This window comes from Oncorhynchus tshawytscha, linkage group LG04, assembly GCF_018296145.1.
Source record: "Oncorhynchus tshawytscha isolate Ot180627B linkage group LG04, Otsh_v2.0, whole genome shotgun sequence".
NCBI lineage: Eukaryota > Metazoa > Chordata > Actinopteri > Salmoniformes > Salmonidae > Oncorhynchus > Oncorhynchus tshawytscha.
The window spans coordinates 37355250-37499428 of record NC_056432.1 but is presented as its reverse complement, the minus strand read 5'-3'; the positions used below and the strand labels follow the sequence as shown (position 1 = coordinate 37499428).

At 41.4% G+C, this 144179-nt stretch overlaps 5 protein-coding genes and 1 pseudogene across 11 annotated transcripts; 5 read left to right on the top strand and 1 right to left on the bottom strand.

Moving 5' to 3' along the window:
- The first annotated feature begins 13966 nt into the window (after positions 1–13966).
- Positions 13967–19251, top strand: LOC112248666 (caspase-3-like). Its single transcript, XM_024417887.2, has 7 exons — positions 13967–14113; positions 14597–14685; positions 16294–16442; positions 16550–16678; positions 16903–17078; positions 17231–17345; positions 17870–19251. The coding sequence occupies exons 2-7, from the start codon at positions 14615–14617 to the stop codon at positions 18097–18099; spliced, it is 870 nt and encodes a 289-aa protein (XP_024273655.1). The 5' UTR covers positions 13967–14113; positions 14597–14614; the 3' UTR covers positions 18100–19251.
- Positions 19252–37341: 18090 nt separating this feature from the next.
- On the top strand, positions 37342–46247 carry ncaph (non-SMC condensin I complex, subunit H). Of its 2 annotated transcripts, none has more exons than XM_024417886.1 (18): positions 37342–37499; positions 38028–38247; positions 38358–38448; positions 38628–38720; positions 39027–39144; positions 39342–39493; positions 40002–40191; positions 40535–40617; positions 40893–41089; positions 42490–42635; positions 42774–42880; positions 43202–43321; positions 43785–43892; positions 44108–44254; positions 44472–44582; positions 44912–44988; positions 45272–45347; positions 45828–46247. In XM_024417886.1, exons 2-18 carry the CDS (start codon positions 38033–38035, stop codon positions 45885–45887), a joined length of 2091 nt encoding a protein of 696 aa, XP_024273654.1. In that variant the 5' UTR covers positions 37342–37499; positions 38028–38032; the 3' UTR covers positions 45888–46247. The 2 variants fall into 2 exon arrangements, with proteins under 2 accessions (XP_024273654.1, XP_024273653.1); XM_024417885.2 differs by having other exon boundaries at positions 44909–44988.
- Positions 46248–49965: 3718 nt separating this feature from the next.
- On the top strand, positions 49966–61410 carry vamp8 (vesicle-associated membrane protein 8 (endobrevin)). Of its 2 annotated transcripts, none has more exons than XM_024417883.2 (3): positions 49966–50169; positions 58745–58897; positions 59254–61410. In XM_024417883.2, the coding sequence occupies exons 1-3, from the start codon at positions 50155–50157 to the stop codon at positions 59437–59439; spliced, it is 354 nt and encodes a 117-aa protein (XP_024273651.1). In that variant the 5' UTR covers positions 49966–50154; the 3' UTR covers positions 59440–61410. The 2 variants fall into 2 exon arrangements, with proteins under 2 accessions (XP_024273651.1, XP_024273650.1); XM_024417882.2 differs by having other exon boundaries at positions 49970–50169; positions 58742–58897.
- Positions 61411–62925: 1515 nt separating this feature from the next.
- LOC112248663 (vesicle-associated membrane protein 5-like) lies at positions 62926–75665 on the top strand. Of its 2 annotated transcripts, none has more exons than XM_024417881.2 (3): positions 62926–63043; positions 73212–73355; positions 74410–75665. In XM_024417881.2, exons 1-3 carry the CDS (start codon positions 62981–62983, stop codon positions 74608–74610), a joined length of 408 nt encoding a protein of 135 aa, XP_024273649.1. In that variant the 5' UTR covers positions 62926–62980; the 3' UTR covers positions 74611–75665. The 2 variants fall into 2 exon arrangements, with proteins under 2 accessions (XP_024273649.1, XP_024273648.1); XM_024417880.2 differs by lacking the exon at positions 62926–63043 and adding an exon at positions 64608–64887.
- Positions 75666–78454: 2789 nt separating this feature from the next.
- On the top strand, positions 78455–99680 carry LOC112249512 (annotated as a pseudogene).
- Positions 99681–102611: 2931 nt separating this feature from the next.
- LOC112248662 (transmembrane protein 150A-like) lies at positions 102612–121524 on the bottom strand. 4 transcript variants are annotated; one of them, XR_002953258.2, is made up of 9 exons: positions 121382–121524; positions 119629–119894; positions 119467–119514; positions 119221–119307; positions 118258–118325; positions 114522–114649; positions 113976–114153; positions 105740–106188; positions 102612–105657 (listed from the first exon to the last, which is right to left on the bottom strand). XR_002953258.2 is itself a non-coding variant. In XM_024417878.2 (8 exons), exons 2-8 carry the CDS (start codon positions 119808–119810, stop codon positions 105890–105892), a joined length of 990 nt encoding a protein of 329 aa, XP_024273646.1. In that variant the 5' UTR covers positions 119811–119894; positions 121382–121524; the 3' UTR covers positions 102612–105889. The 4 variants fall into 4 exon arrangements, 2 of the variants coding, with proteins under 2 accessions (XP_024273646.1, XP_024273647.1); XR_002953259.2 differs by having other exon boundaries at positions 102612–105654; XM_024417878.2 differs by having other exon boundaries at positions 102612–106188.
- Between the last annotated feature and the right edge of the window lie 22655 nt (positions 121525–144179).

Genomic DNA, 144179 nt, shown 5'->3' with positions numbered 1-144179 from the left:
AGACAGACAAATGCAGCCATCCTTAGGATGCACCTTATGGTAAGAGAGATACACAAAGAGGGGGCAGTGGTGTTATTATGAGCAGATCATATGATTAGCTTTGGTCAATAACCCATACAAGCCCCCAACTCTCTATAATCACATCTGTCATCACGTCTGCTCTCTGGAGCTCAAATCAGGGTCTTTTTCAGCTCATTGCCCTCCATTAAGTAGCTCAGATCTATAAAGAAAAGCTCTTATGTAGCTTTGATGAAGGACTTCCTTCTCTTGATTTCTGTGTGTGCTCCCGCAACCCCAAGGTTCAAGAATTGCATACTAAAGTTGAATCTACTGGTCAGCTCAGCAGTAGGGAGAGCTTGATGGGTGCATGCATGAGGACCTCTCTATACCTAACCTCTGGCCTAAATGCAGTCTGCTCTGCCACTCGATTCGCTCACATTCCAGAGAATTCCACTGGTCTGACCATGGGAGTGATTGAGGTGAGAAGCCTATCCACATACCCACTATAATCAAAGAACATTGAAAAAGCTCCCCTCCAGCCAGGCACAACTGGAAAGAAAACTACATGAGCAGGTATGGTATGGTATGCATCCCAAATGGCTCCCTATTCCCTATGTAGTGCACTACTTTTGACCAGAACCCATAGGGCTGTGGTCAAAACTTGTGGATTGGGACACAGCATTGGAGACGGAGAGACTCCTCAGCATCTTTGAGGAAAGCAATGGTGAATGTTTCAGAAAGTACAGAGCAACAGCAGTCCACTGACCAACCATCTCTCTTCCCTTACAGTCTTATTATTAACAGAGAGGATGATTTACACAAATTAAACCCTGCTGCTAGCAAAAAGAAACGAGAGACACACACTATTTTATTTCCCACAAATTAATTAATCAGTACATGAGCACTCTATGGGCCCTGGTTAAAAGTAGTGTACTATATAGGGCATAGGATGCCATTTGGGACAGTACAGATCTCTCATTGAAAGGTTAAGAAGCTGAGAAAATGTCTGGTGCTCCACACAGAGCAGACTGTAACAGACCTGTCTATTAAGAATTTTTACTGTAATTTCCGAATAGTGTCTAGAGACTGACTGCTCTTCATTCATTGAGACCCTCAACTCTTATAGAGCAAGACCATCAGTGTACTCCTTAATGCCTTCCGATGGAAATGGTCCACCCACACAGACAGTGTGGTGAAGAAGGTGCAACCCTCACAAACTTTTACAGATGCACAATTGAGAGCATCCTGTCGGGCTGCAACACCGCCTGGTATGGCAACAGCACCGCCCATAACCACAGGGCTGGTGCTGTCTGCACAACGCATCACCGGGGGCAAACTACCTGCCCTCAACCACCTGAGCCACTGCCTGTTCTACCAACCAGAAGGCGAGGTCAGTACAGGTGCATCAAAGCTAGCAGCACAGGTGCATCAGTACAGGTACAAAGCAGTACAGGTGCATCAAAATACCTTCTATCTCAAGGCCATCAGACTGTTAAACAGCCATCACTAACACAGAGCAGCTGCTGACTGTACATACAGCCTTGAAGTCATTGGCCACTTTAATAAATGGATCACAAGTCACTTTAATAATGCCACTTTAATAATATTTACATATCTTTCATTACTCATCTCATATGTTTATACTGCATTTGCCTATGCCGCTCGGTCATTGCACATCCATATATTCTTACTCCAATCCTTTACTTAGATTTGTGTGTATTAGGTAGTTGCTGTGGAATTGTTAGATTACTTGTTAGATATTGCTGCACTGTCGGAACTAGAAGCACAAGCATTTCGCTACACCCGCAATAACTTTTGCTATATGTGTATGTGACCAATAACATTTGATTTGATTTGATTTAACATCCTCACCCTCTCTCAAACTATAAGCAATAGACCTCTCTACAGTATAAAGGATTTCCTCTGGTTCGTCTATCCATTAACCACGGCCTGAGATCTAGAGATGAAGGATGGGATATTCATACTAGGCTTCAAATACTCTGTCCTTCCAAAACAGAATCGCAGGCAAGCGGACATAGCACATAGGCTACATACAACGTGACACGTTCTTTCATGAATACATGGCAGGCAGAACATTAAACCGACGGTCGCCTACCTACACAACAGACCAAAGAGAATCTCCGCTGTAAATAACCGCTTTGTTTGGTTGCGTCGCAAAGTTAATACGAGAGCTTGACTAAATAAATAAAACCTTATGGGTCCTGGTCAAAAGTGGTGCACTAGGGAATAGGGTGCCATTTGGGACGTAACCTAGCTCAATAGAGCTATGATGGCATAGTTAAACATGTCTGTAGCAAAAGCTCCTTTGATTTGTTGAAACTTATTGTTGGAGGTGGGAAGGCACCATTAAAAGATCAAGACCTGAAATCCCACTTTGAATTAATCTGACACCCACTGAATGCTGATGCTGCTGACAGAGGCTGATGCTTATTTACTCTTATTTACAATGCAATTTGTGCTGTAATTTATTCTCTTGAGGAAACCATACTTGAGGAAACCATACTTGAGGAACCACACACACACAGCTTAAATCAACCACTGTCAACAGGAGCGGACTGGGACCAAAAATGGCCCTGGCTTTTCTAACACACCAGGCCAATTTTTCCCGAGGCCCACACACTGCCGCATTTTTCCCCTGAGGCCCCCATTATTAGCTAGATAATGGTCATTTTGCATAAAATACCCAACTGAGACAGGATCACTGGGCTGAAACTGGACCAGGCCATCTGGCATTTGTCTGAAATGCCAGATGGCCAGTCCATCCCTGACTGTCAATCTCTCCGGGGGTACTACCTAAATGGAAACAAAACTGCCATTGGAGGCTTTGGGTATATGTTCACTGGTAACTGGTTACACAAACCTGTATCATAAACACCATGACAGTGATAAGGACACTGCACCCAGAGGTTTTCCATATCACCACCAAAGTCCTTTTAACATCTGCCATTTTGATTTATTCCCTCCTTATGTAGTAACGTGCCTGCTCCGACCACCTGAGGATCTGTCTTTTTCAGCCATCCATTTCCTGTGTTTGAGGGGTGCAAAATCCACTTGTAACTTAAATCTCACTGGATCGATTGCTTTCATTTTACTCCTGAGACTCTCTCATACTCTTGCCTGTTGTTTTTTCACGTTAATGTTACGACCGCAGAAATGTTAGTAATGACCTGTCAAACACACCCTGGTAATGGCAGTGGTGGAAAAAGTACCCAATTGTCATACTTGAGTAAAAGTAAAGATATCTTAACAGAAAAGTAAAAATGAAAGTCACCCAGTAAAATAGTTATTGAGTAAATGTTTAAAATATACTTTGTATCAAAAGTAAATGTAATTGCTAATGTATACTTACAGTGCCTTCAGAAAGTCAACACACCCCTTGACTTTTTCCACATTTTGTTGTGTTACAGCCTGAATTTTAAATTCATTACATTTAGATGTTTTGTCACTGGTCTACACACAATAATCCATATCGTCAAAGTGGAAATATGTTTACAAATTTGAACAAATTAATTCAAAATGAACATCTGAAATGTCTTGAGTCATTAAGTATAAAAAAAACATTCTTATGGCAAGCCTAAAAAAATTCAAGAGTAAAAATGTGCTTTACAAATCATATAATAGTTTACGTGGAATTTTAACATGATTTTTGAATGACTAACTCATCTCTGTGCCCCACACATAAAATTATCTTTTGATGGTATATCAATACACCGAGTCACTACAAAGATACAGGAGTCATTCCTAACTCGGTGGCCGGAGAGGAAGGAAACAGCTCAGGGATTTCACTATGAGGCCAATGGTGACTTTAAAACAGTTACAGAGTTTAATGGCTGTAATAGGAGAAAACTGAGGATGGATCAACAACATTATAGTTACTCCACAATACTAACCTAATTGACAGAGTGAAAAGAAGGAAGCCTGTACCGAATAGAAATATTCCAAAACATACATCCTGTTTGCAACAAGGCACTAAACTAATAATACAAAAAATGTGGCAAAGAAATTTACTTTATGTCCTGAATACAAAGTGTAATGGGAGATGAATTCACCTTCCACCAGGTCAATAACCTAAAACACAAGGGCAATGTATCAGGGGGTTGAATACTTATCTAATCAAGATGTAAAAAATTATATATAGATATATATCTAAGTGTTAGAAATGTTCTTTCATTTTGACATTCAAGTATTTGGTGTAGATATTTGACAAACAAATGACAATTAGATCCATTTTAAACCCACTTTGTAACACAACAAAATGTGGAAAAAGTCAAGGGGTGTGAATACTTTCTGAAGGCACTGTTAAGTATCAAAAGTAAAGAATAAATCATTCCAAATTCCTTATATTAAGCAAACTAGAAAGCACAAATGTATAGCCACTTAAACACATAATTTACAAACGAAGCATGTGTGTTTAGTGACTCCGCCAGATCACAGGCAATAAGAATGACCAGGGTTGTTCTCTTAATAAGTGTGTGAATATTACAATTTTCCTGTCCTGCTAAGCATTTAAAATGTAATCAAAAACTTTTGGGTGTCAGGGAAAATGTATGGAGTAAAAAGTACATAATTTTCTTTAGTAAAAGTTGTTAAAAATATAAACACTAAAGTACAGATACCCCCCAAAATGATTTATGTAGTAAATTTAAGTATTTTTACTTAAGTACTTTACACCACTGGGTATCGGCTGAAATAGTGATATTATGTCTGATCTCACAAACAATGCAAAGTATGTATAGATAGGTGTAATCTATAATCTATATGTATAGATAGGTGTAATCTATAATCTATATGTATAGATAGGTGTAATCTATAATCTATATGCATAGATAGGTGTAATCTATAATCTATATGTATAGATAGGTGTAATCTATAATCTATATAGATAGGTGTAATCTATAATCTATATGTATAGATAGGTGTAACACGCCAGGCGTGTTGAATTTTAATCCGAGGGTATCCTGCTGTTGACACACTTAATTAATTATGCAACAGAACGTGACAACAACAGTAATTATTGGGGCAGTCTAGACAGCGCAGGTGAGTGCAGGTAGCCAAGATAGAGCAGGTTTTTGGTGGTTGCAGCCCGCTCTACGGAAATAAAACACAGTATAAAAGTTGTAATGGTAGCAACACAACAATGCTTGCAAGCCCTTTTGTGATTAAAACTGCTCTCTGGCGAACAAGACAAAGGCATTGTTTTGTCCAAGGCTGTGGCTCCACACAAGCCAGCTGTTCCATTATGTCTCTCTCTCTCCCTCCCTCTCTCCCTCCCTTCTTATCTCCTCTCTCTCTCTTGCTCTCTCCTCCCTATCTCCTCTCTCCCTCGCTTGCTCACTCACTCACTCTCCCTCTCTCTTACTGTCTCTCCTCCTTATCACTCTCTCTCTCTCTCTCTCCTCCTTATCTCTCTCTCTCTCGCTCTCTCTCTTTACTTCCTCTTCAGCTGTGAAATACATTCAATCATTGTTAAAATCCAAAACCAACAGGCAGGGGAGTCAGATTCCTAGTGTGCAATTATGGATCTTAGCAAAGCAACATAGAGTAGCAGGACAGCTAGGCTACATTCTGATGTGAGTATTAAGTAAACCAGCTGTTTATCTTTGATACTACATGATTATGTTGACATGATAACATCGATGATAACCTAAACACGTCAGTGTGGATGGAGTGGTCTGGAGGCAATCAACGCTGGGGACTTTCCGGCTAAAAGAGGATTTAGCCTCACAGAGTACAGACACAGGCTTTATATCCAATATGGAGTATTGATTTCTATCACGTCTGTCATAAAATCAACAACTCTGACACCCTGAAGGCCCAAATCTTCTAGCCTGGAGATAGCCAATAAGGCAGATCTAGTGTGCTTTCACGGGCTCCCATAGTAAATAAGTGGATGTCAGTCTTGCTAATCACACATATCTTAATTAATCTGTCAATTAAATCAATATTTCAAGTCCCACCTGCTCAGTAAAAGCTATCAGTATTCATATATTCGCCACAAAAAGACCCATTATCTGTGTGTCAACCTTTACATGGTCAACAAAGGTGATTGGAGTGTTCCACAGGTCATTTGTTACAGATGAAACAATGACAGGAGAGAAGAGGATGGAAATTGATATAATGGAGATAACAAGTATCTGGTAGTCAATTCATGGTTTTCACCAAGCTCCACTGAGACCTTTTTTGTTGCATATGTATAGGGGGTGGATCATCTTTAATATTGCAGATAGATTGTAGCTTCCATCAATGTAATTGTCTGCATAATTTCCAATCTCCTATATACTTGGGGTAAATATATATATATATACACAGTTGAAGTCAGAAGTTTACATACACCTTAGCCAAATAGATTTAAACTCAGTATCACAATTCCTGACATTTAATCCTAGTGAAAATTCCCTGTCTTAGATCAGTTAGGATCACCACTTTATTTTAAGAATGTGAAATGTCAGAATAATAGTAGAATCATTTATTTCAGCTTTTATTTCTTGCATCACATTCCCAGTGGGTCAGAAGTTTACATACACTCAATTAGTATTTGGTAGCATTGCCTTTAAATTGTTTAACTTGGGTCAAACGTTTCGGGTAGCCTTCCACAAGCTTCCCACAATAAGTTGGGTGAATTTTGCCCCATTCCGCCTGACAGAGCTGGTGTAACTGAGTCAGGTTTGTAGGCCTCCTAGATCGCACACACTTTTTCAAATCAAATCTATGTTTATTTGTCACGTGCGCCGAAAACAACAGGTGTAGTAGACCTTACAGTGAAATGCTTACTTACAGGCTCTAACCAAAAGTGCAAAAAAGGTATTAGGTGAACAATAGGTAAGTAAAGAAATAAAACAACAGTAAAAAGACAGGCTATATACAGTAGCGAGTCTATAAAAGTAGCGAGGCTACATACAGACACCGGTTAGTCAGGCTGATTTAGGAAATATGTACATGTAGATATGGTTAAAGTGACTATGCATATATGATGAACAGAGAGTAGTAAAAGAGTAGTAGTAAAAGAGGCGGGTGGGATTTATTTGCACTTTTCGCACCAAAGTACGTTCATCTCTAGGAGACAGAACGCGTCTCATTCCTGAGCGGTTTGAAGGCTGCGTGGTCCCATGGTGTTTGTACTTGCGTACTATTGTTTGTACAGATGAACGTGGTACCTTCAGGCATTTGGAAATTGCTACCTAGGATGAACCAGACTTGTGGAGACCTACATTTTTTTCTGAGGTCTTGGCTGATTTCTTTTCATTTTCCCATGATGTCAAGCAAAGAGGCATTGAGTTTGAAGGTAGGCCTTGAAATACATCCACAGGTACACCTCCAATTGACTCAAATAATGTAAATTAGCTTCTAACCGACTTGCCAGAACTATAGTTTGTTAACAAGAAATTTGTGGTGGTTGGAAAACTAGTTTTAATGACTCCAACCTAAATGTATGTAAACTTCCGACTTCAACTGTATATATAAACATGCATACATATATATATATATATATATATATATACACACGTATATATACATACAAATATACACACGTGTATATATACAAATATACACACATATATATACAGTGGGGCAAAAAAGTATTTAGTCAGCCACCAATTGTGCAAGTTCTCCCACTTAATAAAAAGACAAGAGAGGCCTGTAATTTTCATCATAGGTACACTTCAACTATGACAGGTAAAATGAGAGAAAAAATCCAGAAAATCACATTGTAGGATTTTTAATGAATTTATTTGCAAATTATGTTGGAAAATAAGTATTTGGTCACCTACAAACAAGCAAGATTTCTGGCTCTCACAGACCTGTAACTTCTTCTTTAAGAGGCTCCTCTGTCCTCCACTCGTTACCTGTATTAATGGCACCTGTTTGAACTTGTTATCAGTATAAAAGACACCTGTCCACAACCTCAAACAGTCACACTACAAACTCCACTATGGCCAAGACCAAAGGGCTGTCAAAGGACACCAGAAACAAAATTGTAGACCTGCACCAGGCTGGGAAGACTGAATCTGCAATAGGTAAGCAGCTTGGTTTGAAGAAATCAACTGTGGGAGCAATTATTAGGAAATGGAAGACATACAAGACCACTGATAATCTCCCTCGATCTGGGGCTCCATGCAAGATCTCACCCCATGGGGTCAAAATGATCACAAGAACGGTGAGCAAAAATCCCAGATCCACACGGGGGGACCTAGTGAATGACCTGCAGAGAGCTGGGACCAAAGTAACAAAGCCTACCATCAGCAAGGGCATTGAAGATGAAACGTGGCTGCCACCCTATTCCCTATATGTTGCATTACTTTTTACCAGGGCCCATAAAATTAGTGCACATTTGGGACGCAACAAACTGTTGCTCCTATGGCCGCCCTCACAACACCCACAACAGCTCCCAGACCTTCAACTTACAATACATACACAGTACAAAGTCATTACCAATTCATAGTCCAGGCCAATTTTGATTGGAAGTAATAGAGTAAAGTGCCAGCGTCCCTATTGCTGTTGGTTAACAGGTTTGGGGGGCAGTCAGTGAACGATGTCAAAATGATGAACTACTGTGATGAAAGAGTTGTACACAAACAGGGATGGTCGACAGGTATTTAAGGAATAGGTAAGCTTTAGCAGAGAAAGAAAAACATAAAGAGAGGTCATGGGCACTAGGCCAGGTCAGCATAGATACAATTTAAATTAGAATAGACTACATAATGGTGAGACCCAAAGACAGGAAATAAAAGTTTTTTGAAAGAGTACACATATGAAATGGTTCTATGTTTATTCATAAGCGGAGAAAAGTTCAAACCAAATATCTGTGCAGACAATTTCACTGTCAAACAACACTTACGGCATCCTAATACACAGTCCTGATCACCATTTAATACGGAACTCTAAAATACACATATTGGAATGGGCCACAAACTTACCCAATGCAATGCATGGGTTCTGTTCTCTTATAATACTGCCATCTAGTGTAAGATATGGATACAATATTTAATATCAGTACTGTATTTGAGAATGTTTGAATTAATTGAGCAATTCTTTCACAGGTTACCACCATATGTTTGTATGATGGAAATAGAGAAATTATTTTAATAGGCTAACCTAAATTAAATTCGCTACAAAGGATAGGTTAGGTCCCTGGGTAGAGGCCATAACCTTGTATTTTCAAAAATAGGCTATTACTCTGAGCCAGCTCATGTTTCCTATGAACATTTACTTCATATATGAATGTGGGTAAAACAAATCACTTCTTCACAACAAAGCATTTAGATAGTTCACAGCAAAAAACACTTTGTTGAACCCAATGATACACTAGATGGCTATCAAGAGGCACTGTTTTAAAGCCATTGCGCCTCCATTTTGTACTACTCCTCCATTGTATAAAAGATTTTGGAAGCCATAGAAATGCATTTACTAATGTCTACATTTGTTTATGCCACATTTATTCTACTAAATACACATTAATGCATACTTATTATATTGTGTGAGGTAAACATAACAATAACATTTTTCATAAAGTAGAATTGTTAGAGTACTTAAGCTACTTTCCCCTCTAGAACAAAAAAATATTTAAATATATGTAATTTTGTCCTTGAAACATTTCATTGAAATATTGTAGAATTCCATTAATTCCCATGAATGACTGCTCCTTCTGCGGAGTGCCACAGAACGTGACATTATGATCCATACATACATACGGTATGCTACAGCAGAAACGACAACACAATATACAGAAAATAAGCCACTTACTTTGATAGGAACGCACATATATCCAAAGTCCAATTTGTAAGGCAATGCGGGCGCCAGCCAGAAAATGTGCTGGGGGAAAACCTTTGTGCAAGGCCTGTTCTGACTAGAGATGCGCAATATCTTCAATCTTGATCTCGGGAAAAACTAGGGAAGTGCTTGGGCTCTCGAAGTTTGTCTGGCTCAGTAAAGCCTCAAACATATATGATCCACAACAGTGAAATGGACTACTTCTTAAGTGAATTAACGAGGAGGCGGAACACACCTCAATTCAAACTGTTAGAAAATACAACTTGTTAGAAAATAATTTGAAATTGACAAGTTGAAACATAGCCTATAGATAATTAGCAGGCAGCGTGCCTTGGTTTGAGGGCAGCGTGGGTAACTGTCCTGTTGCATAACAATCATATTTTGGAACAGTGAGAGCATTCTGACATCACCCGCATGAAAAACCTCAAGCAGGGGCGACAGCAGAGATATTTGGAACTCACTCGTAAAAAAGTTAGTAAACTTTAGGGAAAATTGTGTTTGACCAGATACAATGCTATTTCACAGTAAATAAATTAAGAGATTTTCAGCACGCTTATAGATAAGGGCATTCGACATGTACGGCACTTACACAAATGACTGATGATTGGCTGAGAGAAATGTATAATAAAAATATTGTGGGTGCTGTTTTATTAGAATTCAGTGCAGCTTTTGACAGTATGAATCATAATCTGCTGATGTTATGGCTTTACATCCCTTGCTATATCGTGGATCGAGAGTTACCTGTCTAACAAAACACAGAGAGTGTGCTTTAATGGAAGCCTCTCAAACATAATCGGTAGAGTCAGAGTCTCGGCTCCTTACTGTTTTCAATATTTACTAATGACCTGCCACTGGCTCTGATTAAACCCTGTGTGTCTATGTATGCTGATGACTCAACCATATCCAGGCCAGCTACCACAGTAACCCCTTTGGCATCCACAGAAATCACTGAAACACTTAACAAAGAGATGCAGTCAGTTTAAGAATGGGTGGCAATAAATAACTTAGTCCTAAATATTTCAAAAACTCAAAACGTTGTCCTACAGGCCCCAGTATTGTTGCACTTGGACTACTGTCCAATCGTGTGGTCAGGTGTCACAAAGAGGGATTTGGGAAAATTACAATTGGCCCAGAACAGGGCAGCATGGATAGCCCCTATATGTGCACAGAGATAATAAGAACAATAATAACAATATGCATGTCAATCTCTCCTGGCTCCAAGTAGAGGAGAGTCTGACTTCATCAATACTTGTATTTGTGAGAAGTATTGACATGTTGAATGCACAGAGCTGTCCGTTTAAACTGCTAGCACACAGCTCAGACACCCATGCATACCTCACAAGACGTGCCACCAGAGGCCTCTTCACAGTCCCCAAATCCAGAATATACTATGGGAGGCACATAATACTACATAAAGCCATGACATCATGGAACTCTATTACACATCAAGTAACTCATGCAAGCAGTAAAATCAGATTTAAAAAACAGATAAAAATACACCTTAAATAACAGCGGGGACTGTGAAGTGACTCACACACAGTGAAGAGACACTCACAGGCACAGATACGCATACACAGAAACATAAAAAAATATGCACTATACACACAGGTACACATGGATTATGTGTTGTAGATATGTGGTAGTAGGGTAGTGGCCTGAGGGCACACACTTAATGTGTTGTGAAATGTACAGTAATTTAAAAAAAAATGTATTTAACTGCCTTCATTTTGCTGGACCCCAGGATCCATTGGAATCCATAGTTCAATAATAATCCATAATACAAATACAAAATGAGTAGAATTGCATGACATTAGTTATAAATTTGCTAAATCTCCTCTCCTCTCTCAAAATGTGTAGAATTGCAGCAAACTTGCTTTAAAACCACAACATTTTATCTAAGCCACACGGCAAAATTTGTAGAATTTCAAGAAATGAACTCTAAAATATTTTTTCTTCTCGCTTTCAAAGGTGGGTGGGGACTAACATTTTAGCTTGAAAGGTGCGGGGCCCCCCAACAAAATGTTGCTTAAAGTCCCCAAAAGGCTATGGACGGCTCTGACTGCATGTGTGGGTATGCAGATCCTCCGGCCACTGCAGCCCCTCATGAGTTCAGATTCTTTTGTGCAACCACCCTCATCAAAGTTGTCCATTCCTGGTGTAAATTAATAATCATGGCAATGAAACTTTGAGAGGAGTAGATATAAATGCTCTTATCAAGTACAGTAGTTTGATACTCTATGTTCTCCAGTTATACTGCATGTTCATAAACGTTTAAGATACAACCAATAAAGTATCAGATATGAATTATGCTACAGTTGTTAAAAATGGTGATTATTCACTATTTATAAATGGTCCTTTTGAGAATGTATATAAGATTTCTCAAGTAAGGTTGGCCTATGGTTTTTGAAATATATGTTTGAGTAATGAGTACCTTATCCAGTGGTGTAAAGTATTTAAGTAAAAAATACTTCAGTCATTTTTGGGGTATCTGTACTTTAATTTTTCTTCACTACAATCAAATCAAATGTTATTTGTCACATGAGCCAAATACAACAGGTGTAGGTAGACCTTACAGTGAAATGCTTACTTACAAGCCCTTAACCAACAACATTCTTTTAAGAAAAAGTAAAAAAAATAGATAATATATATATATATATATATATTTTAATTAAATAATTAAACAGCAGCAGTAAAATAACAATAGCGAGGCTACAGAGTCAATGTGCGGGGGCACCGTTTAGTCGAGATAATTGATGTAATATGTACATGTAGGTAGAGTTAAAGTGACTACGCATAGATAATAAACAGAGAGTAGCAGAAACGTAAAAGAGTGGTCTGGGTAGCCCTTTGATTAGCTGTTAGGTATATAAATAAATCCATACGTAATAGTGAAACTAACTTAATCCACCCTAATAAAAATAGTACATTGGCAAAACAAAACTACCACTTCCTCTTACTTTTAGTTCTCCATATCTCCCTTCTCAGGCTGTGGGACCTGAGAGGGTGGTAACGGCTTGTGCCAATATTGCATGCAAGTCCTTCGCTGAGAAATCTTTCAGCTCCAGGAAACGCTCTGTCGCAATCACGATGATTTCTATCTTCCTGGACCTTCTCTCCACCTTGGCAGTGCCATTAACTACCATAGCTATAAATGCCACAAAGTCCACCTTCGTAATCTTTAAAATGTCAGGATCCTGCTGGTGAACGTCAACCCCTGTATCCTGCAGTGTAGGCCTATCCACTACCATGGACTCTTCTGGTGCGCCATTCAAACCCTCAACCCTTTTCACAGCTGCTGCATATGAAATGCTCTGTAAAACCCTGACTTTGGCCACCTGATTCTCTTTCACCCTTATGGGGCATTCAGAAGACATGGCATCAATCACATATTCATCACTTTTATAACACATAATATGATCCTTTCCACAACTTGGACATCTCTGCTTCTCCCTTCTGTAAACATTTGCGACATGACCAACAGCTTTACACAGATCACACTGCATTGGTCTTGGGATAAATGCTCGGACTCTGTAGTTAATATGATAACTGCACTTGAGTAGAGAGAGACTCCATATCCAAAAACAAAAGAACAGAACAGATAGACTCTTCACCATTCACCACACGATTCGCCCGACGTGCTTCAATCACTCCAGGAATATTTTGAATCTCTTCAAAAATCGACAGCCCACGAGACGCCAGATATAACCCTCTTGAGGGGTGCCCAGTTCCGAAGAGACACACACGACATTTTAAACGTATCAAAAGACACAAAAGGCACGTTCAACAAAAATCAAAACAAGCCCGCCTCTCAAGATCCTTACAGCCTTCACTTTACCCAGCACTCTCTCCACCAGTTAGATAACTCAAATGGGTTTTTTCAAGATTGGTACTCTGCTCAATTGCTCCTCATTAACAAACAGTACTCCTACTAGATACGAAAGGTCATTCTCATCACTGTACACTACTTTGCTCCGTTTTTCATTCTTTTGGACAACACTCCAATTCTCCTTGATTCTACCGCCATTCTATTCAGAACCCACTCATCCGCTACCGCCATCTTTCGCTTGACTTTACCTGCCTGCCTCATTCTCAGGAAAGTCACACTACTCTGGAAACTTTATGACCGGCTTTGGTCAAGGTGTGTCCTTTATGCCGCCCACACAGGAAATAAACTACGGTGTTTGATTGGCTGCTTTGCACAATGACACGTAAAATACGTTTTTTCTTTGACACCACATTAACAAGTATCAGATAACCTCGTTTAGTTGCAGAGAAGTCTTCAGGTTTACTCCCTCACCGGTGTATTTCAACGCCTTAATGCGAGGTAATTATGTTTAAAGTTTTTACACCTTTCATTGATACCTTATGTAATGTACTGTAATATACACAAGAACAGGAGACGTTTCACTTTCAAATTCAACTTGGTAACGTTAACATTAATTTACGAGGTTACTGCTACTTCATAACGTTATATATATATATATATTGTACTAGCTACCGTATCCGTCCCGGCTAAATTTGATAAGAGTAGCTAGCTAGCTAGCTAACTGAAAGTTAGCTAAACAGACTTTGGTAACTAACGTTAGCTAGCTATTAACGTTAGCATACTAGCTAGTTATTTAGCTGGTGTTACGTTTCATAATATCTAACAGTACTACTGTAAAAAGAAATGGCTAGCTACATTCACTATTGAACCACAGTTGATAGCAGGTTAACTAATTTAGTTGACTTAGATTATGGCTTGTCTCCTGTGTGGATTCAACTTTGGAACTTGTGTGTGTGATTAACTTATTATTTTCTCTTTCAGTACAACTATAGGTGTTGTATGAGTGATTGCGCTACTGAGACTGATACCATGTCTGATTTGGTGGATGCCAAAGGGATAGCTGCACAAGGGTAAGGCAATGCATTTCTCATGTCAACCCTATCATCTACCCAAAGAATAGAGGGTGGGCATCAAAATCAAATGTACATTACCTTCAGAAAGTATTAATACACCTTGACTTATTCCATATTTTGTTGTATTACAGCCCAAATTTAAAATGTTTAATTTTTTGTCACCCATCTACACACAATGCCCCAAAAATTACAATGAAAACTTTATTTTTTATGTTTGCAAATTTACTGAAAATGAAATACAGAAATATCTCATTTACATATGTATTCACATCCCTGTGTCAATACTTTGTAGAAGCACCTTTAGCAGCAATTACAGCTGTGAATCTTTCTGGCTACATTTTAAGAACTTTCCAAACCTGGATTGTGCAACATATGCCTATTATTATTTTCAAAATTCTTCAAGAGCTGTCAAATTGATTGATTATAATTGCTAGACAACAATTTGCAGGTCTTACCATAGATTTTCAAGCAGATTTTAGTCAAGTGTAACTCAGCCACTCAGGAACATTCACTGTCTTCTTGGTAAGTAACTCCACTGTAGATTATGTGAATTTTTCTCCCAGTGGCTGGTGGAAAGCAGAATGAACCAGGTTTTCCTCTAGGATTTTGCCTGTGCTTAGCTCCATTCCATTTATTTTTTTATCCTGAAAAACTCCCCAGTCCTTAACGTTACAAGCATACCGATAACATGATGCAGCCACCACTATGATTGAAGATATGGAGAGTGGTACTCAGTAATGTGTTGTATTCAACGTCTGCTTTTAATTTTTTTTTTACCCATCTACCAATAGGTGCCCTTTGCAAGGCATTGAAAAACTCCCTGGTCTTTGTGGTTGAATCTGTGTTTGAAATGTACTGCTCGACTGAGGGACCTTACAGATAATTGTATGTGTGGGGTACAGAGATGAGGCAGTCATTTAAAAAAAAAAATCATTTTAAACACTATTATTGCACACAGTAAGTCCATGCAACTTATGTGACTTGTTAAACAAATTCTTTTAATACTTATTGACTCAAGACATTTCAGCTTTTCATATTTTATTTTGACATTATTAGGTATTGTGTGTAGGCCAGTGACAAAACATCTCAATTCAATTTATTTTAAATTCATGCTGTAACACAACAAAATGTGGAAAAGGTCAAGGGGTGTGAATAGTTTCTGAAGGCACTGTATTTTATTCTATTAGTTTGCACTCTGATTTTTTTATTTAGATACCCATTTGGGTGGCATGCACTGGGCGAGTGAGCCTCTTTTTACATAGTTCTATCAGCTGTCACATTCTGTGAAAGCATCTTTTAACGTAATTTTATCCCTGAATAGTGTCGGACAAATTATCCTCTCATCTGCATTAGAATGCAATGTGACATTGTGTGTCTGATCATAAGCTAAAACCTGTTGTCATTGTGCCTTCAAGCATGTCAGCTGGCTTCATTAGCCAAACAACATGCATTTTCAACGTACCTGTGGAGCCAGTTTAACATGGACAGTGAAAAGTGTATGTAGACGTTTTAATCACTGTGCAAGGACTTCTGCAATGTGTTATTGTCCGCCCACTGTGCCGCAGCCAATTCAGTGTTAAAAGGAACTTTTTCCTTTTGCTCCAGGCTGGGCAGTCCCTCAGTGCAAAGGTTTACGACAGAGAATCCTGAATTAGACGCTAAGCCTCCGGCTGACATGTACACATATAAGATGAACTACCCCAGCCTTGGACAGTGTGTCATCATCAACAACAAGAACTTTGACAAGCACACAGGTAGGCCTAAGTTTGTACGATGTATTTTTGTCCATTTCACTTGTTCAGGTTATGATGGTATGTCCGATTTTTGTTATATACACTTCATTGGTTATTTCCCTTTAAAGGAATGAGCTTTCGCAATGGAACAGACGTGGATGCAGGACATGCGATCAAAGTGTTCTCGAGTTTGGGGTACAAAGTGAAGTTTGCTAATGACCAGACTGTGCAACAGATACAACAGCTGCTTTACAAAGGTAAGCGCAGCAGTTGTGATGTGAGTGTCCGAGTTAGATTGTCTTTCTTTGTGGAGTCATTTGAGAAGTTTCTTTCTGATTGTCTACAAATAAGTTGCACTAGTGTTGGTAGTAGTGATGTGACATCTGGCAAAATTTGATAAACTGAAGGAAAACTCTTTTTAATGTTAAGTTTGATTGACTTCAAGAGCCACTGTGTGTGTGCGTGCGTGTGACATTTTCAGTGTCTCAAGACGACCACAGCCAGTCGGCCTCCTTTGTGTGTGTGATGCTGAGCCATGGAGATGAGGGGGTGTTCTATGGCACAGATGGCAACGTAGAACTCAAGAAGCTCACTGGCCTCTTTAGGGGCGACCGCTGCAAAACGCTGGTGGGCAAGCCCAAACTCTTCTTCATCCAGGTACTGCAAGGTTTTAGCTGTCTGTTCAAACTTTCTGTACTGAAGTGATGAACATGTCTTTGCATGACTGATATTCAGTGGTACATTGCTAAGAGTAGCCTATCTTCCCCTGGCCCTTAACCCCTGATCCTTTCTGTGGATCTGGTGAGTAGGCGTGCCGTGGCAATGACCTGGATGGTGGCATAGAGACAGACTCCGTTGCTGATGACTCTCCAGAGAGGATTCCTGTTGAGGCAGACTTTCTCTACGCTTATTCTACAGCTCCAGGTAATAAACCCTGTTTTATTAATGCCCCACTTTGACATACTTTAAAGGCCCATGGCAGTCAAAAATGTGATTTCTTTATATTTATTTCCACACTGAGGTTGTAATAATTGAAATTGTGGAAATGATAATGCCTTTTTAGTGTAAGAGCTGTTTGAAAAGTTTTGGTGGATAGAGTTTTGCCAGCCTAGTGACATCACCATTTTAATTGAAAACAATCTCAGTAAGTTACTTAATTGTTACCAAGAAATGATTTGGTATTGAGATAAAAACGTCTGCAGTCGTGCATACTACATATGTTACATTTACATGGTACATTGGTATGTTACATAGTACTGATATATGTTATAACTTTTACACACAAACTGCAAACGGGTATGACAGTAGACTATAAGCCTACTACTATAGCCATGTATACCTGTATGGTAATTGCACTGTGCCATGTACAAAAACGACCATGTATGTGCTTTAGAGAGATTAGTGATTGGTTGGTCTGATTGGTTTGTGACGTCCATGCCTCTCCATAGGCTACTACTCCTGGAGGAACACCCAGAAGGGCTCCTGGTTCGTGCAGGCCCTCTGTGAGATGTTACAAAGGTACGGCAAACAGCTGGAGATCATGCAGATCATGACACGTGTCAACCACATGGTGGCACTTGACTTCGAGTCTATGTCCAACATGCCTGGCTTTACTGCCAAAAAGCAGATCCCTTGCATTGTGTCTATGTTGACCAAAGATCTCTACTTTCCACATTGATTTGATATTGTTGTCTAGACATTACTATGACTTGATTGTGTATCCTGTGGGACCTTTTTAGCTATGTGCACAATGTTTACTGGACTTCTAAGTAGTGCTGCGCAATTACACAACGTTTCTAAATTACCTATGTCGGTTCAATATTTTGAATTCCCTTTATGCACATTTTCTCTAGAGATAAATCAGATCATGCCAAACTGCAAAGTAGGAGGGAGTTGTAGTTTCCAACAGGACAAAATTCTACGTGGTTTAGTGCAGAAAACGTGGTAATTAACTACCATGACCAGAATCCTACTTGCGACAGAAGAACACGCGATCGAGAGGGATAGAGAGCAGTTGCTCTCTATGCCTTATTTACTTTGAAGAACTACTAAAATTGTGATTTTGTCAGACAGCATAGGCAGAAGCTCTATAGAGAGGATGACTAATATATATTTTTTTAAATTGTCATCAAATAAAAAACTTAAAACTAATCAAAATAAAACAAATGTAATATACACAACTCAAATATTTGTTTAAAGTAATGTGAATAAATTATGGTTAATAAGTGATAAGCAGTTATGGGCAGTCACTACCATCATGGGACTTTTAATGATTGTTTTTTTTTGTGTTACCGCATTCAACCCACATAATGTATTATCGAAATCGAAAACTGGGATTATTGTTTAAGAATTTAAATGAAACCGAACAGACCTCAAAAAGCACTAATTGCTCAGCACTACTTCTAAGTGGATACAAATTTAAATACTTGTATTCTGTTTGGGTTAAGTCTTAGAGAAAGCTAAAGGTTTGATTCGATATATCTTGGACTCGGAGGCCTAAAAGGCATGATGTTGGACCAAAGAGAATGCATTTTTAATGGGGGAAGGCAGGCATTAAGCAACGATTATGCAATATGAATACTTGCTATTGATTTGTTGTTCCTGTATATGTTCTGAATTATCGAGTATAAAGGGAAACACGCTTTCAGATAGCAATAATGTAGTGAATCAATCACTCAGGCTTTAAAAGTATTGAAAAATGTGCCATGTCCTTTTAGAAATGATAACTGTCTTACCTGTGGGATGGTTTGTTTTTTTCATTTGTACATTGTACATTCAAATAGCTTACTACATGAAATATAAACTTGAATAAACTAGCTTTTATCATTGATTCAATTGTTATCCTATTATTTTCCAAGAAACCAAACATTTCTGTGAATGGGATTTTAATTAATATATACAGTACCAGTCAAAAGTTTGGACACACCTACTCATTCCAGGGTTTTTCTTTATTTGTACTATTTTCAACATTGTAGAATAATAGTGAGGACATCAACACTATGAAATAACACATATGGAATCATGTAGTAATCAAAATCCAGGTGACTATCATGAGATAGTCACCTGGAATGCATTTCAATTAACAGGTATGTTGTTAAAAGTAAATTTGTGGAATTTCTTTCCTTAATGCATTTGAGCCAAACTGTTGTGTTGTGACAAGGTAGGGGTGGTATACAGAAGATAGCCCTATTTGGTAAAATACCAAGTCCAAAGAGAAACGACAGTCCATCATTACTTTAAGACATGAAGGTTAGTCATGGTCAAATTGCAGCAAAGAAACCACTACTTATTTAACCAGAAGTTGACCCTGAACACATTTACAGCAACAACCTGGAGAATAGTTACAGGAATGAGCCAATTTGTAAGCTGGGGATGTTTAGGTGACCATGATGGTATGAGGGACAGATTAGGAATTTAGCCAGGATACCAGGGTTAACACCCCTACTCTTACAATAAGTTCAATGGGCTCGTTAGTAACCACAGAGTCAGGACACACGTTTAACATCCCATTTGAAAGATGGCACCCTACACAGGGGAATGTCCCCAATCACTGACCTGGGGCATTGGGAAAGGGTCCCCAATGCCCCAAGTCTCCCATCCAGGGACCAAACATACTTAGCTTCAGAAGCAAGCCAGCAATGGGATGCAGGATGATATGCTGCTGGCTGTAAAGGACACCCATAAGAAGAAGAGACTTGCTTGGGTCAAGAAACATGAGCAATGGACATTAGACCGGTGGAAATCTGTCCTTTGGTCTGATGAGTCTGAATTTGAGATTTTTAGTTCCTTTTCGAGACGCAGAGTAGGTGAGCGGAAGACCTTTCAAAGCTTTGCACACTCTTGGCATTCTCTCAACCAGCTTCATGAGGAATACTTATCCAACAGTCTTCTGTGTGGTTCCCACCGTGAAGCATGGAGGATGTTGGGGGTGTGGGAGTACTTTGCTGGTGAGACTGATTTATTTAGAATTCAAGGCACACTTAACCAGCATGGCTACCACAGCATTTTGCAGCAATACTCCATTCGCACTGGTTTAGTGCCTAGTGGGACTATCATTTTTTTCCCAACCGGACAATGACCCAAAACTGACCTCCAGGCTGTGTAGGGACTATTTGACCAAGTAGGAGAGTGATGGAGGGCTGCATCAGATGACCTCCACAATCACCCAACCAAATTGAGATGGTTTGGGATGAGTTGGACCGCAAAGTGAAGGAAAAGCAGTCAACAAGTGCTCAGCATAGGTGGGAACTCCTTCAAGACTGTTGGATAAGCATTCCTCATGAAGCTGGTTGAGAGAATGCCAAGAGTGTGCAAAGCTGTCATCAAGGCAAAGGGTGGCTACTTTGAAAAAAATCTAAAATATATTTTGATTTGTTCAACACTTTTTTGGTTACTACATGATTCCATGTGTGTTATTTCATAGTTTTGATGTCTTCACTATTATTCTACAATGTAGAAAAGAGTAAAAATATAGAAAAACCCTTGAATGAATAGGTGTGTCCAAACTTTTAACAGGTACTGTAAGTTTTTTTTTTTTTTTAAATGTTACAGTCTGGTGGTGCAAGATAATGTCTCCCACAACATTGTGAAATAACTAACAAGAAAATTCTTACAAGACTAATGTGATGTTGTATGGCGGCAGATAGCCTAGCGGTTAGAGTGTTGGGACAGTAACTGAGGGCACATCGACAAGGCTCTGTCGATGTGCCCTTGAGCAATGTACTTAACCCTAATTGTGTAACGCTCGTTGGAAGAAGTGGACCAAGGTGCAGCATGGTAAGTGTTCATGATTCTTTATTAAATCCGAACACCAAACAAAAGACCAACGAACGTCACGTTCCGGTCACTACGCAGAGCTAACAAAAAAACAACATCCCACAACCTAAGGTGGCAAAACATTCTGCCTAAGTATGATTCCCAGAGACAACGATAGACAGCTGTCCCTGATTGAGAACCATACCCGGCCAAAATATAGAAACACAAAACATAGAAATAAAGAACATAGGTTGCCCATCCTAGTCACACACTGGCCTAACCAAAATAGAGAATAAAAACCTCTCTATGGCCAGGGTGTGACAAATTGCTCCTGTAAGTCGCTCTGGACTGTCTGCTAAATGCCTAAAATGTCAAATGAATAAATGTCATGAATGCCTGATTCAGTATTCTGTATGAAAATCTAACATACCATGGGTTATTCAAAACTATAATGTCATTATCCAATATATGATGGGCAGCATAATGGCCTGCTCGTCTCTGCAGTCTCACATCTTATCTGAGGCCACACACTCCATGCAGTGTGTGGCCTCAGATAAGACGTGTGACTGCAGAGAGGAGCAGACTCATGGCTCTTGGATTTCCAGATTATTTCCTGTGGTAGGGGCCAGGGAAACCTCTCTGCTTTGGCTTTCTGACAAGAAACTACAATAGGTTTTTACTTTCATTCAGTTTAAATAAAGAGAGGTTACAGTGCATTTAATCATGACATGGGCAACAATTATATTCTTTTCTAATAGATATTGTGAAAAGGGAGCAGGCAAATAGGATTTAACAGAAGATCAGAGTGGGTCTTCTGCCTCCCAGAAAAAAATATTCTGCCCCTCCAAAAAAGGCACCTGTCCCGCAGAAAAAATATTCTGCCACCCAGACAAAGGCACCTGTCAGAAAGGAACTGGAGCAGATGACTCGGTATGACATTTATCCCCACATTCAGTAGCATGTTGCTAAGAGCAGTGTTACGTCATGTTGTCTGTGCTGAGCCAAAACATGTCATCCAATTATTGCTTGATAATACGAGGAGGATATTTAGGCGTGTGCTCCGGGCTCCGGCCCTCGGCATGTTCAAATAAGACATAGATCATCCCTGTCTTCAGAGGATCTGACTGATGGGGACGTTAGTTAAAGGGGAAGTTTACCTAAATTTACCAAGCGATTCCATTCATTGAAACTATGTAGTTGGAGTTTGCCTTTTGATGCCTCGTGTACACTAGCACGCGGTGAAACACTGCTTCCCATTCATTTTCAATGGAGGAAAGTGGTGAGGAGCGGAGAGTGCGGGTGATGTGGCATGTTCACTAGCAAGCGGTAAATTGCCGCGTGCCACTTAGGCCGCCCATTGTGACTCGCTTGTGGGTGTGCTGGCAGCATATGGCAGAATAGAGCAGCATGTGTGATTGTGCGTCAAGAATTCAGCATAGCAAGTTTGTATGAAGGTCTGGTTATTAAATGGGTAAATAGTTCAATAGTAATATGCTCTAAAACGTTCTGGTGACAAACTTTTTTTTGTAGTTCCAGTCCCTAGAAGTGAGGAAGATAATAGTAACATAATATTCAGTACAGTGTAATTTGAATATAATGAAGTCTGTTTCTTGTGAGGTTTTCTGTCCTCAGATTAAGAGAGCTATGAAAGCCTGTCTACAGATGAAGAGGCCACAATGAAGAGCAGTGGTTCTCAGTCCTGGTCCTGGGGACTCAAAGAGGTGCACGTTTTTGCCTTAGCACTGCACTGCTGATTCAAATGATCAACTCATCATCAAGCTTCAAGTGGTATTTATGTATTCATTTGTGATGCTATCCTTGATATGATCCTGTTATTGTCACATGCTACACATTCACATATGTGTGCCAATGCATCTTTCATTCCAATGTTATCATGATTTGTTATAAGGGATATTATACTTTAGTAATGCACAATTACCTGGTGATGTAAAAGTCTATTAATAACATTATTTTCCATATTCCTAGATACCTTGTAACTGGAGATTCCTTCAAAACGATTGCCTAAGGTTACCGTGTAGGGCACTGCAAGGTTGGGTGACCAGGGCCATCTGGGACTGCCTCCTGGAGAAATTCAGGCATGTGAAGGCTACCTGTGTCCTGCATAACTTCATGAGGATGGACACGAGGGCCAGGAGGGGATATGCAGCTTGCCGGAGTGTGCCAGAGGAGAAGTCTGGTGCTCTGCGGGATGTTTCAAGGTTGGGGTCCAGCAACGCAGCATGAGAGGCAATCCATGTGCAGGGGATCTTCACCTCCTACTTCTTCAAAAAGAGTGCTGTTCCCAGGCAACACCATAGACTACACTATGCACAACCAAAGGCTATTTTAAGAGCCATCCACATTGCAATAAGAATATTCTTCCATTTACTTAGCTATGTCAACTGCAGTTATTCAATTCCCAGTTTCCCTCCCTTTGAGTTCTACTTCTCAGGTGAGGGTGCTGTTTAGATAAGGGTGTGATGTCTGTAGAAAAACAAAATAGGCTATTTTAAGTCACCCATATTGAAAAAATGTAGAACAATTAGACACCCTATAACCCACACCTACACACACATGTATCAATCTGATTGATGGATTGTGTTGTGCAGTAAGCAGGCTCAGGTGTATAACTGTGACTCCTTCCACCTTCAAAGAACAGGCAAGAGGGCCAACCATGGAGAATAGTAAGACACTTCATTATTTCTATAACTACGCTATATTGTTTGTCCTCGTGTGTCCATTCATGTTTTTCAGCATAAAGTACTCTGCAGCTACTTAGTGTGGACACCATGTGAGGCCACACACACAGATTCCTGTTGAACACTCATTAACCTCTACAGGATCGGTGTCCCCCCGCAGTACTGTTGAGCTAATGTAGGCTAATGTGATTAGCATGAGGTTGTAAGAAACAAGAAAAATTCCCAGGACATAGATATATCTGATATGGGCAGAAAGCTTCAATTCTTGTTAATCTAACTGCACTGTCCAATTTACAGTAGCTATTACAGTGCAATAATACCATGCTATTGTTTGAGGAGAGTGCACAATTATAAACTTAAATGTATGAATAAACCAATTAGGCACATTTGGGCAGTCTTGATACAAAATTTGTGTTATAATGTGTTATATTCTCCTACATTAATTTCACATTTCCACAAACTTCAAAGTGTTTCCTTTCAAATGGTATCAAGAATATGCATATCCTTGCTTCAGGTCCTGAGCTACAGGCGGTTAGATTTGGGTATGTCATTTTAAGTACCTGATAATTATGATGACTGACAGTGTTAGAATTTGTTTTAAACGAGGTTTAAACATGCTATCTCTCTCTCCATCTGTCTCTCATCTGCAGGTATGTTTTGTTGTGAGAGAGGATGCCAACCCCCAGTCCCGTCATCGCCACCTCACCCACTCTTAAGATGACCTTCGGTAGGGATTACGATATAGGAAACCAAGTCTAGATTTAACCTTAGCCTGCAGCTTTGGTATGTGCTGAGAGAAGGACAGTGTACCGTCTAGCCATACTCACAAGTTCTTGTATGAGGTGACAACCTCAAGCTCTAAACCCTCAGAGGTAGTAATCACACTGGTGGGGAGAGGGGTGTCCTCCTTACCAAACCACATGACCTTAATTTTGGAGGTGTTCAGAACAGGGCTAAGGGCAGAGAAAGCTTGTTGGACACGAAGAAAGCTTTGTTGTAGAGCATTTAACACAAAATCCAGGGAGGGGCCAGCTAAGCATAAGACTGTATCATCTGCATATAAATGGACGAGAGCTTTCTACTGCCTGAGCTATGTTGTTGATGTAAATTGAGAAGAGCGTGAGACCTAGGATCAAGCCTTGGGATACTCCCTTGGTGACAGGGAGTGTCTGACAGATGTTCTGACTTTATACACTGCACTTTTTGAGAGAGGTAGTTAACAAACCAGGCCAAAGACCACTCAGAGAGATACCAATACTCCTTAGCCGGCCCACAAGAAAGGAATGGTCTACCGTATCAAAAGCTTTGGCCAACTCAATAAAAATAGCAGCTCAACATTGCACAATAGAATCAAGAGAAATTGTGACATATTTTAGGACCTTTAAGGTTGCAGGGATACAGCCATAACCTGAGCGGAAACCAGATTTCATAGCAGAGAGAATACTATAGACATCAAGAAAGCCAGTCAGTTGATTATTGACAAGTTTTTCCAACACTTTTGATAAACAGGGCAAAATAGAAATTGGCCTATAACAGTTAGGATCAGCTTGATCTCCCCCTTTAAATAAAGGACACATCGTTGCTGCCTTCCAAGCAATAGGAACATATCCAGAGAGGAGAGACAGGTTAAAAAGGTCAGAGATAGGCTTGGAGCTGATAGGGGCAGCAACCTTAAAGAAGAAAGGGTCTAAACCATCTGACCCAGATGTTTTTTGGGGGTTAAGTTTCAGGAGCTCCTTTAGCACCTCGGACTCAGTGACCACCTACAGGGAGAAACTTTGTAGCGGGGCAAGGGAAAAAGAGGGAGGAGCATTGGGGCTAGTCGCATTAGAATGGGTGGGAGATGAGGAAATATTGGACAGGTAAGGCGTCATGGCTGAGTCAAATAGGAATCCTGACTTAATGAAGTGGTGATTAAAGAGCTCAGCCATGTGCTCCTTGTCAGTAACAACCACATCCTCTACATTAAGGGACATGGGCAGCTATGAGGAAGAGGGTTTATTCTCCAGGTCTTTAACACTTTTCCAGAACTTCTAGCAGTTAGACCCATAGCGAGAACTGCTCCTTAAAGTAACTAACTTTGGCCTTCCGGATAGATAGCCTGAGTGCATTTATTTCTCATTTGCCTGAACGAGAGCCAGTCAGCCTGAGTATGCGTGTGCCGAGCCTTTCGCCAAATGCAATTCCTGAGGTGGAGTAACTCTGCAAGATCACGGTCGAACCAGGGGCTGAACCTGTTATTAATTCTCATTTCTTTATGGGGGTGTGTTTGTAACAATTTTATTTATTTTTATTTAACTAGGCAAGTCAGTTAAGAACAAATTCCTATTTACAATGACGGCCTACAGGGGAACAGTGGGTTAACTGCCTTGTTCAGGGGCAGAACGACAGATTTTTACCTTACCTCAAGGATTCGATACCACTGAAAATATAGAAAAAGAAGGTCCAAGGACCTTCGACAAAGGGGATCAAGCTGATTCTATACCAATTTACAGAGGCCCGGTCATGAAGGAAGGCTTGCTCATTAAAGTTTTTTAGCAATGACAAATCAGGACAGGTCATTTCATTGAGCAGCCATTACGAACACAGGCTGTAAAACAGTGATCACTAAGGTCATTACAGAAAACACCAGACTGATACCTATCAGGATTATTTATGAGCATAACATCGAGGAGAGTAGCCCTTTCTGGGTGTTTGGAGTCATACCTTGTGGGATTGGTAATAATCTGAGAAAGATTTATGGAGTCCCATTGCTTTAGGATTTGGTCAGGTGGTCTAAGCATGTCCCAGTTTAGGTCACCTAGCAGGACAAATTCAGACTTAGTGTAAGGGGCCAGGAGAGAGCTTAAGGCATTTAGGGTACAGGCCGGTGCTGATGGTGGCCGATAACACCCTGGTGGCCAATAACACCCCTGCAACTATTTGAAAGTTTAATGCTTAAAACCATCAAATCGTTTGGGGACCACCTTGGTGGAGACAACCAAGCACTGAAGGGGTTCCTTGGTAAAGATTGACAATCCACCACCTTTGGAAGATCTGTCTTGCCAAAAAAGTTTATAACCAGAAAAGTTAACATCAGTGTTCAAAACACTCTTTCTTAATAACCTCATCTCAGTAATGACCACCACATCTGGATTGGATTTGTGACCCCACACTTTCAATTGATCAATTTTAGGTGATAAATTTCTAGTGTTAAGGTGCAGACACCCAGGCTTTTATGAGAGCAGAAATCAGTGTAGCCGATATCCGAGGACAAGTCAGAATTGGGGCTAGCAACAGTAGATGGGCCAGGGTCTACATGCACATTTCCAGATATCATCAACAGTAATACAATCAGGGCACGGCAGAGGACAGGTAGAGCTCTGCAGTGTTGATTTATGACATTGGAATGTGCATGAGATGGCAACAAGATCATATTGTACAGTAATTTCATCAGCTAACATGAATACAAAGCCGGTGAGAGGTGGTTAGAATAGGATGAGAGGCCAAATGTCCGTGAAACCAATAGAGAGTCAGAGTCCCGAGTGTGGGAGCAAACATAGTCTGTCCCACGGTCGGGTAAACAAGCAAGTTCATAGTCAACAAAGCCCGCAGGAGTCATGAGGTAAATAGCATAAAGCACATGAAAAAAATATATTTATATTATGTGTTTAGCACATTTTTGCTCTTGAATTTATTTAGGCTTGCCATAATAAAAGGGTTGAATACTTGTATATATATATATTTTTTAAATTAATTTGTCAAATAAACGTAACTCCATTTTGACATTATGGGGTATTGTGTATAGGCCAGTGACACAAAATCTCAATTTAATCCATTTAAAATCAGGCTGTAACACATTTTTTTAAAGTCAAGGGGTGTGAATACTTTCTGAATGCACTGTATCACACATGTACATCACACTTTGAATACATTATGTCTATCATAATATTAAGAACCACCTTTCCCGTTACAACATAAACTAATTGTAATTTGTGAAACATAAAATTTGAGAATAAGAATGTGTGTCTGCCATGTAAAGATGTCTAACTGCACTCTGAATTAATTATTTTTGCAGTCACAGTACCTAAACTGACACATCACAGGCTGGAAGCAGCATAAATCTGTAACTCTGACTATTCACAAGTGCTGGGAGTCTTCCACTTCCTGAAAACAAGTGTAGGTGATGGATATTTGGCTCAGATGGCGTTTACCACGCAGGATGGGGAAATAATCCTGACTCCTAGACCCAGTGTCTCACCGCGGAGGACCCACTCCAAAATTATGAGGTATAAGAACTGTCTGGAATGACAATTATACACTGAACATAAAAATAAATGCAACAATTTCAAAGATTTCACCAAGTTACAGTTAATATATAACTGACTAGGTATCTCCCTTTAATTTCCCTTCGTAAGGAAATCAGTCAATTTAAATTAATTAATTTGGCCCTAATCTATGGATTTCACATGACTGGGAATACAGATATGCATCTGTTTGTCACAGATACCTTAAAAGAAAAGCTAGGGGTGTGTATCAGAAAACCAGTCAGTATCTGGTGTGACCGCCATTTGCCATATGCAGTACATAAAGTTGATCAAGCTGTTGATTGTGATCTGTGGAATGTTGTTCCACTCTTCAATGCCTGTGCGAAGTTGCTGGAAATTGATGGGAACTGGAACATGCTATCGTACACATCGATCCAGAGCATCCAAAACATGTCTGGTGAGTATGCAGGCCATGGAAGAACTGGAACATTTTCAGCTTCCAGGAATTGTGTACAGATCTTTGCGACATGGGGCCGTGCATTATCATGCTGAAACATAAGGTGATGGCGGATGAAGGCCCGAAAATGGGCCTTCATATATTTTCAGTGGTATCGAATCCTTGAGGTAAGGTAAAAATCTGTCGTTCTGCCCCTGAACAAGGCAGTTAACCCACTGTTCCCCAGTAGGCCGTCATTGTAAATAGGAATTTGTTCTTAACTGACTTGCCTAGTTAAATAAAAATAAAATTGTTAACAAACACACCCCCATATGCATTCAAATTGCCATAGATAAAATGCATTTGTGTTCGTTGTCCATAGCTTATGCCTGCCCATACCATAACCCCACCATGGGGCACTCTGTTCACAACGTTGACATCAGCAAACCACTTGCTCACATAACACCATACACGCTGCCATCTGCCCGGTATAGTTGAAACTAGGATTCATCCGTGAAGAGCACACTTCTCTAGCATGGCAGTGGCCATCGAAGGTGAGAATTTGCCCACTGATGTCGGTTACGACGCCGTACTGCAGTCAGGTGAAAACCCTGGTGAGGACATTGAGCATGCAGATAAGCTTCCCTGAGACTGTTTCTGACAGTTTGTGCAGAAATTCTTTAGTTGTGCAAACCCACAGTTTCATCAGCTGTCCGGGTGGCTGGTCACAGACGATCCCGCAGGTGAAGAAGTCGGATATAGAGGTCCTGTGCTGGCTTGGTTACACGTGGTCTGGGGTTGTGTAGCAGGTTGGATGTACTACCAAATTCTCTAACGACATTGGATACGGCTTATGGTAGACAAATTAACATTCAATTCTCTGGAAACAGCTCTGGTGGATATTCCTGCAGTTAGCATGCCAATTGCACGCTTCCTCAAAACTTGAGACATCTATGGCATTGTGTTGTGTGACAAAACCGCACATTTTAGTAGTCTTTTATTACAACTGTGTAATGATCATGCTGTTTAATCAGCTTCTTGATATACCACACCTGTCAAGTGGATACATGATCTTGACAAAGGAAAAATGCTCACTAACTGGGATGTAAACAACATTTGAGATAAATACTTTTGGTGGAAAAATTCTGGGATCTTTTATTTCAGCTCATGAAACATATGGGACCAACACTTTACATGTTGTGTTTTTATTTTGTTCCGTGTAGATTAAAGATTTGAGAATCTGGAGCAGCAGACATACATTTTATTTTTTGACAAAATGAGGTTCTTATTTTCTGTTCTTAGATTTTGCTGTTATTTCAAGTTCAGTGTGTAGGCCTATATTTTCTATATCCTACTGAAGTAAAACATGCCAAAAACATATCAGGGCAGTGTTTGGGCTAATCTAAAAACATAAACCCACAACGGTCCAGCTCATGGAGGATTATGATAAGCGATCATTCAATAAAGTAAAGTTCAGATACTTAGTCGTCTGATAATTGTCCATTTGGCTTTGAGAGACTAGTCAAGGACCATATCACCTCCACCCTACCTGACACCCTTGACCCACTCCAATTTGCTTACCGCCCAAATAGGTCCACAGACGATGCAATCTCAACCACACTGCACACTGCCCTAACCCATCTGGACAAGAGGAATACCTATGTGAGAATGCTGTTCATCGACTACAGCTCGGCATTCAACACCATAGTACCCTCCAAGCTTCATCAAGCTCGAGACCCTGGGTCTCGACCCCGCCCTGTGCAACTGGGTACTGGACTTCCTGACGGGCCGCCCCCAGGTGGTGAGGGTAGGCAACAACATCTCCTCCCGCTGATCCTCAACACTGGGGCCCCACAAGGGTGCGTTCTGAGCCCCCTCCTGTACTCCCTGTTCACCCACGACTGCGTGGCCATGCACGCCTCCAACTCAATCATCAAGTTTGCGGACGACACAACAGTGGTAGGCTTGATTACCAACAACGACGAGACGGCCTACAGGGAGGAGGTGAGGGCCCTCGGAGTGTGGTGTCAGGAAAATAACCTCACACTCAACGTCAACAAAACTAAGGAGATGATTGTGGACTTCAGGAAACAGCAGAGGGAACACCCCCATCCACATCGATGGAACAGTAGTGGAGAGGGTAGCAAGTTTTAAGTTCCTCGGCATACACATCACAGACAAACTGAATTGGTCCACTCACACAGACAGCATCGTGAGGAAGGCGCAGCAGCGCCTCTTCAACCTCAGGAGGCTGAAGAAATTCGGCTTGTCACCAAAAGCACTCACAAACTTCTACAGATGCACAATCGAGAGCATCCTGGCGGGCTGTATCACCGCCTGGTATGGCAACTGCACCGCCCTCAACCGTAAGGCTCTCCAGAGGGTAGTGAGGTCTGCACAACGCATCACCGGGGGCAAACTACCTGCCCTCCAGGACACCTACACCACCCGATGCTACAGGAAGGCCATAAAGATCATCAAGGACATCAACCACCCGAGCCACTGCCTGTTCACCCCGCTGCCATCCAGAAGGCGAGGTCAGTACAGGTGCATCAAAGCTGGGACCGAGAGACTGAAAAACAGCTTCTATCTCAAGGCCATCAGACTGTTAAACAGCCACCACTAACATTGAGTGGCTACTGCCAACACACTGTCAATGTCACTGACTCTACTCCAGCCACTTTAATCATGGGAATCGATGGGAAATGATGTAAATATATCACTAGCCACTTTAAACAATGCTACCTTATATAATGTTACTTACCCTACATTGTTCATCTCATATGCATACGTTGATACTGTACTCTATATCATCGACTGCATCCTTATGTAATACATGTATCACTAGCCACTTTAACTATGCCACTTGGTTTACATACTTATCTCATATGTATATACTGTACCCGATATCATCTACTGTATCTTGCCTATGCTGCTCTGTACCATCACTCATTCATATATCCTTATGTACATATTCTTTATCCCCTTACACTGTGTATGACAGTAGTTTTTTTTGGAATTGTTAGTTAGATTACTTGCTCGTTATTACTGCATTGTCGGAACTAGAAGCACAAGCATTTCGCTACACTCGCATTAACATCTGCTAACCATGTGTATGTGACAAATAAAATTTGATTTGATTTGATTTGATTTGGCCCAGGTGGAATTGGGCCAAATGAAGGAACGTCTCCAATTTCTTTTTGGGATACAGAATTTATTTTACAGGACACCAGAGTTGATGTGGGCAAATCCCTGTGGTCGTGAAAGCAAACAAACTGCTCTTCATCATCAATAAGTTCCTGTCATGTAATTAAATTCTCTGTCAGTATTGGAGCCCAGTTAGCACAACTGCACCACCGATCTGCATTCATCCTGGGGCTGGGGTCTCGGTGGCTACAGCAGTGGCTGCCATCTGAAGCTCAATTTGCCTAAATTCTTTGTCAGAATACTCAGGCTCAAATACAGTTCGACGACACCATCGGCGCCCCTCCCCATATTAAATCAACCTGCTTTTCTGTAAAAACCTTATTCTAATCAGGTCCCAAAATAGTCTCAGAAGCCATTTCCTATCAACAAAAGTCCTTGCTTCTGCCGTGAGGTCTTGGAGCCCCAAAAACTTCTCGGCTGCAGATATAATGATATCCAGATTCTTTGACTTAGACACTTGTGCTGTACAATTAATCACCGTGGCTATAAATGCCACAAAATCCACCTTCACAATGAGTATAATTTGTATTTTATTTTTAAGTTTTTAATAAGTAATGAGTGTATTCAGATCACCTGATTGACTTAAAACACTATCAACTGGTTGCAATCCATCCACCACCATATTTTCAACACTGTTGCCTCTTGCCCCTTCAACTCTCTTCACCGCCTCCACATAAGAGATCCACTGTGTGGCCCTGATCCTTGACACCTCAACCTCCTTCACCCTAACAGGGCACTCAATGAAGTCGGAGGATGATCCCCACCACAGTTGCAACATTTTCCATTCACAGATTATTCAATATTATACTTCTCCCATCTGCAAACATTTGACATGTGACCATATCCTTTAAAATGTCTACACTGTAATGGTTTTGGACACAAATGCTCTCACCACAAACCTCACAGGTAGAGTCTCCTCAAACAACAATAATATAGACAGGCTTTTCTCCTTTCTTCCATTTACGACGTACACTGACCACTAATGGGATTTTCTGATTAAGGTACTCATCATCTATATCCAACAAGACTCCAGCTATAACTGCTTTGGCAAGCGCCCTGCTCCGAAAATCAATACATGTTACTTCCGAAGTGAACAATTTTGTCAGATCCAGTACACGCTTCTCTGTTCTTCATCAACACAATTAACCAAAACAAGCCCGTCACCTTGATTGAATCCACCTTTCCCGCTGCTTTCTTCACAGTCCTCGATATTACAAATGCATTTCCCAATTGAATCTCCTCGTCCAAAAAACGCACCCCAATAAGAAATGCATTATTGGACTGACCCTTGTCTTCTACTACAACTTTTTCTTGTTTTGTTCCATTCTTTGATTTCACTATTTACCATTCATTATCACACATGTCACTTGCCGCACTTTCGTAATGCAAGCACAGTCGCCATTTCCTCTGACTTGCCGTCGACGTCAGCCGACCTATGGTTCGAATAAGGACCTTGCGTGCAGTTTTTACGTAAAGGGATTTCCCCACGAGCACGCACATGCACAGTTGTTACATATCTCCGCTGTTGTTGCGGTTGGTCACAGAAAATTATGATATAAAATAATTGCATTTGTTTTATGTGGAAAAGTTGACAAAATCCTGACCTATAGTACTTTTGATAAAAATAGCGAATTTGGCCGTACGGCATTAACACAAAGAATTTGTCTCTAATTAGCATATTTCCCAATCACTCTTTGACTAACAATGGAGCAGAGCTAGCAGTGCACAAAGAAACGTCGAGTCACGTGACCCTGTTTTTGCAGCTTTCCAGTTCTAGACTAAAGGGAGAGAGAGGGGGAAAAGGCAAATTCCACCTAACTAGTTTCAATGTATGGAATCACTTGGGAAATGTTTTCATTTTAGATCAACTTCCACTTTAAGAACATTAAGAACAGCCAGGATGGACCTGCCCCTCCCATTGACCAATGGGAAATGTTTTAGTCCTCTTCCTTTAAGAGAACTGGTTTTCATCCATTCACAACTTTTGTTGCCTTTTTCCTAAACACAGCAGCCCTTCAGATTGCCAATGAAAAAGGAAAACTTAACCGGCTCTCTCAACCATAGAATTCAAGTCAAAAGAAGGCAACACCAGACAATGTGGGAAAGCAAAGGATGTCCTTAGGTGACAGATAAAGTCCTCAGGAGTTTGCAGGGAGCGAGGAGCTTACATAGATGTACCTGTAGTAAGTGTCGGGGGTGGTGCTTCTGATGGTCCTGGCAGAGTTTCGAGGCCTGTTCAGAAATATTGTGCTCATGAAGGTGTGGTTTCAAAGGACACTTTGATAATGAATAAAGTTGACTTCATAACTTTTATTGGTAAGTTTATCAATACGACTCGGGTTGTGGAAAGCAGAAATGCCAGGTTGAAGGTTATTGTGGAGACGGCAAAATAGATATTGGGAATAACAGATGTTACTGTATAAATGGTTGTTGACGGGGACGCTGGTGAGCAGCAACATGTGAAGCCACATTTTCTCTGTGCTCTGATCCAGGGCGAATAATTTAATATTAATACTTGACCAACACCTCCCAATGTGTTAATTTTGTAACATTTCATTTGGAATCAAACCCAATTTACTAATCTGAAATGTTTGGCCTTTTAATCGTAAAATGTTGAGACAAACAATGGCCACAGGCCAAAAAGGAGCAGGTCTCTGCTGAAGCTTTGGGATCACCTGACATGGACTCTGATCCCTCCGAACTAGCCATGGTAATGGCGGCTATCATTAAATCTGAACAGACTGTGCTGGCTAAGGTGGAGTCATTATCCACTGACCTATAGTTGAAGTATCACAATTCCAGTGGGTCAGAAGTTTGCATACACTAAGTTGACTGTGCCTTTAAACAGCTTGGAAAATTCCAGAAAATTATGTCATGCTTTAGAAGCTTCTCATGGGCTAATTGACATCATTTGAGTCAATTGGAGGTGTCTACCTTCCAACTCTACCTTCCAATGCCTACCTTCCAACTCAGTGCCTCTTTGCTTGACATTGTGGGAAAATCTAAAGAAATCAGCCAAGACCTCATAAAAAGAAAATGTAGACCTCCACAAGTCTGGTTCATCCTTGGGAGCAATTTCCAAATGCGAGAAGGTACCTCGTTCATCTGTACAAACAATAGTATGCAAGTACAAACATCATGAGACCACACAGCCGTCATACTGCTCAGGAAGGAGACGCGTTCTGTCTCCTAGAGATGAACGTACTTTGGTGCGAAAAGTGCAAATCAATCCCAGAACAACAGCAAAGGACCGTGTGAAGATTCTGGAGGAAACGGGTACAAATGTATCGATATCCACAGTAAAACGAGTCCTATATCAACATAACCTGAAAGGCCGCTCAACGAGGAAGCCACTGCTCCAAAACCGCCATAAAAAATCCAGACTATGGTTTGCAACTGCACATGGGGACAAAGATCGTACTGTTTGGAGAAATGTATTCTGGTCTGATGAAACAAAAATTGAACTGTTTGGCCATAATGACCATCGTTATGTTTGGAGGAAAAAGGGGGAGGCTTGCAAGCCGAAGAACACCATCCCAAACATGAAGCACGGGGGTGGCAGCATCATGTTATGGGGGTGCTTTGCTGCAGGAGGAACTGGTGCACTTCACATAATAGATGGCAACATGAGGAAGGAAAATTATGTTGATATATTGAAGCAACATCTCAAGACATCAGTCAAGAAGTGTCACACCCTGACCTTCGTATTCTTTGTTTTCCTTGTTATTTTGCTTAGGTCAGGGTGTGACATGGGTGATGTATGTGTTTTGTCTTGTCTAGGGGTTTTGTATGTTTATGGGGCTGTTTCCTTTCTAGGTATATTGTATGTCTATGTTTGCCTAGATTGGTTCTCAATTAGAGGCAGCTGTCTATCGTTGTCTCTGATTGGGAACCATATTTAGGCAGCCATATTCTGTGGGTACTTTGTGGGTGATTGTTTCCGTGTCTATGTTTGTTTCACCACACGGTACTGTTTCGGTTATTCACGGTTTGTTTATTGTTTTGTAGTGTTTCAGTTTATTTCATTAAAAACAACTATGGACACTTACCACGCTGCATTTTGGTCCGATCCCTGCTACACTTCAGACGAAGAGGAGGAAATCAGCCGTTACAAGAAGTTAAAGCTTGGATGCAAGTGGGTCTTCCAAATGGACAATGACCTCAAGCATACTTCCAAAGTTGTGGCAAAATGGCTTAAGGGCAACAAAGTCAAGGTATTGGAGTGGCCATCACAAAGCCCTGACCTCAATCCTATAGAAGATGTGAGGGCAGAACTGAAAAAGTGTGTGTGAGCAAGGAGGCCAATGAACCTGACTCTGTTACACCAGCTCTGTCAGGAGGAATGGGCCAAAATTCACCAAACTTATTGTGGGAAGCTTGTGGAAGGCTACCTGAAACATTTGACCCAAGTTAAACAATTTAAAGGCAATCCTAGCAGAACCATATTGTATTATTGACTGTTCCATGTGTAACTCTGTGTTGTTTGTGTCGCTCTGCTTTGCTTTATCTTGGCCAGGTCGCAGTTGTAAATGAACTTGTTCTCAACTGGCCTACCTGGTTAAATAAAGGTGAAATAAAATAACATTTAAAATTATTAATTTAAGCAATTTTATTTTGCTCTTTACTCATCTGAGGCTCTTCCTGACACATCTGGACATCCCCTGTCTCAATTCAGATGAACAAACCAACATGGATGCCTCAATAAGTGATGATGAAGCTACTCTGGCAATTCAGTTCATGCAGAGCGGTAAAGCCCCTGGGCCTGATGGCTTCCCTATTACATTTTTTTAGCATTCTCCTCTAAATTATCCCCTATCCTCAGCTCAATGAAATCCTTTCTAGTCAGAAACTGTCACAGACACTTACCCAGGCGACTAATTCGGTTTTGCTTAAAAAAGACAAGAATCACCTAGACTGTGGCTCATACCGCCCTATAAGTCTTTTGTGCTGCGATTATAACTTTCTCACTAAGGTCCTCTCATGCCGTTTAGAGTTGGCTTAATGGTCCCCATTAATACAATACGTGGAGAGTCTGTCTTTTACTTAGTGTAACTTGCATAGTTTGGTAAGCAGTAATGTCTGTTCTAGTGGCCATTTGTGCAGATAAGCATTTTTATTGAACTTTTTTCCCCATTGTTTTTGTTTCTATTACTGTTTGTTTCTGTTTTTCATTCCTATTTAACTTACGTTTATAGATGCCTTGGTGGGAGGGAGGGGATGGATGGATGAGGGGTTGGGGTTGTACTGTTTTTGTTGTTATATCTGAAAATCTATAAACAAAGTACAAAAAAAAGAAATTGTTGTTGACATGCTTAGCAATCCTAAGGGTGGAGTGTTTCAGCATGATATAGATAACGTTTAATTGCGTTGGGTGAGGGTATGGTAGAAGTTAGGGATTTATTTGGTTTTGAATTTATTTTCATGGTAGTACAGAATGGTAGTATAGGGGCAGTTCATGATTGATCGTACATGCCAGCACAGTAGGTCGCGGCATGCACAAGAAACCTCTCTGCCCAAAATGTGGGTATGGGCGGAGTTGAGTGTTTACGTTCTTGAATCCACGTGGTGACGCCTACTGTCGTTACGTAAACCGTTCGGCGCAAAAATTCAAATGTTCTCAGGAAGAAAAGTGCATCAGTACAAAGTAAAACACGCTTCATGTTAATTTAGGCAGTTTAACCTTTATATAAAGAAAGATACGTTCACTGTTGCAGAAGCGTTGGATATAATCGAGGTAATGTATGAAATCGAGCTACAACATTTTTGTTTTCATCCAGCATTCGTAGCTAGCTAGCGTAAGCTAAAACATGTTCTGTAGGATAGCAAGTTAGCTAACGTTAGCTAGTTCACTCACTGATGTCAGATACCTATAGCAATTTAGCAAACTAATCCAGCGTGTCATGTCTTTAAGCTACATCGTTGGTTAGTTAACGATGGTATCACTGCTAACCGTAACAACAATAACAAACGATACCTTGCTCTATCTAGCTAACATTAGCTAGCTAGGCTAGATTTTGCTTGCAGCCCTGCTAACTAGCTACGGTTACTTGCCAACAACAAAATGTTATTACTGCTTTGATGGTCAAATCAAGCCTTCTTTGCATTGGTAGTGTTAGCTAGGTTCCTACATCGAACTGTTGAATTTAACAGATAATGGCAACGGTAGCTAGTTACAGTATAACTTGTCTACATGCAACTTTTGGAAGCAGAGAGGAATAGAGAACTGAAAGTACATCACTGTGTCCGTTTCTCCCCCGGACAGTCACGATGAGCGCATCCTCCACACCCATCTCCCGGGTGCGTCAGTGGGCCTCACCGTCCCTGAAGCACAAGGGCGCCTCTCCTGCCGCCATCAGCACACCGCTCCTCGCATCTTTCCCGGGCAACGATGATGAGCTGGAGCGGCGTCAGAGGCGCAGATCCCGGGTCATTGATCTGCAAGCCGCCGTTGACTCTTCATTTAATGAATCTACCTCTCATAGGTAGGGCACCCCAAACCCTCTTTTTGCTAGTAATCAAGTTAACTCGATCTTGACAGGTGTCATTGATTTGTTAGACCTTTGTATAAGATACAATCCGTGTTTGTATTCAGCACCACCGGGACCCCTGCCGCTGTGCCTAAGCTGTCAAATGCACAGATCTCAGAGCATTACTCCACCTGCATCAAACTTTCCACTGAAAATGTAAGCAGAATGTCCATTCACATATTTACTACCTTTAACAGCCACTTCTAAGAGGGGCAGAATCCATCCCAAGGAAATGTTGTTGCTCTCCCTCATGTCTTATTACATCATATCTCCAACCATGCAAGTTATTAGAAACTGGCATCTCAGATGTACAAAGCCTTCTTCTATTTTTGTAGAAAATTACCACCAAGAATGCCTTTGGTCTCCACCTGATTGACTACATGGCTGACATCCTCAAACAGAAAGATTCTGAGCTCACAAATTTCAAGGTATGGCTTTAGACACAAATTATTCCATTGTTGTAGTTTCTGTTTATTTGTCTCTTTGAATTTCCTCTTTACACAATACTTTCTTCAGATTTGTGCTACTGTTGAGGAGATGAAAGTATAATCTGGTAATGGAGAGAGAAGAAATGCACTTATAGCCCAACCAATTAAGATAGTCATTGTTTTTATAGGCCTACTCCAAAATAATTAAGCTTATGATAGACTATTCATTTAACTTTACTGGCCTAGCGTCTGTTGGCTATATGAGAGAGTAACCATCTCATACTATTCCTCTCTGTACTTGCCAAGGTGGCAGCGGGTACCTTGGACGCCAGCACTAAGATTTATGCGGTCAGAGTGGATGCTGTCCATGCTGATGCCTACAGAGTGCTGGGAGGACTGGGTGCTGAGACCAAGCCTGGGGAAGGTGATCACCTCTTAACTATAACATCTATAAACTGTCCTGTTTTTTCCAAATGACAAACTATTCCCCCTATAGTGCACTACATTTATCCAGGGTCCATAGGATAGTGCACTATATAGGGAATAGGGTGCAACACTGACTTTCTGTAATTTAATAAAAAATCAACAGCTTCTGTTTGAACCTTGTCTGTCTGTGTGTAGAGCATGGAGCAGGGGCAGGAGGAGAGATGGAGGAGGGGGCTGAAAGTGAGCTGGCTGCTAAGCAGGTGGTGAAGAAGAAGAGGCCTCCCAAGAAGACTGTGGAGCAGAACCTGAGCAACATCAACAGCTCTGAGTCTGAGATGAAGTGTGAGGTAAGGGATGGTTTCCTGCTCCAGGACTGGCCTGAGTTAGAGGATCAGGCTATGCATGTGTGTGTTGTGTTCATTATGTATTCAGTTGGAAATCTTCGAGACTGGTAGCCAAACGGTGCTTGAGTCCCAAATGGCACCCTCTTCCCTATATCACATTTGATTGTTCACATACACATACTGTATATTGCTGGTCTAGCAAAATGCTACACCTGCAATATAGGGAAGGATCTGGTCAACAGTAGTGCACTATTTAAGGAATAGGGTGGCCTTTGGGATGCAACCCAGGCTACGCTTGTGTTCATTGTGGATTCACCTGAATCTTTGAGACTGATAGCCAGACACTGAATAGAGATGGAATTGATTAGGAATGCCTTGATTTAATGTGAGGCCTTATTATCATATTTCCTGAGCGTATGGATCCAGCCTGGGTTGTGAGTTTCTACAAAGCTCATTCATGGTAAACTCACACATATTATCCCCCTCCTTGTTATCGTCCCTCCAACTCCAGGTGGACCCCATGTTCCAGCGCATGGCGTCGTCCTTCGATGAGAGCAGCACGGCAGGTGTCTTCCTGTCAGTGTTGTTCAGTGAGGACAGTCGCTGTGAGCTCCTCTTTCCCTCCCAAATGACCCTGTTGCACTCCAGGCCCGCTTACTCCCAGCCTCCACCGCAGCACGTCCCTGCAACGCCCTTCACAGGTAACACTGACCGTGTCATCACACTTTGAGCCATATGTAGCAAGCGCCTCAGAGTAGAAGTGCTGATTTAGGATCAGTTTTTCCTTTTAGATAATATGATATGAATAAGGGGAGCCTGATATCATCAACACTTCTAATCTTATATGCATGATAAATTCAGCCCCTGGGCTGTTTTTGTTGTGTACTACCCCCTAATGGACTAGCATAGTATCTCTTGATTTTAGCAGACACATCTGGTTCTACTGATCATTGAGTGATGCTGTAAGCTAAGGTATTGGCAGTTGGCCTACATGTTCCGATAATAGTATCAAGCATGTGAAGATGTTGATTGTGTGATTGACAGGTGGTCTCCAGCGGATCCAGGAGAAGAGCTCTATCTGCCCTTCCCTGGCAGACTTCTCTTTCACCAGCTGGAACCCTGACCAGGTCAGAGCAACATATACACTGCCAATATACACAGCCTGTGTCTCAAATGGCATCCTTTTCCCTATATGGTGCACCACTTTTGACCAAGGCCTATAGAGCACTGGTCAAAAGTAGTGCACTATATAGGGAATAGGGTGCCATTTGGGACACACTCGTCTTTATTTTTGTTTGGAAATGATACAGATGGTCAGATTGGATGTATAGTTTGAAACGGTAGCGATACAGCCTCAGAGTATCTTAACCACAGTCTCTATATAAACACTTGTCTTATACAGACCATGAATCAGATGCTGGAGAAGATAAAGCAGGGGGATCACGTGTTTGACGTGAACGCGGAGGCAGACGAGGAGGAGTGTCAGGACTTTGGGGATGATTTTGATGGCGACTATGAGGAGGGTCAGGGGGACCACGGTGGCGACGGCTCCAAGGAACACAAGGATCGCTGTGAGGCTGGAGGGCCCGGGAGAGGAAGGTGAGGATATTGAGTTTTTTATTTTTTTAACAGGGTGTTAACAACCTAGGGGTAATGTACTGAGTACTTTTTTTTTTTTTGGTGCTCTGCTTGTATCTCCCTGTAGAGGATCCCAGGGATGTTTCATGAGGCACCAAGGGTTATTCCATTTCTAAATGGGTCAGGTAGCTTGAAGTTACTTTGATCTGTCTTGAGTTTTTACCATGATCTCCTGAGTGTTAAAACATTTTTTTTTTATGACAGTAACACACTCAGACCCAGTAAAGCGTCTGTCAGCAGTTGAAACGATAACAAAAAGCTGAGGGATGAGGCTGGAGAAATGTAACCACTCTCAAATTCATAGAGCGGGCTATGGATGCAGGGACTGACCAGAAACATTTGTTTTAACCATGTTTTGAGGCTATTTTGTTTACAGACATTGGAGTAAAACAAGCATATATTTAATGTTCTGATGGGCTATGACCATTGAACTTAGCTCATGAGGAATTTATACGTTACGTTCTTCAAGAGTCAATGGGTATACACTGGGTATACACTGGGTGTACAAAGCATTAGGAACACCTTCCTAATATTGAGTTGCAGCCCCCTTCCCTCAGAACAGCCTCAATTCATCCGGGCATGGACTCTACGAGGTGTTGAAAGCGTTCCACAGGGATGCTGGCCCATGTTGACTCCAATGCTTCCCACAGCTGTGTTAAGTTGGCTGGATGTCCTTGGGGTGGTGGGACCATTCTTGATACACACTGAAAACTGTTGAGCATGAAAACTGCTTTGAAAACAGCTTTGCAGTTCTTGACACAAACCAGTGCGCCTGGAACCTACTACCAACCCCGTTCAAAGGCAATAAAAAATATTTTGTCTTCCCCATTCACCCTCTGAATGGCACACAATCCAAGTCTCAAGGCTGAACTTTTTTTGTTGTTGACCTGTCTCCTCCCCTTCATCTACACTGATTTGAAGTGGATTTAACAAGTGACATCAATAATGGATCATAGCTTTCACCTGGTCAGTCTGTCATGAAAAGGGCAAGTGTTGCTAATGTTTTGTGCACTCAGTGTATATCATTCATTTATAAGAAGGGAAAAAAGTTGCCCCTTTTATATCCAGTTTAGATGTCAGGATGACTCTGGATAGAAACAGATCTACAACTGGCTATGAGCTACTTAACTTAACTTTGATTTGAACTTCAGTCCAGACATAAAGCTTTAGAATTGAGTTACTTATCAGAGCAGAAGTAATTTGTCTTACAGAACTGATGATGTGTTAGTAAGTTAATTTGTTATTTTACACAAAAATGGGGGCATTCTTAAGTCTAGGCTGAACAAAAATAACTTTTGTCTTTTTATAATTAATCTCAAATAAATTTGAACATGGTTCTGTGATGTTATGACTGTTCACAGGGATGTGATTCCCATCGGAGAGGGGGACATAGCCACCATGTGTCTGCAGCTGTCCGATCAGCCCAGAGAGTACTCATACTTCAGCCCCAGGACCATGGCTACCTGGGCAGGCCCTGGCTACTGGCGCTTCAAACCTCTGCACAAAAGTGAGTGGTGGTTGTACACAGAGAGCCATGTTGTATATGTTGTTTACCTATGTTTGGGATATTCCCTTAACAGCATTGCCCTCCAAATATATCTTAATTCTTCCCTTCTTGCTCTCTTGTCTCGCTCTGTGTGTTTAGAGGACAACATGCCTGAGAAGGAGGGTCGCAAGAGAAAGCCAAAGAAGGCCTTTGAAATCGACTTTAATGACGATGTCAACTTTGACACCTACTTCCGCACCACTAGAGTAAGCCCTTGGTTGCCCCTCTAGTTCGCTGATGCAATCCCTCTCAATTTATCCTCATTGTTTGATCCGTACCCAAGAATATCACTCACTAAATGCCAGTTTTCTGAGGCATTGCCATTGTGACAATTGTGTAAATTTGTTTTGATGCTAATACGTGGGTCAAGTGTCTTAACAATCCCAGGCTATGTGTGAGGCAGTTTCATGCTAGTCACTGCAACAGAGGAAGTGTGATTGTAGTTGCTGATGGAGTTTTCCCACCATTCATATATGGACTCGAACAGTTCTCTCACTTCTGTCTTATGTTCCTTTCTGTTCTCCCAGGCCGCTACCACTAACACCAAGTCAGCCCTCAGCACAAGAAACAAGAAGAACACTCTGGCTGCAGACTTCCAGTTCCCCCCTGAGACCCTGTCCCAACTCAGCCTTAAGCCCGCCAGCACAGTACGGTCTCCCTTCCACTCTCTTTATCCCAACAACCAGCATGGAATAAACAGCATAGAAATAAATGTAACCCCACACCAGTTGACCCTGTCCCGCGTGTCTATGGCGATACAGGCGGGCAGTGGTGTGCTTAAAACAATGTGCAGCTGCCACCAGACACAATCAGGCCCTCATCACCGTAGCTGACTGGAACTGATGTTGTCCATTGTACTATTAACATTTTTGATTCGCACGCCTTCTCTCACTTTCTCTCTGCCCTATTTATTACCCCTTTGACCTATCCCCCTCAATCCTTTTCTCTTTCTCTCACTGTTCTTACACACTCACACACAAAAAGAGGGGGAAATTACACATTTAATGTAGAACCTTGATGGTGAACATTGACTAATTAGAAGTGAGAATTGTGATGCCACTCACACGCTTGATGTGCTCTATGTAAGTTAACTTGTGTGTTCTACGTCAGTTATGTAAAGAGGGTCAGAAGAGGTTGTCTGGAGAGCTGGGAGAAGGCATCGGAGACTACGACTACAACAATGCCAATGACACAGCCAACTTCTGCCCCGGACTGCAGGTCTGAAACCACCCGACTGTCAATCTCACACGGTCTTTTTCAACGTTTCATTTCCCTCGGATACCTTTATTTCACCTTTGTAAAAAGTAGCCATTGTAACAGCATTATTTATCCCTCATCAATGCCACATTTTGGACCCTCAATTGTTTAGTAGCTGCTTCAAATAATGGGGTAATCTCTCTCTACATCTCTATCAATATATATATATATATAAGGGTGGTGAAAGTGATGATGATGGTGAAGGGTTCAGTGGGGGTACAGATGACGCCCAGCCTTCTGTGGATGGTAACCCCGCCTCCTCACAAGACCATGACGACGTGTCCACCTATGGGGAGGATGACCTGGTGCCCGAGCCATACAGGGTAAGACTGGAGGGAAGGGGAAGCCAATGTTTAGCAAGTGTGTTTTTGAAAAGTTTGCATTTGAAGACCGTGGCCAGATAAACAAGACCAAAGCATGTTTTGCTGTCTTACCTTGTCCATAGACTGCTTACATGGCATGGGGAACCAACATCTTGTTTTCTAAATTGGCTGAATTATCCCTTTTAAATGTTAAGCCTAGTTTTACTTTTCATTTCAGGTGAACAAGATTGAGATAAACTACGCCAAGACAGCCAAGAAGATGGACATGAAGAGGCTCAAGAACACCATGTGGAATCTTCTGACTGACAGTCTGGAAAAACCAGCCAAGGTTAATTTGAAGTCTTTCCATGTTTCTTTCCCCCCAGGTCTCATTGATTGTATTATGTGATCTGCAAATGTTTTTTTTTTTCTTGTTTTTTTTCTCGGTGCCTCTTCCCCACAGACCTGGGTTCAAATACTATTTAAAATCGTTCAAATACTTTAAGTGTTTGCTTAAGTCTGCCTGGAGTGCCAGGTGGGCAGTGTTTGCATTTTACTATTGGTACCATTGTAACGGGCAAGCGCAATCAAGCTCAGATTAAGTATTTTAAATTATTTTGAAAAGTATTTGAACCCAGGACTGCTTCCTTGTGATTAACAGTGTTGTGTTCTCAGCAGGAGGTTGAAAATGTGGAGACTTCAGAAGTGTCTGGGGAGAAGGTCTTCAGCCAGACCACACAGACCCTGCGTCAAAGGTACCCAGCCTTAATATCAGCACTGGGCCCATTCTCAAATGGCTCTAGTGTTCTTTCTCAGCTGCCATTGGAGAACAATTTGGAAATTGTGGTGGATTTGCTTCTTATTTTTTTCTTAAACTAGTAGCTAGATGGACATGAATAATTTATTTAGACTGCTGCCAACTGAGGGCCTTTGGATGGTCCAAACATTCATTTGCTCAAATGGATGTAGATGGGACATGCGTGCTGATAAATAATGTAATAAACCCCATGTCTTCTCCTTCCTCTCCTGTCACTTAAGCTTGCCCCCCAACATGGCTCAGAACCTGTCCGTGCCCCTGGCGTTCGTCGCCCTGTTGCACTTGGCCAATGAGAAGGTGAGTAGCTACTCCTCTGACTGCCAGCATCATAGCATTCCTAAAATAATTTGGTTCTAGACATGGTTATTATGTTGACATATAACATGTAGTTGTACAAAGCCACATTATTAACAAACAAACAAAATATTTAGAGGTTTTATTAGTTGAGAGGGTTTGTGGAAGGAATCATGGTGTACTTTAATTGATCTTGGCTGTGCTAAATAGGCTGCGTTTACACAGGCAGCCCAATTCTGATATTCACTAATTGGTCTTCACGTGACCAATCACATGCGATTTTCATATCAGATCTTTTTCAGAGCTGATCTGATTGGTCCAAAAAAATACAATTATTGGGCTGCCTGTGTAAACGCAGCCAAATAAACTTGAAATGAGTCTTTAATTTCAGATAGTCATCGGTAGCAACTGTTATCACTTTGTTGTTGAGTGTGACGGAAGAGTTCATCACAGCACTCACTCATTCGTTGTTTCATTCAACAGAATTTGGAGCTCATCAAGGTGGACGACATGTCAGATATCATCATCAAGCAAGGTCAATGAAAAGGGATAGACAATGGGACAGAGTTATTGCCTTTTCTCTTCAATCTGCTTAATTTCACTTTTTCTATGTATATGATGAATTATGGGCCATTCATGTCAAGCAAAGGCACCCTCACATTTAGATTTTGAGCCTGTGAAAGATGTTATTTCTCAAATGTATAATAAGTGGCCCTTTTAAAATGACTCATCTATTTTATTACCTGAAGTGTTTTAAACATTTACCTGTACTTTGTTTAATCTGTCCTTTTTCCCCCCTCTACGTCTATTGTGTGTAGATAATATAAATCCTTCACTCCTGCCTTCCTCACAACGGTGGAATGTACATACATACCAAAACAAATAAAACATTTGTTTTCTAAATTACCTGTTTCCTGTGTACAAACAAAAGCAAACTGCAGGGTAGCCCTTTTTTAGCGAATGTTTATTTATGCTGCACCTTATTCTACAGTAAACAGACGTCATTGGGTTGTAGCGAACTCCCTGCAGCCTTGTCACAGAGGTTGTGTCCCAAATGGCACCCTTTTCCCTACATAAGGCTCTGGTAAAAGCACTAAGGCAATAAAGTGCCATTTGTTACGCAGACACATGGTTAAAACCGGTTGGTCAGGGTTAGCAGTGCAGATGGGCTGGGTGATACTGCATCAGCATGACTGGTACAGCAGGTGCGACTGGGCTGGGTCCAATCACGCACACATGGCTGGCTGTAGAGGGAGGTTTGCAAGGTTATAGTCTGAGAATATTTTGTATACATGTTACACTGCCTCAAACTCTATTCAACATGATTCTATATGGAATGATGAATGCAGGGCATCGCACACCCCATTCCATACCTTGACTGACACACTACATTTGGAATTTAAAAGCAGATAATGACAAAGTGCACTGCAAAAATGTATGCATGCGACTACTATAAATCACTCTAGATAAGAGCCTCTGCTAAATGACAAATGTAAATGCAATAATTGCTTTCCATAGACCTACTCAGCATTAACGGGGTATCACATAACGTGCTGTATGAGGAGATTTAGCTTGACACTTGTCTGTAAGCATCAAAAGCTTACAGCAAACAGCCTACCAGTAGCAGCACAAGACTGTCGACCTAAAAGCTTGTCTGAACAGCCGTCAGATATAGTAGCCCATCTCAGCATGTGAGATCCATCCTGTTAGACAGCATCCATCTTTATCACTGGGATGGTAAGAGGGGAGTCATGCACCCCAGAAAATCAGAGGGGGCACAAATATGTGAGTATAACTGGGGGGTGGTCCAGAGGGCTAGGCCCTCCATCTGTAAATTGGAGAATTTAGCTTTTTTCAAACACCTGAAACCGTGTTTAACTGCAATCTAAAGTCATAACCATTATGCTTAATTGTATGTAAAATAAAATATATATATTTATGTAAATGTACCTGCATGTCTAAGCATACCTCTTGAGCTGTCTGTATCCTCCTGACTGGTGTTTTGTTTTATTTTTTACTAAATATGCTTCTCTGCATCTGCTAAAAATCTGGGTAAAAGATTGAAAGGAATGTGAGTCTTATTTAGTACATTTAGTAATTGCTTACTTTTCTGAAATATACCAACCTTGCCATCTAATATAGTTAGACAAGCTAGCTACTCTAACTTGATTGATAACCTGAAATAGCTCCTTGGTAGCTAGTTGGGAGATTGGGAACCTATCTAGACTAGCTAAAGCTAATATCATACAATTTCTAGGTGGCTCGTAGTATTACAGAGAAACCAGGGTTTGAAGCCGGTTCAGGGAACAGAACTGAAAATCTGAAAAATAAAGAAATGTTTAATTCAAGGAACAGAAATGGAACCTTGAAAGAAAGTGATCCATACTGTTCCAGAAAAGAGCCTTTATTTTAAAAGCATGGGAAACAGTTAATAATTGTATTTTACATTCCAGGCAAACAAACCGCCTTTGCAAAGCCCTCACTCAAAAATGTATTCCAGTCTCTGCCTGCAAGCTGAAAATCTATGCCTGTATGTGTTTAGGCTACCTGCCCCTCCCCCCTCTGAAGCATAGGCCACTGACATAACATTTATGCTTGATTCAGAAGATAGGGAGAGATTTTTCATTAGCTAGAGAATAATGGAATAACTATTTCAATGCTAGTTAGGCACCTAAAGGACTCACAGACTATGAGAAACAAGATTCTCTGGTCTGATGAAGCCAAGATTGAACTATTTGGTCTGAATGCTAAGCGGCACGTCTGGAGGAAACCTGGCACCATCCCTACGGTGAAGCATGGTGCTTGCAGCATCATGCTGTGTGGATGTTTTTCAGCTGCAGGGACTGGGAGACTAGTCAGGATTGAGGGACAAATTTACAGAGCAAAGGAGGAGTGGCTTCGGGACAAGTCTCTGAGTGAGCCCTTGAGTGGCTGAGCCAGAGCCCGGACTTGAACCCAATCGAAAATCTCTGGAGAGATCTGAAAATAGCGGTGCAGCGTCGCTCCCCATCCAACCTGACAGAGCTTGAGAGGATCTGCAGAGAAGAATGGGAGAAACTCCCCAAATACAGGTGTGCCAAGCTTGTAATGTCATACCCAAGAAGAATTGAGGCCGTAATAGCTTCCAAAGGTGCTTCAACAAAGTACTGAGTAAAATGACTGAATACTTATGTAAATGTGATGTTTCAGTTTAGTATTTTTATACATTTGCTAAAAGATTTTCTCTGTCATTATGGTGTATTGTGTGTCGTTTGATTAGGGGGGGAAATTATTTCATCCATAAGGCTGTAACGTAACAAAATCTGGAAAAAGTGAAGGGGTCTGAATACTTATCCGAATGCACTGTAATCAGTGGTGTAAAGTACTTAAGCAAAAATACTTTAAAGTAATACTTAAGTAGTTTTTTTTTTTTTTTGGGGGTATTTGTACTTTACCTTACTATTCATATTTTTGCCAACTTTTACTTCACTACATTCCCGAAGAAAATAATGTACTTATTACTCCATACATTTTTCCTGACACCCAAAAGTACTAATTTAATTTTGGCAGGAAAATGGTCCAATTCACACATTTATCAAGTGAACATCCCTGGTCGTCCCTACTGCCTCTGATCTGGCGGACTCACTAAACACAAATGCTTTGTTTGTAAATGATGTCTGAATGTTGGAGTGTGTCCCTGGCTATCCGCCAATAAAAAAATTATGTCATCTGATTTGATTAATATAAGGAATTTGAAATGGTTTATACTTTTACTTTTGATACACAAGTACATTTTAGGAATTATATTTACTTTTGATCCTTAAGTATATTTAAAACCAAATACTTTTAGACTTTTACTCAAGTAGTATTTTACTGGGTAACTCACTTTTACTTGAGTCATTTTCTATTAAGGTATCTTTACTTTTACTCAAGTATGGCAATTTAGTACTTTTTCCTCCACTGACAAATTAATTTAATGCATGTCATAACAAGATGCCCAGAGCTTCAAGCTTTCTTCTCAACACTCACTCTCTCCACACCTACAACATTTTTGTTTCCGCATGGAAACAACTAGCTTGCCTGCTCTATCCTCACTGACTGGTGAAGTAATTTAAATGAACTAAATGTAAAAACTGTTGATTTCACAAGTAAAAAAATGAACAGAAAGGAAGGATATATATATAAACCAGTACTTTTGGGGGGTTTGGAAACCAGTTCAGAACTTTATTTTGCTAGTTGAAACAGTGGAACAAAACCCAAAAATATTTTGGTTCCAAACCCTGAGAGAAACAAGCAAAAATGTATATATTTTTTGAAATAAGAACAAATCTGATGGGGCACGTACCCCTGTGCCCCCTATGGGCATGACAGCTGATAGGGGTGAGATGTCAATCCACCTGCTGCTGTATGTTCTACAGTGCATGCACACAGATCAATTGCAGGTAAAAAGGAAAATGTTCTTTACTGTAATCTCCAGGCCCCAGCATATGAACACATAACTATTATCAAGAATGCTGATGTGAAAGTGTGTGGGTCAACCAGCATCAACGACATTCTCCTGAGTTGGGTCTACTTTTTCTTACTTGCGGCAGGTGTACATTAGAAGGCCGCGTTTTACGCCCTCACGAGGATGCAAGTGGAAGCGAAACATTCGAGCAGGGTCAAAGCGAAGCGATTCACTTTGAGGGAGAAAACAACAACCCAGGAAGTAGGTAACGTAATCGGCTGTTGAACGGGGACCACAAACTCAATACAGAAGTTCGACACATTTGATGCATCAGGATCAAATAAGTTATCGCTCGGGTGGCAAAGGACTCCATTTTCCAACAACATGTCTAATGATATGGTAGGTGCTGGAAAAATCGTTATTTTCTGATGTGCTTGAAATATTTTGCTTTGTATAGAAAACAAAACATTACAGCGTTATAACCCGTCTCAGTCGAGTCCACACAGTCTATCCTTCTCACTTGAGAATCTAAATGTATCAGGTTGATAATTTCGTCTCCTGTTTGGGCTTCATATTATGTAATGAAAAGGTTCTGTTTTGCCCTCACTGCAAATTCTTTCTGACCAAGATGTCGTGGCAATGTCGTTTTTGAGGAAATGGACCAAAGTGTTGAAATTGTACATTTCTCTACTGGCGCCTGCGCAACAGTTGTTACTTTTGGGTAGTATAGTTTGATTTGATAAACACACTTGAATGTAGCCAAATCTATTTATTAGACAACAATAAAAATAGCAATAAAGCTTGAAACAATATCTTGGACAATATTACAAGAAAACTAATTAATTAGTTAACACCTCAAAGACAACCTCAGCATGAAGCTTCAACTGTGTAAATTTGAAGGATATGATAGTCAAATATACAAGGCTAACTCAAATACTACACCTTACTCTTTATGGGCTCTATGGGAGAATACTGGAAAACCCCGTATGAACTTACTGTGGAATACTGTACTGTGCTTCCTCCTCAAGAGGGGATGTAATAGTCTTGAAGTTTACTGAACAAAAATATAAACACAACATGTAAAGTGTCGGTTTCATGAGATGAAATAAAAGACCTCAGAAATGTTCCATGTGCACAAAAGCTTATTTCTCTTATTATGTGCAGACATTTGTTTACATCGTTGTTAGTGAGCATTTCTCCTTTGCCAAGATAATCCATCCACCTGACAGGTGTGGCATATCAAGAAGCTGATTAAACATGATGATCATTACACAGGTGCAGCTTGTGCTGGGAATAATAGAAGGCCACTATAAAATGTGCAGTGTTAACACACAACACAATGCCACAGATGTCTCGTGTTTTGAGAGAGCGTGCAATTGGCATGTTGACTGCAGGAATGTCCACCAGAGCTGTTGCCAGAGAATTGAATGTTCATTTTTCTACCATAAGCCACTTCCAATGTCGTTTTAGAAAATTTGGCAGTACATCCAACTGGCCTCACAACCGCAGACCACATGTAACCACGCCAGCCCAGGACCTGCACATCCGGCTTCTTCACCTGTGGGATCGTCTGAGACTAGCCACCGGGACAGCTAATGAAACTGTGGGTTTGCACAACCAAAGAATTTATGCACAAACTGTCAAACTGTTTCATCGTCCTCACCAGGGTCTTGACTGCAGTTGGCATCCTAACCGACTTCAGTGGGCAAATTCTCACCTTCGATGGCCACTTGCACACTGGAGAAGTGTACTCTTCACAGATGAATCCTGGTTTCATCTGTACCAGGCAGATGGCAGACAGCATGTATGGCGTTGTGTGGGCGAGCGGTTTGTTGATGTCAACGTTGTGAGCAGAGTGTCCCATGTTGGAAGTGGGGTTATGGTATGGGCAGGCATAAGCTATGGACAACGAACACAATTGCATTTTATTAATGGCAATTTGAATGCACAGTGACCAGATCCTGAGGCCCATTGTCGTGCCATTCAACTGCCGCCATCACCTCATGTTTCAGCATGTTTCATGCACGGCCCCATGTCACAAGGATCTGTACACAATTCCTGGAAGCTGAAAATGTTCCAGTTTTTCCATGGCCTGCATACTCACCAGATATGTCACCCATTGAGCATGTTTGGGGTGTTCTGGATCAACGTGTACGACAGCGTGTTCCGTTTCCCGTCAATATCCAGCATCTTAGCACAGCCATTGAAGAAGAGTGGGACAACATTCCACAGGCCACAATCAACAACCCAATCAACTCTATGCGAAGGAGATGTGTCGGGCAGCATGAGGCAAATGGTGGTCACACCAGATACTGACTGGCTTTCTAATCCATGACCCTTTTTTTAAGGTATGTGTGACCAACAGATGCATATCTGTATTCCCAGTCATTTGAAATTGACTGATTTTCTTTATATGAGCTGTAACTCAAGTAAAATCTTTGACATTTTTGCATGTTGCATTTATATTTTTGTTCAGTGTACAATTGACTAAAGGGATGATTCCTAAAAGGAACAATTTTTTTTTTGTATTTCCATTAAATATAATCCATAGAAGGGTCCTTTTGGAGTAAAGATTGTTGACATATTTGACATTTGTATCTTAAAGCATAATTGAAAAAATAATACATTGAAGAGGTATATTTGTGACATTTTGGCTTTACCCTTTAAGACTACATATTTTTTTGTCTGTAGGTGCTACAAAGCGAAAATGTGTCATATGAAGCTTTACCGCTGACTCTGTAATATTAGTAGTATATTGAAAATATATTCATGGACAAAATATGATTTTGCAAATGTTCTACATATTATTTAACATAATATACTCTACAGGCATATCAAAGTTCCTGAGTGGTATTTCTGCTACTTTTAGGGTTATGGTCCAATTTGTAAGCGTTGCCAACATAGTGAATGTATACATGGATTCAAAATGCTAGCTCTCTGCTGGTTATTTGCAGGGTGTGCAATGGTACAAGTAAAATAAGTGCTGTGATTGGTTACATTGCTTACTATGCCAATTTCTCTGTATAAAATGGGCCATAACCTTAACTAGCAGAGATCCCACTGGATCTTTGATATGCCCATAGATCAATTTATAATGTTCAACAATATTTGCGTGTATATTTTTCAGTATTCATAAATGAATGTAAGACAATTGTTATTGAAATGAAATACTACTCCTATTACAGAGCAAGCAATAAAGATTAAAATGACGACAATTTTTGCTTTGTAGCACCTACAGATGAAACATTAGATCTGGAATTCATAGCGTTGAAACTGCCACGTCCGTTTGCGATATGACAACAACAAAGATGCTACTTCAGACAACAAACACTGTTTTTTCCCCGGTCGGACATCATTGCACCTATAACAGAACATCAGAGTACACATTTCATATTTTACCATGATGCTGAATGCTCATTCCCTCAAAACAATAACAAATGCGCTTGGGGTGGCGCTGTTGCGCCTATCGCGGATCTCAGCTTTAGAGAAGGTCTGGGTAAGACCAAAATGTCACAAATGTTCCAACTTCAATTGATTATTCCTCAATTAAGCTTTAAGATACAAATGTCAAATATGCAGCACCAGTCAAAAGTTTGGACACACCTACTCATTCAAGGGTTTTTCTTTATTTGGACTATTTTCAACATTGTAGAATTATATTGAAGACCTCTACTATGAAATAACACATGGAATTATGTAGTAACCAAAAAAGGGTTAAACAAATCAAAATATATTTTAGATTCTTTAAAGTAGCCACTCTTTGCCTTGATGACAGCTTTGCACACTCTTGGCATTCACTCAACCAGCTTCACCTGGAATGCTTTTCCAGAAGTCTTGAAGGAGTTCCCACATATGCTGTGCATTTATTGGATGCTTCACCTTCACTCCGTGGTCCGACTCATCCCAAACCATCTCAATTGGGTTGAGGTCGGGGGATTGTGGAGGCCAGGTCATCTGATGTAGCACTCCATCACTCTCCTTCTTGGTAAAATAGCCTTACACAGCCTGGAGGTGTGTTGGGTCATTGTCCTGTTGAAAAACAAATGATAGTCCCACTAAGTGCAAACCAGATGGGATGGTGTATCGCTGCAGAATGCTGTGGTAGCCATGCTGGTTAATGTGCCTTGAATTCTAAATAAATCAGTGTCACCAGCAAAGCACAATCACACCTCCTCCAGGCTTCACGGTGGGAACCACACATTTGGAGATAATCCGTTCACATACTCTGCGTCTCACAAAGACACAGCAGTTGGAACCAAAAATCTCATATTTGGACTCATCAGACCAAAGAAAGATTATCACCAGTCTAATGTCCATTGCTCGTGTTTCTTGGCCCAAGCAAGTCTCTTCTTATTATTGGTGTCCTTTAGTAGTGGTTTCTTTGCAGCAATTCAACCATGAAGGCCTGATTCACAGTCTCCTCTGAACAGTTAATTTTGAGTTGTCTGTTACTTGAACTCTTTGAAGCATTTATTTGGGCTGCAATCTGAGATGTAGTTAAATCTAATGACCTTATCCTCTGCAGCAGCGGTAACTTTGGGTCTTCCTTTCCTGTGACGGTCCTCATGAGATTCAGTTTCATCATAGCTCTTGATTGTTGTTACATTATAGCCTTATTCTAAAATCTACACACAATACCCCATAATGACAAAGTGAAAACAGTTTTTTTTTAATGTTTGCAAATCAATTTAAAATAAAAAACAAATACCTTCAGACCCTTTGCTAGAAAGACTAGAAATTGAGCTACGGTGCATCTTTTTTCCATTGATCCTCCTTGATGTTTCTACAACTTGATTGGATTCCACTTGTGGTCAAATTAATTGAAAAGACACACACCTGTCTATATAAGTTTCCACAGTTGACAGTGCATGTCAGAGCAAAAACCAAGCCACGAGGTTGAAGGAATTGCTCGTAGAGCTCCGAGTCTGGATTGTGTCGAGGCACAGATCTGGGGAAGGGTACCAAAACATTTCTGCAGCATTGAAGGTCCCCAAGAACACAGTGGCCTCTAGCATTCAGAAATGGAACACGTTTGGAACCACCAAGACTCCGACAGCTGGCCGCCCGGCCAAACTGAGCAATCAGGGAAGAAGGGCCTTGGTCAGGGAGATGGCCAAGAACCCGAGGGTCACTCTGACAGTGCTCCAGAGTTCCTCTGTGGAGATGGGAGAACTTGCAGAAAGACCACTATCTCTGCAGCACTCCACCAATCAGGCCTTTATGGTAGAGTGGCCAGATGGAAGCCATTCCTCAGTAAAAGGCAAATGACAGCCCGCTTGGAGTTTGCCCAAAAGCACCTAAAGGACTCGGACCATGAGAAATAAGATTCTCTGGTCTGATGAAACCAAGATTGAACTCTTTGGCCTGAATGTCAAGCGGCATGTCTGGAGGAAACATGGCACCATCCCTACTGTGAAGCATACTGGTGGCAGCATCATGCTGTGGGGATGTTTTTCAGTAGCAGGGACTGGGAGATACCCAAGATGACTCAATGCTGTTATCGCTGCCAAAGCTGCTTCAACAAAGTACTGAGTAAAAGGTCTGAATACGTATGTAAATGTGATATTTCAGTTTTTTTATTTTATATATATTTGCTAAAATGTCTAAACCTGTTTTTGCTTTTGGGGTATTGTGTGTGTGTAGATTAATTAGGGGGGAACTATTTAATCCATTTTAGAATAAGGCTGTAACCTAACAAAAATGTGGAAAAAGTCAAACGGTCTAATCTTGGCCGGAGTTTAGGAAGTTGGTAGGTACTTTTACTGTGTTCGTTGCCAGGGCTGTGGTCGTGAAGGGTACATTGTAGACGGACCACTCAATAGGCTCAACATCAATGTCTTACAGTAGCTCCATAAATCCACAACGTCCCTGAGATGTATTTTAAAACAGAATCTTTGGTGATGGTTGGGAAATTAAAACCTGATAGGCTATAATGTTATTGACCAACATGTTAGGGAAATGACTTGGCATTTAGAAGTACATTTTAGAGCAATCTATGATAGAGGTTCAATGGAACAGAACATTCTTCAACCCTGTTCAAGCCTATACTCTCACACAAAAATTAATTTATTCTTAGTTCACAGTTGTTATCCCAGATTAACAACTGTTCGTTCAGGTTCATGTACACATGAGCTACTCTCTGAAACAGATTTACTATGATTTGATGGCTCCCTCTGACTAGACTGGGATTAATTTAGTGAAGGTTATCTGAGAAAGGAAGCTGGACCTAGTTTGCTGTCAAACATCATTATTATCTATAGCTTGCCCTGGTCCCAGATCTGTTTGTTGCTGTAATTGTCAAACATGTTTGGCATGATAGCACAGACTGGCACTTATTTACTGACCTAAGATCCATAATTCATCTGAATAATTTCCTCATTTATGTTAGCGAAGGGATTATCTGTTGGATGTACTTTCTCTATCAGAGCAGACACACTATATATTCAAAAGTATGTCTATGTGGACACCACTTCAAATCAGTGGATTCAGCTATTTCAGCCACACCGGTTGCTGGCAGGTGTATAAAATCGAGCACACAGCCATGCAATCTCCACATACAAACTGCGAACCATGCCTAATTGCCCAACATCAGTGTGCAACCTTTATAATGCTCTTGTGGTTGAATGGAAGCAAGTCCCCGCACCAATGCTCCAACATCTAGTGGAAAGCCTTCCCAGAAGAGTGGAGGCTGTTATAGCAGCAAAGGGGGGACCAACTCCATATTAATGCCCATGATTTTATAATGACATGTTCAACGAGCTTCAAAAGGGCTTGCTTCTCAAGTATATTTGAGTAAGATTCTGTGTAATACTGTATGTAGCCTACTAGTGTCTCTATCATCAGTGAACTTCCTTTGTTCATCAGTATGTAATGTTGCGCTCTCAATGGGACTTGTCATTTGATAGCAGTCTGCCATTCAGTATGCCTCATGCAGGCAGAGCCCTGTGCCGGGAGAGAGCAGGTTGTGAAGGAGAGAGCGAGGAGACTCACCGAGTGGAAAGAAAGAAAGAAGAGATTCCTGTGTTTGTGAGCCAGATGGCTCACGGGGTTTGGAAGAAATGTGCAACACCCCTTCTCCCCCTTCTCTCACATACAGTGGGGCAAAAAAGTATTTAGTCAGCCACCAATTGTGCAAGTTCTCCCACTTAAAAAGATGAGAGAGGCCTGTAATTTTCATCATAGGTACACAGACAAAATTAGAAGAAAAAAATCCAGAAAATCACATTGTAGGATTTTTAATTAATTTATTTGCAAATTATGATGGAAAATAAGTATCTGGTCACCTACAAACAAGTGAATGACCTGCAGAGAGCTGGGACCAAAGTAACAAAGCCTACCATCAGTAACACACTACGCCGCCAGGGACTCATCCTGCAGTGCCAGACGTGTCCCCCTGCTTAAGCCAGTACATGTCCATGCCTGTCTGAAATTTGCTAGAGAGCATTTGGATGATCCAGAAGAAGATTGGGAGAATGTCATATGGTCAGATGAAACCAAAATAGAACTTTTTGGTAAAAACTCTACTCGTTGTGTTTGGAGGACAAAGAATGCTGAGTTGCATCCAAAGAACACCATACCTACTGTGAAGCATGGGGGTGGAGACATGCTTTGGGGCTGTTTTTCTGCAAAGGGACCAGGACGACTGATCCGTGTAAAGGAAAGAATGAATGGGGCCATGTATCGTGAGATTTTGAGTGAAAACCTCCTTCCATCAGCAAGGGCATTAGAGATGAAACGTGGCTGGGTCTTTCAGCATGACAATGATCCCAAACACACCGCCCGGGCAACGAAGGAGTGGCTTCCTAAGAAGCATTTCAAGGTCCTGGAGTGGCCTAGCCAGTCTCCAGATCTCAACCCCATAGAAAATCTTTGGAGGGAGTTGAAAGTCCGTGTTGCCCAGCAACAGCCCCAAAACATCACTGCTCTAGAGGAGATCTGCATGGAGGAATGGGCCAAAATACCAGCAACAGTGTGTGAAAACCTTGTGAAGACTTACAGAAAACGTTTGACTCTGTCATTGCCAACAAAGGGTATATAACAAAGTATTGAGAAACTTTTGTTATTGACCAAATACTTATTTTCCACCATAATTTGCAAATAAATTCATAAAAAATCCTACAATGTGATTTTCTGGAATTTCTTTTTCCTCATTTGTCTGTCATAGTTGAAGTGTACCTATGATGAAAATTACAGGCGTCTCATCTTTTTAAGTGGGAGAACTTGCACAATTGGTGGCTGACTAAATACTTTTTTGCTTCACTGTACGTGTAGTATTGGCATAACACTTCAACTCCTTACAGCATCTTTTACACTTCAAGGTGTCAAAGTTCACACAGCAAGCTGTCTGAAATATGAACGGAAATTACATATGCACAAACTACTATGCAAATAAAAAAACATGGAGTGATGAACAGTTACAGGGGCCTTTCTTTCATATACGCCTCCTGGCAATGCAGTTACAGGGGCCTTTCTTTCATGTACACCTCCTGGCAATAAAATAGGCCTAATTGAAAGATTCATATGTTCCTGATTCTGACTTGGATCGTTGGGTGTATTCCAAACGGAAGCAAATGGATTTGAATTTGTCCAATAGAAACTCTCGTTTTCGTTGCAAAACGTTCTCCATTTGGAGTAAACGGTTGCCGTTGCAAAACTTTTTGGACCAATGATTACACCAGTTTTTTGTGTGCAGGTCTTACGTCATCATTAAAAGGCAGTTATGACTTGTAGATATGACCTAAAGTTACAGCACATACAGGTGTAAAACTGCTCCACAGGGTCCCCTGCCTACTGTTGTAAATTGATTTTTGATAAAGCTTTTGTAAGAGAATACAAATGAACTCACGCAGATATTACCAGTTTCCAAAAACATGTGCAGAAGCGTATTATCCTCATTGACCTCTCATGCTCTTTCTCTCTCTCTCTCGTGTTCTATTACTTTCTTTCATGTTCTGTCTCCGTTTTTCTCCAGGAGAAGGGTGAGGTGGTGGAGCAGGACAAGGTGAAGACCCTGCAATCTCAGGTGGATGGGGTGAAGGACATAATGACCCAGAACGTGGACCGGATCCTGGCCCGGGGTGAGAGGCTGGATGACCTGATGGGCAAGTCAGAGGACCTGCAGGCTGGGGTCAGTCCTACAACACTGTTCTTCCCCTCTTGTGTGCTCCTCTACTGTTTTTTTATTTATTTTTATTTCATAGTTAATCCAAATTAGGTATCCATAATTGGATTTAAAGTAGTCTTGGACTTAGTTTGTGACCCACAGTTTGGGTTTGTGTAGTGTACTTCAGTTTAAATCCAATTAAATCAAATCAAACTTGCATTTAAAATTCGCAATACACTTTACAGTAAAACAAAATGCATTATACACACACACACACACACACACACACACACACACACACACACACACAGTTTGCAAAGCATTGGTTACTGCAAAACAATGCAAATTGTATTTCTAATAGCATCCCATCTCTCCCTCAGGCTCAGAACTTCAAGCACACGTCTCAGAAGGTGGCTCGTTCCTACTGGTGGAAGAACATGAAGCTGTGGGTGGTGATAGTGGTCATCGTCCTTGTCATAATCCTCATCATCGTACTGCTTGCCACTGGAGTCATCCCTACTAGCTCGCCTGCTCCCCCTCTTCCCACACCCACAAAAGCGCAATAACCCCCCATGGCGGAGACACACATTTACAGTACATCACACACACGCACATACACACTCACATACTTGTTAGCTTACTTACCACCTGAGCTATTTCTTTCAAGAGAAGCCCAACTTCGAGACCAACTTGGCTCATGATCAATAGCTACTGTTGACTCTACTGTTCAACAATGCGTCATCACTTTGAAATGATGCATGTTGGCTTTTATGAATAACCCTCACTTATTTGCACATTTTCTCCCTTTTTCTTAAATACATCACTGTCTCAACTCTTGTACTGCTTCACACCCTCCATCTAACCAGTCTTTGGCCATTCAAACACCATATGGTTCATTTGAAGGAAAAAAACTACTAACTCCCCTGCTATATCTGTTAATGCTGGGCCGCAAATATTTTTCAGGGAAGACCAAAGTACTAATTAAGGGGTAGATATTGTCATTGTAGCCTATATAATGTTATTTGTGACACATTTCTAAATTCATGCTGGTATTTATTTGGCATTTATGGTTTCTATTCATTTGGTGTTTTGAGGGTATGTAATGTGATCCACACACAGTCAGGGGTAAGGAGTTAAGCCTCCAAGAGGTCAAAGGTCAGGACAGCTTTGAATGGGTGAACATAGGAGATATGAAAAGATTTGTGCTGTAGAGATGTGTTTGTCATGGTCATTGTTGCTGATATTTATTTTAAATTGTTTGTATAGTTAGTCTTTTCTCACTTTTTCACCGTATTTGAATGGGTTTTAGCTGAGCTGGTTACTAGAACGGTTGTCACAGTGTTTTTGTTTTGAAAGATGGGAGAACAGATTTTCTTACTTGCAATGTTACAGTTAAAGAAAGCATCGGAGGCCACAGACGAGACACAGGCTGGTGGGAACTGAGAGAGGGAAAGAGAGAATGGTGGGAGACTCTGGAGAAGTGAAAGGTCTTTACACCTCTATCCATGACCTTCTGATACTCCATCATACATAACCTGCTGGAACTCTTGTCAGGACCTATGCTTGTTATCATGTTCCATGCACCCAGGTCTTGGAAACCCTGGCTAACTCCAGTCAAGCTGCTGTGAGAGAGGGATGATTGAACAGCTAACAAGTCCCCTGCTAGTCTAAACTAATGTCTGAAGCTCCTATGACTGCTGTCACGACATGGCTTAGTTACTGCCTTGTTTTAGGAAGACACTATCTTTCAATTGTAATGTACTGTAATTCAGTCATTGCTTACCTATTTCTTCCCCTTTTATTTCTTTGCCCACTTTAATCTTAATTCCCCCAAAATGTATTAATTCTGGTAATGTAATCTTGACTCCATTAAAACGATAAATTGCAGAGTAGCTTTTGGTACATGTATTCTTTAGCTACTTTTGCCTTTTAACTTATCCCACTGCCCACTCCAATGGTGCAATACCATCTGAGCTTTGGAGAGGTCAAGGGGTTAACTCCCATGCATGTATATAGTTCATGTTTAGTTTTTTCACCTGTTAGTACATTTGTAAACCATCCAAGTAGTGTAACATTGAGGTTAATTTAAGGCTATTTGTCATCTCTTCTGAACATCTTTTGTTTTTCATATTACTGTATTAATGTTATTTTTAATCAACAATACAAATGAAGGAGTATGATATGACATGCTTGGATTAAAAAAGTGTCTACATACTTAGAAAATGCCTGACACCTTTTATAATGGGAAATTATTGAAGTACAATTTTGCCTTAATCCCTTAATTAAAAGTATAAGCACATTAAAAAAAAAAGTTTTTATAAGGCTGCCACCTTAATGTGCCTTGCTATAGTCCGATCATAAAGGTCAGATATGTGTAACCGTGGGCCGCCGGGCCAGAGATATAATGATATTTTAGACCAGTAGGATGTATTGGGAATTTGGGCCAGTTACAATTGTTGGAGAATTATTTGTTTTTCATTCATTGATAGAGTTCAATTATGTTTCTGATGAGTTATATAATAAATAGTATTACCTTACGCAGTGATTTAGTTTTGTTCTTTCCTATTGTCTCAAATTATATTTGCTTGATCATAAAGTCACAAGAGGGAGACACATCACACTAACACAAAGAGGTCGGTGTAGTTGCTCAAAGGATCATGGGGAAAACCTTTGGGTTTTCCCCGTGGTTGTTTTACTGTGTTCTAACTGCTGGGATCTCTCAATACGCTAATGGGGGGGGTCTTGATTAAGTGTTTACTTTGTGAAGGCGTTATCTTGAATCAACAGAAAAGAACAGTTGAGCCATTACCAGAACAGTCAAGGTTCCCAGAGTTTTAATCTAATATTTGATATCTTTGGAAGCATTAACAGTATTTACTTGGACTGTATATAAGGTTTTACAGTGGGCATAAACAGTGTTAACATCTTGCAATTTGAACTCTCCATGCAAAGACCTCAAGGACATCTCAATCTCCATCCATGTGTGATATCTCACAGCACAGATCTCACATACGGGAAGGGGGTCCAGGTTGTTTGGATCTGATCTCCTTAGGCTGCGTTAACACAGGCAATCCAATTCTGATCTTTTTTCCACTAATTGGAAGGGATACTGGATTGATAGAGGTAGATATGTATAGTGCAGTGGAGGCTGCTGAGGGCAGGATGGCTCATAATAATGGCTGGAACAGCGCAAATGGAATGGCATCAAATATATGGAAACCGTGTGTTTGATGTATTTGATACTATTCCACTGTTTCTGCTCCAGCCATTACCACCAGTGCCCCCCCTTCCCAATGAAGGTGCCACCAACCTCCTGTGGTATAGGGGTTAAGGTATATAAGGTATATGTATATGGGTAAGGTGACTAGGAATCAGGATATATGGTAAACAATAAACAGAGTAGAGTAGTTCTGGTTTATCCCAAAGAATGAATGTGATTGTTTTTAACAAAGCATGAAAAATGCTAATCTTATATTACCAAGGTACTTCTCACATAACAATTTACATTTGCAATCCTTATGACCAACCATGTGTTCCTGAAACAACAGATTCCAATGTAAGAAACTAAAAGAGCCCATTTATACTGGACAGGAAATGGTATCTAGGCATTCTGTCTGGATTCTGATTGGAAGTCATGTGGATGTGAGTCCTCATTCCTCCATATTACATAATGATAAGGAGGGAGGGCCGAGTGGACTGAATATGTTCTTTGTGTTGGTGTGGAACGGACCCAGACGTGACCCATTGTTAACTAGGCCTGAGAGAGTCTGGTTAGTACCACACGACCTGACACAGCCTCACATGGTGGCTGTCATCTGCCCCCTAACAGAAATGGATTGGAAATGGGGCAGTTTGGGTAAATGCCGGATGGGCCTGTCCATATTTAACCCAGTGGACCGTTCTAAATTGGGGGTTTTGTGCAGAATGATCATTATTTGCCAAATGTAGGGGCCTCAAGGGAAAAAAATGGGCAATGTGTGAGCCGATTTGTGGTCCCAGTCCATACCTGCCCCCATACACAATTAAGGGCCCCAACACTGGGCACAGCTCTAGTATGCTCTGATAAAGCCAAGGCAGGCAACCAGGGTTATAGCTTACTTCTTATTCATGTTTATCATTAAGTCAATGTTGACAGATGAAGGCGATAAAGAGAAAATCCTGCCTTCCCAGGTAACCCATTTATGATTTCTTTATTACAGTTCAAGGACAGTTAATGAAAATGTATGAAAACATGATGTTAGTGTTGGTTGGTTTAATCTCATATTGGTAAGATGGAGGACAACAGATATTCCTGCATGACCTTTAATTACAAATATACTAAGCATACAGGTACACAGTGCACTCAGACAAAAAGTGTGGTTTTCGTTCACATGCATGTTTCTGTACTGGTTTCATGTCACAAAACCTTGATGGAAATAGTTGTAATGATGAAATAATGTAAGAATGTGCATTCAGCTCAGTGATCAAATTACTCAGACTGCATTTTCCTACTGAAAACTTGTGAATTCCCTACCAAATGGAATATACATTTTTAAGTTTATTTAACTGTGAGAAAAGTTTTACTTCCTCTCGCATGTATTACTTCACTTTCAATTTCCTGATTATTATTTTTTTGTGGGGTTTGTGCTCTCTCACCCCACTCCTCCCTTCCTTTCCAAGATGTCCTGCATGAAAGTTTCATATTATGACTGTGCTATGTCAGTTGTCATAAGTGGAATGTAGGTTTACATCAACTGTAACTCTTATGGTGAGCGTTATTTATTATGTATTATAACTGAATAAATACAGACTAAGGCTGTGAGTTAAACTATAATTGAAAAACAGTATTAACAGAACAGGGTGTACACTAGAAGCACAGGGAATTTGGGATGGAAGTTGGTAGTCCATAACTAAATTTTTTCAGAGCCACGCTACTGACCGTTGCTGACAGTGAACACAGACAAGGACCCTTTGTTTAAGTTTTGGAGCCTGTTGAATGTGGGCCAATTTGTCATAAAATGCAGTTTTTGTTTTCAATCCCCTCTACTAAAAAGGCAAATCATGGTCATATAGCCCACTCATTAGACTAGCTACTGTCATAGTAGCAGTGGTGGAAAAAGTACTCAAAAGTCATACTTGAGTAAAAGTAAAGATACCTTAATAGAAAATGACTCAAGTAAAAGTGAAAGTCATCCAGTAAAATACTACTTGTATAAAAGTATTTGGTTTTAAGTATAATTATGTATCAAAAGTAAATGGAATTGCTAAAATGTACTTAAGTATCAAAAGTAAAAGTATTAAGAATTTCCAATTCAATATTTTATGCAAACCAGACAGCACAATTTATTTGTATTTTTTTTATTTATTTAACGGAGAGCCAGGGGCACACTACAACACTCTGACATTAATTCACAAACAAAGCATTTGTGTTTAGTGATTCCGCCCGATCAGAGGCAGTAGGGATGACCAAAAAATAACTTAAGTAATACTTTAAAGTATTTTTACTTAAGTACTTTACACCACTGCATAGTAAGCCTAGGTGAAAGTGAAAGGCAATGGCTGAATATTAATATATAATGAAGGCTCTATAACACTCGTCAAAAGCCTGTACAATCTGTAGATTTTCAAATGATACGGAAGGTGTACGGTTTTGCCCTTTCACTTATGTAGTATGATCACGCATCTAATATTACCGATCAGCATTTAAATTCAGTGACATTACGGCCGCGACGTCACAGGGTCTGTTCTGCTGACTTCCAGAAAAGGGGTGGATGTCACCCGACCCGACCAGTAGACTTCAGTGAAAGTGGAAGAGAGTAGATCAGGAAAAATAAAGAATATCGACTAAAAGAAAGATTGCAACTAACTGTAGCCAACTGCAAATGAGATAAGGTTAAAATAAAAGTTTGTCATATCGGAAAATCATCTTGGATAAAGACAACATTTGTTTGAACACAAAGTTTATGCCAAGACGCAATGCATTGTGTTCAGTGACAGTTTACGACGGGAATAGAGATAGTAACGTGAAAGTAATGGTAAGTTTCTATGATTTTTTTGACAAATAAAGGATTAAGAAATACTATATTTATATATGTTTATGTATTCATAATTTAGTTTATTAACCTCAATATTGCACAGACCTGTAAGAAGCGTTCCTTTATCACTGTATGTGTATAGCCTATATTAGGCTACAGCCTGGCTTTGAATTGCGTTAGACCGTTTTCCTGCATTGAATTTGACTGTTATGTAGCCTACATCGTGTGATACAGTTAATTAGATATGAATTATTCCCTTTTATAGTTTTTATTTGATTTAGATTTGACTTATGAGAGATCAAACATAATTCAAACAAATTCATGCAAATAGATTATCTCATACAGACAGGGTTGGGTAGGTTACTTTCTAAATATAATCCGTTACAGTTACTAGTTACCTGTCCAAAATTGTAATCAGTAACTTAACTTGTTGAAGTTTACATAGCTGGCCATATATGAATGTTACATTTTACTTTATGGGTTGGTTATTTAGGCTTTTTCTAACCCATCGCCTTCTACTTCACACAATAAAACGATTAAGTTACAAGTTATATCTTTACATTAATAAAAACCAAAGTCTATCAGAATTCCAGTCATTCCAATAAATGTTATACCCCTTGATCTTCAAGAATAGGACTTGGAAATATAGATTAGCCAAATTGTTTCACCTGAGCATAACCCCAAAATCAAGGACTTATTAGCCACCAGCCCTACTCTGTTGTTTATGATTTTGTTGTCATGACAGACTGATTGGGCTCATTGATTTGAGTTGAAAAATAATGCTGCGCTCATGGAATGGCGTGCTTTGAGCCATATTGAAAAGTGCTGTTTATATGTGAAAAATGTATGCCATATTCTGCATTTGCTATAGGCCTATTGTTTACCTTTTTGTTGGTGACACTTTAATATCTTAATAATATGCAGATGAAACAGATGAAACAATAACAAAACTGACACCCCGCCTTTGTTTTGGTAAAAACAGAAGATAGCCCTATTTGATAAAAGACCAAGTCCATATTATGGCAAGAACAGCTCAAATAAGCAAAGCGAAACGGCAGTCCATCATTACTTTAAGACATGAAGGTCAGTCAATACGGAACAAAATTGCATTCACAAAAACCATCAAGTGCTATGATGAAACTGGCTCTCATGAGGACCGCCACAGGAATGAAAGACCCAGAGTTACCTCTGTTGCAGAGGATAAATTCATTCGAGTTACCAGCCCAAATAATGCTTCACAGAGTTCAAGTAACAGACATCTCAACATCAACTGTTCAGAGGAGACTGTGTATCAGGCCTTCATTGTCAAATTGCTGCAAAGAAACCACTACTAAAGGACACCAATAAGAGGAAGAGACTTGCTTGGGCCAAGAAAACATGAGCAATGGACATTAGACCGGTGGAAATCTGTCCTTTGGTGTGGATTCCAAATTTGAGATTTTTGGTTCCAACCGCTTTGTCTTTGTGAGAACCAGTCTGGGTGAACGGACGATCTTCGCATGTGTAGTTCCTGCCATAAAGCATGGAGGAGGAGATGTTATGGTGTGGGGGTGCTTTGCTGATGACACTGTCTGTGATTTATTTAGAATTCAAGGCACATTTAACCAGCATGGCTACCACAGAATTCTGCAGCGATACGCCATCCCATCTGGTTTGGGCTTAGTGGGACTATCATTTGTTTTTCAACAGGACAATGACCCAACACACCTCCAGGCTGTTTAAGGGCTATTTTACCAAGATGGAGAGTGACAGAGTGCTGCATCAGATGAGCTGGCCTCCACAATCCCCCGACCTCAACCAAATTGAGATGGTTTGGGATGAGTCGGACCACAGAGTGAAGGAAAAGCATCCAACAACTGCTCAGCATATGAGGGAAGTCCTTCAAGACGGTTGGAAAATCATTCCAAGTGAAGCTGGTTGAGAGAATGCCAAGAGTGTGCAAATCTTTCATCAAGGCAAAGGGTGGCTATTTGAAGATTCTCAAATATAAAATATATTTTGATTTGTTTAACACTTTTTTGGTTACTACATGATTCCATATGTGTTATTTCATAACTCTATTGTCTTCACTATTATTCTAAAATGGATGTAGCAATTACAGATTGCCCCTTAAATCTATCAAAAGTGTGCGAGTTTGAGCACGTGTCCATTAGGCCTATGGATATTTTTTCTTCTCAGAATGAATTAGATTGAGCAATCATAGCCCCACTTTCATTCCATAGGCTGGGATCCGCACTATTCAGCTGTTGCAAGAGTGCATTTTCCACTGGCTGTCCACTGGTTTCAAAAACAATGATTGATAGGCAGCTTAAGCTTCTTTAATTAAACCATTATTGGGTTCAAATACAAATTTATATTTGTGAACAGCCATCCACAACAACCACCAGCTAAATGAGAGAGCAGCAGTGTGATTCACATCAATGCGCTATGTGGATATCAATAAAAAGTGATATCCGTATAGCCATAGACTACATCACTGCTGTCGTCCTTACCTCCAAGCGTTTATTCAAATTGGATCATCTTTGGATGCCAACAGCAGTTGCACCATTGGAAGACATAGCTTGGACTGTAGCCTACAAAAACGTATGCCTGATTTTCCCGCGATCCATCAAACACATTTAGCGTGTCATCATAGTAGTCTCTGACTTGTGGTCAGACACGCTCAGGCGGAACATATTTAGATTTTCAATTTTGATTTGAATGTCATTGACATCCTTTCTGAATTTAAAAGTAATCCTCAAAGTAATCTAGTTTTTCAAAAGTATCTGTAATCTGATTACAACATTTTTGCTGGTAACGTAACTGATTACAGTTACCGTTTTTTGTAATCCGTTACTCCCCAAACCTGCATACAAACCTGAAAATGGTTTGTGAACGTCATCAGAGGGCCAGGGTAATAATTTAGTGTAGGATATTAACCTATCAATCAACCACATTTAAATGGTTAGATATTTTTATGTTTGTTTATGACATTACTATATTTACTCTTATTTAATAACAGATATAGACCCAGCTCTGTTAGATATCTCTGAAGTCCGTAAGCAGACTATCCCTCAAATCACATTTTATTGGTCTCATACACATGGTTAGCAGATGTTAATGTGAGTGTATGTGCTTCTAGTTCCAACAGTGCAGCAATATCTAACAAGTAATCTAACAATTCCCCAACAACTACCTAATACACACAAATCTAAAGGGGTGAATGAGAATATGTACATATATTTATATGGATGAGCGATGGCCGAGTGGCATAGGCAAGGTGCAATAGATTGTATAAAATACAGTATATACATGTGATATGAATAATGTAAGATATCTAAACATTATTCAAGTGCCATTATTTAAAGTGGCATTGTTTAAAGTGACTTGTGATCCATTTATTAAAGTGTCCAGTGATTGGGCCTCAATGTAGGCAGCAGCCTCTCTTGAGTTAATGATTGCTATTTAGCAGTCTGATGGCCTTGAGATAGAGGCTGTTTTTCAATCTCTCGGTCCCAGCTTTGATGCACCTGTACTGACCTCGCCTTCTGGATGATATCGGTGTGAACAGGCAGTGGCTCGGGTGGTTGTTGTCCTTGATGATCTTGCTGTGACATCTGGTGCTGTAGGTGTTATGGAGGGCAGGTAGTTTTCCCCCGGTGATGCGTTGTGCAGATCGCACCACCCTCTGGAGAGCCTTGCTGTTGAGGGCGGTGCTGTTGCCTTACCAGGCTGTGATACAGCCCGACAGGATGCTCTCGATTGTGTATCTGTAAAAGTTTGTCAGGGTTTTGGGTGACAAGCCAAAGTTCTTCAGCCTCCTGAGATTGAAGAGGCGCTGTTGCGCCTTCTTCACCACGCTGCCTGTGTGGGTGGACCATTTCAGTTTGTCTGTTATGTGTACGCCCAGGAACTTAAACTTTCTACCTTCTCCATTGCTGTCCCTTCAATGTGGATAGGGGGATGCTCCCTCTGCTGTTTCCTGAAGTCCACGATCATCTCCTTTGTTTTGTTGACGTTGAGTGAGAGGGTGTTTTCCTGACACCACACTCCAAGTGCCCTCACTTCCTCCCTGTAGGCTGTCTCGTCGTTGTTGGTGATCAAGCCCACTACCGTTGTGTCGTCTGCAAACTTGATGATTGAGGTAGAGGAGTGCATGGCCATGCAGTCGTGGATAAACAGGGAGTACAGAAGGGGCCCCAGTGTTGAGGGTCAGCAAAGCGGAGATGTTGTTTCCTACCTTCACCACCTGGTGGCGGACCATCAGAAAGTCCAGGACCCAGTTGCACAGGGTGGGGTTGAGATCCAAGGCCTCCAGCTTGATGATGAGCTTGGAGGGTACTATGGTGTTGAATGCTGAGCTCTAGTCAATGAACAGCATTCTTACATAGCTATTATTTTTGACCAGATGGGATAGGGCAGTATGCAGTGTGATGGCGATTGCGTCATCTGTGGACCTTTTGGGGCGGTATGCAAACTGAAGTGGGTCTAGGGTGGCCGGTAAGGTGGTGGTGATATGATCCTTGACTAGCCTCTCAAAGCACTTCATGATGACAGAAGTGAGTGCTATGGGGCAGTAGTCATTTAGTTCAGTTATCTTTGCCTTCTTGGGTATAGGAACAATGGTAGCCATCTTGAAGCATGTGGGGACAACAGAGTGGGATAGGGAGCGATTGAATATGTCCGTAAACACACCAGCCAGCTGGTCTGTGCATGCTCTGAGGACGCGGCTGTGGATGCCGTCTGGGCCAGCAACCTTGCGAGGGTTAACAAGTTTAAAAACGTAAATGTTTTACTCACGTCAGCCACGGAGAAGGGAGGGGAGGCGCAGTCTTTGTTAGCGAGCCGCGACAGTGGCACTGTATTATCCTCAAAGTGGGCAAAGAAGGTGTTTAGTTTGCCTGGAAGTGTGACGTCGGTGTTCGTGACGTGGCTGTTTTTGTAGTCCGGGATTTCCTGTAGACCCTGCCACATACGTCTCATCTCTGAACCGTTGAATTGCGACTCCACCTTGTCCCTATACTGGAATTTCGCTTGTTTGATTGCCTTGCGGAGGGAATAACTACACTGTTCATATTCAGCCATATTTCCAGACCTATTTCCATGGTTAAATGCGGTGGATCGCGCTTTCAGTTTTGCGCGAATGCCGCCATCCATCCACGGTTTCTGGTTAGGGTAGTTTTTAATTGTCACAGTGGGTACAACATCTCCAATGCACTTCTTTATAAACGCACTCATCGAGTCAGCGTATAGGACAATGTTGTTCTCTGAGGCTGATCGGAACATATTCCAGTCCGCGTGATCAAAACAATCTTGAAGCGTGGCTTTCAATTGGTCAGACCAGCGTTGAATGGTTCTTGTCACTGGTACATCCTGGTTGAGTTTCTGCCTATAAGACGGAACGAGCAATATGGTGTCGTGGGGAAGGGAGGGTGGGGAAGTTAGAGTAGTAGTGGTCGAGAGTATTAGCCCTGCGTGTCGTGCAATCAATATGCTGATAGAATTTAGGTAGCCTTGTTCTCAAATGTTCTTTGTTAAAATCCCCAGCTACAATAAATGCAGCCTCTGGATATATAGTTTCCAGATTACATAGAGTCCAGTGAAGTTCCCTGAGGGCCGTCTTGGTGTCTGCTTGAGGGGGATTGTACACAGCTGTGACAATAACTGATGAGAATTCTCTTGGTAGGTAAAATGGCTGGCATTTGATTGTAAAGATTTCTAGGTCAGGTGAGCAGAAGGACTTGAGTTTCTGTATGTTGTTATTATTACACCATGAGCCGTTAATCATAAAGCATACACCCTCGCCCTTCTTCTTCCCAGAGAGGTGTTTATCTCTGTTGGCATGATGCATGGAGAAGCCGGGTGGCTGAACTGATTCTGACAACATATCCCGAGAGAGCCATGTTTCTGTGAAACAGAGAATGATACAGTCTCTGATTTCTCTCTGGAAGGCAACCCTTGCTCGGATTTCGTCTAACATGTTGTCAAGAGACTGGACATTGGCGAGTAGTATAGTCTGGAGCGGTGAGCGATGTGCTCGTCTATGGAGCCTGACCAGGAGGCCGCTCCGTCTGCCCCTTCTGCGGCGCCGTTGTTTTGGGTCGGCTACTGGGATTAGATCCATTGTCCTGGGTGGTGGTCTGAACAGAGGATCCGCTTCGGGAAAGTCGCATTCCTAGTCGTAATGTTGGTAAATTGACGTTGCTCTTATACCCATTAGTTCTTCCCGGCTGTATGTAATAAGACTTAAGATTTCCTATTTCCTGGAAGGGGCAACAGTTCCTGTGTGAAGACTTTGTCGCCAGTTGATTTTGAAACCGACTATTGTTCAGCTATTAAAACTTAACTGGTGGTGCGAACTAAATCAGTGCCATGCATATCCTCAAACTTTATGTCTCAATCCAATTTAACTACAACAATCCAGATGTAGTATTATTCACCATATGACAGCTGTAATAGTGAATATAAATGGGAAAGAAATGCAGCTTTTACTAAAGCTTGTATAACTCACGGTGCATTGACTGGTAACTTATAACAGCTAGTCCTGGGGGCACTGAACTAGTGTTCTAACCTCGTCATATCCCACTATGTTTGTGTGTATGAAAGGGTGTCGAAGAAGTAATGACAGTGAAATATGAAATCATCAGATTCGCTGAGATTGCACTTGTTTTGTTCAGTCTCTTGGTTTCCTGCATGAAACAGAGAATCTCACTGCAGAGAAGTACTCACAGTGCGAGGCCATTCCTTCTCTTGCTAGAACAAAAGTGGTACCAAAGACAGTACAGTGTGAAGATAGGCAGTAACTGCTTCTCCAATATAAATAAAAAATATAATATAAATATAAATCCGCAATGCACACAAACCTAAATACTTCCTCAAAGCTAGCTAACCACTCTAGCTAGTATTGACATTATATTTAAATCACAATGGATATGCTAATGTTAGCTAGATAAACATTTGGCTATTGGCTGGCACTGGCAATTTGGGATTATGGAGAGAGAATTGAATTGTTTCTTTGTTATCTTGCTAGGTCGTTATCTAGCTATAGCCACCTGGAAAGTTTCAACAATGGCTTTTTACAAAATAACAATATTAGCTAGCTAGCTAACATTGGAATCTAGACCGTAAACTAAGCAACACACACGGACATGCAAGGCCAAACAATGCTACTGACACCATCTGGTTTGAATGGCTAACGATGAACACAAAAGAGATTGACTGCCTACATTCTGTTCAGAAGTGCTAAGTACTGTCGGCGGGAAAACGTTTGACAATCCTACCGGTGTGTCTGAGCTTTAGTGTTAGAGCACTCAGCATCCTTGACTCCTGAATCACTCACTTCCTTGTCCGGCTCAGAGGGCAAAAGGTCACGGACAGTCCCATCAGGATATAAATCAAGCTCTGCACAACCTATTATTAAATATCCTGTTTACGTTTTTAGTAACTTGAGATTTGCGTCTTCCGTTGATATCAATACATGATTTAAGTGTGCACATCTCAGTTAGGATTCGGCCCTTATAGTTTATAGTAGATTTTGGTGGCCTCCAAGAGTGTCATTGTCACAGTGGGTTGTTCAACCTTCGTTGCCCCAGGGTAAAGTGTTTCATTTGTTTGGAGAGCTGTAGGGTGCCGCCATGTTCCTCCAGACAGACTCAGAGGCTACAGAAAACAGAGTAATCCAGATGTCCAGGAAAACCTGCCCCACTTCAGTTGTTGGGTGTCATATTCCTGTTCTGTCTTGTTTGCTCTATGGAAACGTAATCTCTCAGCCAATATGACTAATGATTAATGTTACTGTGTTAACAATGCACTACTGTTAAGCATTGCATAGGTTACACAACATAAGAAATACAAAATATTACCTTGAACATGGTGACACAAAGATAGGGACAAATCTATAAAGAAAAATGCGTGAGCTACAGTTGTAATTATCTTAATTTGATCACCCTTTTGCAGGATAACCTTCCTGCAACGCAGGAAATGTAAAACATTTAGTGTATTTGAGGTTTAAAAAGGCTTCTAAAGTTTATAATTTCCACTTTAAAATTCCTTTTACGAGAAATACATCAATCTCTACAAAAATGTCCATGAATTATAATCCACATAATTATTCACATTTACTGTTGCTGCAGGATTATTTTCCCTGCTGTAGGAAACTAGATCAAGTTAAGATCCTACATATGTACACACACTATGGTGCTTATGATGATTGTTCAATCATTGTGTCAATAAATTTGTTCAAACCAACCCCTATTCAAATAAACCATTAATAAAATATACACCAAATCGGTAGTGGTTCCATGATTTATCTTCCATTAACCCCAAACGTTTTTTTGTGTGTTCAGGAGAATGGGAAGAACCGCCTGCAGCAGGCCCAGAAGGAGGTGGAAGAGGTGAAGGTGATCATGCTAGATAATCTCAACAAGGCTGACGAGAGGTCAGGCAAGCTGGGAGAACTGGAGAACAGGGCCGATGAACTTCTGGAGAAGGTGATTGAAGTTTATGGATATGTTCCAAATGGAGCCCTATTCTCAGAGAGCTCTGGTCAAAAATTGTGCACTATATCGGGAATAAGGTGCCATTTGGGATGTACCCTAGATGTAATAATATATGTCTTTAATGGAACCAAATCATGACTTAAAACAAAGCATTCGTAATATGAAGACACTGACTTTGAAGGTCTTACTTTGATGATTCCAATGCTATCATACACAAATAGCACAATAGGGTTCTCCTTTGGATTCTCCAGCTTTGGTGTCTCATGAAAGGGTTTTCCAATGTTCCATGGTCCAAAACAAGTCCAGGGAATAGGCAGGAAATGTCATATTGGTGTTTACAAATACACTTTAGGTGGAATTGGAGAGGGGAAATAATGTACAATTTACATCCTGGTTGTGGTTTAAGGTGATATTTTTAGAAAGGTATTTCCTATTGTTGTAAGATGAATTAAACCCACTAGTCTCCCTCGGTATAGAGAGAGGGGTGTCCAGGATGTGCCACAGGGTGCATGTCCGTAATGGTCCATCCTGGGGTCAACCAACCAGGTCACAGCTTTCCCACATTTCTCCCCAGCCAGGCTGTTACATCACAACAACCACATAGTTCTCTGAGGACTCGCTAGGTGGCTGACTGGGTTGCATCCCAAATGGCACCTTATTCCCTATCCCACTACTTTTGACTAGAGCCCACATGGGACACAGCCATAGTTATCTGAGGACTGGTTGGCTGACTTGGTTACTGGGAAAAATAAAACAGAAGCGTCAAGAAAAACAAACAGTCTCGATTCATTGGAAGATCATTGGGAAAGTAGTGTGCACTGTAACTAAAGGCTTCTGTCTAGCAAATTGTCAGAAAATGTCAAGTTTCATGACAGAATAGTTCTTTCTGGAAATTAAAATATGTACAATGCACCATGACCTCAATTGCACGGATAAAGCAGACCCCCCCCTCCTCCTCCATATTCTGACAGATATAGATGCATAGAGTCTTGGTATTAACATCCTACTATCTTAATATTAACATCTTATAATTATGTGTTTTCAGAGTAAGGCTTTCTCAAAGTCTGCTGGAAGAGTTAAACAACAGAAGTGGTGGGAACACATGAAAATGAAAGTGTTGCTGTCCAGTATAGGGGTTGTCGTGGCAGCCATCATCATTGGGATTGTTGTATGGACAGCGTTTGGACCTGACGACCGCAGCTCAAACAGCTCCACTCCTGTAGAGCAGCCCACCTCAGGGCCTTAGGACCATAGACTGTCTGTCAGAGCAAAGGACATGGAGGAAATGAAGATGGAAGATGGAGATGGAGACAGGGGTAATCGAGGCCTCCCCGGAAATAAGGAGTCAATCAGACAAGAATAGTGCATGTAGATGAATATATAGGTTTATTAATAACCTGGTCCCAGATTTGGGACCAAACATTTGGCATGACATTGAGCGACAAGGAGTTGGTATGATGATAGCACAAACATGCTTTCCACCTGAGCTCAATATAAGTTTTGTGGGTTGACTTTTCTTAACTTTTTAATCTGTGATATTGTTTATTTTTAGAAGCATTTTAGGCTCCGTGCTCAGTGTGTAGATCGTTGAATGAAATGGTACCATCACTAGCTCAGCTGCTTCCCAATTCAGTATCGTCTTCAACTGGCCGTAGTTGGTCAGGCTCACTAGTTTAACATTCATACTCAGAAATGCTTCAGCCTTACCATAGGATTTGGTATATGTGAATGTTTGGTCAGTTCAAATAAAAAATATTGTGCCTTTGGTATGTTAAAAAGCAAAAATCACCATTGGATGAATTTTGTATCCTTTTTTTCAGTATTCCATGTAAGCTGTAAAATTATAATTGTCATGACATTTTGTGAGTAAGTCATTTCATGTCATTCTTCCTTTTTTTCTGGTCAAAAGAAACAAGAAAAGGAACTTAATTTTATTTGTATACAAAACACTTAGGTTTGGGGAAAGTTTGTTTCTGTGGGCAATGCAGTGTGAGTACTTATGTTACATGTGTCATTCATTAGCCTACAGGTAAGCAATGTGTACAGTATCAAAAACCACTGCAGAGAAATTGCATCATATCTTCACTTATCTTCTTAACATATGAGTTTGTCTTTTTGGTGTCCTCTCTATTTGTAACCTCATCCCCATGCTCAATTGTTAGCCGGCTGGTGGATGAGATTACCCTATTTGTTACTGATTTTCCTTTCCCAATTGTTTTTTACCCTTGAGCTATTACCATCTCAAATACATGTAAAACTGTAGTGCACAATTTGTAAAATAAAAAATAAGTTGATAAGTTATCTCTGTGGAGCATTTTGATTGAGTGTGTACAATGCATTCAGAAAGTATTCAGACCCCTTGACTTTTTCCACATTTTGTTATGTTACAGCCTTATTATATAATTGATTTGATTGTATTTTTCCCTCTTCAATCTGCACACAATACCCCATAATGACAAAGCGAAAACAGGTTTAGACATTTTTGCAAATGTATTAAAAATAAAAAACTGAAATATTACATTTACATAAGTATTCAGACCCTTTACTCAGTACTTTGTTGAAGCACCTTTGGCAGCGATTACAGCCTCGAGTCTTCTTGGGTATGACGCTACAAGCTTGGCACACCTGTATTTGGGGAATTTCTCCTATTCTTCTCTGCAGATCCTCTTAAGCTTTGTCAGGTTGGATGGGGAGCTTCGCTGCACAGCTATTTTCAGTTCTCTCCAGAAATGTTTGATCGGGTTCAAGTCTGGGCTCTCGTTGGGCCACTCAAGGACATTCATACTTGTCCCGAAGCCAGGCCTGCGTTGTCTTGGCTGTGTGTTTAGGGACGCTGTCCTGTTGGAAGTTGAATCTTTGCCCCAAGTCAGAGGTCCTGAGCACTCTGGAGCAGGTTTTCATCAAGGATCTCTCTGTACTTTGGTCCGTTCATCTCCCAGTCCCTGCCGCTGAAAAACATCCTCACATCATGATGCTGCCATCACCATGCTTCACCGTAGGGATAGTGCCAGGTTTCCTCCAGGCGTGACGCTTGGCATTCAGGCCAAAGAGTTCAATCTTTGTTTCATCAGACCAGAAAATCTTGTTTCTCATGGTCTGAGAGTCCTCTAGTTGCCTTTTGGCAAACTCCAAGCGGGCTGTTACGTGCCTTTTACTGAGGAGTGGCTTCCGTATGGCCACTCTACCATAAAGGCCTGATTGGTGGAGTGCTGCAGAGATGATTGTCCTTCTCCCATCTCCACAGAGGAACTCTGGAGCTCTGTCAGAGTGGCAATCGGGATCTTGGTCAACTCCCTGACCAAGGCCCTTCTCCCCCAATTGCTCAGTTTGGCCGGGCGGACAGCTCTAGGAAGAGTAGGTGGTTCAAAACGTCTTCCATTTAAGAATGATGAAGGCCACTGTGTTCTTGGGGACCTTCAATGCTGCAGAAATGTTTTGGTACCATTCCCCAGATGTGTGCCTCGACACAATCCTGTCTCGGAACACAATTCCTTCGACCTCATGGCTTGGTTTTTGCTCTGATATGCATTGTCAACAGTGAGACCTTATATAGACAGGTGCGTGCCTTTACAAATCATGTCCAATCAATTGAATTTACCACAGGTGGACTCCAATCAAGTTGTAGAAACATCTCAAGGATGATCAATGGAAACAGGATACACCTGAGCTCAATTTCGAGTCTCATAGCGAAGGGTCTAAAGACTTATGTAAATAAGGTATTTCTGTTTTTTACTTGTAATACATTTCCAAAAAAGCCTGTTTTCACTTTGTCATTATAGGGTATTGTGTGTAGATTGATGAGGAAAATGTTTTATTTGATCCATTTTAGAATAAGGCTTTTACAAAACAAAATGAGGAAGTCAAGGGGTCCAATGTACTGTACATAAAAAGCATTTGACAGGGTTACGAAAGTTGTCATGAAGTAGCCCCATATTGAGTGAATTTACATATACATTTAGACATCATAAAGTGACTTTGTATTTGATAGAGAGAGAGCTGCTGACAAGTTAAATAGACAGAGAGTGAGAGACAGAGAGAAAAAGAGCTGACAGGATAACAGTTGCAAACAGGGTCAGTCCTCGATAACCAAGTCCCTATTTCAACTACTATCAATAAAAATACCAAACCAACCCTGTACCAGCTCTTGTTATCCTAAACCCCTCCCATACATCATTTGTGATCAGATGGACAGACTTTACATGACGGTACCCGGTAGAATGACAGTGGTGTAGCACAGATAGAACAAGGAGAAAATATCTACCAAGGTGAAGTTGGTCAGTGTCACACCCTGACCTTAGTTATCTTTGTTTTCTTTATTATTTGGTTAGGTCAGGGTGTGACAAGGGTGGTTTGTTTAGTTTTTGTATTGTCTAGGGGTTTTCATATTGTATTGGGGTTTTCGTATGTCTAGGGGTTTATATGTCTATGGTTGCCTGGATTGGTTCTCAATCAGAGGCAGATGTTTATCGTTGTCTCTGACTGGGAACCATATTTAGGTAGCCATATTCCTTGGTTATTTTGTGGGTTGTTATTCTATGTCTAGTTACCTTTTCTGCACTAGCCATATTGCTTCACGTTTTGTTGTTTTGTTTAGTTTTGTTCAGTGTTCTCTCTTTATTAAAGAGTTATGTTCGCTCACCACGCTGCGCCTTGGTCTCCTCCATACAACGACCGTGACAATCAGACATTCAACAGACATTCAACAGACAATCGCCAAAAGCCTCTTAGAATTGTAAAAATAAATAACTAATTAATTGAATGTCACAGAAACATAAAAATAGGGATGGTTTATTCTATAAATGTCTAGCACACTTTTAAAACCTGTTTTGAATACAAATTCCAGTTTTGATTTGATAGAAATACATCAAATCTATAAGATGCCATTAAAAGCGGTATAAATCAATAACTTAATTCACCGTGTCTCACAGAAACATCAAACTAGGTGTGATTTATTCTATACATGTCTAGTATAATTTTACAACCTTTGCTTTGAATAGAAATTCCAGTTTTGATTTGATAGAAATACATAAAATCTATTAAAAGCCATTTAAAGCTATATAAATCAATTACGTTTGGGTCAGAAAACCGATATGGGTCGGAAAACGTACCTCTATGCAGTGATGGGATATGCCACTGTACCCCAAATTTGACCTTTAACCACACTGCTCCAACGAGAAGATTGAAATACTGCTAGTTTTCCTGGAAAATTGCTCTTTTCGTGCTAGCTAGCAGGAGCCACTGCAGCCATTATCGAATGGCACATCACCTAGAACAACTGATTGGCTGACACTGCCATTCCAAAATGGCTTCAGTGGTTCCTGTTATTGGCTTGAATGAGGATGAAAAGGGCAGTTTTCCAGGAAAACTAGCAGTATTTCAATCTTCCTGGTGGAACAGTGTGGATAAAGGTAACATTTAGAGCACAGTGGCACATCCCTGCATTGAGGTAAGTTTTCCGACACATATCTCGCGCCAGCTCCGCAGTGTCTTAATGTAACCATGATTGCATTCCGACCCATATAGTGCAGTGTATACATGCCGACCCATAGTGCAGTGTATACATGTGTAGGGTCTGTGTCTTCTGGCAAAACACAATCCAGTCTGTATTTTGCATCACTGCCACTGAATGCCTGTTGACCTCTGTGTAGGTCTTTGATGCAGGGCCTGGACATTGACTCAGGAGCATTTGACCTATCAGATGGGGCGGCAGGGTAGCCTAGTGGTTAGAGTGTTGGACTAGTCACCGGAAGGTTGCAAGTTCAAATCCCCGAGCTGACAAGGTACAAATCTGTCATTCTGCCCCTGAACAGGCAGTTAACCCACTGTTCCTAGGCCGTCATTGAAAATAAGAATTTGTTCTTAACTGACTTGCCTAGTTAAATAAAGGTAAAATAAAAAGACTGGGACCAGCATCTGTCTTGTTTTGCACACTTTGTACAAAATAAGAAAATGCAGTACTACATGATATTTCTATAACTGGCATGTTCACGTGTCGCTAACCAGGATCAAACTCACCATGACCTAACCATTTGGGTGGTCTTAACCAATGATAGCACAGTATGATATGGCGGTAAAATGCATCCAATTACAATTCAGTGTGTTTACACATGAATATTACATCCCCCTTCTTTTAAAACATTTTTTTTACATATTCTAAGGGTTCATTTTGAATACATGTTCTGTAGTTTGAACTCAAGGTATGTAACCATTTATATTGCATACTACACCAACTGAATCAACATAGACTCTGAAACAATAATCCAACATACTGTTACTTTTCAAACAAGGGATTCAGCAACTCAGCTTCCACTGTAGAAATAACATCTTAACATTTCAAACAAATACAATACCAAAGCATTTCAAGTGAACTTTCAATAACAAGTTAACAGTCTGGAACTCTTTTAGGGCAGCGATCCGCCTACATCCTTTGACATTTCACAGGTCTAGGACAGCTCTGGGCTTGGCCTCTCTTCCTGACCTTGTGCGATATGATGCTGAGCATGCTTCTGTGTCAGTCAACAGCTCTTGTGGTGTTGCAGGTAAGTATGGTGTATGTTGTGCTGTGTGTGTTTAGTCCATCACGTTCTCTTTCAGGGGAACAGTTAATCTCATCAGTGTGTTGTTCTTTTGTGTTCAGTAGGTGACGACGATTGCGGCGGTACACCGCTCCTTCTGCGGTGCGGATGTGATATGAACGTTCAGTGTCAGCTGGCTGGATGACGACTGCTGGCTTCCAGAGGCCATGCTCCTGGATTCTAACTGACTCTCCGTCGATCAGTGGTGGCAGTGGTCTAGCTGATCTGTCGTAGTATCGCTTTTGTTGTTGTTGTCTCCATGCACGTTTCCTTGTAGCTGACGACCTCAGGTTGCAGCTGCTGGTTGGTGCTGGGAAGGATTGAGCGAAGTCTGCGGCTCATCAACAGCTGGGCTGGGGATTTGAAGTTGTCAACTTGAGTGTTGCAGTATTCAAGGAGACTGAGGTAGGGGTCTCTCTTGTCTGCTTTTGCTTTGTCCATGAGTGATTTAGCAATCGGCACAGATTTTTCAGCAAGGCCATTACTTTGAGGGTAATGTGGGCTTGTGGTGATGTGTGAACTCCCATGCTTTTGTGAAGGATTCAAACTCATTTTATTTGTCAGATATTAAAGTCTCTACAATGCCATGCCTGGCAAAGGCTGCTTTCAGCTTGTGTATCACAGCTGCAGATGTGGTGCTGTGAAGCTTGTCGAGTTCGAAGTATCTGCTGTCGTAGTCCACTGTTATGATGTAGTCCTCGTTGTTCCAGGTGAACAGATCGGTTGCCACGACCTGCCAGGGTCGGTCTGGGATACAGTGAGGTAACATTGGCTTTTTGGTGTTTGAGGGGCGTAGTTCAAGATATATGGCGCATTTACCAACAATGTCCTCTATTTGTTTGCACATTCCGGGCCAAAATAAAATGTTCCATGCTCTCTGTTTCCACTTTTCCATGCCCATGTGTCCAGCATGGATCTTTGTCAAAATCTCTTCTCTGAGACTGGTAGGAATAATGATTTTCTCTCCTTTGAAAATGATTCCGTTGATCTGTGATAGTTCATCACGATGTTTCCAGAATTCTGAGACTCTGTGAGGGCATTTCTCCTCTCCTGAGGCCATCCATCCTGTATGACTTTCCTCAGCTGTGCGAGTTGTGAGTCCTCTTCTGTTTTTGCTTGGATTTCTTTCAGTTTTGTGTCACTAACTGGTAAGTTGCAGTACACAGTGTGCACTTGCATGTCCATGCCTTCACTGAGGCTGCTGTCCTTTATAGGTAAGAAACTTCCTGGAGAGTGTGTCTGCGACAGAGATGTCTTTGCCTGGACGGTGAGTGATATTTTTGTAGTTGAAGGATCATTCCCTGTAGTTTTGGCGGGGCTGCGGCTAGTGGTTTCCTCATAATTGACTCAAGGGGCTTGTGGTCGGATTCCACAATGACTTGTCGTCCATATATGTACTGATGGAAACGTTTACATCCGAACAGAATGGCGTAGAGCTCCTTTTCGATTTGAGCGTAGTTGATTTCACAGTCTGTGAGAGATTTGGAAGCGTAGCCGACGGGCTTTCCTTCTTGCAGTAGCACTGCACCTAGTCCATAATTCGACGAGTCCACTTGGAGTCTGAGCACTTTGTCAGTGTTGTAGTAGGCAAGGATTGGTCCTGGTTCTCTTGTGATCAAGTCTTTCACATTCTGGGAAGCAATGTCGTGTTGCTTGTCCCAGAGAAACTCACTGGACTGCTTTAGCAGTTGACGCAGGGGTGCATTAGCATTGGAGTGGCTGGGTGCGAACTTGGCTAAGTAGTTGACCATGCCAAGCACTGTTTCCAGCTCTGCACGGTTCTTTGGTGGCTCCATTTCTTTTATGGCTAAGATCTTCTGTGGATCTGGCTTGATTCCAGTCGCTGTGAGAAGATGTCCGAAGTAGCTGGCCTCTGTAGCACCGACTGTGCTCTTCTCGGGGTTGAGCCGGACTCCTCTCTCGCGAGACCTTTACAGCATCGCATGGAGTCCGACCATAGACAAGGATGTCGTCCACAATTGCCACAACTCCGCCGAGGCCTTCGTACACTTCGTCGATCTTTCGCTGAAACTCGTCTTGGGCTGAGATAATCCCAAAAGGCAGGCGACGGAACCTGTAGCGTCCAAACGGTGTGTTGAATGTTGTGAGCTTAGATGACTCTTCTGTAAGCTTGATAGCCCATTAGCCTAATCTAGCATCCATGATGCTGAAGTAGTTTGCTCCCGCTAGCTTGTGTGTGATACTATCTAGAGTCGGTAAAGGGTAATGGGGGCGTTTGATAGCCTTGTTCAAGTCTCTTGGGTCGAGACATACTCGGGGCTTGCCTGTGCGTGGTTTCTCCACCACCACTAATGCGTTTACCCAGTCAGTCGGTTCTGTAACCTTGGTGACTATGTCAGATTGCTCCATGCTCTCCAACTCTTTCTTCAGACGGGCACGGAGAGCAAGGGGAATCTTTCTCGGTGGGTAGACCACAAGGGTTGCGTCTGGGTCAAGGTGAATGGTACATTCTCCTGGGAATAATCCTATTCCTGTAAAAACATCAGCAAACTCCTCCAGTAAATTGTCTGTCTCTACTGGTGCTGTCTGTAACGGGATTCGTCTTCCTCTGATGAGGAGTAAGAGAGGTCGGACCAATTTGCAGCATGGTATGTGTCCATTTTAATAATACAAACTGAACACTATACAAATACAAAATAAAGTGAAAGACCGAAACAAAAACCGAAACAGTTCCGTGTGGAACACACAGACACAGAAAACAATCACCCACAAAACACAGGTGAAAAAAGGCTACCTAAGTATGATTCTCAATCAGAGACAACTAACGACACCTGCCTCTGATTGAGAACCATACCAGGCCAAACGCAAAACACAACATAGAATAACAAACATAGACATCCCACCCAACTCACGCCCTGTCCATACTAAAACAAAGACATAATAAAAGAACTAAGGTCAGAACGTGACACTGTCACAGATAAAACTAGCTTGATGAGGTCCCTGTCTAGCACTGCAGGTGTTCCAGTGTCAACAACATAAAAGTCCAACATCATGTCACTTTCCTTGTATTTGCATTTGAAAGTGCATGTGCCTTTTACTGGGAGCTGTTCACCACCATAACTAGTCAGTCTGCACTTGGTGGGCTGTAGCTCGCATTCAGATGTCAAGCTGTGGTACTTATTCAGAGGAATAATGTTTACTTGTGTACTAGTGTCCAGTTTGAACTTTAGCTTTGTGCCTTGTGTTCCTATCTCAATGTCAGCAAAGGCTTGCTCTGTCTCTGATATTTGACTTTTCTGTGTTACTGAATCAATAAACAGTTCATCAGCGTTTGACTCTTTGATTGACATTTCATCTTCACTCACTGTGTGTACTGTTTTTCCATGGTAAGCTCTGCACACTTTTGCAAAGTGATTCCATTTTCCACATTTAGTACACTGTTTCCCTTTAGCTGGGCAACTTCCTTGTTCGCCATGCACTTTGTATCCACAATATCCACATGTTGTGGGGCGTTTTGAGTCTGTGTCGCTCTGTTTTGGAGTTATGTCTCTCTCCGTTCTAAAACGTGCTCTCTGTGCACCGGAGGTGTGCTTTGATGTCTGCCTGACTGCATGCACTGCTTGTTCACGTGATGCGCTCGTGCTGCCGCGCGAAATGATTTTCATCTGAGCCTGTGCTAGCTCGTTAGATCTGGCTATGTCGATAGCTTTGTCCAGCGTTACCTCAGACCCAACATTCAAAAGTTTCTCTCTCACTCGCGGTGAGTGTATTCCAAATACAATACGGTCCCTGACCATCTCATCTTTGTTTGCATAATCACAGTCTTTCACAAGCAGACGCAGCTCTGTCACAAACTGTTCAAAAGACTCGCTAGCTCCCTGTACTTTCTCATGGAATTTGTACCTAGCGAAAATCGTATTGGTCTTCGGCACAAGATATGCTTCAAAACGATCGTAGTATGTTTTCAGTACCTTTGATTCAGCCTCGGTAAGTGTCCATGTGTTATAAATATCTCTCCCTTTTTCACCGATCCAGAGGAGCAGGTAGCTGCATTGTTCCTCTTCTCCTCTGTCCTTCAGAGGACCCGTGAACATTAGCTCCACATGCTGTTTGTACTTACGCCATGCGTCGGGTAAGTTTGTAGACTCCCAGTCCATTCGAGGAACTCCAGAAAAATCCATCTTTTAAGACCTTTTACTCTGACACCATGTCTTGTTTTGCACACTTTGCACAAAATAATAAAATGCAGTACTACAGGATATTTCTTAATGTAGCTCTTTATTAGCTAGCTATTAGCTACTGGCATGTTCACATATCGCCAACCAGTATCAAACTGACCATGACCTAACCATTTGGGTGGTCTTAACCAATCATAGCACAGTATGATATGGCGGTAAAATGCATCCAATTACAATTCAGTATGTTTGTACATATGAATATTACAGCATCTTCCTCCCCCAGCTGCTAAAACAGCAGTCCAAACCTTACCTGTGGTTGTCATATCCTCAGAGCAAGCAGGTGAACCCTGCTGCCTGCATAAACTACCCTCTTTAGCTGTGAAAAACCTTTGGGGATTATAGGCTACTGTCTCTTCAAAAAGGAGACAACAATAATGTGCTGTCTCATGTGGTAATACATTTCAGTTGGCTACTTCTCAGAAAGTATTAAACTGTCAAAAGGAGTAAAACAAGGTTGTCCACTATCGGCATATCTATTTACTATGGCCATCGAAATGTTAGCTATTCAAATCAGATCCAACAATAATATCAAGGGGCTGGAAATCTAGGGCTTAAAAACAAAGGTGTCATTGTACGCAGATGATTCATGTTTTATTTTAAATAAACAATTTGGATCCCTCCATAGCCTCATAGAGGATCTAGATAATTTTCCTAACCTCTCTGGATTACAACCAAATTATGATAAGTGTACTATATGAGGTCACTGGATCACAAACAAATTCAACTTTTACATTACTGTGTATATTACCAATAAAATGGTGGTCATACTCAGTATTTATATTCCGAAAGAAATTATCTCACAACAATACATTTTTATAGAAAATTAGCAAAAATAGATCATATCTGGCTACCATGGAATGGAAAACAGTTGTCTATTGTGAAAGAAAATCACCCTGATTAACTCTTTATTTATATCCCAGTTTACTTATTTGCCTACACCTAATGACTTGTTTTTTTAAATGATAGTCATACAAAAGCTATACTTACATCCAAATGAGTTCTCTAGCAGATTAGTAAGAATGGCTCAACCCGTGTTCAAGAATGGCCCTTTTCCCTTTATTCAGATTACAACCTCTCACTTTCGGTTATTTGAAATTATATCCTCTCCAAAATATTGCTGTTTTTAAAACAAGCCATAGAAAGTCAGTTGCAATTTTGGATCAATCCACCAGAAAAGTGTTAGATGAATTTAGTTCTTATGTGTTCATTAACCAATTCAATTTAAATCACTCTGTCTGTTTCTAAGAATTTGTAAGATCCTTATTTGCATTAAATAGACAGAGACCAGTCTACCAAAATTAGCCAATAGCATTTATTCCTGAGAGTGCTGGTTAAAATACCATGTACATCAGTTTATATATCACATATGACGTCATAGCATTTTAAATGTCCCTCCTCCTCTCCAACAAGGACAAAGCAGATTCAAAAGTCCATTCCAACCCACTAACACACACTATATCTGGATTATCTCCTGAAGTCTCACCACAGTTTAATACCACTTAGCAGACAGTTCCAGTCCCCCCCAGATATGGAAAACCTGGAGGGGCTCTCGCTGTCTTATTTTATCGCCACAGAGTTATAGCTGAGTCGGTTTAAACATAGGTTAAGGATTATCTTTGCTTACTTTAGGCACACACATGCATTCCTCTCTTCCCCCCTCCAATGTAGTTGGAGCTGTGTTTATTAATTTTAATTACTCCTTGTTCATGCTACATAACCTCTAATCCTAATGGTTAAGTTTCTGGGTAGAATTATTTAATAATTTATCTTAAACCTTGATAAAATATCTTAACAATCCACCCTTAATGACTAAATAATTAATACTGACATATCAAACACTATATGGAAACATTCATTTTTATACAAGAATATACCAAAACAATCCATGTATTTACATTCAATTCCTCCTCAATGACTGTTCTACGCCTATATCCAATTATAACACTTCCGGTTTAGGATCTTCATCATAATCTTCATGAAATGAACAGCCTTTAATAAAAAATTGAAAACAGTCTCATCCAACATTGGCTCCTCATAATTAAAAGACACCGAGCCTTCTCTTAGGCCTGGAAGTCTGTATTCTTCATCCCACTAGTCAGAGCTTGGAATCGGTCCGTATCTCACCATCTATTCTGTCATCGATTTCTCCAGAGTCCTAGAAATGAGAACCTTTCTCACAACATCGGCACAAAACTAACACAGTCACACAGGTGAAGGTTGTGCAAAACACAGTGATCATGAAATTTTTTCATTTTCCAGACACACTATCAAACCAATTTGTTTGAGCATTATCTACCCAGAGTTCTCTGCCAGGGCCTGATCCGTCTGGAGCTGTGTTATCGGGAATGAAATTACAACATTCTGCTCCGAACCTCATTCACTCCCCACCCTTTTCAGCCAGTAACATATCCAAGGCTATTCTATTCTGCCAAGCCATCAGGCTGAGCGCTTCAGTCTGCTCTGCCAATCCTTTTATTGCATCTCTGGTATAATTGATAAAGCACTGTTGATTATAATAGATATAATTGATCCAGTCCACATTCTTATTGAGAGTGGACCACCAGAAAATACTTGACTCTAATCCTGCTAGGATCTGATTTCTTGCTTTGAACTCGTCTGGCACCCCCTGTGGAACACCAATGCTATCAATGTAAACTCTATTGTCAAAAGATCTTGACTGAGCACTCCTTCTCTCTTTTCTACCTGGCTCTGGGTAAGGGTAAACAGCATGCCTAGCTGCACTAGTGCACAACTACAGGTTCAAATGGTAGGCAGGTTAGGTCACAGTCTCACACCCCCACAAATCACCAGACATCCACTTCAGGCCTTTTCATCTGCCAGTCAAGTCCCTCATTGTCTTGTCGGTTGTAACATTCTCTGTCCTATTGCATGTTCTTACTTCCCCTACGTCCCATCCGTGTGTGATGTAGCGAGCCATGCAATAATAATATCCTCCTGTAACTGTGAAAGGGGGAAATCTGAATGTGATGGAAACATAGGGATAAAGATAATGCAGATCAATGCAACTGTCATTGTCTGGTTTCCCTGCCTTCATGAACAGCTTTACCATACAAGCCATTCCCCTGGGTGAATCAATTCCATCAAATGGAAAGGGAATGGTTATCAACTGAAGTTTTGCTGTGGCACAGGCCTAACATTCTTCTTTCGCAACTGATCTGGCTTTATACTGAATCCATTCTACCCATAGGTTAGAATCCTCATAACCCGTTTCCACCTCAATCACTTCCTTCAGATCTTTCATCTGAACTATCCACACCGGCCCTTGGCTCTGGACAACTCCACGGTCAGTTTCTGCTTTGTCAGGGGCTCTGCTTTATTCTGGCTGACTATAGAGCTATCATCTGCTCTAACTTCTTCTACCCGGAATGGCACTAGGTTATCAACTGAAACCCTTACTTTCACTAGACTCCATCTTCTTCCATACAGGGTATGTGGATTTATGTAGCCCTCTCTCTCGGTGTGAGCTATAACCTGTTTCCATGAACTACACAGGGACTTGCACAGATATCTTCCATAATGGCTCATAGTCCTAGACTGCCAAGGAGTCAGAGACCCCATTTGATCTACATAGAACTCCACTGAGACATCCTTCCCAATCTCACTCTCACTTCTGGTTTATCCAGATCAAGTGATCTCTTACGCTAGGTTAACCTCTTGAAGCTAGGAGATACTATTTTTATGTTTGGAAAAATAACGTTCCCAAAGTAAACGGCCTATTTCTCAGGACCAGATGCTAGAATATGCATATAATTGACAGATTAGGATAGAAAACACTCTAAAGTTTCCAAAACTGTCAAAATATTGTCTGTGAGTAAAACAGAACGTTAGAGTGTTTTCTATCCAAAGCTGTCAATTATATGCATATTCTAGCATCTTTTCCTGACAAAATATCCCGTTTAAAACTTTTTTTTTCCAAAAATGAAAATACTGCCCCCTAACACCAAGAGGTTAAGGAACAAAAGGAACATTTGTTGTGTAACTGGGAGTCCCGTGAGTGAAAACATCCGAAGATCATCAAAGGTAAACAGTTAATTTGATTGCTTTTCTGATTTTCGTGACCAAGCTTCCTGATGCTAAGTGTACATAATGCTACGCTAGGCTATCGATAAACACAAACGCTTGGATTGCTTTCACTGTAAAGCATAATTTCAAAATCTGAGACGACAGGTGGATTAACAAAAGCTGTGTTTTGCAATATTGCACTTGTGATTTCATGAATATTAATATTTTTTAGTAATATTATTTGACTGTGGCGCTATGCTATTCAGCGGTTGCTGACGAAAATGATCCCGCGACAGGGATGGGTAGCGTCAAGAAGTTAAAACAAAATCCTCATTGTCTAACTATGTGTCAAGTTTCCCTCTTTGGCCTTCTCGGATGGGTCTTGGTGTATTTAGGAATATTGCTCCCACAATAAGACAGCTCAGACCAATCAGCACTCCTGTAAAGCCCCACCCTTTCCCGGGGAACATATCCTCAGCTAGAGGCCAGCCCACACTTTCACTTCTATGAACGCCCACAGGGATGACAAGACTGGATCAGGGAATCTTCATTAGAGAGATGATCCCCAAAACCTGTTGGTTATGATTCTCCTCTCTAACACTGTGATTGTTCGACAGTGTCAGTGTGTCTTGCCCTTTTTCAGTGTGTGATATGAACCCAAGTAGCTCTTTCAGCTATTCTCACCGCGAAGGCTGTCACCAGGAGTACTTGGTATGGCCCCTCCCAATGGGGCTGCTTCCTGTCTATTCTCCTCAGGGACTGGATTGAGTGAATCACCTTCTCCTGTAATTCACCTGTAGTGCAGAAAATCTTGGACATACAGGTTTGGTTAACAAACAGTTTCTCATTTGTTCTATCTGATTATATCTTTAACTTCTATGCCTACTTGTTAGCTAGATTTTGTTTACATTAGTTTATTATCCAATAGGCCACAAAGTGTCCTATCCTAGGCCCCCCTAGGCCCCGTCCTATCCTAGACCACAACTTACCCACCCCCCCTTTGATACCTGGCTCTGCCCAGGTAACAACCTTGCCTACTCTAAACAATGACTTAGGTAAGATTAGTAAATAATCCTTATGTTCTGACATTATCATGTAGGAGCGCCCCTTTCATTTTCCACATGTCCAATTCTCCCTTGGGCGTCTATCCTGTATCAATTCATTGCCAAGTGTCTTATCTACTTTAAGAGGTATCTGTGCTGCTTTGTATGTTCTTAAATATATATATGTTTATCTATTTAAACAGTAACCCTTTTCTCTCCTTTCTTATTTCACAGACACTAGTCAATGCTACTATTTCGGTGTCACCCCTATCTTGCTTATTTCCTGGCCCCCTTCTTCTCTCTGCTCTCAAACCTTCAAGGTCTCAGCAGTGCAGGTAGGGCTCCTCTGTCTGCCCTTTCCCCTATCTGTCTGTAACAACTATGTGTTGTTTCCAAATATTTAGTGTCTCACTGTTTGGCCTTATCTGAAGTAATTTATTTGAGAAAAAACATGTCTATGGTGGCAGTCTCTAAAGTCCTTACATAACCTTAATCAACCTATCTTGATCCAGCAATAATCCTAAATCACCACAGATGTCATATATCCCTGTCAACTTTAATACGATTTAAATGAAAATCTTCTAATGGTCAAATAAAGCCAAAACGAATGCTAACAATATCATATCCTTTCTGTACTAATGAGCTCACTCCTTCAGGAGTCCACTGTATTTTATCTAACAATAACATGGGTTAACCTTAAAATCAGTCTCATCAATAATTTAATATATGTTGCATAGTGTGGGATACCTTATCTACAGTATTTTACCATCCCTAAGAACTGCAACTTATTTCTTTTCATAAATAATTTTAATGCTTATAAAATCTATATTTTTCTATCTCAATGTATTTTCCTGCACTATTGGCTTCAAATATTTCCTGTCTAAACCTCAATGTACCATATCTTCCCCTATTTATTATCGATGATAAATATGATTTTTGTTCCTGTTGTAATACCAAATCAATAATAGCCAATTCGAAACCTTCACAGTCAGTGTTCACAACAGAATCCCTAAACCTCTTCCTCTTCCTCACTAGAGTTTATTCCCCCGCTCCCCATAATTTGTCCTGCCTCAATTCCACTTTCTCCTCTGTGGTTCAAACTATAATTATGTCCAAGAGCTACAAACTCCATCATAATTAATTTACCTTAAAACCAGTATCCCAAATGACCACAAATTCATTATCCAAATGGCCCTCCCCTGAGGCTGATCAGACCACAAGGGAAAGCCATGATAGAGGTCAAAGGTTATACCACCCTTTTACAGTCATGTTCCATACTATATTAGACATATTAAAGAACCCTTTATCTAAAGAATCCACGTGTTTAATTAGAACTCAGATAATAAAACTTCTAATATTTCATATGTGAGTGTACCCCTTTAAGATATCATGTCTCTGGGAAAATGGAAAGCTACTCCTTCTAATCATTAGTTATAAATGTCCTCAATGTTTCATGTAACTCATTCAGTCTTTCTCCAAATAGTCTCCCCAAAATGCTTGATAGGAATACCCTGCCATTAGACACACACAACTGTGATAAACCTGCACTGTCCCCTTAAAATAAAATAAACTCAGCCTGCAATCCCCTTGTTGGACCTGTATAATTATATTGTTAGTATACTTTAACTTCCTGTTAAATTTCACTGGTATTACCTAAACAATCAAACCAAAATCAATAACCGGGAACTATTACAAAACTTGTACGATACAACTATTCAGACTTCCCTCTCTTATAGCCAAATATAGCCCAGTGAACGCCACCAATCAGTGATGGCCACCTAGCAATTTTGTTGCTAGTTTTAGCGTCTTTTCAGACTACCCGGACAATATTCAGCTACTTTTAAAAATGTATTTGGAACTTTTAGCAACTTTTGAAAAGTGACTGAAAGCTATAATGCACGCATTTTCCCTCTAAATGACACAAATAAATTTCTCTGTCACCCTCAGTCACAACCTCATTGCCTGGCTGCAAAAGTGCATTGTGAGTGATGTCAACAACAGGCGCTCAGCCCGGGCCCAGGCCGCAGCAACTTCAACAAATTGCAAATCATTGTTGGCTGACTGCAGCAGCAGTAGTACGGGTTTGATAAGCCAAACCCAATTAATCACAAATGTTGGATCTTGAATAGAACTTACAACATCAATCAATAAATCAAAATTGTACTGCCAGAAGTACAGAAAAGAGTGTACCTGAACAACGAACAAATCAATTTGAGTAAATCACCAGTTACCATGCCGGTTCATTTCCGGTCACAACTTGCAGGCTTATTTTCGAGTTGCTGTGCGTTTTGTTGCCAACCTGTTTTGCTACCTGACAACTTTACGGTTTTCACTTTTTAATTACCGTTCATATATTTATTTATTTTTTCCTCAACTTTTTCACTCCGGACGCTTTATCTGGACACGATTCGTCAGGACCTCCAACAGCCGAAGCTAAGTAGTAACATTAACATGATGACTTCTAATTGCAGCCGCTGTACTCGCCTTACGGCGAGGATAGCTGTGCTGCAAGCCCAGCTTCAGACGCAATCGTTAGGCAAGGGTAATTTCAGTGTAGGAAAGGATGAAATAGCGTCTGTACCACCAGTAAGTACAGATAGTAGTATAAATCCCCTGGCACAGTCCCCGCAGCCGGACAACTTTCTCACGGTTTCTGGAAGGAAATGCTGTAGGAACGCTCAACCGGTGTCGCTCATTCAGCCGACAGAAACTTTCAACCGGTTTTCCCCATTAAGCAGCGGGTCGGAGTCAGAGGCCGATTCTTCTCTGGTCTCTACTCCTCCCGTTACGGGGTCTGAGACGCCGAAGCTTCCCACCATTAGCTCTGACAAATTGAAAACCCTAGTCATTGGCGACTCCATTACCCGCAGTATTAGACTTAAAGCGAATCATCCAGCGATCATACACTGTTTACCAGGGGGCAGGGCTACCGACGTTAAGGCTAATCTGAAGATGGTGCTGGCTAAAGCTAAAACTGGCGAGTGTAGAGAGTATAGAGATATTGTTATCCACGTCGGCACCAACGATGTTAGGATGAAACAGTCAGAGATCACCAAGCGCAACATAGCTTCTGCGTGCATATCAGCTAGAAAGATATGTCGGCATCGAGTAATTGTCTCTGGCCCCCTCCCAGTTAGGGGGAGTGATGAGCTCTACAGCAGAGTCTCACAACTCAATCGCTGGTTGAAAACTGTTTTCTGCCCCTCCCAAAAGATAGGATTTGTAGATAATTGGCCCTCTTTCTGGGACTCACCCACAAACAGGACCAAGCCTGACCTGCTGAGGAGTGACGGACTCCATCCTAGCTGGAGGGGTGCTCTCATCTTATCTACCAACATAGACAGGGCTCTAACTCCTCTAGCTCCACAATGAAATAGGGTGCAGGCCAGGCAGCAGGCTGTTAGCCAGCCTGCCAGCATAGTGGAGTCTGCCACTAGCACAGTCAGTGTAGTCAGCTCAGCTATCACCATTGAGACCGTGTCTGTGCCTCGACCTAGGTTGGGCAAAACTAAACATGGCGGTGTTCGCCTTAGCAATCTCACTAGGATAAAGACCACCTCCATTCCTGTCATTACTGAAAGAGATCATGATACCTCACATCTCAAAATAGGGCTACTTAATGTTAGATCCCTTACTTCAAAGGCAATTATAGTCAATGAACTAATCACTGATCATAATCTTGATGTGATTGGCCTGACTGAAACATGGCTTAAGCCTGATGAATTTACTGTTTTAAATGAGGCCTCACCTCCTGGCTACACTAGTGACCATATCCCCCGTGCATCCCGCAAAGGCAGAGGGGTTGCTAACATTTACGATAGCAAATTTCAATTTACAAAAAAAAAAATGACGTTTTCGTCTTTTGAGCTTCTAGTCATGAAATCTATGCAGCCTACTCAATCACTTTTTATAGCTACTGTTTACAGGCCTCCTGGGCCATATACAGCGTTTCTCACTGAGTTCCCTGAATTCCTATCGGACCTTGTAGTCATAGCAGATAATATTCTAATCTTTGGTGACTTTAATATTCACATGGAAAAGTCCACAGACCCACTCCAAAAGGCTTTCGGAGCCATCATCGACTCAGTGGGTTTTGTCCAACATGTCTCTGGACCCACTCACTGTCACAGTCATACGCTGGACCTAGTTTTGTCCCATGGAATAAATGTGGTGGATCTTAATGTTTTCCTCATAATCCTGGACTATCGGACCACCATTTTATTACGTTTGCAATTGCAACAAATAATCTGCTCAGACCCCAACCAAGGAACATCAAAAGTCGTGCTATAAATTCACAGACAACACAAAGATTCCTTGATGCCCTTCCAGACTCCCTCTGCCTACCCAAGGACGCCAGAGGACAAAAATCAGTTAACCACCTAACTGAGGATCTCAATTTAACCTTGCGCAATACCCTAGATGCAGTTGCACCCCTAAAAACAAAAACAAATTCTCATAAGAAACTAGCTCCCTGGTACACAGAAAATACCCGAGCTCTGAAGCAAGCTTCCAGAAAATTGGAACGGAAATGGCGCCACACCAAACTGGAAGTCTTTCGACTAGCTTGGAAGGACGGTACCGTGCAGTACCGAAGAGCCCTTACTGCTGCTCGATCATCCTATTTTTCTAACTTAATTGAGGAAAATAAGAACAATCCGAAATTCCTTTTTGATACTGTCGCAAAGCTAACTAAAAAGCAGCATTCCCCAAGAGAGGATGACTTTCACTTTAGCAGTGATAAATTCATGAACTTCTTTGAGGAAAAGATTATGATTATTAGAAAGCAAATTACGGACTCCTCTTTAAACCTGCGTATTCCTCCAAACCTCAGTTGTCCTGAGTCTGCACAACTCTGCCAGGACCTAGGATCAAGAGAGACGCTCAAGTGTTTTAGTACTATATCTCTTGACACAATGATGAAAATAATCATGGCCTCTAAACCTTCAAGCTGCATACTGGACCCTATTCCAACTAAACTACTGAAAGAGCTGCTTCCTGTGCTTGGCCCTCCTATGTTGAACATAATAAACGGCTCTCTATCCACTGGATGTGTACCAAACTCACTAAAAGTGGCAGTAATAAAGCCTCTCTTGAAAAAGCCAAACCTTGACCCAGAAAATATAAAAAACTATCGGCCTATATCGAATCTTCCATTCCTCTCAAAAATTTTAGAGAAGGCTGTTGCTCAGCAACTCACTGCCTTCCTGAAGACAAACAATGTATACGAAATGCTTCAGTCTGGTTTTAGACCCCATCATAGGACTGAGACGGCACTTGTGAAAGTGGTAAATGACATTTTAATGGCATCGGACCGAGGCTCTGCATCTGTCCTCGTGCTCCTAGACCTTAGTGCTGCTTTTGATACCATCGATCACCACATTCTTTTGGAGAGATTGGAAACCCAAATTGGTCTACACGGACATGTTCTGGCCTGGTTTAGATCTTATCTGTCGGAAAGATATCAGTTTGTCTCTGTGAATGGTTTGTCCTCTGACAAATCAACTGTAAATTTCGGTGTTCCTCAAGGTTCCGTTTTAGGACCACTATTGTTTTCACTATATATTTTACCTCTTGGGGATGTTATTCGAAAACATAATGTAAACTTTCACTGCTATGCGGATGACACACAGCTGTACATTTCAATGAAACATGGTGAAGCCCCAAAATTGCCCTCGCTAGAAGCATGTGTTTCAGACATAAGGAAGTGGATGGCTGCAAACTTTCTACTATTAAACTCGGACAAAACAGAGATGCTTGTTCTAGGTCCCAAGAAACAAAGAGATCTTCTGTTGAATCTGACAATTAATCTTAATGGTTGTACAGTCGTCTCAAATAAAACTGTGAAGGACCTCGGCGTTACTCTGGACCCTGATCTCTCTTTTGAAGAACATATCAAGACCATTTCGAGGACAGCTTTTTCCATCTACGTAACATTGCAAAAATCAGAAACTTTCTGTCCAAAAATGATGCAGAAAAATTAATCCATGCTTTTGTCACTTCTAGGTTAGACTACTGCAATGCTCTATTTTCCGGCTACCCGGATAAAGCACTAAATAAACTTCAGTTAGTGCTAAATACGGCTGCTAGAATCCTGACTAGAACCAAAAAATTTGATCATATTACTCCAGTGCTAGCCTCTCTACACTGGCTTCCTGTCAAAGCAAGGGCTGATTTCAAGGTTTTACTGCTAACCTACAAAGCATTACATGGCTTGCTCCTACCTATCTCTCTGATTTGGTCCTGCCGTACATACCTACACGTACGCTACGGTCACAAGACGTAGGCCTCCTAATTGTCCCTAGAATTTCTAAGCAAACAGCTGGAGGCAGGGCTTTCTCCTACAGAGCTCCATTTTTATGGAACGGTCTGCCTACCCATGTCAGAGACGCAAACTCGGTCTCAACCTTTAAGTCTTTACTGAAGACTCATCTCTTCAGTGGGTCATATGATTGAGTGTAGTCTGGCCCAGGAGTGGGAAGGTGAACGGAAAGGCTCTGGAGCAACGAACCGCCCTTGCTGTCTCTGCCTGGCCGGTTCCCCTCTTTCCACTGGGATTCTCTGCCTCTAACCCTATTACAGGGGCTGAGTCACTGGCTTACTGGGGCTCTCTCATGCCGTCCCTGGAGGGGTTGCGTCACCTGAGTGGGTTGATTCACTGTTGTGGTCATCCTGTCTGGGTTGGCGCCCCCCTTTGGGTTGTGCCGTGGCGGAGATCTTTGTGGGCTATACTCAGCCTTGTCTCAGGATGGTAAGTTGGTGGTTGAAGATATCCCTCTAGTGGTGTGGGGGCTGTGCTTTGGCAAAGTGGGTGGGGTTATATCCTTCCTGTTTGGCCCTGTCCGGGGTGTCCTCGGATGGGGCCACAGTGTCTCCTGACCCCTCCTGTCTCAGCCTCCAGTATTTATGCTGCAGTAGTTTATGTGTCGGGGGCTGGGGTCAGTTTGTTATATCTGGAGTACTTCTCCTGTCCTATTCGGTGTCCTGTGTGAATCTAAGTGTGCGTTCTCTAATTCTCTCCTTCTCTCTTTCTTTCTCTCTCTCGGAGGACCTGAGCCCTAGGACCATGCCCCAGGACTACCTGACATGATGACTCCTTGCTGTCCCCAGTCCACCTGGCCATGCTGCTGTTCCAGTTTCAACTGACCTGAGCCCTAGGACCATGCCCCAGGACTACCTGACATGATGACTCCTTGCTGTCCCCAGTCCACCTGGCCATGCTGCTGCTCCAGTTTCAACTTCCACCTGACTGTGCTGCTGCTCCAGTTTCAACTGTTCTGCCTTATTATTATTCGACCATGCTGGTCATTTATGAACATTTGAACATCTTGGCCATGTTCTGTTATAATCTCCACCCGGCACAGCCAGAAGAGGACTGGCCACCCCACATAGCCTGGTTCCTCTCTAGGTTTCTTCCTAGGTTTTGGCCTTTCTAGGGAGTTTTTCCTAGCCACCGTGCTTCTACACCTGCATTGCTTGCTGTTTGGGGTTTTAGGCTGGGTTTCTGTACAGCACTTTGAGATATCAGCGGATGTACGAAGGGCTATATAAATAAATTTGATTTGATTTGAGTAACGTTATTGTGTATTCAACATAATGACGCAGTTTTACGTTATCACACAACAAATCAACCTGCCTCTAGCAACTTACCCTGAAAATTAGTAGCCAACACAGCAACTAACTCTCTTACTCCTGCCTCTAGGCAAAAATATACCCCCTTCTCCAACTGAGTTCTGCTTTAATCCTATTGTAAGAGTAAAACCAAACTTTTCAACCTTCTCTACTCCAAAGTTTAAAAGTACTTCGCTAAGTTTAGAACGTATGTTAAAAAAAACACATTTAGATGGGCACAACTCTATAGTAGTTATCTCTTCGTTATTATTTAAAATTCATTAGATTTAGGTAACTGTCTCATCCGTGATTCAGCATTTTGAATACGACTCCATTCCCAATACGTTATTCCAGCGGGATATTTAGGCAAGACAGCGTATTCCAACGACATCGCCCCACTATTATTTAGAATGGATTGGTCTTTCAATTTAACTTAAACAATCCATTAAGAAAGTTCTGGTTATATCTTATTCCAACACTAACAACCGTATCTTTCCAGGCAAAACATACAAATGGTTTAATTACAATGAAAGACTCAGAGCATTTACTGTGAACCAAACTCGTGTCTCAAGCTTGGAAGGCAGCTATTTAACCACTGAACTACCATCACTATTGGAATGACGGAGCCTCCCCGCCAACAACCCTATTATTATAATTGTCTGTAGTCGCAAATTCCGGCACTGAGACAATTCCCAAAAAATAGCCCTAACTTAAAGGTCAAGGCATCTCTCCGGCGATGATTCTCCTTACTCTCGCTCTCTCGTTTTCTATCTACAGCCCACTGTAAAACCACCGCTGCCCCCTGTCCTGGGGTTCCCCTTTTCCTTTTACAGCCGCCCAATCCTTTTTCTGTCTCATCTTCTTCTATGTGTATGTGCTTTTTACCTTCTATGTGTGTGTTCTTTTCTACCGCTATCCAATTACTATAGTTATATTCTACAGTATATTCTCACAATCTAGGTGTATACATTTCTATTATCTATGTATGTGTTGTTTACCGTTACCAAGTTACAGTCTATGTGTATGAATTTCTATGTGTTTCTCCTTTCTGGAAACTTTATCTATAGCGTTGACTGTCGATCGGACATTATATCTCACTTGCACAACTATAAGCTATTACCCAGGGGCCATACATCCCTAGTTAACCTCGGGTTGTTTTAGAAAGTACCCCAATGTCTCGTATCTCACTCCGCTACATTAGGTTTCCCTCTCCTCCTTTTTTGGATATTATTTCTTTCAGTATTGAATTGGTGCAGTTATCCTGTTCGCATAGAATTACCTTTCTTTCTCACCAAGCCTAGTTTATATCCTCACCTGTTTTACCACTTAGGTTAGGACTTTATTTAGGTATGTCTTTTGAATTAATGGCTGTCCTATTTGTACAAAACGACCGTCCTATCTAACAACACCTACTATATCCCACCCTTATTAACCCTCATGGCTTGCAAGGCCCGGATCTATTAAGATATTTTATTTATGGTAGCGCACCTTACCTCAGGTCATTTCGGACCTGCCACACACAAACCCTTGTATATTGGTCATACGGGTAACCCACAAAACCAGTTTGGAATAGCGAAGCTCCTATTATTGATAAATTCAAAACATTTTTAGAACATCAAATCAAAGATGTGTTATGCGTTCATTAACCAATTCAATTTAAATTCAATTTAAATCACTCTAATAACCTATAATCCTAATGGTTAAGTTTATGGGTATAATTATTTAATCATTTATCTTAAACCTTGATAAAATATCTTAACAAAAAGACACAACACATATTATGGTTAAACTCAAATGGATTTTAAAAAAATGTACGGTGTAATCTTGGTAAGTTATATCATATAAAGGACTGGTGGAGTTACAGTATGTCACACATGCAAGCTAACAAAATATATGGAAATGTCTGCTCTATCCAAAATTACAACCAACTAATTGCAGCATTACCGCAAAAAATGGAAAAGGCAAGTAGAAGGGGGAGAAAGTAAGAAACTTGTCTGTCGGCACTGCATTAAATATCAACATTTTAAATATATATATTTAATATAATATATTTATTTTAAAAAATATGTGGGATTGGAAATGATTCAGAATATTACATTCATAGAAGAAACAATCTATTTGCAATGTTGAAGCTGATCCACCCCGTTAAAAAATATTTATGATTATTTAAAAAGATTCAGTTGAATTCATTATAATTGCTTGCACGACAACCAATGTAGTCTGTAAGTGTAGTCTATTGTCTGTGATTGAACTCCCTCTCTCCCATCATCTAGCAAAGGGCTGAAGTGTCCTGTGTGTCTGCTGGATTTTGAGGAGCAGGAGACAGTGCGGGAGATGCCCGGCAAACACCCCTTTCACTCTGGTTGTATCCTGCCCTGGTTAAGGAAGGTGAGGGCCACTGAATCGACACACACACGGATCAATTCTGTCGGTTATGATGTGAATTTACTATTTACCTGAACAATATATAACCCTTGGAGAATCCTAACCTTTGCTGTGCATCTTTACAGGCCAATTCTTGTCTGCTATGCCGATTCTAGCTACCAACCGACAATCCAGAGTATGAGGAGTTTAAGAAGGTTAAGAAGGACAAGGTGTGTGTGGAACTCTGGCATGGGAAATCATAATCAAAGTGCTTGTCTCATTTAGAGTTGAGACTTTGTGTGTGTCCCAAATGACACCCTCTTTCCTAAGTGTCCTATGGGCCCTGGTCACAACTGTACAGGGAATAGGGTGCCATTTGGCTGATTTGGGACACAGAATGGTCAGCGTCAGCCTGTTACTAAACCGTGTATTTGTGTGTTAAAGGATAAGAGAAAACAGAGGGAACATAGATTGGAGTATCTACATGTTGCCATGTACACATAGCGGCTCAGCGCACACTTATTGCTTATTTCACATGTATTGCATTGGGTCGCAATAGATTTGAGAATTGACAAAAGCTGCAAAAAATATTGTTTAGCTATTATGTTTTATCCTGTGTATTGTAAATATGTCTGTTTTTATATACAGTCAATTGTACAAAGACCTGTTTTTTGATACAGATATAAATGATGATTGATCATTATACAATATGAAAGGAATAATGAGGCAGTTCAGTCAGTTTGAACTCTCTCTACATTCCCTGCGTTAACATGTCATACCATGTCTCTTCCTTTTCTTTTCCCCCCAAGATGCAATATAATGACCAAAGCAGATTTTTAAATGGCATATGTTTTGATGGCCTCACATTTGTCAGATTTTAAAAACAATCTGTTTATAGTGTTGATTGCTTTGGCACCAGCAGTAACTCCCTAACCTGGTATAGGATATTGAAGAAAGTTCAATGAACACCACTCAGTGCACAGAAAAAACCCAGTGAACATACAGTGTATTCATATCCCTTGACTTATTCCACATTTTGTTCTGTTACAGCTTGAATTCAAAATTGATTAAATAGAAAAATACATATACACACAATACCCCTGAGAATTTCAAAGTGCAAACATGTTTTTAGAAAATGTAGCAAATGTATTAAAAATGAAATACAGAAATATGTCATTTACATAAGCAAACACCCCTGAGTCAATTCTTTTTAGAAGCACCTTTGGTTGTGATTACAGCTGTAAGTATTTTAGGGTCTCAAAGAGTCTCAAAGAGCCTCAAAAAGTCTCAAAGAGCTTTAAATACTTGGATTGTACAATATTTCCCCATTATTCTTTTAGAAATTCTTCAAGATCTGTCAAGTTGATTTGTTGATCATTGCTAGACAGCCATTTTCAAGTCTTGCCATAGATTTTCAAACTGAATTATGTCCAAACTGTAACCATGCCACTCAAGAACATTGAATGTCATCTTGTTAAGCAACTCCAGTGTAGTTGTGGCCTTGTGTAATAGGTTATTTTCCTGCTTTAAAGATGAATTCATCGCCCAGTGTAGGTTGGAAAGAAGAATGAAACAGGTTTTCCTCTAGAATTTGGCCTGTGCTTATAGCTGTATTCCGTTTCTTTTTATTTAAAAAAAACTCCCTAGTCCTTCCCAATGACAAGCATACCCATAACATGATGCAGCCACCACGATACTTGAAAATATGAAGAGTGGCACTCAGTGATGTGTTGGATTTGCCCTAAACATAACACTTTGTATTTAGGACAAAAAGGTTTTAAAAATCCCACATTTTTTGCAGTATTATTTAAGTGCCTTGTAGCAATCAGGATACATGTTTTGGAATATTTTTATTCTGTACAGGCATCTTTCACTTTATCCAATAGGGCGGCACACAATTGGCCCAGTGTCGTCCTGGTTAGGGGAGGGTTTGGCCGGGGTAGGTCGTCATTGTAAAATTAAGAATTTGTTCTTAATGTTCTTAACTGACTTGCCTAGTAAAATGAAAAAAATATATAATTTAGTATTCTGGAGTAACTACAATGTTGTTGATCCATCCTCAGTTTTCTCATATCACAACCATTAAACTCTGTAACTGTTTTAAAATCACCATTGGCCTCATGGTAAAATCCCTGAGCATTTTCCTTCCTCTCCGGCAACTGTGTTAGGAAGGACGCCTGTATCTTTGTAGTGACTCTGTATTGATACACCATCCAAAGACTAATTAATAACGTCATCATGCTCTAAGGGATATTTTTTTTACACCTATCAATCGGTGCCCTTCTTTGCGAGGCATTGAAAAACCTCCCTGGCCTTTGTGGTTTAATCTGTGCTTGAAATCCACTAGTTGATTGAGGGACCTTATGTGTGAGGTACAGAGATGGTGTAATCATAAAAAATGTGTGTTAACCACTATTATTGAACACGAGTCCATGCGAAATATTATGCGATTTGTTTAGCACATTTTACTCCTGAACTTATATAGGCTTGCCATAACAAAGGGGTCCAATACTTATTCACTCAAGACATTTCAGCTTTACATTTTGTATGAATTAAAAAAAAAAAATCTACAAAACAAATTCCACTTTGACATTATGGGGTATTATGTGTAGATCAGTGACATAAAATCTCAATTTAAACTATTTTTAATTCAACAAAATTAGGAAAAAGTAAAGGGGTGTTAATAATTTCTAAAGGCATTGTAGATTAAGGACCAATCTCAGAACTGTAGTTTTTCTCAGGTCCACTCAATCGCATTTCCTCAAATACTAAATAGTTTGTTGAATGACCCAGCGTTGTTAAAACACAGACCAAGTCCAATGGGTGGTTATAAAGCATGTATAGCATTCAGTTGTTGGTCTGGCTGGCATAACTGGTTTGTGCTTCATGTCAATGAGTGTATCTCAGTAGGCGAATGACAAAATAACCTCCAACTGCTGAGTCCTGTGAGTGAGTCCTTAAAATTAACAGTTGCTGTGAAATGCGGACAGTACTGAACAGACACTATTTCAAGGCAGTGATAATTGTTCTGCCATATTTCTCTCGGTCTACAACAAAGGGCTGTCTTGTATAGAGCACATGATACGTTTAATTATAGTAAAGGCCTCATGAAACCTGAATAATCTTGCAATATCTCACATTGCAGTTAGTGTGGTTTCACAAGGCTAGAGCAGAGGAGCGGAAGAGAGAAGTTGATGTTCTGGGCTCAAAGGTATGCCAAATGTTCATTTATGCAATATTGAGGAAATATCATTTTAGTGGGTAGGCTAATGTCTGCCAAGTCAATGTCTGCCAAGCCAGCCTACTCCCTTCTCTGAGGGGATACAGCTGAGACTCGTCCCAGATCAGTCATGTTGAAACAAACCTTCAGCTTGTGTAATCTAACATGATTTACCCAGCTTCTGCCCACAAATAAACAATACGAAGAGCAAAGAATTTGCTTATAATTCATCCATTTTATTTCATATTTGAATATAAATCTCTGACAAAAGAAAAATAGCTAAATGATAGATACATCACACATTTACAGAAAGGGGTAATCGACTTCCCTCCCATGCCACCCGTTTTACATAGTTTTCAAAAATAATAAAATGACTATTACATCTTTGATGTGCATTGCTGTTATTTAGAATTCAAGACATCATTTTACATACAGGCTGTCTTCTGCTACTGGAATTGTTATTCTCTCACGTCTTGAAAGAGTGCATGAATCTATTTATTTATTTTTTAACAAAAACAATCACGTATAGAAATTCCATTTTGTCATGTTTTGGCCATGTCCACTGTAAGAGAACACAAATGTTTACACAGAATAGTTCCAATCCCATGTAGGTACATTTTCATCAAAGCTGCCTGTTGAAGTCTAACCTTGATACTAAATTACAGTGTGCTGAAATACATCAGAAAATAAGGTCATTTGAAATCAAATATTTGAAAAAACTTTTTGGCTGGTACGGGATAAGGGGGAAAATGCCAAAAGATCGAACATAGTGAACATACACAGGAGCTACAGAATTTTTGCATCAGAAACCACCAGTGTGCTTTCATTTTCTTGTCTTTTCTGTGTGGCCTGTTTTATAGCAACAGAGCCAACCCATCACATTCCAGTGTAGATTCTCATCTTTTCCAGCTATAGGAATAGGAAATACAATCTATGCATCTTCTCTGGAATAACATCAAGTCCACTCTCAATCACAGAGGTAGCTGACATGAAGAAAACTATAAAACACGGTTGAAAATAGTTTTGTTGGCTGAAAAACCATCCAGTGGCTGTACTGTACAGTTTAATATATACTCTACCAGGAACACAATGACCCAATAGAGAATACCGTGGAAGTGATATCATAGATCACTAATGTTAAAAGTGCCAACCAGGGGCGGACTTAAATTGACATTTTTTCCATGGAAAATGACCGTATATGATTATTATCCCACAATTGAAAATATTTATTTCACTGAATATATAGGGCATATAAAGTTGTTAAATAACAGTCAGTGGGGTTCCCATGGGCAGCTGGGGACAGTTTCAATTAATTGAAACCCCTTCAACGTAGCAAAGTCCACCCCTGGGGCCTACTAAAGAAGTGCTAGAGAGAGAGAGGGAGAAAGCATAGCATACAAACTGCTGACTTGCATTTGATTTCTCCATGTGGAGACAATCATTGGCCTCAAGGTGGCGCTGGTTGGTTACAGAAACACATTTGTTTCCTGGTGACTCTCACCTGGGGTATATTTGGTTGGTTGTCAGTCACAACGTTGAGAGGTTTATTCTGTACCATTTCAGTTATAGATGTTTGGCAATGAGAAAGACAATTTAATAAGTCATTCATAAGTCACGATCTACATATCATACACATCTATTTCAGTCTAACAATTTTGCACCCCATCGCCCACACAGTACATGCATGCAGCCTCTCAACGCTAAAATGACAAATGTCCTCATGTATTTCCACATCAGAGGCATGACAGAGAGGATCTCAACAATACTCACAACCTGTTGACACATCAGACACTCGTCATTATCAGGTCAATGGCACAAGGTCAATATAGGCATCCTCCTCTTTATTCCCTAATGTCAACACAACTGGGCCTGTATTTATAAAGCATCTCAGAGTAGGAGTGCTGATCGAAGATCACTTCTATCATAATGAACAAGGTTACATGGACAGTGGGTGGACTAAAGGGGACTCCAACTCTGAGGCTTTATAAATACGAGCACTGCTCTCAACACAGTATCTGACTCAGAACATTAAGGACAGGCTTTGACGAGACGTTTCTTACAGAGATTGTGTTGCCCACAGTCTCCAAATAAGGCTTCCAAGGAACCAGCCTGGAATCCAACCAGTAGATACCCCTGTATTTTTCCCCCAGATAAGACAGCTGTTGTTCAATTAGTCATATTTGCACCTTTTAAAATGGATCGTAGCCTAGAGGGTTGACATATTTATAACCATATATTTAATTACATGTACTTTGACATATAACAGAGAGCAATGTGTTCAAAACTCTCCAAAGCAAGGCTTTCAAAACATACTCTGTAGTGTACTTTACTTTGGCAGATGAAATGGCTATTAATTCACCAACAAAGATGGAAAACAATAAAGGTGACCTCATAAAAGCAACACAATAAGCCATGTTACCAGTGGCTAACAGGTGAGGGAAATTCAGTGGCAACATGGGAAATATAAAACAAATCAAGCAAGAGTGATTGAGACGCAGAGTTTGCCCCAGTAACAGAGGGGCAGAACAGACCAGCAGGTATGTGCGAGCATTCGATGCTCAGATCATGTCATCTAGATGTATAGCATGTCATACATCTATAAAATGTTATCCAGGGAATAACTAAACATACAGAGATATCATTTTAAACAATATTTAAAAAATAAAGTTGTTCATATCACTTGCCCTCGAGACAGCTATTTGAGATATTGGGAAGATATTGTGCACAGAATGTGTAAATTGTCTTGTCAAATTATGTTTCTGATTTCACAAATCGTTTTTACAGTTCATTCATACTTGATTTGATAAATAAAAAGACGTGTGCATACAACCTGTCATGCACATAACAGTATACTATCCATAGTTCCACTTCTCAAACATTCAATAGTTTTTACTATGATGCTTAAACATTGGCAGAGTATACACAAAAGAAAAACTCAAACCAAGTCTGATCAATCCAACAACGTACTCTACTCTCTCATTCACCAGGTAGAGGAAGTCTGTAAAATGTGCCACAAAAAACATCATTGTGTTGGCATATAAAAGAAACCGTTTGTGTCTGCCATCCCGACATGACAGGGATGAACTCTGGCAAAGGCCTCAGTGACCGGTCAAACAACACTGATCTTTAAGAAAGAAAAAAGGTATCATCGGGTCAGTGTGCTGGGAGGCCCATGTGCCAGCTGTCATCTTGGAAACACTCAGAACATCATCATCCCTCATCATCCCATATATTTGTCCTTCCTGTAAGTCTTCCTTCCTGCTGATGAAGCAAAGAAAATTAGACCGTAGTGGAGAAACGGACAGATTATTACAACACGAAAACCCAATACAGCAATACCGACCCGGTGTGTCAATCATATCTTGTGATTTTCAATGTCTTGTCTTTCCTCCTTCCCCTGGCGGCCAGTACTATCATTGAGCCCTAACTTCCGCTGCCTGTGTGGTGATTCCTCTCTGCAGCAGCATGGTGACCTCCTGTGATCCCCACTAAGCTACAACATGGCTATACTCTCAGGGGTGCAGTTGAGATGGGTGGATGTGCTACTTCCTCCAGGGGACTTGAGGCCCTTTGCTCCCATGCCCAGCGTCATGGCCCCGGCCGCGCCACCCATCATGACCCCCGAGTGGTGGTGGGTCTGCTGCAGGCCGACCATCATGGTGTCATTGGTGACTGTGCCAAACTCATAGGTGAAGGTGCCATAAAAAACCAGGATGTCCACGGTGAAGACCCACTCACAGATGGCCGCCGCATGCTGGAGGACAAAGCTCTCGTGAATGAAGAAAATACCACCTGGGGAAAGACGGTTAAGGAGAAGCAACAGCCACATCGATGGAGGCGGAAGGGCAACATTAAGAAATCTATGCTTACGTCCCAAATGACACTCTATTCCCTATATAGTGCACTACTTTAAATGGAATAGGATGCCATTTGGGACGCACAGTATGCTATGGTCAATAATGAGTGCACGGTTCACAGAGTGCAGTACTGTTGCTGTGGAAATATTTATTTATGCTTCTTCATCCATCAATATGTTAACGAGAGCTTCAGAGTATGCCTGCCAGGCAGTCTTCACCCCTACTTAGTTCCAGCAGGAGGAAGATCAGCCTTGTCCCTGAGAACTTCTCACAATTCTGAGGAGTCATCATGTTTTAAGAACCCTAGTTTGTGGTAATGGCTAGAAGGGATCCAGCTTTTGTCAAATTAACATCAGATTTGACTTTTTGTAGAAGGTTAGGAGAATTAACATAAAATCAAACATTATTTGCCACATGCACGGAATACAACAAGTGTAGACTTTACCGTGAAATGCTTACTTACAAGCCCTTAATCAACAGTGCAGTTCAAGAAGAAGAAAATATTTAAGGGCCTCCCGGGTGGCGCAGTGGTCTAGGGCACTGCATCGCAGCGCTAGCTGTGCCACCAGAGACTCTGGGTTCGCACCCAGGCTCCGTCGCAGCCGGCCGCGACCGGGAGGTCCGAGAGGGGCGACGCACAATTGGCCTAGCGTCGTCCGGGTTAGAGAGTTGGGTTGTGTTTCGGAGGACGCATGGCTTTCGACCTTCGTCTCTCCTGAGCCCGTATGGGAGTTGTAGCGATGAGACAAGATAGTAATTACTAACAATTGGGGAGAAATGGGGGGTAAAATAAAAAAAATAACAATAAAAAGTTATAATAAAAAGTAGCACAATAACGAGGCTATACAAAGGGGACACCGGTACAGAGTCAATGTGCAGGCGTACAGGCTAGTTGAGGTAGTCTGTACATGTACAGTTGAAGTCGGAGGTTTACATACACTTATGAGTCATTAAAACTCGTTTTTCAACCACTAAACAAATTTCTTGTTAACAAACTATAGTTTTGGCAAGTCGGTTAGGACTAGAGGCCGATTTCAAGTTCTCTTAACAATCGGAAATCTGTATTTTTGGGTGCCGATTTTTAAAATGTATATACATATATATATATACATATTTACACCTTTATTTAATCTTTATTTAACTAGGCAAGTCCGTTAAGATCACATTCTTATTTTCAATGACGGCCTAAGAGGCAGAACGACAGACTTTTTACCTTGTCAGCTCGGGGGATCCAATCTTGCAACCTTACAGTTAACTAGACCAATGCTCTAACACCTGATTACATTGCACTCCACTCCAAGAGCCTGCCTGTTGCTAGGTAAGTTGCTCAAATCAAATCAAATCAAATTTTATTTGTCACATAAAATGTTATAATGTTAAAGTGTAGCGAAATGCTTGTGCTTCTAGTTCCGACAATGCAGTAATAACGAGCAAGTAATCTAACTAACAATTCCCCAAAAACTACTGTCATACACAGTGTAAGGGGATAAAGAATATGTACATAAGGATATATGAATGAGTGATGGTACAGAGCAGCATAGGCAAGATACAGTAGATGATATCGTACAGTATATACATATGAGATAAGTATGTAAACCAAGTGGCATAGTTAAAGTGGCAAGTGATACATGTATTACATAAGGATGCAGTCGATGATATAGAGTACAGTATCAACGTATGCATATGAGATGAACAATGTAGGGTAAGTAACATTATATAAGGTAGCATTGTTTAAAGTGGCTAGTGATATATTTACATCATTTCCCATCAATTCCCATGATTAAAGTGGCTGGAGTAGAGTCAGTGTCATTGACAGTGTGTTGGCAGTAGCCACTCAATGTTAGTGGTGGCTGTTTAACAGTCTGATGGCCTTGAGATAGAAGCTGTTTTTCAGTCTCTCGGTCCCAGCTTTGATGCACCTGTACTGACCTACCTTCTGGATGGCAGCGGGGTGAACAGGCAGTGGCTTGGTTGATGTCCTTGATGATCTTTATGGCCTTCCTGTAGCATCTTTATGTCCTGGAGGGCTAGGCCCCCGGTGATGCGTTGTGCAGACCTCACTACCCTCTGGATTTGAGGGCGGTGCAGTTGCCATACCAGGCGGTGATACAGCCCGCCAGGATGCTCTCGATTGTGCATCTGTAGAAGTTTGAGTGCTTTTGGTGACAAGCCGAATTTCTTCAGCCTCCTGAGGTTGAAGAGGCGCTGCGGCGCCTTCCTCACGATGCTGTCTGTGTGAGTGGACCAATTCAGTTTGTCTGTGATGTGTATGCACCTGGAACTTAAAACTTGCACCCTCTCCACTACTGTTCCATCGATGTGGATGGGGGTGTTCTCTGCTGTTTCCTGAAGTTGCTAGCTAGCATTAAACGTATCTTATAAAAAAACAAATCAATCAATGACTGTCATTGCTCCAATGTGTACTTAACCATAAACATCAATGCCTTTCTTAAAATCAATACACAAGTATATATTTTTAAACCTGCATATTTAGCTAAAAGAAATCCAGGTTAGCAGGCAATATTAACCAGGTGAAATTGTGTCATTTCTCTTGCGTTCATTGCACGCAGAGTCAGGGTATATGCAGTCAGGGTATATGCAACAGTTTGGGCCGCCTGGCTCTTTGCGAACTAATTTGCCAGAATTTTACGTAATTATGACAACATTGAAGGTTGTGCAATGTAACAGGAATATTTAGACTCATGGGTGCCACCCGTTAGATAAAATACGCAACGGAATAAACGTTTTGTTTGAGGTGATAGTTTCCGGATTAGTCAAAGGTATATATATGGTTTAGAAAGAAACAGTCGACGCGTTATAGTTCCTGTAATAACTTGCGGCTGAACTTGAAAGGGGTTCCTTCGTTATTTTACCGTTCATGTCTTCCATAGAGAATGTCTTGATCTACTTCAAATAAGGTCTGTGTTTCGTGCAGGCTTAAACCGCCTCGGCGTTTTGATACCCCTATAAATCTCACTAGGATAAGGTAACGTTTGTCAACATATTTTCATAAATCCACTCTACAAAAAAATGATCTTCGCTTATATTTGGCCAATATTGATCAGAGTTACCTTGTCCTATGGATATCTACACAGTTATAAAATTGGCACGGTGGTGTAAGCCTACACGAAACACAGACCTTATTTTAAGAGATTCTAAAAATATCCTATGGAATAAATGAAGGAACCGCTATTCAGATTTTGCTAGGTGTCATGGGAATTATGACTCGCACTTTGGTTGTCAATTCTTACCATGCCCATTATTAAAATATGATTTCCTGCATATAGAAATTAAAGTTTTTGTTTTCAACATTCATCACAGGTAACTTAAACTCTATTTTTATTCAAACAGTTGAGGGTATTGGTCTCCTAAGCAGACTCTTCAGTATCATTGTCACTTCAGAGCTGTGTGTGTTTTTATGTATTATATTAAGTTAAAATAAGTGTTCATTGTTCATTCAGTATTGTTGCAATTGTCATTATTACAAAAATGTGTGTGAGTGTATGATATATATAAAACATTTTCTCTCTCTAATAAATCGTCCGATTAATCGGCATCCGCTTTTTTTGTCCTCCAATAATCGGTATCGGCGTTGAAAAATCATAATCTGACGACCTCTAGTTAGGACATCTACTTTGTGCATGACACAAGTCATTGTTCCAACAATTATTTACAACAACTGTATCACAATTCCAGTGGGTCAGAAGTTTATATACACTATGTTGACTGTGCCTTTAAACAGTTTGGAAAATTCCAGAAAAACGATGTCACGGATTTAGAAGCTTCTGATAGGCTAATTGACATCATTTGAGTCAATTGGAAGTGTACCTGTGGATGTATTTCAAGGCCTTACCTTCTGACTCAGTGGCTCTTTGCTTGACATCATGGGAAAATCTAAAGAAATCAGCCAAGACCTCAGAAAAAAAAGGTAGACCTCCACAAGTCTGGTTCATCCTTGGGAGCAATTTCCAAACGCCTGAAGGTACCACGTTCATTTGTACAAACAATAGTATGCAAGTATAAACACCATGGGACCACGCAGCCATCATACTGCTCAGGAAGGAGACGCGTTCTGTCTCCTAGAGATGAATGTACTTTGGTGCGAAAAGTGCCAATCAATCCCAGAACAACAGCAAAGGACCATGTGAAGGTGCTGGAGGCAACCGGTACAAAAGTATCTATATCCACAGTAAAACGAGTCCTATATTGACATAACCTGAAAGGTCGCTCAGCAAGGAAGAAGCCACTGCTCCAAAACCGCCATTAAAAGCCAGACTACGGTTTGCAACTGCACATGGGGACAAAGATCATACTTTTTGGAGAAATGTCCTCTGGTATGATGATACAAAAATAGAACTGTTTGGCCATAATGACACCTGACCATTGTATGTTTGGAGGAAAAAGGGAGAGGCAAGCCGAAGAACACCATCCCAACCTTGAAGCACGGGGGTGGCAGCATCATGTTGTGGGGGTGCTTTGCTACAGGAGGGAATGGTGCACTTTGCAAAATAGATGGCATCATGAGGACAGAAAATGATGTGGATATATTGAAGCAAATCAGTCAGGAAGTTAAAGATTGGTTGCAAATAGGTCTTCCAAATGGACAATGACCTCAAGCATACTCCCAAAGTTGTGGCAAAATGGCTTAAGAACAACAAAGTCAAGGTATTGGAGTGGCCATCACAAAAGCCCTGACCTCAATCCTATGTGGAAGGACCACCAGAGGGCAGGCTGGGCTCATGGATAGTAGCCCAACAAGGCATGGGAGACAAGGTAACCAGAGGCAATTAAGCACAGCTGACGGTACTAATGACATACTCTCCTTCCCCTATAAGAGAGAGAATGGAACCAGCAGAGAGGGAAAGGGGAAAACTATCTCTGGAAGATGGCCACCGAGAGAGAGGAGCTATCCAGGAAGAACCACTAAGACGGTGACAATCCCGTGACTTTTTGTTGTAGTTTAAAGATAATCCTATTGTGTTCCTGTTTCATCTGGAGAAGAAGATGTATGTTTTTCCTTGGACGATTTTCATTGATTATGTTGGAGTGTTTGTGTTGACCAAATGCCCTCAATAGAGAACTGTGTTCAATCAAGAAAACCTACTCCTGACTCGTTTATTCCACCTTCCCGCTTTAGAGTGACGCCCAATTACTTGGTCCGCTCACACCTATAAAACATTTGTGGGCAGAACTGAAAAGGCGTGTCAGAGCAAGGAGGCCGACAAACCTGACTCAGTTACACCAGCTCTGTCAGGAGGAATGGGCCAAAATTCACCCAACTTATTGTGGGAAGCTTGTGGAGGGCTACCCAAAATGTTTGACTCAAGTTAAACAATTTAAAAGGCAATGCTACCAAATACTAATTGAGTGTTTGTAAACTTCTGACCCACTGGGAATGTGATGAAAGAAATAAAAGCTGAAAGAAATAACTACTATTATTCTGACATTTCACATTTTTTAAATAAAGTGGTGATCCTAACTGACCTAAGACAGGGAATTATTACAAGGATTAAATGTCAGGAGTTGTGAAATACTAAGTTTAAGTGTATTTGGCTAAGGTGTATGTAAACTTCTGACTTCAACTGTAGGTTGTTCAGCAGTCTAATGGCTTTGGGGTAGAAGCTGTTGAGGAGCCTTTTGGTCATAGACTTGGTGCTCCGGTACCGCTTGCCGTGCGGTAACAGAGAAAACAGTCTATAACTTGGGTGACTGGAGTCTCTGACAATTTTATGGGCTTTCCTCTGACACCGCCTATTATATAGGTCCTGGATGGCAAGAAGCTTGGCCCCAGTGATGTACTAGGCAGTTCGCACTACCCTCTGTAGCACCTTACGGTCGATGCAACCGGTCAGGATGCTCTCGATGGTGCAGCTGTAGAACCGTTTGAGGATCTGGGGAGCCATGCCAAATCTTTTCAGTCTTCTGAGGGGGAAAAGGTTTTGTCGTGCCCTCTTCACGACTGTCTTGGTATGTTTGGACCATGATAGTTCGTTGGTGATGTAGACACCAAGGAACTTAACTCTTGACCCGCTCCACTACAGCCCTGTCGATGTTAATGTGGGCCTGTTTGGCCCGCCTTTTCCTGTAGTCCACAAACAGCTCCTTTGTCTTGCTCACTTGAGGTAGAGGTTGATGTCCTGGCACTACACTGCCAGTTCTCTGACCTCCTCCCTATAGGCCGTCTCATCGTTGTCAGTGATCCGGCCTACCACTGTTGTGTCATCAGCAAACTTAATGAATGTGTTGTGTTTGGCCACAAAGTCCTGGGCGAACAGGGAATACAGGAGGGGACTATGTACACACCCCTGAGGGGCCCCAGTGTTAAGGATCAGCATGGCAGATGTATTGTTGCCTACTCTTACCACCCCTTACCAAAAAGACACAGCCCCCTACCCCTCGTCTTACCAGAGGTAGCGTCTCTGTTCTGCCGGTGAATGGAAAATCCCACCAGCTCTATATTGTCCGTTTCTTCGTTCAGCCACGTCTCGGTGAAACATAAGATGTTACAGTTTTTATGTCCCGTTGGTAGGATAATCTTAATAGTAGGTCATCAATTTTATTTTCTAACAATTGCACGTTAGCAAGATGAATGGAAGGCATTGGGAGTTTACTCGCTTGCCTACGGTTTCTCAGAAGGATCCCCAATCTGTGTCCCCTTTTCCAGCGTCTTTCCTTCACGCAAAAGGTGTGGATCTAGGCCTGTTACAGTGAAAGTAGGATATCCTTCTCGTCAGACTCGTTAAAGGAAAAAATTTCTTCCAGTCCGTGTGAGTAATCGCTTTTCTGATGTCCAGAAGTTATTTTCAGTCACAAGAGACGGTTGCAGCAACATGGTGTCCACAATAAGTAAAAAAATAAGTTATACAAAAAAAAATAACAAAATTGCACAATTGGTTGAGAGAATGTAAAACGTCAGCCATGTTCTTCGGCGCCATCTCTTGCAGGTTAGGAGAATCTAGCCATGACCGTAGCTACCCATCTAGCCCAATAACTGGTCACACTCACAACCCTCCCCCAACAGCCTACCTGTACAGACATATGTATTAGCTAGCCAACCACAGAACCCTAGCTACCTATCCAAACAACCGTCCCCCAACATCCTCCCTGGCCTCTACAGACACACACCCACATCCTCTTCAGACCCCCAGCCCCTCCTTTCCTACAGCCACTATAAATCTGCCTATTTATCACAGACCACTGAAAGGAATTAGACTTACTAAATATATATGAAGCACATGGGGCCCACTAGTTGTTTGTTGGTATCACAGACTAGCCATTGCAAGGTTTCTTTACAGAAGAGAAATGACAATACTACATTCCACATTAACGCTGGAATCCTTAATGTTAATGTTGTCCGTTTGTGATACAACAACAAAGTTACTGCAAACAACAAACACGGTTTATTCCCCTCAGACAGCGTTGCGCGATGGAAGAGCACAATATATACTGCAATTTCACGCTCCTCAGCTCGAAATCAGAAACTATTTGAACTGTGGTAGTGCGGCCAGTGGCGCTGTTTCCCCATACTGCGGATTCCATCTTTAACTGTGACTGATTGAAATTAAATAACGCTAAGGATAAATTATCAGTCACCTTTTACTAACTGGTGGAGTCCATCAGGACCAATAACACGACCAGTCTAATGCCCAGCCCCCACCCCTTTCCCTCATCCCAGCCGCTCAACCCTTCCCTTAACCAATCCCAGTGAGTCAAAAAGGATACTGAGGACCAGTGAGACGAGGGCTCCTGCGGCCAGCGCCACACGTACGTGTGCCATCCAGTAGTCAAGGGCAGTGACGGCCACCCGGTAGGTGAGCACACACTGCAGGCACACAAAGAGCAGACCGGCGGGGAACGTCACGCCCGCGCCAACGTAGTGGAGAGACTTGGCATGGTCAACCTGCCCAAGGAGGGAAAAATCTTATTTATCTATTCATGTATTTATTTTACTGTGATTGAAAACATACATTTAATGCACAAGTGAACCCACTCCGAATACCCAAATCCCATTGACGTCCCCCTGAACCCTCCCACTCCTATGCACATGGCCACCCACATCCGCCCATACCCCTTGTTTTTAACATATGGAGACATGTTAGAAAACACAGGCAATCACCAAGTTGAGATAACAAATGAGGAAAATATAGACTATATAACCCACCACCACTTAGTAATTGTCGCTCGAGCCAAGAGTGAGAGATATGGAACCATTTTGGACACACCCATGGAATCAGCCTTTACGTAGAGTAATGAAGTGAGAAGAATCACCTGGAAGTTGCCCACCATGACCAGTCCTAGAGCGTTGGTACAGCCAGACACCAGAGCGCTGGTGTTAATCCAGCAACGGTGGCTGTGCTCAATCACCTGGGCATAGCGCAGAAGGCACACCATCACCACTGGAGAGACAGAGAGAGCGAAAGAGATAGGAGCAGGAAGGAGTAGAGAAATAAGGGATGGTGAGAGAGGGGGAGGGCAGAGAGGTAGGTGAAGAGGAGCACAGGGAAAAGGGGTCAGAGTGAGTGGTGATAAATAAGACAGAAAAGGAAATAATGGAGGAAGGTGATGGATGATGAGGGGGAGGAGTGGAGGAAAGGCCACATCCATTATTGATCGCAGAGCCTATTTGAAGCCCTTCTGCACGTGCTGCTAACTAATGGCTAACATACACATTAGTATATATGTGTGCCGTGCGAAAGTATTCACCCCCCGTGGCATTTTTCCTATATTGTTGCATTACAACCTGAAATTTAAATAGATTTTTATTTGGATTTCATGTAATGGACATACACAAAATAGTCAAAATTGGTGAAGTAAAATGGGAAAGAATTTCTAAACGATAAAAATCGGAAAAGTGGTGCATGCATATGTATTCACCCCCTTTGCTATGAAGCCCCTAAATAAGATCCGGTGCAACCAATTACCTCTAGAAGTTACATAATTAGTTAAATAAAGTGCACCTGTGTGCAATCTAAGTGCCACATGATCTCAGTATATATACACATCTGAAAGGCCCCAGAGTCTGCAACACCACTAAGCAAGGGGCACCACCAAGCAAGCAGCACCATGGAGACCAAGCTCTCCAACCAGGTCAGGGACAAAGTTGTGGAGAAGTACAGATCAGGGTTGGATTATAAAAAATATCAGAAACTGAACATCTCACTGAGCACCATTAAATCCATTATTTAAAAAAATGGAAAGAATATAGCACCACAACAAACCTGCCAAGAGAGGGCCACCCACCAAAACTCACAGACCAGGCAAGGAGGGCATTAATCAGAGGCAACAAAGAGACCAAAGATAACCCTGAAGGGGCTGCAAAGCTCCACAGCGGAGATTGGAGTATCTGTCCATAGGACCACTTTAAGCCATAAAATCCACAGAGCTGGCTTTACAGAAGAGTGTCTAGAAATTGCTTAAAGATCATTGCTTAAAGATCAAAATAAGCAAACACGGTTGGTGTTCGCCAAAAGGCATGTGGGAGACTCCCCAAACATATGGAAGAAGGGAACCTGGTTAGATGTGACTAAAATTGAGCTTTTTGGCCATCAAGGAAAACACTATGTCTGACACAAACCCAACACCTCTCATCACCCTGAAAATATCATCCACACAGTGAAGCAGGGTGGTAGCAGCATCATGCTGTGGGTATGTTTTTCATCGGCAGGGACTGGGAAACTAGTCAGAATTGAAGGAATGATGGATGGTGCTAAATACAGGGAAATTCTTGAGGGAAACCTGTTTCAGTCTTCAAGAGATTTGAGACAGGGACGGAGGTTCACCTTCCAGCAGAACAATGACCCAAAGCATAACGCTAAAGCAACACTCGAGTGGTTTAAGGGGAAACATTTAAATGTCTTGGAATGGCTTTGTCAAAGCCCAGACCTCAATCCAATTGAGAATCGGTGGTATGATTAAAAAGATCATCCAACTTGAAGGAGCTGGAGAAGTTTTGCCTTAGAGAATGGGCAAAAATCCTAGTGGCTTGATGTGCCAAGCTTATAGAGACATACCCCAAGAGACTTGCAACTGTAATTGCTGCAAAAGGTGGCTCTACAAAGTATTAACTTTGGGGGGGGTGAATAGTTATACACGCTCAAGTTTTCTTGTTTGTTTCACAATAAAAATATTTTGCATCTTCAAAGGGGTAGGCATGTTGTGTAAATCAAATGATTGCATACCCCCCAAAAAATCTATTTTAATTCCAGGTTGTAAGGCAACAAAATAGGAAAAATGCCAGGGGGGGTAAATACTAGAGGTCGACCGATTCTGATTTTTCAACGCCGATTATACCGATTATAGGAGTGCCCAAAAAAGCCGATACCGATTAATCGGACTATTTTTATATATATATTTTTATTTATATATATATATATATTTTTTAATTTATATATATATATATATTTTTTTAAAATATATATATATATATATATATTTAAAAAAAAAAATATATATATATATATATATATTTTTATTTTTTTTATATATATATATTTTTTTAAATATATATATATATATATATATATATATATATATATATATATATATATGACAATTACAACAATACTGAATGAACACTTATTTTAACTCAATAAAATCAATTTAGTCTCAAATAAATAATGAAACATGTTCAATTTGGTTTAAATAATGCAAAAAAAAAGTGTTGGAGTAGAAAGTAAAAGTGCAATATGTGCCATGTAAAAAAGCTAACGTTTAAGTTTCTTGCTCAGAACATGAGAACATATGAAAGCTGGTGGTTCCTTTTAACATGAGTCTTCAATATTCCCAGGTAAGAAATTTTAGGTTGTAGTTATTATAGGATTATTTCATATACCTTTAACTATTGTATGTTCTAATAGGTACTTTAGTATTGCCAGCCTAATCTCGAGAGTTGATAGGCTTGAAGTCATAAACAGCGCAATGCTTTAAGCATTGCGAAGAGCTGCTGGCAAACACAGGAAAGTGCTGTTTGAATGAATTCTTACGAGCCTGCTGCTGCCTACCACCGCTCAGTCAGATTGGGCTATCAAATCATAGACTTAATTATAATATAATAACACACAGAAATACGAGCCTTAGGTCATTAATATGGTCAATCCGGAAACTATCATTTCGAAAACAAAATGTTTATTCTTTCAGTGAAATACGGAACGGTTACGTATTTTATCTAACGGGTGGCATCCATACGTCTAAATATTGCTGTTACATTGCACAAAACTTCAATGTCATAATTATGTCAAATTCTGGCAAATTAGCTCGCAACGAGCCCGGCGGCCCAAACTGCTGCATATATCCTGACTCTGCGTGCAATGAACGCAAGAGAAGTAACACAATTTTCCTAGTTAATATTGCCTGCTAACATGAATTTCTTTTAACTAAATATGCAGGTTTAAAAAGATATACTTGTGTATTCATTTTAAGAAAGGCGTTGATGTTTATGGTTAATTACACATTGGAGCAATGACAGTCATTGATTGTGGATGCGCTTGTTAAATCACCCGTTTGGTGAAGTAGGCTCTGATTCAATGATAAATTAACAGCGCCACTGTCCACCAAACGGACGTTTGTTATTGTTTTTGTTTATGAAGCAGATGGGAGGAGCATCGGCCAATGTGGTAAGAAAATTCACAATCTGCTGCTCTATCGTGCGTGCAATAATGTCAGATGGAGAGACATATTTTGTTATTGTTTACAGTAACTTCTTTGTTGTTGTAATATCGCAAGTGGACATGGCAGTTCCAACATTAAGGATTTCAGCTTTAAACACTAATGCAAAAAACACTTTTCACAAAATAAAAAAGGTGAGTAAACTGAGTTTGCTCTTCACTACATCCGTGATGAGTGAGACAAAGGACACAGCTTATTGTCAGTGTGAGTGAGTGGGCTGTGGAGTGATGAGAGAAGAGGTCTGCGTCCCAAATGGCACCCTATTGTTCCCTACATAGTGCCCTACTTTTAACCAGAGCCCTATGGATGCCATTTGGAATGGAGAAGAGGCCTTACTTACCCATGAAGGCTCCAACATTCCCGATCAGACTGAACAGGCAGCTCTCAGGGGGGAAGGAGCCACATTTACTGTACAAGACACAAGATGGGAGAGGAAACAACATGTCACCCAAAACTAATTAGAAATCCACTCACTAGACTTAATTCATTGAATGACATTGACTAGGCCTATATATGCCCATGAATCAAATGTTAGGAAAAGGCCTTCCTGTCACTGGTTTATTACAAGGTTGTTACTATTTCCCTTCTAGTCTGGTTACAAGGCTAAGACTTTGTAGATTAATGCATCAGTCATTTTATTGTTGTAAATACCATTGTAAATACAACCCATATTTATGTTTATTTATTTAGCATTTTGTACTTTAACTATTTTCACAAAATATGACATTTGAAATGTCTTTATTCTTTTGGAACTTTTGTGCGTGTAATGTTTACTGTTAATTTTTTATTTTTTTACTTTTACCCCATTTTTCTCTCCAATTTCATGGTATCCAATTGTTTTAGTACCTACTATCTTGTCTCATCGCTACAACTCCCGTACGGGCTTGGGAGAGACGAAGGTTGAAAGTCATGCGTCCTCCAATACACAACCCAACCAAGCCGCTCTGCTTCTTAACACAGCGTGCATCCAACCCGGAAGCCAGCCACACCAATGTGTCAGAGGAAACACCGTGCACCTGGCAACCTTGGTTAGCGAGCACTGCGCCCGGCCCACCACAGGAGTCGCTGGTGCGCGATGGGACAAGGATATCCCTACCGGCCAACCCCTCCGTAACCCGGACAACGCTAGGCCAATTGTGCATCTCCCCACGGACCTCCCGGTCCGTTTATTACATATTTCACTTTAGCAATGTAAACATATGCTCCCCATGCAAAAATAAACTGTAAATTGAAATGTAATTGAAAGACAGAAGGCGCAAAGAGAGAGAGAGAGAGAGAGCGAGAGAATAAATGAATGTAACACCTGATGAGGGGGATGTCCTGTATGGTGCAGCATGTCTTTGGGAAGCCTGGCCTGGCGATCTCCTCTGTACATGTAACATTGTAGGACCTGCAGGTAAGACAGAAAAACAATTAAATGAGCTATTATTCTTTTCAAGCAGGTGATATACTGCAGTATATCAAGTTAATGTAGGCTATAAATCCAAAGACAAACCTCGGTCTTCTTTACTACCACTGCTTTTAATGAAACTCTCAGTGAAGCACTCACCAGTTCTCCACTGGACAAACGTGATGGTTCATCACAGCCATGGCGTAGCTGTGGGGAAAAACAAACACAAATCAACAATGATTCAAACCCACAATCATGAATTTCTTATGAATATTTGTCTTTCAATCACTTTGTGATACATGCTTGGGCTCCAGGACTCACACTATCCATATCCCTGTGATGGAGAAGGCAGAGAGGCTGACAGGCAGGACGATCCAGGCAGTCATTGGGCTGGCAGTATGCCGGCTTTGTCCAAAGCATGAGGGAAAGGAGGGCGTTAGGCTGGAGAAGGTAGCGAGACAATGAGGGGACCAGATGGGGACACTAACAGGCAGAGAGGACATACATGGAGGGGGGGCATGAGAGTAGGACAGGGGGACGGCACACTGCTTCTGTTGCACCACTCGGTGCCTGCAACCAGCAGCTGTCTTTACCACAGAGCAGGAAGAAAGAGTTGAACAAAAAGGTAAAATGTGAGGTGAAGGGGAGCAGAGAGAGAGGGAGGAAAGAAAGAGACAAAGATTAGCATTTAGTTTAATTTTTCAGTAGGGTGACTTCACTTTTTGAGATTCCTTCATTAAAATAAATCAAATCAGGCACCTCAGGAATTCTAAAATCAGATAGCCCAGGCCTACGAACAAACAATAAAATAAGCCTAGGCCTACGAACAAACAATAAAATAAGCATTTTTCCACAAAGGTTGGCCTACCTACAGAAGACAAACAATCTGACAACAGGTAATTGGTCAAATGAGTGTGTTGAATGAGGATAATTCAATGGCCAAAAGCAGAGGCCATCATAAAGTGGTGATTTTGCACAGTGTGCAGTTTAGAACTCTGACCTTTGCTCAGACTAGAATGAACTAAAAATGACCTTTTCAGAGGAAATCCCACTGTAATGCTCCAAATAAAAAAAGCTCTTGTTTTCCATACCCACATTGAGAAATAACAACAGGTGAAGATGTATGCAATAGGTTTTCCTACAATCTTGGGGGCTGGGCAGTGAACACATCTCAAATGAGAGACAATTGTTTCCTTATACAATTACACAGGGAACAGATACAGGTTGATGATTCTAAGCCAGTTTAGGCCTATTTCCTGTCTAGGCTTGATTAATTTCCCCATTCAACTGGCTATCTCTTCTCAAGTCTCACAATGATCAACCCCTCCACTGCAGCATCTGACTTTGTAAGGCTAGGGCGGGGTCTCTCTCTCTCTATCAAGCTAACTAGTGGTAGTTTATTTGAGGTCCACCTGCAGCAAGCAAAAAGGTTTGGGGTACCTACAATTGATGCATGTATGATGCATTGTTGAACCGTGGCTGGCATGGATTATCAACTCACCATCAGCAGATTGTCAGAACACCGGCTGTGTTAGCTAGCTAATTACAGCTATATTCTAAAATTGTTAACATTTTAGTACACCCTGCAAATGTGACAGGTAAACTGGCTAGCTAGCTCATGCATTTTATCCCAGTGCGTCTTTCCTCCTAGCTAACGACATCTCAAACTGATTGTGTATGGACTAACACACGCTAGCTAAGCTAACCATCGGCTAACTAGTTGTTAGCTAGCCAACATTCAGTGCTGCTAACAAGACACCGGTACACTTTAGAGCGGTAGTATACGTAAAATGTGTTCAGACAGCCAGATTGTTTCAGATGGCACAACGGTTAGGTGGCCATTCTTCTCAAATTTCCACACAGCAATTAGCTAGTTAGACCGCTAGCTGGCTACCGGCTGACAATCGAACAAAAGAGGGGCTATATTGCCTGGCTGGCTAGTTTTGACCCACCAAGCTATTTTATGCTAGTTAGCTTTTGAAAAGAACAGTACGTTTACACATGCTCGTTAAACGTCCACAACATTGTATCTGTAAAAAAAAAAAAGATATAATGAAAATCACTATTTACATACCCCAGATCCTGCTACTCCCACCACGGACCTCAACAACCTTGGTTTCCCTTTAAAACTACAATATTTCGGGCCCCACGCGACCGTGCGTGCCACTCAAGCACCGACACTGTAACTGTAGTTTTTTTGCGAGACAATGGATGAAGGACAAAGCGTAATGAACTACATTAACCATCAAGATCACTATCAATGGCCGGGCCTTGACCATAGATAGTGATGAGGAGTCACCATTCATTGGATGTATTCAGGGTCACTCAAATATCGTTTTAAACTTTATTTTATTATCGACGGTTACAGCTGACTTCAGGATTGTATGTCGATCTGCTGTCCTTAAACATACGTCATCTGATTTATTTGTTTCAGTCTCTGAATTCTTTAATCAAACTTTTCGCCACCAGCTCCTAATATCAGGGCATTATAACTGTATCGTGAGCTCGTTTTCTCCGGTTTTCTATGGCTAAACCTAAACTAGTTGGGTAGTCCTCATTGCCAAATACTACACCCTCAACTTCTAAACTCCTTTGCTAGTTATACAATAATTTAACTAAGAAATTCGCTGGAATTAAGTTTAACGTATGTATTGTTTTGTTGAATACTCATGGTTCGACATGTCTGCCATAAAACCACCGTGGCGAAGGATATAATTTGCGCGTTCAAAACAACGGGGAACTCGAAAATCTCCGACTTCCGTGCGTTCAATCCATTTGGGAACTCGAAAAAACGACATCGACTGGGAAAATTGATTTTAACGGCCATCCAACTCTTGCCACTTTTACTGACGTCGTGATTTGATCTCGTATTTTCCGAGTTTCCAGTTGTTTTGAATGCGGCATCAGCTCCACCGGCGTCATTGGGGTAGGGGTATGCCGCGTTCACGTGCTAGTCGGAACTAAGAAACTCGGACATTGTAGACTTGCTAACTGGTTGTGGTTATACACGTGCCGCGTGAAACCAGTTAACTGTTAGCAAATATCGTAGGTCCGACTAGCACTGGTTTTGGAACTGTGACAACAGAAAATCTCTCCACGCTTGGTTCAATAGGATATGTAGGGATTTTGCCAACACAGGCAGATATGTACATTGTAATCACAGGAGGCTGCGGAGGGGAGAACTGCTCATAATAATGCCCGGAATGGAGCACATGGAATAGCATCAAACACCTGGAAACCATGTATTTGATGTCATTCCACTAATTCCGCTCCAGTGATTAACACAAGCCAGTTCTCACCAATTAAGGTGCCACCAACCTCCTGTGACACTGTTGTACCATTAAAACATTTTCAACTGCCTATCATATTTGTTGATTAAATCAGAGTTTATTCATATAATGAGTAATCCAGGAATATTACGAGTTAATTGACACTATAACTCTATAAAATAACAATCTACAGATCGCAATGGCAACAATGAATGGCTAAATAACTTCAGGTCTGTGAAGCTCCTCCTCGCCACTCACTGTATTGTCCAGGACGACTGTGCATACACCTAACCAATGAAACGTTTATTTCCCTAGACATCACATGCTAAAAGAGAAAAATTGTTAAATGATAATACCCCAAATAAAATGTAATACCTTTAACACACACACACACACACACACACACACACACACACACACACACACACACACACACACACACAATATCTTACCTCATATACTGAACCCTGAATTGTTGAGGAAGAGCTTGTAAGTATATATATAAAATATTCACTGTATGGTTTATACCTGTTGTATTATGTCATGTGACAAATAAACTTTCATTTGATTTCGATTTGACACACCCATCCCCCCCCACATTCGTGTTTATTGGAGGGAAGATCCCCTCCATCACCCCATATCGGAACCTGTGATCATTTATAATCTAAGCATTCCATGCTGTTGATGTACAGTACTTGAAAAGGGGATTTCCAGGTGAACAAAAAGGAGAGTAGTCAGTGATAATATCAATTACAAGTTGCAACAGGGAGACACCTCCAGAATGGAAGCAGAGAAGGCATTTTATCCTAATTACACAAATGATGTGTATTACCAACCGAGTCTCCATCCAACCTTTTTATGCGGGTAAAGTACTTTGGTTAAAAAAAATGTAAAGACAAGCCTGATGGAAACAGAACATTTGTCGGTAAAATGTAAAAATGTTGACAAACCAAAATACACTAGACAAGGTAGAATATTTTTGTGTCGGTAAAATTACTAATACACTAGACACGGTGGGATCTTTTGACTAATTATGAGAGAAATGTCAGTGAAAACGCTTTTATGCGCAAATATTGATGTAGGCCCTCTAACCATCATATTGACCTCCCACTACCACTCTTCGGGAAAGCATGCATTTTATTAGGCTGCAGATTAAATATACGGTGATGACCTTCACAGAGTGGGGAAAGTGCAAGGGATCCAATAAATATCGAGAGTCTTATTCTGCTGAGATGATCATGGATGCTTGGCTGCCGTTTGACAAATAAAAATAAACTAGCTTTTTTGTCCATAATGATCTCATCATAGGCCATCTGCACTGTATCTGCAAGCTGTCGCCTAGAGCGCACGTGCCAATAAGAGAGTGGGCGCTCACTATATAATGCACTTTTTTTTGTGAGAACCATCAGAAGAGTTGAAAATGGGATGGAAACCCATTTGAGTTTTTTAAAATTCGGTACATGGGAATTTTATCGCAAAAGGTAATTTTATGTGGCCTACATCATCACACACAATCTTCTCTGCAAAACAAGTCCATTTGACGGACACACTACTCTGGTGGGAAAATGCTCAAATCGTTTGTATGCGGATTTTAGAATATTATCATGAAAATCTGTCGCCAATTGGATCGAAACCTAGCTACAGTCAGGGAAAATATATACATATGCTAAGCATTGTGTTAATCACTCTAAACTGAATACTTTATTTTAAAGTCTATGAATATATTGGGCCAATTAATCAACTCAGATGTTGCATGAAACAAACAGATATAACCCTGTACAACTAGATCTCAATCCCCTCCTATTGAAGGTATGTTTTAGTGGCAGATTCAACGGACAAACAATGACACTAGTATGATATGATTTCTATTTTCAGATATCATTTGTACAGCTTTAAAGACTGAACAATTAGACATTCTACAAGTATGTGCTTGTGTTTCTCATGGAGATAAAATTGTCTGTCTCCATGATGTTCCCTTGCCCTCAGATATATTGATTCATATGTTGCTGTTATACCCATTATTCCCATTGAGTCCAATTGCATGACATCCCTTTTGTAGGGACTGATGGGCCCCAGTCATTGGATGTAGACAGTTAGATACCATTCTTAACTGGTAACTGTTGTCAGTGTCAAGGATACATGAAGACAAATGGCCAGCTTTTACAATCATATCAGCTCAACAGAATTTCATAACCTCTGTCCCACACTGGTAATATTGGGGTTAAAAGAATGCAACGTATGCTTTTCAAAGAGGTGAACCTGTCTCCCCTGACTAAGGGATCATTCTTTCCTCATTCAGATTTTCATCAATTGATAAAACCAGTCTGACCGTTATGAAGTATTTGCTATTTGAAATGTGCACTAGTTATGATGTAATCTTGCCGGTTATGTTCTGGAAAACACATTTCTATCCTTTGAGAAACAGACGCCTCACAAGTCCTCAACTGACAGCTTCATTAAATAGTACCCACAAAACATCAGTCTCAACATCAACAGTGGAGAGGTGAATCCAGGATGCTGGCCTTCTTGGCAGAGTTCCTCTGTTCAGTGTCTGTTTTCTTTTGCCCATCTTAATCTTTTCTTTTTATTTACCAATATCCGGGAGTCGCCTCATCACTGTTGATGTTGAGACTGGTGTTTTGCGGGTATTGTTTCATGAAGCTGCCAGTTCTGGACTTGTGAGGTGTCTGATTCTCAAACTAGACACTCTAATGTACTTGTCCTCTTGCTCAGTTGTGCACCGGGGCCTCCCACTTCTCTTTCTATTCTGATTAGAGACAGTTTACGCTGTTCTGTGAAGGGAGTAGTACTTCAGAGCTTCAGTTTCATCGCAATTTCTTGCATGGAATAACCTTGATTTATCAGAACAAGAATAGACTGACGAGTTTCAGAAGAATGTCTTTGTTTCTGGCCATTTTGAGCCTGTCATCGAACACACAAATGCTGATGCTCCAGATACTCAACTAGTCTAACGAAGGCCAGTTTTATTGCTTCTTTAATCAGAACAACAGTTTTCAGCTGTGCTAACATAATTGCAAAAGGGTTTTCTAATGATCAATATTAGCCTTTTAAAATGATAAACTTGGATTAGCTAACACAACGTGCCATTGGAACACAGGAGTGATGGTTGCTGATACTGGCCGACTGTACGCCTATGTAGATATTCCATTTAAAAAAATCTGCCGTTTCCAGCTACAATCGTCATTTCCAACATTAGCAAAGTCTACACTGTATTTCTGATCAATTTGATGTTATTTTAATGGACAGAAATGTGCTTTCAGTTGTTTATAATGTTTTATGCAAGTGTGGATGAATCTCATTGACTTCCATTTTCTTCCACATGGGCCCATGTCTCTCTGTATGGCCACAGATGCTATTAGAACCATTGAGTACTTGCAGTTGTATCAGGCGACCAGACAGACTTGCAGGCCAATCACACAATGATGCAGAAAAGCCTCTAGGAGCTACAGAGCTGATTGACGATTCTGGGAAAGTGCCCCACCTGTGAAGTCCTGACCCTACATTCATAGAAAAAAAGGGTTCTCCTATGGGTTCTTCGGCTGTCCCCATATGAGAACCATTTTTGGTTCCAAGTATAACCTTCTTTTGGTTCCAGGTAGAACCCATTTGCGTTCCATGTAGAGCCCTCTGTGGAAAAGGTTCTACATGGAACCCAAAACAGTTCTACCTGGAACCTAAAATGGTTCTTCAAAGGGTCCTCCTATGGGGACAGCCAAATAACCCTTTATAGGGAATAGGGTGTCATTGGGGGACAGACCAGGTCTTTCTTTCTCTAATCTAGTTTTCGTGTCTGTCGAAAACCAAGGATATGACGGAGACTGATCAAGGAAAAGGACATTTTCCCTTTGTTTTTTGTATCATGTGTCTGTTTGTCACATACACTCCCTCTCCGGCCTTTAGGTCATCAGGCTGCTGATTATCCCGCACACCTGTCACTATAGTCTCGCGCACCTGTGCCTCATGACACTAACCTGGACTCCATCACCTCCTTGATTATCTTCCCTGTATCTGTCACTCCCCTTGGTTCTTTCCTCAGGTGTTATTGACTCTGTTTTGCGGTGCGTTTGTGTTAATTGTTAATTTTATTTATTAAAACCCTCACTCCCTGAACTTGCTTTTTGATTCTCAGCGCACTCGTTACACTGGTATTAAATCATGTTAGGGTATCCATTTGTGTTTTTTTATTGTAGATCCCCAGTATGGCTGAAAATATGAATGTGTCACCTATATCCAGCCTTGCAGGCCTTGTTGAACAGGTGAGCACACAAACAGGATTAGTTTTAACCATACCAGAATGGAAATCATGTTTATCGGCTGCCCACTGGGCACACACTGGTTGAATCAACGTTATTTAAATTAAATTACGTTCAATCAAGTTGGAAGAGATGTTGAATTTACGTTTTTGCCCAGGTGGTATCTTCTAATCTAGAGGAACCTAACCTTTCAACCACAATAGCAGGTGAGAGTGACCTTCCTCTTCATCATTATTTGGTATACAGTTGAAGTCAAGTTTACATACACCTTAGCCAAATACATTTAAACTCAATTTCACAATTCCCGACATTTAATCCCAGTAAAAATGACCTGTCTTTAGGTCAGTTAGGATCACTTTATTTTAAGAATGAAATGTCAGAATGATAGTGATTTTTCAGCTTTGATTTCTTTCATCACATTCCCAGTGGGTCAGAAGTTTACATAAACTCAATTAGTATTTGGTAGCATTGCCTTTAAATTGTTTAACTTGGGTCAAACGTTTCAGGTAGCCTTCCACAGCTTCCCACAATAAGGTGGGTGAATTTCCTCCTGACAGAGTTGGTGTAACTGAGTCAGGTTTGTAGGCCTCCTTGCTCACACACGCTTTTCCAGTTCTGCCCACACATTTTCTATAGGATTGAGGTCAGGGCTTTGTGATGGCCCCTCCAATACCTTGACTTTGTTGTCCTTAAGCCATTTTGCCACAACTTTGGAAGTATGCTTGGGGTCATTGTCCATTTGGAAGACCCATTTACGACCAAGCTTTAACTTCCTGACTGATGTCTTGATGTTGCTTCAATATATCCACATAATTTCCCTTCCTCGTGCACCAGACCCTCCTGCAGCAAAGCACCACCAATACATGATGCTGCCACCCCTGTGCTTCACGGTTGGGATGGTGTTCTTCGGCTTGCAAGCCTCCCTTTTTTCTCAACATTAAAATGGTCATTATGGCCAAACAGTTCTATTTGTTTCATCAGACCAGAGAACATTTCTCCAAAAAGTATGATCTTTGTCCCCATGTGCAGTTGCAAACCGTAATCTGGCTTTTTTTATGGCGGTTTTGGAGCAGTGGCTTCTTCCTTGCTGAGCGGCCTTTCAGGTTCTGTTGATATAGGACTCGTTTTACTGTGAATATAGATACTTTTGTATCTGTTTCCTCCAGCATCTTCACAAGGTCCTTTGTTGTTGTTCTGGGAATGATTTGCAATTTCTGCACCAAAGTACGGTATGAGCGGTATGACAGCTGCGTGGTCCCATGGTGTTTGTACTTGCGTACTATTGTTTGTACAGATGAACGTGGTATCTGCAGGCATTTGGGAATTGCTCCCAAGGATGAACCAGACTTGTGGAAGTCTACAATTTTATTTCTGAGGTCTTGGCTGATTTCTTTTGATTTTCCCTTGTCAAGCAAAGAGGCGCTGAGTTTGAAGGTAGGCCTTGAAATACATCCACAGGTGCACCTCCAATTGACTCGAATGATGTCAGTTAGCCTATCAGAAGCTTCTAAAGCTATGACATAATTTTCTGGAGTTTTCCAAGCTGTTTAATGGCAGTCAACTTAGTGTATGTAAACTTCTGACCCACTGGAATTGTTAAACAGTGAAATAATCTGTCTATAAACAATTGTTGGAAAAATTACGTGTGTCATGCACAAAGTAGATGTCCTAACCGACTTGCCAAAACTATAGTTTGTTTACAAGACATTGGTGGAGTGGTTGAAACGCAAGTTGTAATGACGACGATAAACAGCTGCCTCTGATTGAGAACCAATCTAGGCAACCATAGACATACAAAAATCCTTGGACATACAAAACCCCCTGGACAATACAAAAACTAAACAAACCACCCTTGTCACACCCTGACCTAACCAAAATGATAAAGAAAACAAAGATAACTACATTCAGGGCGTGACACATAAGGATACGGCGGTGGATGAATGGCACGACAATGGGCCTCAGGATCTTATCATGGTAGCTCTGAATTCAAATTGCCATTGATAAAATGCAATATTATTTGTTGTCTGTAGCTTTTGCCTGGTCATACCATAACAACGTTGACATCAGAAAACTGCTTACACGCACAATGCCATACATGTGGTTTGCGGTTGTAAGGCTGGTTGGACATACTGCCAAATTCTCTAAAACGACGTTGGAGGCGGTTTATGGTAGAGAAATTAACATTCAATTATCTGGCAACAGCTCTGATGGACATCTGCAGTCAGCATGCCAATTGCACACTCCCTCAACTTGAGACATCTGTGGCATTGTTTGACCAAACTGCACATTTTAGCTTGGCCTTTTATTGTCCCCAGCACAAGGTGCACCTCTGACATGATCATGCTGTTTAATCACTTTCTTGATATGCCACACTTGTCAGGTGGATGGATTATCTTGGCAAAGGAGAAATACTCACTAACAGGGATGTAAACAAATTTGTGCACAACATTTTGAGAGCATTAAGCTTTCTGTGCATATGTAACATTTCTGGGATCTTTTATTTCTGCTCATGAAACATGGAACCAACACTTTACATGTTGCGTTTATATTTTTGTTTAGTATCGCTATGTAGCCTCTGTTTTCATCATGCTAGCTAATGTGTGTTTGTATGCTAATGTACAGTATGTTCATATTGGTATACTTACCTGTTGCCAAGGGGGCCCTCCAATTAAGAAAACTGGAGGCCATTGCTGTTAAACAACGTTGATCTTATCTGTCTTGTCTTATGTGACCCCTGTTAGCAGATGCATGATAGTGGCTTATAATTGGTTGTCTCTTGTGTTTGTCTTTATTTTCTAAAAGGTTATGTTGTGGAGAAATGTGGCTGCAACAAAAAATTGATTCTGAAGACCTCAATGGGATTAACAAAAATGTGTAACTAGGTAATTTAATATGTGAATAATTTTATAAATACAAAAATTCCAAATAAGTTTGTGCAAGCTTATTGTTTGTTGATATAACTACAGTTCGAAAACATGAGGAAATTACATGTGCACATGTCTGGTAGTGACGCAGTATTGAAACAAGATGTCAATAGTGATTTTGAATAGGCAAACAGTTGTAAATGTTTCAGTTTCCAATAGTAATTCAAAGGGGTTTATGCATGAAATGGAAAAAGGATCAGGAGCAATTCAGTCGCGACAGAACACTACAGTAGTAATTCAATAGGGATTGAGTAGGCATACAGCAGTAATGGGTAAGCATTGTGTAGTTATTCAATCGTGAACATGTAAGAATTGTCTAGGTATGTAGGTTTTATGTGGTGTATATACCCAAAAGCTCAGTAGTTACACAGTAGTCATTTAAGGGAGAATTATGTAGTAATTTGAATAGGAAATATGTAGTGTTCACCAGTAGTGAAACCTCCCAATTTATCACTTATTACTACTTAAATTACTACATAAATCACTACTGGTTTACTACACATCTCAATAGCAATCAAGTAGTAAAACCAACAGGTTTTGTGTTGTAGTGATGAGTAGCCTAGTAATTCAGTAGCACTTTTTCAAGAGTGTCACTTAAACAAACAAATACAATTATGATAGATATATACAGAAGTCTGTGGGTAAACACGGTCTCCCTTGTCTTTCCCTATAGTGGCACACACATTTTTCTATCACTTATAAAATAATGACGTTGACATATATTTTGCGACATATCAATAATGTGGATTTGACGTCTGTGTGCTCTCTGGCGTGCTCTGCAGGTGGGCAGTGGTGGTGACACAGCATGGTTATGCTGGTCATGGTGCTTCTGATGGTGGCTGCTCACTCTCTGGGAATGCGATCTTCTACCCTACCATTTACTCCACGTGCCCAGATGCTCAACTGGAACACACAGCAATTGGCCTGTTCAAAGCATAAGCGAAGTATAACTGATTTTAGAAAATCAGGGCACGTATTCATAAAGCGCCAAAAAGCAGGAGAGCTGATCTTGGATTAAGTCCCACGTCCATGTAATCATATTCATTGTGATGTAAAATGAAAAACTGATCCTAGGTCAGCATTCCTAATATGAGATGCTTTAGGAATATGGGCCCTGTTCTGCATCTTCCAACAGGTTACAGATCCTGTCCTCTTCTGACATGGCCCTGTATTCCATTACATCTCCTGACAGTATTGACTGATGCTGTTTTCTGGCATAATTCCACAGTGCTGTGGTGGGGAACTTCGTGTTCTGCTGGCCCTTCATCAGCCTGGTTGTTTTATGGGGGGGAAGGCCCACACCCTGGGCTACCAGAGCTGGACCCATGTACAGATCTTTGAGGTGAGTGATGGCGACTGGGAAATATCTGTGCATAGGGAATCTTTAGGTACTTGGCTATTGTAAAAACCTATTTACCCATAGGTAAAATAATAAATACACATCCCAACTAATTCATATGATTCTGTCCCCTGTGTTGTTTCTATCACAGAAGAAGGATATTTTCAGCAGCCTCAACATCAGTCAAAACTTCAACAGCAGTTGAAGAGACCAGCTTTAATACCCACTAAATTCAGCCCAGCACCTCAGCAATATACCAGTGACCTCTCCATTGCTGCTCTAAGAGCATCTGTACTTTTCTGTTTTACTGCCCCCACATTCCACAATGATGTTCCGTCACAATCACAAGGAGTCTCAGCCCTTTAAACTGGATTACAGCTTTTGTACACTGTTTCTGGGTTTACTCATGCATACCTCCCTGTCTGTGCTCTTTGTTTCAGTGGTTGTACGAGAAGAGTCATTGTTCCCTAGCATGCGCATGGAGCAGCAATTTGATCTGGAGGACTTCCTCAATGCTAGCAAAGTGTTGCTCAATTTGACATTGTCATATTTCATTTTGTTTCCTGATAAAAACAAAAAAATCCCCCTAATGCACTGTTACTACTGTAGCCTATCTTTGATTACAGTATATTGGCATTGAATGAACTATACTACCTGTGACCGTTATTTATGTGCCTGTGTGCTTCTCTCATTTATTGTAGTCTTTGGATGGATTCAATCAGAGTGCTCGGAATTGGTCAGTTAACCTAAATGGCTTGAAATAATACCTGACAATGGCAGGCAGGGCTTGCTGAACTTCAACTACGATGGGCAATTACTGCTGGTATATAATGTATAGGAGCAGCAAATCTGTGTGTGTTATTTTGTATTTGTTTACCTTAATTTAACCAGGAAAATACCATTTGTGGTTAGAAACCTCTTTTGCGAGAGGGACCTGGCCAAGAGGTCTGCAGGAAGTAGTCAGCGTGTACAGTGTATATACAAAGAGCAAAATACAATTCAAAAACATTTCTCTATCAGAGCTTTAAACTCAACAATTGATACCCTCTCCTCCAGTTTTAGTCTTTTGCAGCTCGTTCCCAGACCAAGGAGCGTTATAGGAAAATTATATTTATCCTATTTCAGTTTTGGCCTTAGGAACCGTGAAAGCTAGTAGCAGCTTGAAAGGGTGACTATACAGTTGAAGTCGGAAGTTTACATACACTTAAGTTGGAGTCACTAAAACTTGTTTTTCGACCACTCCACAAATGTCTTGTAAACAAACTATAGTTTTGGTTAGGTCAGGGTGTGACATGGGGGATTTATGTGTTTTGTCTTGTCTAGGGTTTTTTGTAAGTTTATGGCGCTGTGTCCTTTCTAGGTGTTTATGTAAGTTTATGGTTGCCTAGATTGGTTCTCAATTAGAGGCAGGTGTTTATCTTTGTCTCTGATTGGGAACCATATTTAGGCAGCCATATTCTTTGGGTATTTTGTGGGTGATTGTTTCCTGTGTCTGAGCCACATGGGACTGTTTCGTTGCCAGTTCACGGTGTTATTTTGTATATGTGTTAATGTTCAGTTTTTCACATTAAAAACCATGGACACTTACCACGCTACGTATTGGTCCGATCCTTGTTACACCTCTTCAGAGGAAGAGGAGGAACTCTGCTGTGACACTTGGAACCAAAGCACAAGGAACAATATACTATGAGTTTCTATTGAAGCACCATAGCACAATAAACAATATAAAGTATGTTTTTTTTAATTGAAGAACCGTAGGACAATGAACAATATACTGTACTTTTAAATGTTTTACATTTTTTATTTAACCTTTATTTTATCAGGGAGTTATTTATCTATTTGTTTTGTCACTTATTAAGCATCCTAAGTTTTAAATAATTTTATTGGTTCACTTAAAGGATTGCTGTAGATCCGTAAGTTATTTTTGTATTTTTCCTATTATTATTCACGATACTTTTACTTCCTGACTTTTTTGAGTATTCAGCAAATATTTTTTGCAAAAGGGGCATTGAGTTTTCAATATTGGTCAGGTACAGTGCCTTCAGAAAGTATTCACACCCCTGAACCTTTTCCATATTTTGTTGTTACAGCCTGAATTTAAAATCGACTAAATTTTGATTTTGTGTCACTGATCTACACACAATACCCCATAATGTCAAATTGGGAATTTGGTTCATAGACTTTTTTTAATAGACATAATTCTGGAATGACTATCCAATCTCTGTATCCCACACATACAATTATCTGTAAGGTACCTTAATCGAGTAGTGAATTTCAGACACAGATTCAAGTACAAGATCAGATTTTCAATTCCTTATTAGAGTGCCAATATTAAATTGCGTTAACTGTTTTTAACAGCCTTAAATGTGATTATTTGAATATGATGATCCATCTATTAACAGCTCATTTCTCTCACACTATGTTAATGTAGAAAAACCCTGAAAAGTTTGAGCCAGACAAGTCACACTCCACAACCAAATCCCTTACATTGTGGGAAACGTAAGACTAACCAATATTACATTATTTTCCTTTGTACTCTCACTGTTCTCTACTATACACTTGACGGGGAACTACCTTACAATTAGGATGCATCCTGAATGGCACCCTATTTCCTTTACAGTCACAAATGTTGATAGGGCTTTAAAAGTAGTGCACGATATAGAATCTAAAATATATTTTGATTTGTTTAACACTTTTTTTGGTTACTACATGATTCCATATGTGTTATGTTGTAGTTTTGATGTCTTCACTATTATTCTACAATGTAGGAAATAGTAAAAATAAAGAAACCCTGGAATGAGTAGGTGCATCCAAACTTTTGACTGGTACTGTATTTAAGACCTGTTTATTGTTAATCACTCATTCTGACACTGACTGTAACTCCTTGCTAAGAGTCTCAGCTCACTGGCTGTAGGTGCTGATGTGTAGAGTGTGCAATCATCAGCATACATAGTAATTTACATTTTTGGTGGCAAATCATTTGTAAAAATAGAGAAGAGTTACAGCCCAAGGAAACCGCACTGCGGAATACCACACTATACATATCTGATGTTAGAAAAGCTTCCATTGAAGAATACTCTCTGAGTTATATTGGATAAGTAACTCTCCAACCATGTGATGGCAGGTGATGTAAAGCCATAACAAGTGAGTGTTTTCAATAACTAATGATGATCAATAACAGCAAGGCTACACTGAAACAGTACAGCTCCAGCTATCATCTTATTATCCATTATCTGAGTCAGTGCAGTACAAGTTGAGAGCCCTTCCCTATATGCATGCTGAAAGTCAGTAGTTAACTCGTTCTTTAAAAAATAGCATTGCATTTTTTCAAACTTAATTCACTCCATTAGTTTAATAAGAGCAATCTGATTTGGCGTCTGTAAGAGCCAGCAAAGAGTGCTTTACTATTTTTAGGCAGTGGAATTACTTTAGCTTCCTTCCACGCCTGTGGACACACACACTCCTTTAGGCTTTGGTTAAAGACATGGTAAATAGGGGTGGCAATACAGTCCGCTACTATTCTCAATAGTTTCCCATCTAAATTATCTAAACTTGGTGGCTTATCATTATGGATGGATAACAACCATGTTTCCTCCTCTTCCACACAAACTTTACGAACTTGTGATGGTGTTAACGTACAGGCCCTCAATATGATTATAAACACAACAAAAGTCATACACAGGAAGTATTTCAGACACCATGTTGCTGCCTCTGAGTATTACATTCTGACACCATATACAATACAATATGAATATTGGTTAATTGCTTCTGCATGCTCTTCCCTTTTCTCTAATCTCAGCACCCAGAACCAAATCACTTAAGGCAGTCATAAGAGACAATTTTTCTCTAAAGATAACCCCTTCCCAAAGCTTATGTGTCAATAGATGTGAGGATATCCCATTTGTTTGGTTTTAAAGAGGGTAGATTGAGCAAGTGACATGACAAGTAACATACTGCTCTGATGGATTGGTTAATTATCATCTCCATACAATAGCTGGCAATGTACATGTACAGTAGCCTACATACAGGACACAAAACATAAGCCTATATTATGTAACTTTTCTATGCACAGTACTTTCCATGGAGAACAATATAATTAAACTAGACCAACTTGATATTTGACGCTGACTGTACTAATACGATTTATAGATCTTATACGAGGTCCTGGATTGCCATTGACTTGCTGTGTCTCTGGAGACTGCTGTATACACATTGTATCTCAATGTGATTGATCCACGGGTGAGAGATTTCCCTATTACTATATCCCAAACATACCACATGTCATCTGATCTCCCTCTCTCTCCCTGTCCCTTTTTCAATCTCTTGTCTAATCAATCTGAGCATGTAACTCACCTCTCTTTCACTCGCTCTCTCTCTCTGTCTGTACTTGTCTTAATCTCTAGGTTTTTGTCTCTCTCTCTGCATGAAGAATGCATTCTGTGTAAGGGGTGCGTAACTGATGGCAGGGAAGTCAAACACAGGAGAGCAGAACTTGGTAAATAGCCGGAGCCTTTTAACATGCATAACTACCGGCATACAAAAACAACAAACACATGGGCACAAAACCCGTAGCGCACCAGTCACACATGGCACACGTACTTACAATAAACAATTCCTGACAAGGACATGGGTGAAACAGAGGGAACATATACAATATGTAATTAGGGAATTGAAACCAGGTGTGTGTGAAAACGAGACAAAACAAATGGAACATGAAAAATGGATTGGCGATGGCTAGAAGATTGGTGATGTTGACGAACACCGCCCAAAGAAGAAGAGGAACCGACTTCGGCCTTGATGCGACTCGGAGGGCAAGGCACAGGGTGATCCGGACGGAGACGGTGGAAACCCCGCAGCATAGAAGGGTCCAACATGTCCTCCTCCGGAACCCAGCATCTCTCCTCCGGACCGTACCCCTCCCAGTCCACGAGGTACTGAAGGCCCCTCGCCCGATGTCTCGAATCCAGGATGGATCGAACAGAGTACACCGGGGCCCCCTCGATGTCCAGAGGGGGCGGAGGAACCTCCCGCACCTCAGCTTCCTGGAGTGGGCCAGCCACCACCGGCCTGAGGAGAGACACATGGAATGAGGGGATAATGCAGTAATCGGAGGGAAGCTGTAACCTATAACATACCTCGTTCACTCTCCTCGGGACTTTAAATGGCCCCACAAACCGTGGACCCAGCTTCTGACAGGGCAGGCGGAGGGGCAGGTTCCGGGTCGAGAGCCCGACCCGGTCCCCCGGTGCGAACACCGGGGCCTCACTGCGATGCCGGGCTTCGCCAACTTTCTGGCGCAGCACGGCGCGCTGGAACCAGTCATCCACCGCAGGATCTTCGGTCTGACTCTGATGCCAAGGAGCCAGAACCGGCTGATACCCCAACACACAGTGGAAAGGAGAGAGGTTAGTGGAGGAGTGGCAGAGCGAGTTCTGGGCCATCTCTGCCCAGGGCACGAACGCTGCCCACTCCCCCGGCCGGTCCTGGCAATAAGACCTCAGAAACCTACCCACATCCTGGTTAACTCTCTCCACCTGCCTGTTACTCTTGGGGTGAAAACCTGAGGTAAGGCTGACCGAGACCCCCAGACGTTCCATGAACGCCCTCCAGACCCTCGTCGTGAACTGGGGACCCCGATCAGACACTATATCCTCAGGCACCCCATAGTGCCGGAAGACGTGAGTAAACAGGGCCTCCGCAGTCTGTAGGGAGACCGGGCAAAGGGAGGAGACGGCAGGACTTAGAAAAACGATCCACAACGACCAGGATCGTGGTGTTTCCCTGTGAAGGTGGAAGATCGGTTATGAAATCCACCGACAGGTACGACCACGGCCGTTGTGGAATGGGTAAGGGTTGTAGCTTACCTCTGGGCAGGTGCCTAAAAGCCTTACACTGGGCGCAAACTGAGCAGGAGGAAACAAATCCTCACATCCTTAGCCAATGTGGGCCACCAGTACTTCCCACTAAGACAGCGCACCATCCGACCGATCCCAGGATGACTAGAGGAGGGTGACGGGTGGGCCCAATAGATCAGCCGGTCGCGGACAGCAGACTGAACATACAGACGCACAGCTGGACACCGAGGGGGGAGGGGGCTCTGCACGTAACCCCCGCTCAATGTCCACTTCAAGCTCCCACACTACCGGCGCCACCAAGCAAGAGGCGGGGAGTATGGGAGTGGGATCCATGGACAACTCCTCTGTGTCATACATGCTGGGACAGTGCGTCTGCCTTAACGTTCTGGTAACCTGGTCTGTACGAAAGGGTGAAAACAAAACGGGTGAAAAACAATGGCCACCTTTCCTGGCGAGGGTTCAGTCTCCTCGCTGCCCAGATGTACTCCAGATTGCGGTGGTCAGTCCAGATGAGAAAAGGGTGTTTAGCCCCCTCAAGCCAATGTTTCCACGCCTTCAAGGCCTTGACTACAGTCAACAGCTCCCGGTCCCCCACGTCATAGTTTTGCTCCGCCGGGCTGAGCTTCTTCGAGAAGAAGGCACAAGGGCGCAGCTTCGGTGGCGTACCCAAGCGTTGAGAGAGCACCGGTCCTATTCCAGCCTCGGACGCGTCCACCTCCACTACGAACGCCAAAGAGGGATCCGGATGGGCCAGCACGGGCGCCAAGGTAAACAGAGCCCTTAGTTGTCCAAAAGCCCTGTCCGCCTCAACTGACCAATGCAGACGTACAGGAGCCCCCTTCAGCAGTGAGGTATTGGGAGCAGCCACCTGACCAAAACCCCGGATAAATCTCCGGTAGTAGTTGGCAAACCCTAAAAATCGCTGCACCTCCTTTATCGTGGTGGGAGTTGACCAATTACGCACGGCTGCAATGCGGTCACTCTCCCTCTCCACTCCTGACGTGGAAATCCGATGCCCTAGGAAGGAAACGGACTGTTGGAAGAACAAGCGTTTCTCAGCCTTAACGTACAGGTCATGTGCCAACAAGCGACCAAGCACTTTGTGCTCGGCGCGTGTAGCGGAGTATATCAAAATGTCATCGATATACACCCTGCCCGTGCATGTCTCGGAAAATCTCGTCTACAAATGATTGGAAGACCGATGGAGCATTCATCAACCCATACGGCATGACGAGGTACTCATAATGTCCTGAGGTGGTACTAAATGCCGTCTTCCACTCGTCTTCCTTCCGAATACGCACCAGATTGTACGCACTCCTGAGATCCAGTTTAGTGAAGAAGCACGCCCCATGCATTGACTCACTCGCCGTAGCGATAAGAGATAAGCGGGTAACTATACCTCACCGTGATTTTATTGAGACCTCGATAATCAATGCACGGGCACAAACCTCCATCCGTCTTCACAAAAAAGAAACTTGAAGAGATGGGTGAAATGGAGGGCTGAATGTACCCCTGATGCAGGGACTCTGAGACATTTGTCTCCATAGCCACCGTTTCCGCTTGCGACAGGGAATACACGTGACTCCTGGGAAGTGCAGCGTGGTAATTGAGTCGCCTTCTTTTTACAGAAGGCGAGGGCCAAATCGGCATATTCTAGGGGAATGAGCACGGAAGAGACCTGGTCTGGACTTTCCACCATAGTAGCACCAATGGAAACCCCTAAACACCTACCTGAGCACTCTCGCGACCACCCCGTGAGAGCCCTCTGTGGCCAAGAAACAGTGGGGTTATGGTAAGCTAACCAGTGTAGGCCCAGCACCATGGAATACGCAGGAGAATCAATAAGAAAAAGACTCATCTTTTCCCTGTGACCCCCCGCGTACCATATTCAAAGGAGCAGTGGCCTCCCTGATAAACCCTGACCCTAATGGTTGACTATCTAAGGCATGAACAGGGAAAGGCATATCCACAGGAACAATGGGGATCCCGAAACTATGAGCTAATCCTTCATTAATGAAATTCCCAGCCGCGCCTGAATCTACTAGTGCCTTATGCTGGGAATGCGGGGAAAATTCAGGAAAAGTAACAGAGGGCTTTGAATGAGAATGTTGCATATGGTGCACGAGCAGGAACCCCCTCCGGTCTCCCTGCGCACCGCACCTCCCAGCTCCATGTGTATCGGAGAGGGTGTGCGTGAGGATGGAACAACCAGACCACGATCTGGACATCCGCGAGTAGGCAGCAGGTTGTCCAGCTGAATGGACAGGTCCACCAGCTGGTAGAAAGTGAGGGTGGTGTCTTTGCAGGCCAGCTCCGGAAACAGCGGGTGAACTCCTCAAAATCGTCCAAAGGCCGCATCTCCCCCTCCACACACAGCGCTGGCACACTCCAGGGCGAAACTCTTCTCACGGTCTGATGGAGCTGGGTGGACCGTGTCCAGGTACAGGCTTAGTTTTAGGAGGAAACCCTGGCAGCCGGAAGCATCTCCGTCGTATCCCTGTGGTATGGATATATGGATCCTGCTAGGTTCAGGTGGAAAAGGGGCGTTCAGGGGAGACCCCAGTTGTGCTGGTAGAGGCACTGGAAAAACTCAGTGTCTCCCAGCGGTCCATATTTTGGACAATGAGATCCATGGCGACGCTCAGTTTGGAAATCATCGCCGTATGTTCCATGATGCGCTCCTCTACCTCCATAGCCGGGGTACCTTCCCCTGCTGACTTCATGTTGGGTCAGAGTTTCTGTCACAGTCATGTGTATAGGTGGCAGGGAAGTCAGGCGCAGGAGAATCAAAACTTGGTGCAATGGAGTAGTTTAATAATTTAAAACGCATAACTCCAAAACCATAAAAATACAATGAAACAAAAGTGGGTACGAGGACCCATCACGCACCAAATACAAAACACGAATACTGAACATAAAACAATCGCTGACAAAGACATGAGGGGAAACAGAGGGTTAAATACACAACAGGTAATGAATGGGATTGAAACCAGGTGTGTAGGAAGACAAGACTTCGGCAGAAGTCGTGACAGATATCCCCATATGCATCAGAGTCACATCATTCTCTGGTATTTTACAGATTGTTTCTAGCATTGAGGGGGGACCAAAAGCACTATTATAAATCACTTTATATAATCGGATGAGTTTTATTTTCTTCAACATCTTAAGCTAAGGCCTGTGCTTTTTGCCATTTTCTTTAATAAAAGTTAGGCCTAAGGCATACCCTCTCATACACCCTCAATTAGAGTTTTGGTTTTAACTTAAGAGCCCTTCACTGACACGGAGATAGCCTATAAAGAGTGCATGGTGCGTGGAGGACTTGACAGACAAATGTATAGATATACAGTACACTAGCAACCTATAGACTAATTTTATCTGTCAAACAGGTAGGTCAACCTCTTATTTCTTAAATAGGAAGAAATAGGCTCCAAAACAAAGCCATCTTATTGTTAATAAAGTCTCATTAAAATGAAGACATTCAAATTAATTATGCCTACTCCTATTCGCCTACTTTCAGCACCATGAGCTGTCCATTTCTGATTGATTGTGCCGAGGCTTCTGCTTTGCAGCCTAGTTTAATTTACAACATCCCAACAGCTATCTTAGAAATATAACTTTGCTCTGTGCTTCTCCAATCATGCACTTCATAGCCTATTGCCTAGAGTTGAATATTGGTTTCATCAGACCAGAGAATGTTGTTTCTCATGGTCTGAGAGTCTTTAGGTGCCTTTTGGCAAAATCCAAGCAGGCTGTCATGTGCCATTTACTGAGGAGAGGCTTCCGTATGGCCTGATTGGTGGAGTGCTGCAGAGATGGTTGTCCATCTGGAAGGTTCTCTCATCTCCACAGAGAAACTCTAGAGCTCGTTGTCAGAGTGACCATCGAGTTCTTTGTCAACCTCCTGACCAAGGCCCTTCTCCCCCGATTGCTCAGTTTGGCCAGGCGTCCAGCTTTAGGAAGAGTCTTGCTGGTTCCAAACTTCTTCCACTTAGAATGATGGAGGCCACTGTGTTCTTGGGAACCTTCAATGCTGCAGAAATGTTTTGGTACCCTTCCCCAGATCTGTGCCTGGACACAATCCTGTCTCGGAGCTCTACAGACAATTCCTACGACCTTATGGCTTGGCTTTTGCTCTGACATGCACTCTCAGCTGTGAGACCTAAAATAGACAGGTGTGTGCCTTTCCAAATCTTGTCCAGTCATTTGAAGTTGTCACAGGTGGACTCTAATCAAGTTGTAGAAATAAGGATGATCAATGGAAACAGGATTTACCTGAGCTCAATTTCTAGTCTCATAGCAAGTGGTCTGAAAACTTATGTAAATAAGGTATTTCTGTTTTTGATTTTTAATACCGTTGCAAAAATGTCTAAACTATTTTCGGCTTGTCATTATGGGGTATTGTGTGTTTAAATATATATATATTTTTAAATGTCACCTTTTATTTAACCAGATAAGCTAGTTGAGAACAAGTTCTCATTTACAACTACGACCTGGCCAAGATAAAGCAAAGCAGTGCGACACAAACAACAACACAGTTACACATGGAATAAACAAACTTACAGTCAATAACACAATACAAAAAAAGAAAGTCTATATATACAGTGTTTGCAAATGGTGTGAGGAGGTAAGGCAATAAATAGGCCATAGTAGCGAAATAATTACAATTTAGCAAATTAACACTGGAGTGATAAATGAGCAGATGGTGATGTGCAAGAAGGAATACTGGTGTGCAAAAAGAGCATAAAAGTAAATAAAAACAATATGGGGATGAGGTAGGTAGATTGGGTGGGCTATTTACAGATGGACTATGTACAGCTGCAGCGATCGGTTAGCTGCTCAGATAGCTGATGTTTAAAGTTAGTGAGGGAAATATAAGTAGAATGCTGAGGATTTTAAAAAAATCAATTTTAGAATAAGGCTGTAACGTAACAAAATGTGGAAAAAGTCAAGGGGTCTGAATAGTTTCCGAAGGCACTGTATAATCTATTAAGCAGTGGTGTAAAGTACTTAAGTAAAACTACTTTAAAGTACTACTTAAGTCATTATTTTTGGGATATGTCACACCCTGATCTGTTTCCCCTGTCTTTGTGATTGTCTCCATCCTCCTCCAGGTGTCGCCCATCTTCCCCATTATCACCTGTGTATTTATACCGGTATTCTCTATTTGTCTGTTGCCAGCTCATTTTGTTCCTCTAACCTACCAGCGTTTCCCCCCCTTGTCTATATTCCTGTTTTCCCGGTTTTGTCCTTTCTGCCTGCCCTGTACTTTTTCCTGCCCGTGTTCGAATTAATAAACTTTTGTTACTTCGACATTGTCTGCACCTGGGTCTTACCTTCAAACATGATAGTACAAACTGGCCATGACTGACCCAGCAGACTCGGACCAGCTGCACAATGCCATCGCCTCCCAAGGAGTCATTGGAAGGCAAGAGGAGTTGCTTCGTGGACTGATGGAAGGGTTCCAGGCCGTGGCCGAACGTCATAACCAAGCATTGGATACATTGCGGGAGCAAGTCTGTGGGTTGTCTATTAGGCAGCCTACCATGACGGTAAAGTCCCAGCCCCTCTGTAACCTAGCTGGTAGCAGCACCGTCACCCCGGTTTCCTGGGAACCCCACTTACCTCCCCCGGTGCGCTTCGATGGAGAATCGGGCTCCTGTTGAAAGTTTCTAGCTCAGTGTTCCCTCTTTTCCCTCGGACCGCTCTAAGATGGCGTACCTTATCGTGCTGATGTCCGGGAGGGCCCTCACTTGGGCTACAGCCATTTGGGAACAACAGTCGGCCGTATGCTTCAGTCTGGAGGGATTCGTGGCAGAAGTGAAAAAGTTTTTGAGGCTCCGTGGTCCGGGAGGGAGGCTGCCCGGAAGTTACTCCAGCTTCGCAGGACTCCTTCAGTGTGGCAGACTATGCGGTGGAGTTACGCACACTAGGAGCAGAGGGTATCTGGAACCCGGAAGCGCTGTTTGACACGTTCCTGCATGGATTATCGGAGGAGCTAACGGATGAGCTTGCAGCCCGTTAACTATCGACGGATCTCAACTCGTCGGTTTAACAATCTGAATCGATGGATGGCTACGGGAATGTAGGAGGAAGAAGAGGTCAGATTGCAGTCCCAATCACTCACTCAAGGATCCCACCTTGCATCTGATGAACTCTGGAAGACCCCGGCATCTACCCGAACTTACCCGAGTCCCTCCAAGAGCCTCCAGAGACTGCCGATTCACCTCTTCCCAATATGGTATGGCGTCTCCTGAAGGTTCGACCCCGGGGCAGGGGATTCCAGTACCTGGTTGACTGGGAGGGTTATGGCCTGGAGGAGAGGTGCTGGGTCTCCACCAGGGACATCTGTCACGCCCTGTTTCACCTGTCTTTGTGATTTGTCTCCACCCTCCTCCAGGTATCGCCCATCTTCCCCATTATCCCCTGTAAATATATATTTGTCCTTTCTGCCTGCCTGCCGTCCAGTACCTTTTACCCTCTACTCTGAATTACCGACCTCTGCCTGACCTGAGCCTGCCTTCCGGTACCTTTTCCCCATTACTCTGAATTACCGACCTCTGCCTGACCTGAGCCTGCCTTCAAGTACCTTTTCCCCATTACTCTGGATTACTGACCTCTGCCTGACCTTTGCCTGCCCGTGTTCTAATTAATAAACTTGTTACTTCGACATTGTCTGCACCTGGGTCTTACCTTCAAACGTGATAGCAGCTGTACTTTACTGTACTATTTATATTTTTGACAACGTCTACTTCACTACATTCCTAAGGAAACTAATTTACTTTTTACTCCATACATTTTCCATGACACCCAAAAGTATTCGTTACATTTTTTATGTTTAACAGGACAGGAGAATTGTCCAATTCACACACTTATCAATTTATTTTTTATTGAACCTTTATTTAACTAGACAAGTCAGTGAAGAACAAATTCTTATCTACAATGACAGCCTACCCTGGCCAAACCTGAATGAAGCCTGGCCAATTGTGCCCCGTCCTATGGGACTCCCAATCACAGCCAGATGTGATACAGCCTGGATCAAGAGAATTTCCATGGTCATCTCTACTGCCTCTGATCTGGCGGAGTCACTAAACACAAATGCTTCGTTTGTAAATTAATTCTCAATGTTGGAGTGTGCCCCTGGCTATCCGTGAATAAAGAAAATGGTGCCATCTGGTTTGGTTAATTCATATAAGGAATTTGAAATAATTGAC

Bases quoted from the DNA above. Each gene is read 5' to 3' on its own strand.
- LOC112248663 (XM_024417880.2), top strand. From the start codon at position 64,816: ATGCCAAGACGCAATGCATTGTGTTCAGTGACAGTTTACGACGGGAAT. The intron at 64,888-73,211 runs GTAAGTTTCTAT...TTGTGTGTTCAG, and splicing joins ATAGTAACGTGAAAGTAATG to GAGAATGGGAAGAACCGCCT. The intron at 73,356-74,409 runs GTGATTGAAGTT...ATGTGTTTTCAG, and splicing joins CCGATGAACTTCTGGAGAAG to AGTAAGGCTTTCTCAAAGTC.
- LOC112248666 (XM_024417887.2), top strand. From the start codon at position 14,615: ATGAGTGATTGCGCTACTGAGACTGATACCATGTCTGATTTGGTGGAT. The intron at 14,686-16,293 runs GTAAGGCAATGC...CTTTTGCTCCAG, and splicing joins AAAGGGATAGCTGCACAAGG to GCTGGGCAGTCCCTCAGTGC. The intron at 17,346-17,869 runs GTAATAAACCCT...GCCTCTCCATAG, and splicing joins CGCTTATTCTACAGCTCCAG to GCTACTACTCCTGGAGGAAC.
- LOC112248662 (XM_024417878.2), bottom strand. From the start codon at position 119,810: ATGTCCTCTCTGCCTGTTAGTGTCCCCATCTGGTCCCCTCATTGTCTC. The intron at 119,308-119,466 runs GTGAGTGCTTCA...TCTTACCTGCAG, and splicing joins GTTTGTCCAGTGGAGAACTG to GTCCTACAATGTTACATGTA. The intron at 106,189-113,975 runs GTATCCTTTTTG...GTCTTTCCCCAG, and splicing joins CCTCGTCTCACTGGTCCTCA to GTGGTATTTTCTTCATTCAC.
- ncaph (XM_024417885.2), top strand. From the start codon at position 38,033: ATGAGCGCATCCTCCACACCCATCTCCCGGGTGCGTCAGTGGGCCTCA. The intron at 38,721-39,026 runs GTATGGCTTTAG...GTACTTGCCAAG, and splicing joins CTGAGCTCACAAATTTCAAG to GTGGCAGCGGGTACCTTGGA. The intron at 44,989-45,271 runs GTACCCAGCCTT...CTGTCACTTAAG, and splicing joins ACACAGACCCTGCGTCAAAG to CTTGCCCCCCAACATGGCTC.
- vamp8 (XM_024417882.2), top strand. The intron at 58,898-59,253 runs GTCAGTCCTACA...TCTCTCCCTCAG, and splicing joins CAGAGGACCTGCAGGCTGGG to GCTCAGAACTTCAAGCACAC.